The following is a 107080-nucleotide window of genomic DNA, read 5'->3' on the forward strand; positions in this document are numbered from 1 at the left end:
ATAGATAAATATTCAGAAGATAAAAAGATTTAGAAGATAGAGTCAAATAAGATAGAATATAAAATAAAACCTAATCTAAAAAAAATAAAATCTAATCCTAACCTAAAAGATAAAATAAAATCTAACCTAATCTAAAGATAAAATAAAATAAAATCTAACCTAATAAAATAAAATCTAATCTAACCTAATCTAAAAGATAAAATAAAATAAAATCTAATCTAACCTATAAAATAAAATAAAAATCTAATCTAACCTAACCTAAAAGATAAAATAAAATAAAATCTAATCTAACCTATAAAATAAAATAAAATCTAATCTAACCTAACCTAAAAGATAAAATAAAATAAAATCTAATCTAACCTAATCTAAAATAAAAACCGAAAAAATAAAATAAAAACAAATCAAATAAAAACTGAAAAATAAAAACAGAAAATAAAAACAGAAATTCAACAGTAAAGTCAAAGATAATCAATAATCACACAAATTAACCAGTTAAACCACGAGTCCCCGGCAACGGCGCCAAAAACTTGATGGACAAATTTGTAAGCACCAAAATATGATGTCACAAACTTGTTTCACAACCGGCAAGTATGACCGGATCGTTCAAGTAATAAACTTGGTAAGACCAAGTATCGTTCTTCCCAAAGGACTCTCGGCCTAGTTTAGTTATGTGATTTGTTGATTAGCTAGGACTTAGAAACGAAATATTTGGATTTAATTATGCAAGACGAAAAGTAAACATGTATGCATGAATTGATCAATGACAAAGACAAAAGATAAACACTTTCAATGGATTATATGAATGAATATGTTGTTGGGGGTCAATTTCATCTCATCCACTCTCATATATTTTAGGAATTCTTCTTTCAAATCATCATTGTTAATGCCACTCTCTAATGTACCATTCTAGATGGCTTCTCCCTAATCAAATAGTTCATACAATTCCTAGCATTCCTAATGATTAGTTCATGAGTGCAGGAGCTTAAAGGCAACCAATATAATATTGTCAGTAAAATATTGGGAGAAATTCCCGGATCTAGATTTCCCCGTACGTGTCCGTATCAACAAAACCAATAATCATGCATTAGAATGAGTTAAACAATGCAAGCATTGAGCAAAGAGGAAAAACCCTAACTAATGATGAAAAGAAAGCATATGTCTTAATTCAAAGATGTATTCAACAAATCCATATATGAGAGCTTCAAGAGATTACATTGATTCCCCAACAAACATACAAGGTTTAGTTCACCATATTCATGGTGAACCTAGATGAACAATAATGAAAGAATGAAAGATAAAACCCTAGAAAGGTGAAGAGGTAGCCTGAGCATCCAAGATCCTCCTTCAAAGGGGTGGAAGAGAGAGTGTTTGCCTCGTTTCTGCCAAAGATACTAAACCCTAGGACTTACAAGCCCTTATATACTAATTTAGAGATATAAAAGATTACAAAAGCCCAAGCCCTAAAAGTGCCGCTCAGCGGTATTTACCGCTCAGCGGTGGTTGTGCGTCTTCTTTCTTCCCCTCAGCGGCCATTTGCCCCTCAGCGGTTCCAACGCCACCTTCTGAGTGCCGCTCAGCGGTAGTTTGCCGCTGAGCGGTGCTTTTGACTTCTCTTTTTGCACTCTTTTTTTGTCTTTTCTAATGTCACCTCTCTCCTTCTTCACTCTTTTCACTAAATTCACCTCAAAACCTGCACAAAAACACTTAAATCAAGCATAAACCTGTTCGGCTCTCTTATTTCTGAAAATATAAACAAAAGGCATGATTTCAAGCTAGTTTCTAAGTCTAAAGGTTGCTTTTAATATCAATTTTAAGCATGAAAATAACAGTTTTTCAACTGTTATCACCCACCTACATCCAATGGATTTCTTTCCAGGAGGAAGTTGGGTTAAAAACCAAGTTCCATTATCTTGCAACGCCTTGATTTCCTTTTGCATAGCTTCAACCCATTCAGGGCTGCTTCTGGCCTCATTATAAGAATTAGGCTCTTTGCTAGTAGTTATGGCAAGAGTGTATCTCAAATGTTTATCAGATAGGGACTTATAAGATAAAACATCAGTGATAGGATAAGGCGTTTTCATACTGTTTTTGATACATAATGAAGTAGATGAGGAGTGATCAACTTGGTGTATGTAGTCTTTTAGATGTTCAGGGGTTCTCTTGACTCTTGTGGACTTCCTTTGATTGTTTCTTTGTTCTTCAGTGACATTGATGTTGTCGGTATTAATATCATTGTTATCATCAGGTCTTTGGTCTCCCCCTCTATCCTCAACCAAAACTTCTTCATACCTGCAAGGTAAACTATCAAGAAAAGATGTGTTGCCTTCACTGTTACTGAAGTCATCCCTAGTTCCTTGCTCATTCTTGTAAGGAAAGATGTCTTCATAAAAAATGACATTTCTGCTAATAGATATTTCCCTGGTGTTGATGTCTAGAACAATATAACCCTTTACACCATTCTTATATCCCAAAAATATACATTTTCTAGCTCTAGAGTCTAATTTATTTCTGTTACTCTCTAAAGTAGAAGCAAAACACAAGCACCCAAAGACTTTTAAGTCAAGATAAGTGGGAGGATCATTATATAGAATATCATAAGGGGTTTTATTATCAATAACAGGGGAAGGCAGTCTATTAATCAGGTATATAGCATGGGATAGAGCATAAGACCAGTAAGCATAAGGGACATTAGATTGAAAAATAAGACTACGGGTGACATTTAATATGTGTTGATGTTTGCGCTCCACAACAGAATTCTGTTGTGGAGTTTCAACACAGCTAGTTTGATGTTCAATCCCATAGGAATTGTACATGTTGGAACAATTGAACTCAGGGCCGTTATCAGTCCTAATGATTTTAACAGTTTTATTGAACTGAGTTTTAATTTTCATGACAAAGGACTGTAGAAGCTCTCTAGTTTGACCCTTATTGTGCATAAGAAAAGCCCAGGTGTGTCTACTGCAATCATCAACAATAGTAAGGAAGTATTTATGCCCATGTATAGACGAAATAGAGATAGGACCCCATATGTCACAATGTATAATATCAAAACAGTTTTCTGATAAGGAATTGGATTTAGGAAAAGGTAATCTATGTTGCTTTGCGTAATGGCAAATGTCACAAACACTATCAGAAACAGTTTGAATATAAGGGAAAGTTTTGCACATTCTTTCAACAATTTTATGTCCAGGATGTCCCAGCCTATAATGCCATAGATTTATATTTACATGCTCATAAGAAAAAACAAAATTAGGTGCCAAATTTCTTCCAACAGCCTGTAGGTAGTAAAGCCCTCTATACACCTTAGCACATCCAATCATCTTCAATGTAGAGCTGTCCTGGATTTGACACATCTTAGAGGAAAAGGTTAGTGTGCAGTCCATATCTCTAGTTAAACTTTGTACAGATATAAGGTTGAAACTAAAATCTGGTATGTATAGAACATTAAAAATTATGAAATTTTCTGAAAACTGTACAGTTCCTGCATAGTTGGCTGTAACAGTGGAGTTATTAGGCAATTTAATAGATATGGGTTTGATTTTAGTGAATGTTATGAACAAATTTTTGTCATGGGTCACATGATCTGTGGCCCCTGTGTCTATAATCCATGAGGACATACCTTGTCTGTCCTCTGCAGTGTCTTTATGCATTTGACTGACAGTGTGGGAAGGGCTGTCACTCTTCTCAAGCATCTGCAGTATTTTCTGCATTTGTTCTGGTGTGAAGCTTTGAGCAACGTTAGTGCTATTTTGCTGGTTGATCTGTGATCTTTCAGCAGAAATAGTGCAGGCATTCACAGTCCCCAACTCACTCTGTCCCATACTGTTTTGGTTGTTGCTGTCATTTTTCTTGTACCACGGTGGTATCCATGTTTAGAGTAGCATTCATCTACTGTGTGATTCATTTTATGGCAGTGGGAACATTGCTTTCCATAGTTAGGATTTCTTCCTTTCCCTCTTCCTTGTCCACGAGGTGTGAATCCACGTCCCTGACTCTTCCAACCTTGATCATTCTTCCAATGGTTCTGTTTTTCAGTGCTGTTTGCCAGAATTTTAACTTCATTTTGGTTGATGAGTCCAGAGGCATGTTTCTCCTGTCTTTCCTGTTGCATTATGAGGGAAAAAGCACGGTTAATGTTGGGTAAAGGTTCCATTAGCAAAATTTGTGTTCTTATAGTACTGTAATGCTCATTCAGGCCCTTTAGGAAGCATATAACATGTTCCATTTCCCTGTACTTATAGGAGACTTTAGAAAGATCACAGCTGCAAGGAATCTTGCAGCTACACCGTGGGATGGGTCTAAGAAATTCCAGTTCCTCCCATAAGACCTTCAAGTCAGTGAAATACTGACTTACGCTCCTTTCTCCTTGCTTAATTGAATGAATTTCTTGGAGCAAATCAGAGAATTTAAAATAGTCTCCTTTGGAAAATCTTTCCTTTAGTTCTTCCCATAATTCTTGAGCATCTTCTACATATATAACACTTTCTGCAATCTGGGGTGAAAGAGTCTTGATAATCCAAGATAGCACCATCATGTTACTTCTTTCCCAAGAATCAAAAATTGGATCTTCTCTTTGGGGTTTCTTGATCCCTCCATCTATGAATTTTAACTTGTTCTTGGAGAGAAGAGCTCTTCTCATATTTCTACTCCAAGAAGTGTAATTGGATTCATCAAGAATCTGAGAAATAAGAGAAATCCCTGGGTTTTCTCCTGGATGGAGATAAAATGGGCTTGAAGGATTGTTGGACGGATCCATGCTTGCTAACAGAGTGATAAAGGGCAGATGCAGCGGAAACAGAGGCAGAACAGGCACAGGACCTGCTCTGGTACCATATTAAAACAGGCCCAAATCAAGAAAGGCTGAGGCCCAATACTCTCTGGCCTTCAATACTGAAAACATCAGCTTCTCCTAGAAGCTTCCTTTGGTCAGAAAGCATTGCGTGTCTGAAACTGGATGTGCACGCAAGGAAAGAAAAAGCAGAAGGCTTCTCTGATGCAGTGCACAAGCGAGATGATGATGGAGCTGCTCCAATGGCTGTCCGTTGGGAGAGAAGAAGAAGATTAAAGAAGAAGAAAAGAAGAGTTGGTAATCGGAGGTAAGTAAAAGTTTATTGTATTCTGTATATGTGTATTGATCTCTTCATCATCTTACAAAAGGGCTGGAATCCCTATTTATATAGGGTTCCATGAAACAGAAAAGGGAGTTGGTTACAACTCATAACAGAACCATAAAAGCCTAAAACTAACAACCCTAAAACACTTAATGTTGCTCTTAGGAGCAATAACTATGAAACAGAAACCTCTTTTTTTTTTCTAAAACGATTTGTATATAATATATTTGAATGGTCGATTGTTAGGCCGAACAGTGAATCACCATATCAGATTGTCTAAACATTATGAAAATTGATTGATCGAATTGAAAAAATTACCAATCAAAACTATTTCGTTAAAAGTTGAATCATGATTAATTATATTTGGGGTGTAATTACGCCAACCTCAATCGAAAACCTATCACAAAATTTAAATAGCTTTTAAACTAATATAATTTTAATCATATATAGAAAATAAGGAGATAAGTTACCATTTTTACTTTCTAACATAAAAAAAATTCACAAATACCTACCAAGTACCTCTACTCAAGAAGATAACTTGACTTGACTTAATCAATCAATTTAAGACCGTCCTTTTTTTCCCTAAATTTTCAGATAAAAACATTATCCTGTGTGAAGAAGAAAGAAGATCGAAAGTAAACTGAAGCCACAGAAAACATTATCATAATTACGTATAAAAGTTGGCAGTGCAAAAGCTGAATATAGTTTTGGTGATGCGGGTCAATTTCACAAACTCTGGTAGAACAATTTCTTGAAAAGCTCCAAATGTGATTCTTGGAAGTGCATGGAGACAATAATGGATCCATCACCATCTGGACTCAGAAGAATCACAGCCCTATCTTGCGGAGCAACATATGCCAATCCGAAAAACACAGGCTTTCCCAATCCAAAATCTGCTCCATACACTGGCATGCTCATCCAGCTTGTGATTTGAAGATTCGGATTCCCTGCAAAAGGAACATTTCTACGCTCTCCTTCTCCCAAGAACAAACCCCTTATGCAATCCAATTGCTCCTCTCCTAACACAATCCTCAGTTGTGACCTTATGTACTCATTACTAAGCTTTTCAATCGCTTCTCTTACCTTTTCTGCAGCATACCTCAAAGGCTTTGACACTATTTCTCCAACATAGCATTTCGGTGACACTGTTGCTGCCAAAGCATTCCCAAAGTAATTCCTAGGAAGAGGAGGAATCAGTCTGCTACGGATATCAGCATTGAACCGAACCACCGTTTCTTGCTTCTCTTCAAGTTCACGAGCCTTGCTTGCACATCTCCATATATGACCGGAAATAGCTTCAAATCTGCTATAAGCTCTCACCCCTTCTTGCAAGGGTTCTTCATTCGCCTCATTCTTCAGCTTCTGCACCTGTTCTTGCGTCAGTTTCAGTAGCACAGCCCTTGTCTTCTTGCTTTCCTCAGCGTTGATGTCAGAGCTTCCTAGTTTTAGTGGTAGAGGCTTCAACTCGGGGTGATCAAAGCACGGTGATGTTGATGAGTGTTGGAGTTTGAGTATTGTTCTATCAAGGTAGGGCAATTCATGTGGCTCAAGTGTCTCTCCGCGAGCCAGTTTTGCCCAGGAATTGATGAACTGAATGCCACCAAACCCATCAGCCAAAGGGTGACAGAAAGCCACTCCAATGACAAAACCTTCACCACCATGGAATCTTGTGGATTGCACAAGCAACAAAGGAATTTCCTTTACGGGTCGAGTGTAATCAATCTTTGGAACAAGCTCCCTGACAGAATCAGAAGGTGAAAAGTCTCCATAATCAGCCAATGATTTTGTGGTTTCGGCTTCAATAAAAGTGACTCCTTTGGCATTGCAATCCACTTGAATTCGACCAGTTTCTGCTAAGCTCAACCTCCCAGCAAGTGGGTAGTAGGGCACTAAAATCTGAGCAAGAGAGTTTATCAACCTCTGGGTGGTGCCATCATCGTGTTTTGCTTGGTATACATAGATAGGGGTGTGTGACCTGAACGCACGACTTGGTCACTATCTGATAACCATAATTGAACTTTGGGAGTTTCTTTACTCGGAAAGACACTGTAAGAAGCAACAATGGCTACCATCTTTATGCTGGTGCGTGTTATTAGAATTGCATGTACATGCTTATATTATATATGAGTGTGTGTGAGAGAGAGAGAACGAGAGTGTGACACGATTCTACAGCAGTTACCGACAAGTAAATGCTTGGCTCACATAACCACACGTTTCAAGTCTCTTTAATACGCAAACTTATGGATAAAAAGAAAATAAATGCGAGAAATGGAGCAAATTTCTAGCTTCAGGGTTAAATGTGAGGAAAGTAACAGACTGTCAAAATAAATGTAGGGACAGGTTGTGATATGATATGACGAAATTAATAAGCTATTTATTAGATTACTTTATTGTTGACAGGAAAGATGCATTGATTGTTTGTTTATCCCTGCACTTCTAGTTGATAGATACTCATCTATATGTTTTTTCTTATTCCTGTTTTAGAATAGGAAAATTATATTTGAACAAGATAACATTTAAATACTGGATACGTGTTTAAATGTTATTGGTGCACGTGAAATTTTTTTAAAAAATTAAAGAGTGACGTGGCAATGGCAAAATTGGGGTAGATTCAAACTTTTAGGATTGTTTCGAAAATTTTAGATTCAAATGTTTTGAGAGAGAGAAAACGGAGAACATTTGATAGAGCATCTTCTCTCCTTCTTTCCTTCGAACCAGCCACCATAGCTCTCGTCGGATACCCAAGCCAGTAGACGTTGCCGTTTTCGCTTCATCCAGTGCCACAGGTGTCCGTCGTCTTCCACCCAGCCACGCAGTTCGGTTTGCGGGTCGCTGCATTGCCGGTGTTGGCAGATGAACTGAAGACGACATCTTCTTCCTCCGGCCCAGCCAACCAAGTTTGCGTTTTGAGTATCGATTTCTCCCACCCGCTTCCTTCCCTGTGCCGGACCCTTGCGGTGGTCACCGGACTGCCGTCAGAGCGTCGCCGGAGTGTCGCCGGACCAAAAACAGTCCCACTTGGTCCCTTCCTTCCCTTCCCTTGATGATATTTTATGGACTTGCCAATCTCTTTTGCCAGTAAACCAACTTCCTTAAATTCTACTGATTCATTGGATGGTAGAAATACATAAATTTGTTGCAATATATGCTGTCTTTTTGGACGAATTTCTCATAAACTATGCTTAGAATATATGTTCATTAGATTTGATAGAGTATTGAGATCAAGTTTTTTAATTGCTTGAATAGACCCAAAACTATTTTTGTCGTTCTTGGATTTATTTTGTTAATTTGAGTTGACAAATCATGATACAATGATAATTTTGTTTCGGTTCTTACACATGTTTTAATCACATCTATTGGTTTGAAATTCCACAGGAGACTAGAAATGAACAAATTATCTAAGGATGTGTCTTCGTTTGTAAATTCCCTTAGTCTTTCTTTGATGTAAGTTCTATCTTTTTTTATTTTACTTTTGGAACAATTTAGCATTATAGTTCCCTGGAAAGATCATATAACTTTTACCTAATAGATTGGTTATTGACTTAAAAATCTGTACTAATGTATCTTACAAAAATTTAGTTGGTGTTATTCCCACAAGCAACAATTTTTCAAGGTTTTCTCCTTGTAGGTTAGGCCATTTCCTGGTGAATCTTTTATCTCTATTGCTTCTAATTTTCAACTCAATGTAGCTTTCCATTAGTATGTTCTTCTGGATTCATTGATTGTTTGACGTCACATTTTATTTGCAGTTTCATTGGAAACCCTGGTCTATGTGGCTATTGGCTGGATTCATCTTGTCAAGGGTCTCACGCTACCGAGCGAGGTCAGTTGAACTTTCTAGCAGAATACCATATTGCTCGTTCACATTTTTGTTTTATGGTTATATAGTAATTAGAAAATCTCTAGTCTTCAAAAGATCTTCCCATGTTAATTTTGGTTGTTATTCTTGTGAGAATATGTTGGGTAATGTAAGGGATTGATAATGTTGGAACTCTAAGATGGGAGAATATGTCCCCTTCCATCTATGTTTTGTTGTATGGTTCTATTGTATAGTTCTATAAGCACCTAAAAGTCTGTAGTTCCTCCCTTGAAAGATATTCCCATCAATGTTTTGTTTTTATAGTTTTGTGTTGTCTAGGTTGCTAATCTGATTCTTCCGCATTTCCTGTGTAAGTAAAAGATTTACAATGTCTTAGTTCCTGTCTTCATTGAGATTGAAAATCATGGACATTTTCCTACAATGTTGTTATTTATATTTTTTCCCAAATTTCTCTCAGTTGCTCTATCTGTCGGCATGCTTAGTAGCATCCGTTAATTAACTCTCCATCCATCCGTTTATATAGCAGTAATAGATCATGTAACTGTAATCTATATTTGGAAGTTGGTATTGTTGCTTCTCCACCCATGTTGGTATCTAGAAATTTTGTGCACACTTACGAAAATTTGAAAAATTAATCATAATTAGCTCAATGCTTTAAAATTTATGAATTTATAGTCATTAGAGATATCTTTGAGTCTACTGTCCAACCCAAAAAGAATTAACTCATTTGGAGTTATATGGAGAGAGTTATAAGAAAATCAATCAGCAAAGGTCATAGCTGAAAATACAGAAAAACGTGATTAAAATGCTGATCTTAAAATTTTTACTGCAGCTAACTCTGTGATCTAAAATTTACGAGTCTTGTCTCTATAGAAATATATTTGAGTCTAGATTCCAACAAAACAAGAATCATCAGATTTGGAATTCTGTGAAGAGAGTAATGAGTAAAATAGTGAGTAAAGGTCATAGCTGAAAATACTGAAAAACGTAATCAAAATGTCGATCTTAAAATTTGTACTGCAGTTGACTCTGTGATCTAAAATTTACGAGTCTTGTCTCCATAGAAAGATCTTTGAGTCTAGATTGCAAAAAAACAAGAATCATTGCATTTGGAATTTTGTGGAAAGAGTAATGAGCAAAATAGTGAGTAGAGGTCATAGCTGAAAATACTTAAAAACGTAATTAAAATTTCGATCTTAAAATTTGTACTGCAGTTGATTCTGTTGTCTAAAAGTTACGAGTCTAGTGTCCAAAGAAAGATCTTTGAGTCTGGAATCCAATAAAACAAGAATCAATTCATTCGGAATTATGTGGAAAGAGTAATGAGTAAAATAGCGAGTAAAGGACATAACTGAAAATACTGAAAATAATTAGATTTATTGTTTCAGGCAAGAGAAGGTCAAACGCAAGAGAGTACAAACAACAAAAGAATCTGGTAGCAAACCGCAAGATGCTATTAAGGAGAACCAACAATAGCCAGATATGACTGAACTCGCCAAGGGTCTCCCAAGTAATTGGCAGGTGTGTTTTCATTAACCTTTTTATGTGCTCTTTACAACCATCATTGATGACAATCAAAATTTAACATTTTAAGTTCATGTAATTGAATTATTCACCACAAAATACAATTGCGCTTTGTTTGGTCTTATGGGACATTGTTTACGTTGAACATCATTTTCATCCACCTTACCTTCTTTTGGTTTCAGCATTCCCAATTGGATCCATCAGACGTCCTTCATCTGAAACAAATTGAGCTCAATGCATTTCTAGAAGGCTTGTATGCAACGCCAACAAACCGAATAAACACTTCGTCCATACCGGTCATTCCACCGAACCCCATTGAAGATAACAAAATAGAGGACATACTAAGGAAGCTTGTCAATTCCTCATGCCAACGTTATCTTTCTCAACATTGTAACTCATCCATTGCTCCATGTTAAGGTGTAAAGAAAGACTAATGTCTAAAGACAAACTTCCTATATCAATGGAAATTTTCTTTATTTAGTATCGTTGTTAAAATATCCGTATATAAGTTCTTCATTATTTTAATGTAATATTAAATTATAATGTCACATTAATGGAACAAAATTATTATTTTTGATGACAATTATTTAAAGTATTAGAGTTAATCCTTAAATTGTGGAAGAAAATGTATAACGAAATTCAATGGTAGCAAAGACAAAATAAGTGGTTAATTCAGGCAAATGTTTTTCACATGCAAGTCAATTAGGAAGATGACACTCATTTGGAGTGTCTAATTTATTTCTCATCCTTTTTTTTTAAACTTAAAAGTGTTGTGAAACCAATTATTATGCCATTCATATACAATTCCATGACCAAGGAATCATATCTAGTAAAATTCATGGTCCAGAAACAACAATGGTAGCAAAGGCAAATTAAGTGGGTACTTTAGGCAAAAGTTTTACACAGACAGGTCAACTATGAATATGACACTTATTTTGGAGTGACTAATTTATTTGACATCTTTTTTCAACTAAAAAGTGATGTGGAACCAATTATTATTTCAGACAAAGGTTTTTTCTTCAAACTTAATGGACATCTAACTCATGTTGATGCATTCATTGGCAGTTACCCAATTTATTTTAATCATTATTTCTACATAGAACCTTGTACATGATTTCATAAATAATCACATCCAAATTTAGTGGGGACTACAGTGCAAACATTTAAAACATTGATCATTATGATCTTCAAATTTCATTAACAATAAATGTAATCACTACTTTTCTTTGAACACTTTTAACAACAAATATGTACATTCAGTCATCATCAATACATATTGAAAAAGTTATAAACAAATCATCAATAACATTGTAAAAATCCCTTTTCAACAAAATCTACACAATGCCTAAATCTGGCAACACTTCAGCCCTCCGCACATTGTCCACATCCAAAATCCAATCACAAACATGCTTCTTCCTAACCTATTGTAGTTCCTCATGCGAAGACAAAAATGCACAACATATCAATAAAATGCACCATTTTTATCAAAGCTCCAGAACTTGAAAATTTTAACAACTTACTGTGGTGTAACTGGCATTGTGTTGCCTTCGTATTTCTCGATGTCATCCCACAACTCCATAATTTTCAAAACAATTACTCCACAATCAAATCTACAACAAACAAAGTCCAACAACAAAAGAATGTTATTTAACAATCAGTTGGTCCCCCAATTCTTTAGAGACAGGGACATTTTTATCCTTAACTTCATCATGTGAAGATTTACCAGTTTCAAGCAAATCATCATTGATTAAGCTTTCAAGCAATTTTATCTTTCTATCAGAATGCACCCAGAAAGGAAGCAAAGATGATATGTGTGAAGCAAGAAACCTAATATCAAAGAGCCTAATCTTAAGTCAATTTGATGTCAACCCTGACCTTTGTTTAGTGTTTTACTCGTAACTCTCTTTACAAAACTTCAAATGAATTGATTCTTGTTTTATTGGATGCTAGACTCAAAGATCTTTCTTTGGACACCATACTTGTAACTTTTAGACAATAGAGTCAACTGCAGTACAAATTTTAAGATCGACAATTTAATTACGTTTTAAAGTATTTTCAGCTATGATCTTTACTCACTATTTTACTCATTACTCTTTCCACAAAATTCCAAATGCGATGATTCTTGTTTTTTGGAATCTAGACTCAAAGATCTTTTTTGGACACCAGACTCGTAACTTTTAGACAACAGAGTCAACTGTAGTACAAATTTTAAAATCGACATTTTAATTACGTTTTTCAGTATTTTTAGCTATGACCTTTACTCACTATTTTACTCATTACTCTCTTCACAGGATTCCAAATCAGATGATTCTTGTTTTGTTGGAATTTAGACTCAAATATCTTTCTATGGAGACAAGACTCGTAAATTTTAGATCACAGAGTCAACTGCAGTACAAATTTTAAGATCGACATTTTAATTACGTTTTTCAGTACTTTCAGCTATGACCTTTACTCACTAGTTTACTCATTACTCTCTTCACAGAATTCCAAATAAGATGATTCTTGTTTTTTTGGAATCTAGACTCAAATATCTTTCTATGGAGACAAGACTTGTAAATTTTAGATCACAGATGATTCTTGTTTTGTAATGTACATTAGTATAGATTTTTAAGTCAATAACCAATCTGTTAGGTAAAAGTTATATGATCTTTCCAGAGAATTATAATGCTAAATTGTTCCAAAAGAAAAAAAAAAAGATAGAACTTACATCAAAGAAAGACTAAGGCAATTTACAAACGAAGACACATCCTCAAATAATTTGTTCATTTCTAGTCTCCTGTGGAATTTTAAACCAATAGATGTGATTAAAACATGTAAGAACCGAAACAAAATTATCATTGTATCATGATTTGTCAACTCAAATTAACAAAATAAATCCAAGAACGACAAAAATAGTTTTGGGTCTATTCAAGCAATTAAAGAACTTGATCTCAATACTCTATCAAATCTAATGAACATATATTCTAAGCATAGTTTATGAGAAATTCGTCCAAAAAGACAGCATATATTGCAATAAATTTATGTATTTCTACCATCCAATGAATCAGTAGAATTTAAGGAAGTTGATTTACTGGCAAAAGAGATTTGCAAGTCCATAAAATATCATCAAGGGAAGGGAAGGACCAAGTGGGACTGTTTTTGGTCCTGCGACACTCCGGCGACGCTCCGAGGGCAGTTCGGCGACCACCGCAAGGGTCCGGCACAGGGAAGGAAGCGGGTGGGAGGAATCGATACTCAAAACGCAAACTTGGTTGGCTGGGCTGGAGGGAAGACGATGCCGTCTTCGGTTCGTCTGCCAAAACCGACAATGCGGCGACCTGCAAACCGAACTGCGTGGTTGGGTGGAAGACGACGGACACCGGTGGCACTGGATGGAGCGAAGACGATAACGTCTACTGGCTTGGGTATCCAGCGAGAGCTGTGGTGGCTGGTTCGAAGGAAAGAAGGAGAGAAGGTGCTCCATCAAATGTTCTCCGTTTTCTCTCTCTCAAAACATTTGAATCTAAAATTTTCGAAACAACCCTAAAAATTTGAATCTGCCCCCAATTCTGCCATTGCCACGTCATTCTTTGATTTTTAAAAAAAATTCCACGTGCACCAGTAACATTTAGACACGCGTTCAATGTCTAAATGTTGTCAAAACAGGTTGTTCAAATATCATTTTCCTTTAGAATATTAGATGGAAAGTATAGATCAATATTTAATAAATATTTTAACAAAATTGTATGAAGTTTTTTTTCATCTTTTTTACCAATATTAATTATGCTAAGTTTATATTGAAAAAACTTGAATTTTATTTGATTAGTGAGTAGTTCTCATGATAATGTGTTCCGTAATTAATTTATTAGCTCAAATAATAATTAATTATCTTAATAAAAATATTTTGGTTAGTTTCTCAAAAATTGATTATTAAAAAAAAGTTACTTTTGTATATTATATGACCGCACGACCAAATTTACATAAGAAACATGGTCATCTATCAGTGATGTATTGAATGATTTTACTATTATAAAATTACCATTAACATTAATTAACTTAAAACAAATTATGGTTACCAATAATTGGATTATGATTACATTCACTACAAGAAAAAAACGCTCTAACATACAATCGAAATCTGTATATAATCTCAAAAATCTATATATAATGTGTTACATACGGATTATATACTGATATGACCATAGATGGGGCAAGCATGAAGAGTTTTAAGAGTAACAACAAAATAAAAAGAAATAGTATAGGTTTTTTTAGACTTGTATTTTGTCGATTCTAGTTTCAGTTTCTTTCTCTTTGTTTGGTTGTAAAGAAGTTTATATATTCTTCTTTCTTTAAGGTGCAAGCAATGTGAGACTTCTCATAGCTTAGACTTAAAAGAAAGAAGAATAAATAAGTCTCTTCTTCACTTAGTTGCTTGTAATGCAAGTTAGCTCATGTATAGTTGTAGTTTTCATTTGTAGACTAATTAGGAAGCTTATAAACCCTTAAGAAGTGGAAGAATTGGGAGATATGGGACTTAGAAACACTCTTAGGTGTTGCTGTCTCGACTTGAAGGCATTTCAAGTCCCACATCCTTTAGTTCTCTCCACCTACTTCCTCTCTTAGGGCTATATAAGCAACCTAAAAGTCTCCTTTTGAACACACCTTTGATTGAATAAAACAAGAGTGATTTGCATTTATTTGCTTATCTTCTTTGAGAGAAAGTTCTGTATCTTAGTTGTCTTTTGGGTCTTATCTTGTGAGAGCATGTGGTGATCCAACCTTGGCACTTATCTTGGATCATTTCAAGTGACGTGTCTTCAATTTCCTAAGTTTTCCTATCCTTTATCTCTTCCATTTTAATCTTTTTAATTTCATTGCTTAATTGTCATGATTAGTCTTAGGCTTATCTCTTTCTAAGCATGCTATTCCATATCATATAAGGACAAAAATCCGTATATAATGTGGTCGTAGGTAACATTACATATGGATAATCCATATCTAAGTTACATACGGATATTCCATATGTAAGTTAGATACAAATTGTTCGTATGTAAGTTATATACAAACAATCCGTATGTAAGTTACATATAGATTATCCATATGTAACTTACATACGGATTATGCGTATGTAACTTACATACGTATTATCTGTATGTAACTTACATACGGAGTATTTGTATGTAACTTAGATACAAATTATCCGTATGTAATTACATACTGATATGTCTGTATGTAATCCTCCAAGCTTACAATCAAGCCGAATTATATAAGGGCGCGAACAACAATGATTCAATCAGGCCTAATTTAAATTTTCAAATACAGAAAGTCCATAACAGAGATTTTAATCGGTTTAATTAAGTCCAAAGTCGATTACATGTATCAATAATGATTAAGAAACAGAGACATACATACTTCAAACATATTCGACTTATACTTAATATAATCAATTAAAACTTGAGCGAGTTGTTTTTTACAGAATACAATCACTCAATCAATCATTCAACAAACATGCATTCATCAATCATATCATACAAACAATTATTATGCATGATGCAATGAAAATACAATAGTTACCACTTTCAGAATCTCAAGAATTTTTTATTTCATCATGGTAATTCATCCTTGACTTGAATACTGCTTCAGCAGCAGCTACTACCCTGCAAAACAATTAAACATTTTTTACGCTGGTCCCCATTTGAATTTGGATCCTGTCTTGTTAGTTTCAGAGAGTTGTTCCTTAGGGATCCACCTGTACTTTCCTTTTGAAACACCAACTTTTCTATAGTAATAATTTCTAACATTATGACCAATATTGTTACAATAAAAGCATGCATGAGTAAAAGGTTTACTAAGATCAACAAATTTCTTTGAATTAGACCTATTATTTTGAGCCTTATAACCAATTCCTTGTCTATAGATAGCTCTACCAGAAGCTCTTAGAAATGATCTAAAAGAAAGAAAACAACAAATTGTGGTGTGTACGTCAAGGGCCTTACAGAGGATTCTTATGATGATTTCTACGGCAACATTCATAAAATATATGGGCTAGAGTACACAACAATACCTCTCAAATAGAGTAGTACTTTTTTATTGTGAATGATTTGATCCTTCTAGAGCTGGTACTAGAGTGGATCCTAGGTTTAACATTGTCGAACTACAAATGAGATTAAGATATCGGCCGTTTGATCCTTTCATTCTACCAACTAATGTCAGATAGGTTTATTATGTGCCATATCCACCATTCCGCAATATTCACAAACGTGGTTAGGCTGTTGCAATACAAACCAAGCCTAGAGGTCGCATTGACTCAAATGAGGTTGAAGATCATGTCACCTACAAACTTGACCAAATGTCAGAAGCACAAGAAATTATTGAAGTTGAACGTATAACTGCATTGCACGACTCTGATGGTGAAGGAGATGACTTACAAGCACCAATACAAGGAGGACAAGAAGAAGAAGAAGACCAAAAGGAACAAGAAGAAGAAGAAGATGATGAAGAAGAAGAAGAAGATGATGATGATGATGAAGAAGAAGAAGATGATGATGATGATTGAATCTTGGACATCTATTGTAGCAAATTTAACTAGCATTTCAAAAACATTCCAATTGAGTTATGCAAAATACCATCTTAAAAGTTGTATGCAATTATTTTACATTCACTTTGATTTGTATTGATCCTTCCTTAGTCCTTTCTATTGTTTTACTTTATTTGAAACTATTTCAATGCAGTAATAACAAGAGAAGGTTCAGAACGTCGTGATAAAGGATAACGGGTACTAAGGCCTAAAAAGAGGCAACAACTGGAACCACAGTATATAATTAGGGTGCCTACTACACTACCTACCACTGTTGCCCCTAGTCCATCATCTATGGGACCATCACATACAGCAAACCCCCCTTTTAGTTGTACCAGACATTCCTCCTACCCCTCTAGTACACCCTCCTACTCCCCCTGCAGCAGACCCTCCTCCTCCTCCTATAGCAAACACTCTTCCTCCATCTGTTATTATTACCCACACTCCTCCCCCTGACCCTACTTTTAGACCTTCTTCATCTTCTATATAGGCTTTTGAGACTGCCACAACATCTGCTGATCCAGAATAAGTTGGTGATGCTCTTGACCTGCCTCTCCATGATCGACCATGGATTGAGCTTTTTGGTCGAGGGTAAGACTTTAATCCTTTTTTTAATTATTTTGATGTTTTAAGTTTGCCTTAATGCGATTAACTTTTATTTCTTTATATGCATGTTTGTTCCATCCAGTGTTACTTCCCAGGCCATCACACGATCAATTAAGCAACAATATTTGAGTCCATGGCCTACTTGGGGAGCTATACCTATAGCCGACAAAGAGCCATTCTGGCAGCATTTTAAGGTGAACAACTCATTAAAGTAATTGTCATTCTTATTTTAGTATGTTCATTATTCAATGTTTCTTTTGTTTATTTTAACAGATAAAGGTGTAGTGGAAACCTGAACATGAAACTCAAATACAAAGAAATTTCTATAGTAAAGCATCTCATCGGCTATCCGAGATGTTTAGGGATGCCTACAATGCAGGAAAGCGGCCTTAATGGCTGGGCGAGCACATTTGGACCTCTTAACTCACTCATTGGAATTCAGCAAAGTTTCGCAATAAGTATGCTACAACCTAGAAGAACAAAGCTTCTAAAAAGGGTGGCACCCCTACATACCGGTGGGTTGATCATGGTTCATGAGCATGTCATTCGTATGGTAAACCTTCATTACTTTTATGTTTCTTTCATATATAACGTATGTATTTTCCATTTCATGTACACTTCTAACTCTAAATTATGTTACAAGCATAAGCTTTGGGATGGGGCGGTCCATGTTGATGAGGTATTTTCACATACTCATGTTCGAAAGGGAACTACTGAATTCGTTGATGAAAGGTCTCGCAAGACTCATATAAGAAAATAACACTGCTACTACTAGTAATTTTTATTTATGTTACTATATCATTCCCTAACTTTTAATGTTTGAACAAGAAGAATTTTCTATGAGACATTCACAGGTTAAATTCGAACATGGGTCAGCTCCTACACCGGATGCTGTGAGTAAGGAAGACAACGACATTCGTAGGACACAGTGCTGGGTAGATGTCGTTGGTGGGAAGAAAAAAGGGACGAGTGTACGGTGCATGACATCTTGTTGTAAACTACACAACAACAAGAGGAGGTACTCTGAAGCACCAACCTTCTTCTTCAACCACCATTGTTGATGAGGTCGTCGAGCGCCTGACATAGCTACTACAACAACGTGACTAGGAATGTCGTGATTTGAGAGACGAATATAGTGAATTGAGAGACGAGTTTACAAACTTTATGCCCCTGGTCATGAGAGCGCTGCCTGAAGCTTCACACCTTCATTCCACCGTTCCTCCGACCCAACCACGACCCTCCCCGTCAGCCGCCGTCCTTCAATAGCCCACATCAGTCCAGCACACACCAGTCCAGCCCACACCAGTCCAGCCTACACCAGTTCAGCCATCTATAGAGCAGCAGGATGATGAAGATCATTCTGATGATGACTATGTAGATTATTAGTTTTATTTTGTTATTGAACTTAGTTGTTAGAACATTTGGATGTTACAACATTATGATTCTACTACATTACATTTGCTCATGTCTTTCAAATATATACATTATTTCTCTAGATGAACATATTGATTTATGTTTTATGTTTCATGTTTCATTTACAAATACAAGTTCTTAAATTTGAACAATACAAATGATGTTATATTGTTGTTTACTCCATCAATGATTGAATGATTTTGGGATGTATATTATGGAGGTCTGTCTGTGGTTTGAAAATGTTATACAGGTCTTTTTGTGTTGTGAACATGTTATGCAGGTTTGTGTAGTTGGATAACAAATACAAATTTAACTTGATTCTGCCTTGTTCTTACCGAAGGACTTACCGAACGCCTTTGCCCTTCTGTAATTACCGAAGGGCAAAGGCAGTCGGTAATGATTATCGACAAAGGATTTACCATCCAATATATGTCCTATTACCGACATATTTTGGCTGTTTTCGACGGACTGAGATTGTTGGTAAGGCTCATCCTTTTTATAGTTAACTCACAAATCTAATATAGGAATAACCACAGTACAAAAAGAACAATCCTCTCTCTGCAATACCCCTTTGAGACCTTTCTTAAAGTCACAAGAACAACACGTTCTCTTCCTAGCAACACTCATAGGGAAACCATAATCTATGGATTGTAAAAAAGGTACTAATAAGGAGAGAAAACACCTTAATGTGAAAATGATTGTCAGCCAATGATAGTCCAAAGCAATCCTTCAAGAATCCTTCAAAGTTGCAAATCTTTCGTAACTTGATTCTTAGAGAACTAGCGCACCTACAAAATCTCTTCTTGCCTCTCTTATGTCAGATTTAAAAGTTCAAATGATCAAAAGTTGTTAATGTAGAGTGCTACACGCAATATATAGATTTCCTCATGTTTGACGCTTTTTAATCGATTACCAAAATAATGTAATCGGTTACACATTTAACAGAGTTACACCAAAATTATATTTAAAACAGATTTAATTGATTAAGCAATTAATGTAATCGATTGCACATAACTTGTAAGTCAAAACATTTGAAAATCTGACCGTTATAACAGTTAAGACTTATCATGAAAAAAATTTTCAATGTGTACGAACTTTAACCAATTAAGGAAACTGTGTAATCGGTTAAGTATTACAGTTAGTCAATTTTGAAAAACTTTTTCTTCTCAAAAATCATCACAACACATTGCAAAAAGGTGTAGCAAAGACACAAGTTTTAATCGATTATACATATAATGTAATTGGTTAAAACTTGTAGTTTGCTACAGTTTAAGCATTAGCTAATCTGATGAACTTAATTGATTACATAACCATTGTAATCAATTACTTCATACAGATATGCTTTGTGTAAGTGGTTTTAATATTTGAAAACATGATTATGCATACTATAGATGTAAACACATGTATGACCATAATAAGTATGCAAACCAAACATTTCAGGCAATATATGTTTTAAACATAAAGAAACATTTCTATTGTTGTCATGGAAACATATATGTTGTTGTCATGATAAAAAATCAAACACATAAGGGATGGGTTTAGCATTCACATTGCCCCCTATCAACATGTAGAAAGAATTGTGCATACTTTCTTTTCCTCATTGACCATGATTGTCGAATGTAGCATTCCTAAAGTATTTTCAATCTTCACATTAAAATGTTAAACCATAGTAGTTGTCAGTGTGAACTTGTTACTCTTAGCCAATGTTGAGATGCAAACTAATGATTACATTTGGGGAATGGCCAATTAAAGAAAGGATATTGTTCATTGTAGATCTCCATGATGTAGTGATAGCATACATTAGAAGGACGAATTGTACATAATATGTTACATAAACAACAAGATAAACAATGATGAAAGAATAAGGTTCATCAATAGATCTCCATGACGTAGTGATAGCATACATTAGAAGGATGAACTATACATGATATATACACAAACAACAAGATAAAACAATGATGAAAGAATAAGGTTCATCAATAGATCCCCAAAAAACTATAAATAACTTCCCTATTTACATTCCAGTTGATTACAACAGTTATGTTTAAGACTTTGTTAACTTCCAGTATAGTATACACATTTAGGAGTGGCACATTCAAGTCTACATTACAATAGTTTTGTAATGTTAGTTACATGAATTTGAGTGTAATCTAACTTTTTAATATTTAAATGAAATCCATGTGTACCTTAAAACGCTTGAAGAAAACCCCTTTGTCTCCATTAGGGATTTGTCCCCATGTTAACCATGGCTCGTCAAACTGTTGCTCGATGATGGTTGTGATTGTTTTTGACGTAGTTTTTGAAGGATAAAACCTAAATCAAAATAAAACTCAAACATTACAATAATATAATATATCAAACAAAGGATAACATTAAATTCTTTGTATACACGAATTTATAATAATTTTCGTCACCCTCGTCCAACGGGTGTAATCATTGGACGTCCACTTGAAATGTCTTCTATGTCATTGACAGTTGAACTTGAATGGGGACCTTCATCCTATGTACCAGATGATGGTGCAATGATTGTGGGAGTTGATGGGTTTGAACCAACATGTGGAGAGTTAGTTAGGAACTTACAATCTGATGAATGTGTATGCACAGATGAGACGACGCAGAAGTTGAATAACTTCCAAGTCTTGCTTTGTCTTCAAGACTTGTTATTGCTAATCTATAACTCAGGCATTCATTCTTTTGGATTTGTACCAAGAGCCCCATAAACCAAGCAACATCAAAGGCAAACATACAAAGCATACATTCAATAACAACATCACCATTAAAACCTTAGGCACACAGTTTTACCAGAATTGGATACCAATTGTTACATTCACTTCATTCATTAATCATATCAAAACCATTAAACTAAACAAATTAGCTATTTACTCATTAAACAAAACATAATAGCTACTTATCCTTTTGTGGTGATTTCAAAAGCTTCCTCAACTTATCAATCTTACCGTTCGAATACTTTGCAGTCCTGTATCAGACAAATTCCACCAAAGAAAACCATATAAATTGCACATATATATACAATTAATAATATACACTATATGTTATATGTTATAGTCCTTAAAGAATGAGTAAACATACCTTAATACGCCTCTGAATGTACACTCAACGTCTTAACAATGCACCAAAGTATTCCACAACAAACGAACCAAACTACACCCTATTTTGTGCCCACAAAAAAAACAACAAAAGGGTTTAGGATTATCACATTTTACAAATTAAATTAGTTAGGAATGAACAAAATTTACTTACTAGAACAATCACCAATTGAGCAAACTTCTGCTTCTTTGTGAAGTACGCCGGCATTGACCTCATTCATCCACCACTCCCCTCACTTTTATTTTTCCATGTATTTTACTCCATCCATGGAGGGCTAAGCTTCTAGAACTATTCCACTATAATTTCATTATGGATTTTGAGGTTAAGTTGAATTAATGCAATTGTTTCTTTTGATTATTGATTTGAGTTGCTCTCTTTATATGTCTTTCATCTCTCAATCATATTAAAAGCAATGATTTTTGCAACATAAGGTGTTTGAATCTACATGCATATTAATCATATGACTTCAAGGATTTCTAGGTTTGGTTGAGAATCTACTTTGATTAAATTTAGGAACTTTCATATGATTAAACGAGTTTTTGCTATCAATTGAGAATGTACTTTGATTGGTGGTAATAATTTCAACTATAATTAATTGAGAATTTACTTTGATTAATTAACTTTTAATTTGGTTAGAAGTTTAAGAATAGACATGATTAAACACAATAGAATTTGATTGAGAATGTACTTTGGTTGAATTCATTGTGAATAATCTAGAAAGGTCTTGCATTTGATTGAGAACCTACTTTGGTTAACTGCATGATCGCCCTTAAATTAATTAAGAATGTACTTTAATTAATTTGAAACTTGAATAAAAATCAATTAAACAATGATCTGTGGATAATCGATGATGAATCTATCTTGGGAAAGTAGTGGAATTAGCCTATTTCATCATAATTGTTTCTACATTTCCTTTTGTTCTTCAAACATTCTTCAAACATTAATTCTATTAGCATAGTTTCTCACTTTTATTCTTGAGCATTGCATAACATTCATAAGATTCAAATATTGAAAAGCAATTTTGTATTCGTTGGGAGATGAATCAAGGTTACTAGACAAAAAGAAAAAAAAAATCTAACTAAGGATACTAGACAAAACAGTAACTAAAACTAACCTATACATGTTATGATTTAATGATGCAAGAAAACCAAAAGTAAAACTGAATAAGAAAACTAAGGATGCATAAAAGAAGTGGTATATATGTGTATTAGAACAAAAAGAGTGGACAATTCAACATCTAAGCTACTGAAATTAATCTTTATTCATAGGAAAACCAAGATCAAAGAATCATAGTAAGAAGTACTGGTTAGAACAAAAATTAAGTCAAATTCATATAGAATTGGTGCACAGAGTACTTGATCATGTTTCAGGAAGACATCCTGTAAAAATAAACCCAATTCAGGGACTTAAAGTTCATTTTCAGAACTTAAGAATCAATGATCATCACTCAATTTACCAAAATCACAATGAATCCAAATCCAAATTTCCATTTTTAACCAATATCAGATATGGAAACCTATTCTACTATCATCATATCAACATGAATCATTTCAAACATAAGATAATAAATCCTAAATCTATAACATTTCCACATTCCTAAAAGAAACTAAACTAAGACGAAACAATATTGTTAAAATAGAATAGATCAATTTCTCACACCAAGAGGGGGTGAATTGGTGAAGTGTAAAAATAAAAGCTTTTAAAATCTTTTTCACAAAATGTGATGCCTTTATACTTTTCTTGAATCACAAGGTAAATGATTAGCAATGCAGTAGAAACTTAATCGAATATGCAAAGAACTTAACCGAATGAATAAAGAGAGTAGGGATCAGAAAATTCAAACACTGTGTTTTTATACTGGTTCGGAGAAGCCTACATCCAGTGTCCTTCCAACCACAGGAAGCAAATGCACTATAAAGATCAAGGTTTTTACAATAAGGTTTTATAGAGACATCACATAAAAAATATAAAACACCTCTCTAACCTTCTAATCTAATATAGGCAGTAAACAACAAGACCAGTAGCAAGAACACCTTCTTCTGTTGTCTAACCCTTTGAGGCACTCTCAAAGTCAAGAACACCACTATTCTTCTTCCTGTAACCACAAAAGGGAAACCAAGCCGATCTTCAAAAGATTGCAAATCCTGATCACACAGTAAACACCCAAAATGTGTTGATTGATCAAACGTTTGAAACACAACATGTCTTGCTCCTCAAGAATCCTTGATCACCACAGTCAATCTTGATTCTTGAAGCTTTTCCCTTCTTTGTAAGATCACAAAGCTTTTGGACAAGAATATGAAAATGTTAGAATCACAAAAGTTCTTACAGAATTCAAATCAGCGTCAATTTATAGTTAAACACATATTAGACGCATTTTAATCTACTTTTCTACTAACGTAATCAAATACACCATTCAGTTATAATAGTTTAGCAGCAATCACAACAATTAATTGAATGTACAATTAATGCAATCGACTATCATTTAATGCTTGGTCAACACAATTAAAAATATGTCTGTTATGTTAGTTATGACAAGCATTTAATAGTTTTTCAAAACATTAACCAACTTAGTCGAATACAAATCACATGCAATCGATTAAGCAACAATACTTAGCACAGTTTTGAAAACTTTTCTTCTTGAAAATCTCATAGCACAGTTGAAAAGATTATGTGCAAACACACGAGTTTTAATTGATTCATCCCATAATGTAATCGACTTAAAACTGTTGTTTCGCCACATATTTAAAGTTCAACTAAAGTGCATGTGGTTTTCCTTTTCCAAAAACATATTTCTTGCATACACATATTTAACACATTGGTATGCAATGAACAACACAAACATGTTCTCATGTATGCTCATACAGATTTAACACAGTAAAGAACAACATATAATATGTAAACACATAACATGTAACATAGAATATTCATAATATTCATGTGTTGTCATCATCAAAAACGCAGATATTTTTGAGATTGGGTTAAGCAACAATTGTGCTCTCCTCTCAACAATCTCCCCTTTTTTTGATGACGCACAACCATGATTAATAAACAACTGTGTTGCACAAATCATACAAATTATCGTCAATTACAAAAATCATCATAATTCTCCCCCTTTGAGCATTAGCAAAAAAGGTAAGCACATTGTAATCGATACACAGATAATTAACAATCTTAAGATGCATCAGATGTAATAATCAAAACAGATTATGATGCTCCCCCTGTCATTAATATTCACATGATTTTAAGATTTTCTACCCTTAAATGAAAACATGTGAGATATATCAATAAAATGCAATGTTCCCCCTGTCATTATGCATGTATTAATCTCAAATCACATATGCACAATGCAGTACAATCAGAGTATATATTAGAGCATGTAATAGCATATTCCAACATTGTATCAGATCTCATGTATAACAGTATAAACATAGCATAGTTGATACAATTTAAATCATCAAAAATAGTTTAATCTCTTATCATCTCAGAACATAGATACAGTGGATAGCATGGAGATATAAGCAGAATAAACATTCAATCAGAATATAAAACAAGGTTTAAAGATAATAGATATTCCAAGTTTGGAAAGTTCAAACCAATGTCGAAACTCAATCGATTTGATCATAGTCATAATCAATTTCTTGCTGTAACACTTTGTTGATTTCTTAGATTCACATAGTCAACAAGCAATGTTCCTGCAAAACCTTTCATGGTCTTTCCATATCAAGCATTTTAGAATCAATGTATTACAGGAATTATCACATGTAATGTATAAGTATGCAAAGATATGAATGTAACAGTAAAATGTAACACATTGCATACACTCATAATGTAATCGATTTCATCACTTATTTTATACTACTATCAGTTACACTTAATCACAGATATAAACATTCATCCATAGATTGAATTAACATAAAATCAGATTTCAATGATTATCAATCCATAAAGTACAATCAGATGGTAACAACAGCAAAGTGGCATATAATGCCAACCATTACAAAATAAGACATCAAAACAGCATGACAATCACAATAGAAACTACAGATTGATTAATTTCTTAAATCTTTTTCTTATTTTCTTCTTTAGATAAGTCCTGAGAAGCATGTCACTATTACTTTCCTCAGCGACATCTTCATCCTTACTTTCTTCTTCCTGCATCTCTTCTGCAGCACATTCTTCAGCTGTACTACCTTCCCCACCTGATTCTTCTTCATCTGCTTCCTCCATATTTAGATTGTCAAATTCATATGCTCTTTTATTTTAGAGACATCTTCTCTTGTTCTTAGACAGATAGCCTTCAGAGACCTTATTTCCTTAAACAAAGTTTTTTCAAATTTTGATCTTGCTCCGTATGGAATAGAAGAAGATCTTTCAGCATCTTCATCTACCTCAACTTGTTCACTCTTGAACTGCCAACCTTCTAGAGTATGTACTAAGCCCATTTTGTGTAAGGCAGGTTTTCTAATCATGTTATTTCTACCGTATGATTCACTTGACTCACTCACAGTCTACTCCAAAGTGTATCAGAATTTTGGAAATGAAAACACAATAAGATAACATGGTTTATTCTAGTCTTGTCACTTTCAGCATATTATCAGAAATTGCTGCAGGCCAGTTCACCTGAATATTTTCTTTGATGGCTTTAAGCAGATACAAATCTTTAGTAGTGGCTTGAGCATGATTACTTCCCCTCGACATCAATATCCAGGAGATAACAAATATAGCCAACCTATCATCCTTTTTCATACCCTAGTTTTGTAATGAGAATAATCTCTAATTTCCTTCGGGTTCCTCAAGTTATCTTGATACACAGTGAATTTGTGAAATACATCAATGCCCAGATGGCATTTTTCTCCATTCAATTTGAAACCTGCTATTTCTGTCCAAACTTCATTTGTGAGCTTAATGTCAACACCTTTGACCCTGAAACATAGTGTTCCTTCACTTATTCTCATATTCCAGTAGAATACTTTCACGAGCTCCGGATACCATGGATCAGCCATTTCTACAAACTTCTTTAGTCCCTAGCGATTCAGCCAGCTTTGAAATGTGAATCCTTCATTTCGAAAAAAGCTAAGTTTTAGATACTTGTGTGTGATCAATTTTCTCATCTTCCAAATATCCAGAAAATTTGATTGCACCTCGTCATCACTTATCCAACCATCTAAATGAGATGGTCTTCTCATATTCTTTGTGCCAAGAGTCTTCACCCTTTTCCTCTGTGATGAAGTAGATGCCATTGGTATAAGGCGATGAATATAGCTCACAGAATACCAAGGAAGGAGATTTGAATGTCTGCCGAGAAAGTGAATGACAAGCTTCTTCGTTTTAGGGTTTTAAAGACAAGTAATTAAATTTGGAGGGAACAAGAAAAATTCACTTTCGCTCCAAAAAAACATGATCGACTTCAACAAATTTAAATTTTCAAGGCAAAGAAAGGTCAATCACAGAGACAATTAATCGATTTCATTAAGAGTATAGTCAACTTGGTGTTTAACACAGTGTTACAAAAAAAAGAATCACATACACAGAACACATTCGACTTAATGAATAATACAATCGATTAAAAATCGAGTAGCTTGATTTTCACAAAATTCAGTCAATCAAACAGGCACACAAGAAACATGCATATAACAATCATTCATCCAAATATTTATGATGCATGAATCATGAAAATAATTTGCTATTTTTACCACAAATTGAATCTCAAGAACTTATAAATTCTTCATTGTAATTCATCCTTGAGTTCTGTACTGCTTCAGCTGCAGCTACTTCCCTGCAAAACAATTGAATGATTTTGATGCTGGTACCCACATGAACTTGGGTCCTTTCTTGTCAGTTGCAGGATGTTGTTCCTTAGGGATCCATTTGTATTTTCCTTTAGGAACTCCAACTTTTCTATAATAGCAGTTTCTAACATTATGACCAATGTTATTATAGTAAAAGCATGCATTAGTAATAGGCTTACTAAGATCAATGAACTTCTTTGAATTTATCCTATTACTTTTAGCCTTATATCCAATTCCTTGCCTATTGATTGTTGTTCCAAACGATCTTAGGATAACATCTAAATTTTCTTTTCCTTGTGTAAATTTAGCTAAGGTGTTGGTTAAGTAATCAATTTTCTCAATGTGCATAGGACAACTATCACACTTTTTTTCAACAATTTGTATCTCAGTTTTAACTATCTTTTCAGATTTCAATGCAATTTCTAACTCATTTTTAAACTTATCGTTTTTCATCTACCAGATTTTCAATTCTATACTCATAATCCTTTCTCTTAGAGGATAATTGATTTACCTTGTACTGGAGTCGCATGGCTTCTGCATGAATCTCCTGAAATGCATCCAACAGCATGTGGTACTTGACCTTTATTGGCTCATTTTCGAACTCTTCATCACTATCATAGTCTGAATGTGCAAAGCCTGCCATAAAACATAAGTTTGACTCCTCTATCATAGTGTAGGAGCAACTATTATTCCTCTTTGTATCTCCTTTTTCCTTCATCTTTCATTTTGTAAGCTTGCGCTCTCTATGACAATTGAGAGTTAAACTCATCTTGTTGGGAGTAGATGTAGTCATTGAACTTTTATGTATTCTGTAAATGCTATATATATATATATATATATATATATACACTTCCTCCATTAGGTGCTAATTTTCTTGTTTTTTTTATTAATGGGGACATTCATAGATAGATGCGAGGTTCCTTGGATATTGGGAAATATCATTTAAAACCTAGACTTAGAATAAGATACATAATGGAGTTTATATTTAGGGATGAAGTTTGACCCATTAGTTATCTTAAACCCTAGTTCATAAAGTTGGTTTGTTTGTTAAGGGCTCAAGGAATTGATTCTTAATAAGAAAACTTAAGCTCATTCTTCTAAGGAATTACTATTTGAGTATTATTATGGATTGACATTAGTATATTAATAGACAGAAATTGAATTCTTATATGTTGGAGAGTAAAGTCGATGAAATATAACCTTAATAATATCAATTCATGCAATTTCTAACCTTTTTCTATTCCTAAGTGTCATGAATCAACTTATTTATTTATACATAATCTAAATTTATAGAATTATTACTTAATCTTAGTTATTAATTATGGTTATTTAATATTATAGTGTCTCTTAAAAATAATACTTAATTTTAAATTTTTTATTATATGAATGATTTGACACACTAGGCAATAAATTAATATCAAACTACATTATTATAAAAATTAATAAAATGTTATCATTAATTTAATTGAATTCAACTTAAGATTGGATGAGAGATTAAAATTTATTTTCACATTTTTTAATTGTTCAAAATTTATTATTAATTTATGTTAAATTTTAATATTTTAGTTGTTACATCAAACTATTAGCTGTCACAGTCGCAATTTTTGGGATGTGACTTTCTATCAAAGCAATAACTTCAGAGAGAATAAGCTTTTGTACACTTTCTTCTTTTGTTAAAGTAACTGTACTATAATAAAACATATAAGTTTTAGTCTTGATGATTGTTTTTAATTTATATTATTATAATTTTTTTAATTTATTTTATTTTCTAAAAATAAACTAATTTAAAAATCTTAAAGGGTGAAATTTTTGAAAATTTTTATAATAATAATTGAAAAATTATTAAACTTATAGTAAAGATCTTGTGAATAAAAGAATTTTATATTTAAAATCAGAAGTAAAAGAATCCCCAACAAAAATGTTTTTGGTTCTTCATGAATAGTATATTAAATTAGGATTAATGTTAAGTTCGGATTAATCTTATATAATTTACTATTCAATTAAATAAAATAGTATCATATTAAAAATAAAATTTAAAAGATATTTATAAATATTAAAATATAAATTTAGATTAAAATAAATATTCATAAAATTTGAACTTATTCTTTAAATGTTATTGCAATTATTTATCTAATATTATATTGGGATAGTGTATAAAAAAATTGGAGTAGCTGTGAATAACTATTAAGTAATATCTGGAATGATGTTTGTTGAGGAAGAGTAATTGTTCATGCACCTTCCAACGTTCATTTTCATCTACAAAATATCATAAATACTTCACCGGTCTTTAAAAGTCAATTAAAAAGATTTATTTAACCGACATTTAAAAACTATTTATTTAACCGACATTTAAATGTGTATTGGGATTTTTTTCTTAAATTTATATTTATATTTTTACTTAATAATAATAATAATTACAATATTAAAATAAATAAAATGTATAATTTTAGAAAATATTAAAACTTTATTTATTAAAAAAAATAAATTAAACAAATAACGAAAATTAAAACAGAAAAATTAAAAGAAATATATTAGCCGTTAGAAACACGGTTAATATATTAAATAATTCGAATATGTTAACCTTAACATATTTTTTTAATTTTTTAATTTTATAATATGTTTTATTTATTTATTTTTAATAATTAATATTTTATAAATTAAAATATTATAAAATATTTAATTATTTGAAAAATATTAAATTAATTAAATATTTATTATATTTAAAAATACTATTAAATTTAAATAAATAGTTTTTAATTTAGTTTTCTAATTTAAAATATTAAATTTTAATTTTTTTAATAAATTTTATTATTATTATTATTAAATAAAAACAAAAAATAAACTAAAAAACTTTAATTAATGTTTGAATGTTGGTTAAGTAAATTTTTCAATTATTTAGTTAAGTAAATTTTTGGGTTAAATATGTTTTTAGTCCCTAAATTATTGGCCGTTTCTGATTTTCGTCCCTCTTTTAAAGTAAGGTACAATTTGATCTCATTCTTTTCAAAACGTTCGTTTTAGTCCTCGAAAACTAAACACTGTTTAAAAATTTGGTCCTCATTTAGCAACAAATGAGGACTAAAACCAAAATTCCGAAGACTAAAACGAACGTTTCGAAAAGAATGAGGACTAAATTGTACCTTACTTTGAAAGAGGGACGAAAACCAGAAACGACCAATAGTTTAGGGACTAAAAACATATTTTGAATATTTTTGATATTTTGGAGATGCATGATGAACATTCGGTGTAGTAAGAATATCTAGTTGAAGAAAGTTTCTTGTTCAAAAAAGTTGGTTAACTTATTGGGTTATGTGATTCTCACTTGGAAATGGTAATGGTTTTTGAGAATAAGTTATTTGTAAGTTGACAAGTATAAAATAAATTCTTAATGATGATGGTTTTAATTTTTGTCGGTTTGTTTGAAATGGTTTTAATTTTTTTTAAGATGTTGAAAGTAATCTTAAATATTTCTGTTCATTTAAGTCTTTTTTTACAAACGTCATTTAAATAGTTAACAAATAAATGGTTAGTTGTGCAATTAGTGACACATCATCCTTGACATGTCATCATCATCTCTTACCTCCATAAATTTTAATTTCTCTCTACACAGAAATCCTAGCCACCACCTAACTCTAACTGTCGCCGCCGTGCTCACGGCTAGCCACCATCTTCGCACCTCCATCATCAGACATTTCGAAACCCTAACCAGATGGTCATGCTGCCACCACCGTTGTTCATCTTCTCCGTCCAGCAACCATCCAAAAACACCACCATGACCATCTTCCCTTTCTTCCACCGTGAATGGCTATCAACATCTTGTCGTGACAACCATGACCGTCGTAACGAGATAGCAAGCCATGCACGAGCTCATCTTCTCCGTCAAGTCTTCAACCTGCAAAGGGAAATACAGAGAACGAAAAAGCCAATTGGAGTAGAATCGTTGCCGCAAAAGCGCCATTCTCCATCAATCTTCATCTTCTCCAGCCATCGTGAAGTTGCTCTTCGAAAAACCCAAAAAAAAATCGCAGACAAGCAACCACGAGCAAGATTGGCATCGCGACGCTCCTACATTTCGAAACCTATTCAGTTTTCCTCTCGCGACGCAGGTGTAAGGAAGCTTTTCCCCCTTGCATTCAGAAACCCTGATTTTTTGGGTGGGGAAGGGGATGCCACGTGGCAGTCTCTTATTGGTTGTGTCATGTTTTAGTAAAGGGAGGTCACTAGTTAAATGACATGTCATTCACTGATTGCATAGTTGGACATTTGATCGTTAATGATTTAAACGGCATTTGCAAAAGGGACTTAATTGAACATAAATTATTATGTTTAGAACTACATTGAACATCTTAAAAAATTAGAACCATTTCGAACAAAACTGACAAAAATTGGAATCATCAGAGGTATTAAGCCGAAAATAAATAAGGAATATATAAAAATTTATAACAATATTGTTTTCAAGATACACTACTGGGTAAAGAATAAAAAAGATAAAAAAAATGCATAGTTGTTTTAGTTTTACTTTAGAGATACATGTTTTTCTCATGATAAATCCAAAAGAATTCCTAATAGATTCATTTAGGTAAACATTTACTTTGAGACCTTTTACTTTTTTAAAAATGGTTGAGTTAAAGAAAGTGGAAAAATCTAATAAAATTTTTGCAATATTGTTTTAGAAAAAAAATTATAAATTTAGATTTTTATGAATTAATTGACTTAAAATACTTTGAGCAAGATCTTTGAGATGTCATATTTTTATTCTATATTCAAAATAAGTATGTAATGTTAACAAGCACAACAGAATAAATGTGATAAAGATTAAGAAAAAAATGTAGATATTTATATCAATTTACCTTAAAAAAAGATAGATTCACTTGCTTAATAACAAGATGCTTAATAACTTTCAAACATCACTCTGGCCTTTGGACTCGCTTCAGCGATTCGTCTCTTAAAGTGTGTTCGGTTGAGGTGAATTATGGGAGATGATTTGGAAGAGAGTAATTGAATGGATTTGTAGAAATTTGAAGATAATATTTTTATTGTTTTTTTTAGTAGATTTGGAGGTAATTGATGGTGGATTTAAAAGTAAAGTTTGTGAGAATTAGTGTAAGATTTGATTGATGTGACAAATTTAAAAATTTTATTTAATGGATAAAAATTAAAGATTACCAAAATGCTCTTAGTTATTAAAGTAATATAAAATAATTATTGTTAATGTTATATTTATTTGTAAAAATATTTAAAAAGACTAAAAATTAAAAATAATTATTAAAATTAATTTTTAAAAACATAAAAAATTATAATTTAGAGATTTTCATAAAAATGTTTAAATTTTTCATATTAATCCTCGTTAATTTGGAGGGAAGAAATCTTTTTATATGAAAATGTTATATTTCAAACCTATTTCTATAATTATTACTATTTTTATTTCTGAATACTGCATATTGATGTTTACTGTGTTTTGGTAATTTTAGCGAATTCAAATTCCACATTCTTGGGTGATGCGGTGTTGAATATAGTCATCAATTGGGGCTTTTTCCCTCTGAAATCAAAACCCTCGTTTCCAATTCTGCAGGGCCACCTCCACCTCCGACTCATCCTCTTTCGTGGTCTCATACCTCGTCAAAAACTGTGCCTTCTCCCAAGAAACCGCTCTCAAAGCTTCCTGCAATCTTCATTTTTCGAAGCCCCAAAAGCCTGATTCTGTGCTCTCCTTCTTCCAAAACCACGCATTCTCCAACTCTCATATATCTCATATCCTTGAAACCATCACGTTGGAAGCCACCCCAACCACGCATGCAATCGAATACTTTGGAACCGAATACCAAGCTTCTTCTTCATGGGAACCGAATATCAGGATGTTGTTCTTGGAAGAAGATTTTCGCAGAAACCTTCATCCTCTTCTCCATGCCACACATCTCCCTGCTCTCCGTCGTCCTTTTCTCCGCCTGCAATGATGTCTGTGTCCAATGGTGGTCGTAACAACACACCTCCATCCTCTGCGGCCTTCTCCTCAACCCCAAGCCACCGTTGCTTCCATGGCGGATGAACATGTTTGACAGCGACGCCACGAACATCATAACCGCATCACTCCATGGACGGCCGAAAACACGGTTCTGCTAACTCAGTTTTGGCGACGGAGCTAGTATTCCATGGGGAACCGGTTACTGGAACCGGAGCATAAAGGTGCCATCCGCAGAACCGGATACGAAGCACGCAGACCCGAGGCTGATAGCTATATGGATTCGGTTACGCGAAGCATGTAATCGAATATATCTCCTTCGCAAATCTTTCCTAAAGCTGAATCGGATACGCTTTACAGTGGAACCGAATATATCAACATCTCTTCTGCTTCAAGCTTTCATCTTCTTTATCTGTTTGGCTCCTCATCATCAACCGCCTTCTTCCTCATCCTTGGTCTTCTTCATCCGCTTGCTTTCTCATCATCAACCGCCTTCTTCATTGACGTCCAAACACCCCTGTTTTCGTCTTTACCGGAATCGAATATATTTCAACGTTTTTTATATTATGCATGCCTTTAAATGGCTGTGGAATTAAAGAAATAGCACAGTGCATATAGGACTTTTCGGTATAAATCATCGCAAATCTTTACAAAATTACGAGATGCTAAAGATAGTACAATCCTCACAAATTTATATTATGCATGCCTTTAAATGGCTGTGGAATTAAAAAATAGCACAGTCCATACAGGACTTTTCGGTATAAATCATTGCTAATGTGACATCCCAATATTATACTTCATGCAGGTATAAAAATTAAGACGTCAACATAGATAATAATAGAAAACAGTTAGAATAATAAAATAGCAAATAAAGTTTTAAGAAATTAAAACTTAAGGATTACAGTAATCCGGAATGTAGAAGAAATTTTAAAACGTGGAATACTAAAGTACTTCAAAATACAAGAACTGGAATTGTTTAGATACATGGAAAGCTATGGAATTCCTAGAGAGACTAAGAAGTTGCTTCCTCATTCCCCTCCAGGACATTCTCCACTGAGGCCTCATTCTTCTCTGCTCACATCCAAGTGGATGATCATTGCAAAAGAAAAAGCATGCAACAAACACAACCACAAACAAGCAAGGGTGAGCTAATTATATAAAATCATGCAACTCAATTTAAGCATATACATACAAGAAATATCACACCAAATAATTTCAGAAATACAACCTAAGCATGTTAATTTCTAGACTTGACTCATCCGGACTTTAAAATGATAGTCGGGCTATGGCGAGTCTTGCACCCGTGGTGACTTATGAAACTTGGGTTCCCCACCCTGCCACACTCACGAGGTTAGTCCGTTCCGCGCCTTGAGGCATACTGGGAGCCCCCAAGACTAAGGACCTCCTGTTACTCCTCACCACATGGTTCAACCTCTCTAAGTGAGTATGATTGATCATTGGAGCGTCAGAATGACTCCCAAGGCTGAGCCCCTACTTTCATTTTAAAACACTAAGAATCTCACCAAGAGATTCTACATTTGAAACTACCATAAACAACCATGAACTCATGTTTCTGTCTTTCCCAATTCACACACCTTTAAATTATAATCAAACCACATATTTAAGCCTTAAATATCAAATCATATATAACAGAACATGCTCCACAGTAATATATTGTCATGTTATTACCAAACAGTAATATATACCAACAGTAAGATAAAAAAATTATGAATTATATGTAAAAATAAATATAGCATAATCTCTAAGAACTAGAACAATTTTATCACTACAAATTTAATATACTGAATAAAATAATAAATAAATAAAAAAAAGAAAACAACTTGTATCTTATTCTTTTTGATAAATTCATAAAAATATAATATATATATATATATATATATATATATATATATATTACGTTACATATATATTATATATATTACGTATATTATAAATATAATATTTATAGTAACGTAATATATATATATATATATATATATATATATATATATATATATATATATTACGAGATGCTAAAAATAGTACAATCCTCGTAAATTCCTGCTTTTCCATACTTTTCATTCTTTACAAATTTCCATACTTTTCATTCTTTACAAATCACACAAACGAGAGTAACGTTTCTCACGCAAATTTATTCTCGTTAATTCTCGTCTACATCAAATCAGTGCAAGCAAACACACTATTAATAAGAAGGTGACACATTTGTACATAATCTGTGATTATTTAATATTATAATTATCTCTTAAAAAATAATACTTAATATTTTTTATATGAATAATTTGACACACTAGGCAATGAATTAATATCAAACTACATTATTATAAAAACTAAAAAAATGTTATTATTAATTTAATTGAATTCAACTTAAGATTGGATGAGAGATTAAAATTTATTTTCACATTTTTTAATTGTTCAAAATTTATTATTAATTTGTTAAATTATAATATTTTAGTTGTTTACATCAAAACTATTAGCTGTCAGTCTGCAATTTTTCGAAATGGGTATGTGACTTTCTACCAACATATTTGTGCGCAATAACTCCAGCAGGGACAGTAAGCTTTTGTACACTTTCTGCTTCTGTTAAAGTAACTGTACTATAATAAAACATAAGTTTTAGTCTTGTCAGTACAGATGATTGTTTTTAATTTATATTTTATAATTTTTTTAATTTATTTTATTTTCTAAAAGTAAACTAATATAAAATTTTTAAAGTGTGAAACTTTTTGAAAACTTTATAATAATAATTGAAAAATTATTAAACTTTGCAACACAAATGTCGCGTTTCTAGAGATAAGAAATTGAGAAACGTTTGCGCACGGCTTGGACAAATAACATAAAATAAAATGTTTTCTGTGTGTTCTTTTCTCTTTGTTGAAAAATGTATCAAAATCGAGTAACATATATTTTTCTACCTTGAAAAATGTAACTAGGAGGTCAACTTTATGCGTAACATATTTCTTTTAATATAGCTATACAAAAAAGACTTGTTGAAGACAAAAACAATAACGGATAGAAAAATTATGTTAATATCTCATGTCAAAAAGAGGTGAATTGGATTTTGGTTTAAAAAACTATTCTTTCAAAAAATTTTGCAAAATTTGATTTTTTTTTAAATCAATAAATCAAGTATATGAATCAACAATAAAAGAGAAGGAGAATCAACACAACTTTATACTCAACAACTTTAGTTGAAGAGATTCCACTATAATGATAGAGTATACAAGATTTATGTACACCTTGAGAGCAATTTCAACTCTTAATGCAGAACACTACAATTCTCCTCCTGGCCAACAAGAATTGGAACAAAATTCACTTGATTGCAATGTAGACACAGATCCTCAAATAATACACCAGAAGTGCAGATATGATTAGCAATGTATCAACTCAGCTTTCTTGCAACAATCTTTATAAATAACCCAAAAGAGATCTTTGATTCTTCAAGACTTGTTCTTAGACGCTCCAACAATCAATACTCAACAAACAAGTTAGTTATGAAAGTGAATGTTCATGTAATTTTATTGAAACAGTGCACAAGACATCTATTTATAGGATTTCCAAATCCTGACGCAATTTAATCGATTACGCAAATAATATAATCTGTTAAACTTTTCCTTCTGCTTTAATAGTTTTACATTTGTATCAGATTTAACAGATTAAACAGCACATGCAATCGATTATGTAAATCATACAAGCCAACAACCAATTAATATGACAGTTATAGACAGTTATGACTTTAAATGAAAATGATTTTCACAAGATAAACAATTTAACTAATTAGGAAACTTATATAATTGGTTAAGTTTCATACTAAAGCAAAATATCAAATCATTTTCCATTCCAATCTAGTAGATTGATAAGTCAAGTGAAGATTGATAAGTCAAGTGAAGAAACAACAAAAGTAAATTAGAAAAGAATGAGGAATAAGACAAGGATGAGGACACCACAATCTAGTAGATTGATAAGTCAAGTGAAGATTCACTACAAAGATGTTCATCTTTGATAAAAATTAGAGTTTTAATTGAAGAACAAATATAATCCTATCTTAAACAATGCAAATGCATATATTTGCTAAATTATTCTTCAATTAGGCTAATGATGTTCATGTTCTTTAAGTTTCATTCTCCATGGAACATTATAAGATTCAAGGAGACATGTTTTATTCTTTAACCTTATCATAGATCCTTTGAATTATAAATGTTATTCCTCAAGTTCTTCTCGTATATGTTTAGTGAAGGTGCGAGGAAACACTAGAAGGGGAGTTGAATAGTGTTTCCACATCTTTTCGCAATCTGCAAGTTAATCATGATGTACGTAACATTTTTTGTGAGTTGTTAGCACTTGGTTGGTAAACGTTATCATGAATAATCGTTTACATGGCCAACTCAACATGTCCAACGTTCATACGTATAGGTAGTAACTTTAAATAGAGCAAGGAGTATGATGAGAGAGGAAGCTTTAATCTATAATTACACTACATCACTTATCAATAGATTAAAACACACAAATGTTTTATACTGGTTCACCTGTTAAGGCTACGTCCAGTTCTCTTCTAAGTTAACTTAGAGGGTCCCATTAGATATTCAATGAAGTACTTTTGAGTTTAACTCACTCCTGATTGAATAGTATTATTCACCACTCCTGGTAACTCTAGACGCTCCCAATGCATTTGAGAAACATTGTCTAGTTTAGCTTCCCCCACTTCTGGTTGCGTAGTATTATTCACCACTCCTGGTATCCCTAGACGCTCCTAGGCATCTGAGAAACATCGTCTAGTTTAGTTTCCTCCTTTTTTGGTTGAGTAGTATTATTCACCACTCCTGGTATCCCTTATCAGCGAATAGCCTCTTGTTACCCTGGATCAATTGAGTATTCGCACCACTCTTAGTACTCAGCTACCATGCCGAGATTTCCTTGAGTATTTGCACCACTTCTGGTACTCAGTAACCCTGCCGAGATTTCCTTTGAGTGTTTGCACCACTCCTAGTATCCCTAGGTAACCTGGTATCTAGAATACCTCCTAGTTGAGTTTCAGCCCTCTTGGATGTGCAATATTCTTCACCACCCTTGGTATCCCTGATCAGCGAATAACCTTCAGTTATTCTAGATCAGTTGAGTATTCGCACCACTCTTAGTACTCAGCTACCCTGCCGAGATTTCCTTAACCATACAAAGTTAAGTTGTAAGTGTTTTGATTCTCTCCAGAATTATAATCATAGATTGGTTACAAGTCGTTTAAACTATAACTCTCACAAAAAGGATATGTTACAATACAAAGCAGTTTAAACACTTTCAGGTATTTCTATCAACTCCTTTTTTTCTCTCCTTACATGAGTAAGCATTTAATACAATGAAGTATTAGAGGGATGATTTACTTCACTCTTTCTCTCTTGTTACAAGTAGAAGGAAAATATTACAATGAATCTTGAGAGATTTTCTTTTGTATTTCACTTTTTCACTTTCCTCTCTTTCTTCAAGTGGATGTTCTGATGAGGCTTGAGAGTATTCTTCTTCTTTTCTTGAGCTCTTCTTTCTTTCCCTTTTCTTGATAAGGGGAATTTAGCATTGATAGCTCAAAGATATTTCTTTGCTCAATGGATGATGAAATATCTTTATATCTTCATTTTTTTTGTCCTCTTCATCATCATCTTCTTCTTTCTTCTTCGCTTCTATTTATACACCTTGATGATAGAGTCGTTGTGACGATGCTTGTCTTGAGATTTAATAATATGATCGTTTTGATGACCTTGTCTTGAGATTTGTTTTCTTCTGGCTATTGGTGTAGATGTCAATCGTAGGATGATGTTCTTTGTGAGAGTAGACTTTCTTTCAAAGATTTTATCAAAGATAGTTTTGACTTATCTTTTTTGCACAACTTTTGATTATCTGATTAGCACTCATTTTTTTCTTTTTCTTAACGTTCATTTTGATCCTAATAAGATGAATGTTTGTAGCAAATGTCCTGCACAAGAGAAGTATGTATATCACGTATGTCCTATTTGCTTTAATATTTTAAGTGTTCTTATCATTAGTTTAGATTTCTACATTTTTGTGTTTACGAGATTTGTTGGTATGTTTAGTTTGTCAGATACTTGTTGGTTAGTGGTTTACTTATAGATTTCATGATTTGTTTTAACATAGGTATTGTGTCACAATTTTCTAAAGGAAGAGCATTTCATGAATGTCTTTCCTTTTACCTACTACTAATCTGATTGGTTTTTGGTGTAGTACCAATTTATTAGATATCATTTTTGTTGTTTTTGAATGTTGAGCATTTATTGTCATTTAATGTTTGCTCAGAACAACAAAGTGCTTTTTGATTTCCTACTGTTAGGTAGCTTTAAGATCTTTTCTAAAGATACCAAGTATTGTATGGAAACTTCATCGTTGGACGAAGTATTGTTTTACGCTTATGGTATCGTTTAGTCAAGTAAACGCTTCTTTTGGTTTTATCTCCTTTTAGACAGATAGTTTTAGTTTGTTAAAGCTTTCTTTTTATATCTTCATAATTAAAGTCTTTTAAAGTGTTTTGTCAAGAGACATTTTCTCGACCGTTTTGCTTCTGAGAGTTATGTTACCTTTTTCAGGTATGATGAGCATTAAGTGTTTTACTTCAACTCTCTTAGACGTTTTAGGCACAATAGCGTTTAGCCATGTGTCTTGGTGTTTTAGCCTAGATGTTTTTCTGTTACTAAAATCCTAAGTGTTTTCCTAAGATTTTCTATGTTATGGATTATAGTTCTAAGTCTTTGTCTATGTTTAGGGATTCTGGTTCTAGGTCTTGTGTTTTCTTGTTTCCCTTTTCTCCTAAGTTTATTATCCTAGTTTGATCTTTCTGTGAATTTCTACAATGGACTCTTTCCTATACGGTCATCCTCATATTTTCTCTTTAGGGTTTTTCCTTTAGTGTTTTAAGCATTTTAGCTTTTGTTCTTTATTTCGTGATTTTCATTTGACCTTTCTAGTTTTACATTTTTCTAGCCTAGTGTTTTCCTATCTTAAGTTGGGTTGTTCTGACCTTGTATTTTTCTTTGGTATTTTCCTAACTCAAGGTTGGTTTTCTAATCTAGAATATCCTACCTCAGTGTTTCATGTTTGTTTCTTATCCTAAGGTTAGTCTCTTAAGGTCTTCTATCCTAGTGTTTGATGTTCGATGCTCTACCTTAGTATTTGATGTTTGTTTTCTATCTTGAGGTTGATCTCCTAATTTAGAGTTTTCTATCTTAGTGTTTGGTGTTTATGAGCTGGCTGGTTTACTAAGTGTTTTTCTAGCTTAGAATTAGTTTTTCATACACAAAGACTTCTTCGTTTCATGTTACTTAGTTAAACTTCAAAACCAAAGTCAAGGTTTCTACTAGACGACCTTATTTTGTAATGAGCTTGTCATATCCTAACATTTTGGAGATAATTCTCTATCATACCCTCATTCTTGAAGAGAATTTATCCTCAAATTTGTACCACTTGAAGATTCCTTATCATAAGTAGGACCAAATCCAAGGTCGAGACAAGTTGGCTTGAAACTAGAGTCAAGACAAGTTAGCATGGACCCAGGATCGAACATAGTCATCCCAGGCTCAGGGTCAAGACGAGTTGATTTGGGTCGAAGGTCAAGACGAATCGATTTAGAGCAAAGTTTAAAAGGAGTAAGCCTAGGCCAAAGGTCGAGACGAGTCAGCCTAGGTTGAAGGTCAAGACGAGTCGACTTAAACTGAAGGTCAAGACGAGTTGGCCTAGGTTGAAGGTCGAGACGAGTTAACTGGGACAAAAGTCGAGACGAGTTGAGTGGGCCAAAGGTTGAGAGGAGTCGATAATAGCCCATAACCTTTACCAATGATGGAGGCATATGCTTAGGGAAAATAAACATGTTGGAATAAATTCATGTCTTAGAAGAAAATGTCACACTTCTTTGTTTTATTTTATTTACTTTTTCTTGTCTTAGAATAAATTATAGACTCATTATTACTCTCTTATTTTTGTAAGATTGCTCTTGGAGACACTAAGATTGATAAGGGGTGCACCTTTTTGGAAGAATGAAACTTAGAATGAAGGTCAAACACCTTACGGATGACCTAGGAGTTAAGAGAGGTCATGTTTGACCTTTTAGAAGCGGAAAAATGTGCTCCTTAGTCTTTAAGGCAAGGGAGTGTCCCATAGATTGTCTTAATTTCTTGAAACATTATCTTTGTAATATCTAAGAGATCTTCCTTGTTCCCCAAGGAAAAGGAAATGTCTATAGGTTGTCTTAGTTTATAGAAATATTTTTATTATATTTGCTTAGAGGTCCCTACCCATGCCTATTTAAGAACCTTTGGAGCATATGTAAAGGGTTGATTAATATTAAACTTGAGACACCTTAGTGTGCTTTTGTAAGCTCTACTCTTGTGAGAGTGTTATATACTTGGTTTTATCTTGAACCTTGGTTTAAGTGGCGACAACCAGCACTTATCTTGGGTGGCCTAGTTCCCAACTCTTTTCCCATTCCCTTTATATTCTCTTTATCTTTTAGTTAATTTAGTTTACATTCAAGTTTGCTATTTTGCATAATCGTTGCAAATTTAAAATTGACAAATTGCATAAACTTCTAATTTAGTAAGCATCGTTTATTAAGGATAGTTAATCAATTTTACACACTAAACTTAAGTAACAAACCATGTTAAAGAATCTATTTATATGAATTTAAAATATTTTTTATTGTCTCAATTATTTTAATTACTACATTTAATCTTGTTAGTTGTGTCGTTACTTAACTAACTACAACGGTAAAACTAAAACAAAAAATCTGTCAATCTAAATGTAACAAGATTTTAGATAGACTAAGATGAAAGTCATCAATATAACTTAGAAAAGAAAAAAGAGACCAAAACGAAAAATTGTTATATTCCAAAAGAAGAAAAGCGTAAATTGAAAATTATACATAACGAACAAACTCCCCATTTTATATAAGGATTATGAGAAATAAAAGTTTTACGATGATTAAATTTTAACTCGGACCAAATGAAAACATCTATCATGTAATGAATGTATTTAAAAACAACAGCCAATATATTGAAAAACATATTATGGGTATAATGATTAGAGATCAGTTCAATTCCTCAAACCCAAATTAATATACAAGGTATAACGCTGCATGCAACAATCAACTTCAGGTGCTTTGCCATGAAGATGTCACAACTTACTCATGAGCTTATCATTCAAACAGGTCTTGTTCATTTTCCAAATCCCATACAGCAATTCTTCCATCCAATCCTGTATATTCGATGTGTAGGCATTAGCAAAAGCAGCCTAAGCAAAAAAATTAACAAAAATTCAGATGACCATCATTCTCTATTAACCTGATGTGCTGAAACGCCTTATCATTTTGCCATGTTCCCCAAGTGGCATAATACAACTACAAAACCCAAAATCAACCCAGACGTTAGCATTTTATATGAAGTTGCCTGCATCCAACTGTCATTGTGTTGCAGGTAGTGGGGCATAAAAAGTGAACAGAACAATGGAAAATATGTAACATAACCAGTCACATTTGGAGAAAGTCCGGCGTCATAAAGGATATACATACTTTATGCAGTTCTCATGAACAGTTCCACGAGTTCTTGAAGTTTCAACTGCATCATTGTTCAATCCTTGCTTTGATTGGCCATAAAACTTCACAAATGCCTCAGAGAACTGATTAAAAGACAATTTGACAAATGAAGAAAAGAGTAAACCTCCACATAAATAGAAATAAACGAAATATCTACAAGCCTAGAACATATGACCTTGTGCCAACCTATATTAAACTTGATTCAGCTGTCAAAGTTCACATTACAGTGAGGTTTAGATAATACCGAGCAAATACTTAATTACATTTTGTCTCTCCATTGACCAATGTGCAAATTATTTCCCTCACTAAATTTTTGTTCAAGAAAAGCATTAATGAGTTAGAGTAGATTAATTAATACGAGGAGTAGATGACAGAAAACCAGTTAAGGTAGTTGGACATATGAAAAAAGGCCAGTGGTGGCACCAATGCAGAAAGTAGATTACATTGTGGTAGCTAGGCAGGGCTAGGGGTAGGGTTCTTTAGTCAATGATGGATCAGTTCGTTTTCTATTGGATAATTTCTTAATAACTAGTGTGCTTTTGCTTTTAAAAGACTGACCTTTCACAGCTATCTTGTGTAACAATTTACAGTAACTACACTCTAATATTATGATTTTCAGCAGTAGGTTAACCCTTCCTACAGGATATAAATCCCCCGCTAATTGTACTTCCCATTTTCTCTAATATAAATTTCATTTTCATTAAAATATGCAACTAGTAATGCATGTACCTTGAGAGGCAAAAACAACTTCCTTTTATTAATTTGTGGGGTTCAGCTAAAAGCTGGCACGATGTGTCTTCATTAGACGTAAAATGGAAGTTATGAAACCCCCTCAAGCTGACAGCATCATTTTTCGCTGACATTTTCTCTTTGATCTTTCTAATTTGACAAATCTAAATGTGTTAGGAAGACCACGAATTCTATCTATAAGCCGTCACAACTCGACCAGTATTTTCACGATAGACATTATAATTAATGAAATTGATTTCCAGCATGAGATTCATGTTTCATGTAGTGGAATTATTGAATAATCTTTTGCAAGAAATTCAGTTACCTGTGAACCATATCTTGATCCAGAAGATACTGCTTTCCGTTCTCCCAGATATCTGACAAAACTCCTATTGATAAAAGAACACATCAAAAGATTAGTGAAAATAAACTAGAAACCAAAACAAACACTTTTCTCCCACCTAGAAAGATATTTAAATGCGTCATTACGTAGAGATGAAAAAACATTAACTCTAGGTCTAAAAGAAAGTAGAAATATTGCATAAAAATAGGCCAAAGTCACGTTTATAAGGAAAATCTCAAACACAAATATCTGAATTTATACGTACCAAATTCCCCTTTCATCTGCCGCAAAAACCATTGGATTGCAATCAAATCCTACACCGATCACTTTTCTCTCAGAAACAAAGAGTACCTGAAACATGTCATATGATGATCCACCGGTTCCAAAAAAATCAGTAAATATGAAAAAAGGCCTTGGGAAACTAAAAATAGATAGATAGGGTGGATGCTGACCCACATCACGGAGGGGCAAATCACGGAACACAACATTTTGGGCCAAAGGAGAAGGACCAACATCATCAACAAAATATATCATAGAATTGTGACCTGTATAATATTAACAAATATATTTAGTATGTTAGAATCTTGTAAATAAATAAATGCTGCATATTAAGATTAATTAAATAGATTATATAGTTAAGTTATGAGCTTCAAATAGTTTTACTGAATATGTTGTAATTATATCCTCGATATTTTGTAATTATGTTTTCTCCCTACAAATTCAATAGCTCCTTCGTGGTCCAGACAAGGAATTTATCCCTATGCTCTCCTGTTTCTGTCTCGACATGGTCAAAAAACAAAAGACACGAACAGACTTAATAAAATACAATAAATTGAAGATTTCGTGATTTTATATAAAAGGCTGTTGAAAGTTCGACTAGAGATAAGGCTAATTTATAATATATAAGTGGGTGCAAACCTCACCTTACAAGCCGATTTTGTGGGGTTGAGTTAGGCTTAAAGTCCACTTCTTAACATGGTATTAGAACCAGGTTAGAGCCTATCCTAGCGATATTTGTTATTTGTTGGGCATATTGTTCCACCCGCTATCGGACTATTATTAGACTATCCATTAATGTCTAATCTCACGCTCGAGAAATATATACCTCGGCGTGAGGGGAGTGTGTTGAAAGTCCCACATCGATTAGAGATAAGCCTAATTTATAATATATAAGTGGGTACAAACCTCACCTTACAAGCCGATTTTGTAGAGTTGAGTTAAGCTTAAAGTCCACTTCTTAACAAAGGTAAATATTTTACTTTAATATAACAGGTGAAAAAATATAGGTGCACACCATGCAAACCTAAAATACCTAATAGTACCAAAAAGTTTATCTCTAATATTCCTCTTTTATTAAAATATAAAGATGATAACTAATCCTCAGCAGAAGCATCTAACTTTCAGCCATTATCATAAGCTAGCCGAGGATAACCATCCAGAGGAAACAATTTTCTCACCTACATATGCTAGAGTATTGCCACTTGGCGACCACTTGACTCCAAATGTCCAAGATGAAGAGAGATCAAGCTGAACAATCAGCTGTTGAACAACAAAAACAGCATAAGCAGAAGATATACTTGGCCAACAGTCTTTTCATTTCATTTCTCTAATTTTTTCTGTTTTTTTAGGAGGTAGAAGAAAAAAATGTTAAGAAAACTAATTAGATATTCGGTTCATTCTTATAATCTTAAACAAATAAATCCTTTCAGCTGCATTTAGCCACTGATCAGTATGCTAAAATATATAAATCCAGACATCAAACCTTTATAAAGTCTTTTTTTAAAAACAATGCCAGTTTAAAAACAACAGTTGAATAATTTATTCATAGGATATTTAACAGGCTTTACAAGCCATGTATTTATTGCAACATGTACGCAAATTTATTTACATTAAGCTGATCATATATATATATAAATTTCACATGTGGAATAAGAGTTAAAATTGAACCTCTCCAAATTTTGTATCTGGTGAAGTACCTTTTTTTGAATCCCTGTGCCAATTCAACAAACACTTAAATTGGAATGATATAAAAAACATAAACAGAAAAAGTCAGCCACATCAAAGATCCTTTTATCATACTTTGCATCAACGCCTTTAATAAATGTGGAGAATACTCGGCATTTTCCATCTGTGGATGTTGTCGCAAGAAGAATCTGCAGGTAAAACAAACAGATGTTGCGCATAGGGTTCTTTTACATCACATACAAAATATATTTCAAAACACAACTATCTAAAGTTGTGAAAAAACACAGTTATCCAAAATTTGATAAGGAAACTAATAATGTAACGGGCCAAGACGTTGTCTGGGTAAAACAATAGAGGAAGAGGAATTTAGAAAACAGCAGATAAATATCATATATCTAAAGTATAGGATTACATATAAATCATAATAGTAATAAACAAATCTAGCCATATACAGCCATTTTGAGAATTTTCAGCAAGCCAAGCAAATGGAACCTAACTTAGAGCTGACTTGGTATATAAATAAAGCTTTTAATAACTACTATAAATAGAAGCAAACACTTGGAATCGACTTAGCTATATATTTATTTGAATATCTCTCTCTCTCTCTCTCTGTTGGAATCGACTTAGTTATATATTTATTTGAATCTCTCTCTCTCTCTCTCTGTGTGTGTATTAGAAAGACAGACTAACATTATCTGGATGCCAAGAAACACTTGTCACCGAAGAATTGTGTTTTTTCCTGATGAGTTTGCTGACCCACCTACAAAAAAGATAAAAATAAAATAAAGTAATAAACTGAAAACAAAAGAAAGATCTAAGAACTATTTTGAAAGTTTGATGTTCCAATTATATCAACTGTGTCCACATCTATGATACATGGATACAATACAAGCATTAGATATGACACACATCTGACACGACAATTCATTTCATCTTAAGGAATATAGGATACGGTAATTTGATACATTTAAAGTATATATCTATGCATGTATATAATTCACAACAAAATAAACGTTATATCTATGCATGTATATAATTCACAAAATAAAATAAATGTTATTATAACTTTTTCAATAAACCATATTAAAACTGAAAATCATTATTAAATTTATCAAAATGTATATACAATAGTGAGAGAGAGTTGTTTCTATCAACATTTGCTGTCACAGCACAGAGATTATCCAATTATTTTCAGGTAGATGTAAGCATTATTATTTAAAAATCGCCATGTTTGGCATCACTTATTGTTTCTCTAGTTAGTTCGTTAGTTTTCAGGATAATCAATATATTTCTCTCTCTCTCTAGGCATGCAGGCAGGTATGAAGAGATCCTTTTGCTGATGGAGTTAATTAACAATAGCCTAATCAATGTACATTTCCACAACTAAGTCGTTCAATGTAGTGACATTTACATCTTTGAAACCCCAAGATTCAAAATCAAAAAAATTTGACTGGACTTCACTGGATTTAATAGGGGTTTTAATGAAACCACGGGTAAGTTTTCAATTTTCAGGATGCTCTAAAAGTTGGGTAATCCATTGGTCATGGTGGTGTTACTGAGGAAAAGTCAAACCACAGAAAACGCATGGAACAGGGTTATATCCACTGAAAATGACAAATAACCACACTAAATAGGTTTCTTTTTTTTGTAGCTAGATGCCAAAGAACTAGTGAAGTACAGTCCAAGGAAGCATCGACAAACCAGTTGTTGTCCTGTTCATAGTAGCATATACAAGTAGTTTTGGCTCCACTTCCCACTGCAAATTTGTTTTCTGTCAACATAATTTGGAAATGCATCATAACCGTAAGATATAACTTCTAACAACAGTTTACAAAATAGTTAACATAAAAGGTTTAGAAAACTATTCTAGAAAAACTACAAAAAAAAAGAAGATATTACAAAGAAGGTGCAAGCCATAATTACAAAGAAGATATTACAAAGAAGATATTACAAAGAAGATATTACAGTGCAAGGAAGGGCAAAAATGGCATCTTGGAGGATCAAACCTCCCATATTTACACCCATGACTTGAATGGGGTAAAATTTGATCGATACAAAATTACACCAGACGTTCATGGAAAAGGCATAACTAATGTTGGCTTATGATAGCCTCTTAGTAATTAAATCTTCCAACACAGACACAAAGTGAAATCTAACCGTACAGAGGGTGGAGAAGGAAGCGACTTTTCAACCCAACACAATTATTTTAAATTATGGGATGACTTGGACACAAAACTTGCTTACCTAACTTAGAAGACATACAATTTGTACCTTATTATTTTCCCTGCATAAAGTTTCATGAATATATAAACATATCTCTACTAAGAAAAAGGTAGAGAAACTGAACCATGGCAACATGTTTAATACCTTTCGGACTCCACTGAACACAAAGAGCAGCACGGTTTAGTCTAAGGATAACAAGAGTTGGCACCCATTCTGATGCTTCAAGGTTCCAAACATATCTACAAAGAACGCATGGTTTGCATATAAACTTGTTATTATGTAGTGTGTTTATATAAAAAATGCAATGTTCAAAAGTCACCAAACCTAGGGTGACAAGTCTAATGTTCTAAATCACGCAGACACTCACGAATTCCGATCATGGGATGCAGTAACTATTTTATTTGATCTTGACTCCAGTCCATTGAAGAAATTACCTGGTCATGCTGAGGAAGAAAAAAGCTAAGAAATGAAACTATTCATAAAATCTCCAACCAAATTAGTTAACCATTATAAACAGAATTGGATTTGGAAAAGAAAATCAATCATTTGTTATTGGCATCAGAGTTGACTTATTGACAAAGAATATGATACAACTTATTGCTTGCATATTGCATTCATTCTGTTAGGACACAACCTCCTATATGAAGGTCCATACAAGAACAAACAAGGGAAAAGGAAAATGCAGCTATTTGTTTTAATTCAAACAGCTGTGAAATCTGTTAGTTAAGTTGTTGAGTTGGGAAATTTGTATAAATATAGGTGGGTTTTCAGGGGGAGGGACAAGATTAGTTGATTAGTGGGACGTTCCTGGACCCTCAAAGTGCCAGGGGTGTGTCTGTATAGGGATTTCCTTATCTTGGTTTCAGTGGTGGGAAATGTGCAATCCAAACCAATCTTGAGTTATTTTCAAGAACACACTTATCCAGAGGTTTCAACCAGTTTTGATGGGAGACCATTTCGAATCGTTGTTGGCTCTGAAGCAGGAGAACTCCGTGAGTGAAGTCATCACTCAATTTGAATGATTTGCTAGAGTTATTAAGGGATTGGATGAACAGTATTTGATAAAGATTTTTTCAAATGGGCTGCGGGAAGAGATTAGAGCAGAATTGAAATTGTATAAAACAACAAATCTTTCAGAAATAATGAATAAAACCCATGCTATTGAAGGGAAAAGTATAGTGGCAGCAAAGGTAGCAAGGGATTAGAGACACAGGAGGGGGTACGAGTTTTCCCTATTCAAAGAGGAACAAAGGAATTGATAACAGCACCTCCAAGATCAAGGATAGCACTAATTCAGCACCACCCAAATCATCGGCAGAAGCAAATTCTTTTTCTCAATCTGTTACCAGCAAGGGCAATAAGGAGGAAAAGGCTAACAGTGATGGCCACAACAGAGACAACTTTGAAAGGTTGACACAGTCAAAGCTCCAAGAACAGACAACTCAATGACATGTTAACTGAAGGGCAAGAAAAGCATGGAGGAAGTTTCTATAATGGCTAAACTTTTCTCAATTCCACCTTGAGAACAAGGTGAATCTTTCTGGGCTGGGCACTGTTAGGACACAACCTCCTATTATGAAGGTCCATAAAAGAAGAAACAAGGGAAAAGAAAAATGCAGCTATTTGTTTTAATTCAAACAGCTCTGAAATTTGTTATTTAAGTTGTTGTGTTGGGAAACTTGTATAAATATAGGTGTGTTTTCAAGATTGGGAGGGAGGGAGAAAATTAGTTGATTAGTGGGACGTTCCTGGACCCTCAAAGTGTGTGTCTGTAAAGGAATTTCTGAAACTTCTATACGCAATTCTCAATTCCTTTGTTTGAGTTTCCCTTCTTTCTTTCTTTTTTTGAGTTTCTGATCCAGTTTCTATGACATTCTTACAGCACTTCCAATCATTTCTGACAATCGAACTTAACCATTTTAATCATTAAGTATCAAAAAGACCAGTTTTACATATCTTCTACTGTGATCAAATCCTGAAGCAAGAGTACAAAATTAATAACATTATTTTAATTGAAAAAAAAGGCAGAAATATTAGCACAATACCTTTTGAAGAACATACACCTTTTCCCATTTTTCTTCAACCAACCTATAGATGTGCACTTCATTATTGTTTGGACATAAAGCAACCACTACACAAGGAGATAACTATATTATAATATTTGAAGAAATATTCGAAGAATTAACAAAAGCAGTAATAATATGCCTTAAAGACGATAAAAAGATTTGTTATTTTAAGCCCCATAAACAGTACTCTTTATCTTCAAATATAATATGATACATTAAATGCTAAAATGTTTTGCATATCATATTCATGAAACAGTAAAACTGCAGGAGATGATATTTGCACGATAAAAAGAAAATCTTGAAGCATCTTAAATTATTTCCATTGTTTGATGAGCTTTATAACAATTATGTCTTGGACAAAATCATCAACTTGGTCCAAAGCAACAACTTAAAATTATTTTCCTAGCATTAATGCATTAGCAACAAGCAAATAAATATCAGAAAATATTCACACTATAATTTTCCTAATTGAGATCAAACTTCCAAGTTCAAACGTATTTTGATAACACAATTCAAGAGTAGTGGTCAATCTTGGATTGTAGCACAGAGAGGCCAACTGTAAAAGACACTATAGCAGGATAGTAAAAACGAGATGGCAATATACCACTTACCAAATAATCAAAAAAGAAATTAAAAAATTAAATAAAATATTCGGAATCAAAGTCATATTCATTATTAATAAGTCATGGACAAAAAGAATAGAACAGTCGAGCGTTGAGAGACAAAACGTGATTGGGTCAACAGAGAATGAGCAGATGGGGATAGGAAATGCATGATTGAGAAAACACAAGACTCGGTGACCAGAAATACTAGTAAATGCTGGGAATGGTCATAGGTACTGCCAAGAATCAATGAATTTGAGCTCATGAGGGTAGACAAGACAAGCATAGGCTTAGTCGATCAATAATGACTGCATAGGAACAAAGGAGGGTCTTCAATATTATAAAGCCAGCTAGAAAATGATAAATTTTAGAGATTCCACATTGACTAGTGGTGTGATTAAAATCAAATATATAAGGGACATGTAAGCTTCAACTTACAAGTTCATTTTGTGAGGCTGAGTTTAACCTAAACTCCTTCTAAGATGGTCTCAAATCTTATTTTAGCAGCCATTGTTGGGTTTAACATGTTATATGCTATAAGGCAACTATTGGACTACCCATTAACATATAGTCTCACTTACAATGTCCAATTCTTAGTGTAAAAAAAGTATGTTGGAGATTTCATATTGACTAGTTTTATGGCTAGAATAGAGATATAAGTGGGATGCAATCCTTTCTTACAGGGTTTTGTGATGTTAATTTAACCTAAAACTCCTTCTAAGAATGAAAATATTACAATAACAGGGTTGGAAGAGTCCAAAAATGGGCCAAAATGGGGCTTTACCCTCCATGTGAGGAAGAGAAATAAGAATAGCCCCAATTTTAGCTACAGATTGCAATGCAATGCAACACATGATGTTGAAGAGCTCCAGAACTCTCCGTTTTTAAACATCAATTTCGACGATTTCAAGCATCCAAAAAAAGGGAACTAAACTTATTACTCAACCTCCTAACTTCTCCCCTCCCCTTGTACAAAAATTTCACATTGCACACTTCAACTTCTAATACCTCTCCCTCAAGTTCTTCAACACATCCTGTGCTTCTGCTTTGGGTCCACAACTTAGTACCTCTCGCTCAAGTTTACATACATCCATGATTGAGGTTATATAATATAACCAAGTCCATTTTCCATCTTAAACAATAACATTCTCCCACCATCACAAAGCAGAATAGCATGTGCAAAACTCAAATAAATTCAAATCAGAAACCAATGGCATCCTAGTTAAAGTAAAAGAAAACATCAACACTCAACACGTAGGGATTATCAGCTTCGTCATCGAACAATGTTTATGCAGAAGGTTTCCAGTTTCCACAAACCACAAACCGCGCTCGATTTCAAATGCAAAAGCGCAAAAGAAAACAAAAAATCGGATCCAATCGAAATCGCATCTACAAAATAAAAAAACTCCACATTCCATCGACGAACAGAACACATCCATAATTCAAACCACCGCCAAATAGGATTTCCTAAAAATTGGTAAAAGAAATAAGAAAAACGAATGGCATACTCTGTTCACTCTCGAAACAGTGAATTTTGTCCGAATTCAAACAGAAGAAAAAAAATTGAATTAGAGAGAGAGAGGATAATTACTAGATTGATCAGCGCTCCAGGCGTGGCAAGTGATGCATTGCGCGAATTGGTGAACCGCCGTAACCGCCATTATGTCTCTTCCAATCTTGTGCAGTGAATGAAACAAAACGAGATCTGGCGGTGAAGAGAAGCGAAGAAGGTTATCTTAGATTCTTTGGGTGCGCAAGAGAGACCGAGCTAACCATCAATCAGTGCTGGCTTGCCGTGTTAGGAGACGAAGATGAGTATATGCCTCTGTTTACGTGCTTAACTAAAACTTACTTTCACACGTGCTTTTCATTTGTGTAAATTATACTATTCACATCCTTTTTGTTTTTCTTAGGTTTAATTTCGGAGGTGTCTATTCATGCATATTTATCTCAATGGTCATCGTATTTTGAAAATGTTAAATTAGATCTTTTTTTTGTAAAATTAAGTTAATAATAATGTCCTTGCCGTAAATTGTTGTAGACGACGTTAACTTTTTTGTCTGATGACATGTTGAGGTATCATTTAATAACTTCGTTCGTTCGTACATTAAGAGGTCATGATGTGGATTTATTTGATTTTAAGTTTAAAATAAAATAAGCTGGTAATCGCTCCCCCTTTAACTCCATCATTGTTCTTTGGGGATCCAGCGATGACTCTGCCACCGAACACGAAGGCTCCAACACCTTTGAGCTCTTTCACGATGATGGCGATGGCACTGGCCCCGTCCACTCCCGCTCACCATGTTGGAGTTCCTCCTCTGTTCAGGTTTCGGCCGCATACTTGAGCAGTTCACACAGATCGAGATGAACGTGTGTTGCCACGAGTTAAAGGGGACGTTAAATATGCAAACATATTTATCCTGGTGTTAATGCAATCAATCATCGTATCTGGTCCAGGCCATGATGGAGGTATGTGTAGATGGATGCTCAAAAGTTTTGGTTTTCATTCTTGGGTTTTGCCTAATTTCAAAAATTATGTTTCTGGGTTCAAACAAATATACCTCAAATCTCATTACTGTAAAAATCAATAATTTTCCTTTAAAATTCATTGATTTTGGATGATACTGTGTGAAGGATGTATCGAAGAATGAGGTTCTAGCAGTGTTGATGAATTGTGTTTTCACCTCTTTTCCGTTTCTCACCTTTTTCTTCTTTATGTTTCGTTATACTTTTCTTTTCCAATGAATTGTGTGGATCAGGCAAGGTCAAGATCGGAATCAACGGTACACCATATTCATCCTTTATTCTCCCTTCTCTTCCTTCAGATCAATTCAACACTTTTTCAACTTTTTCATTTTCGTTTTTCTTTTTGATATTTATTTATTTGAAATGTAACAGGATTTGGAAGAATTGGCCGTTTGGTGGCCAGGCTGGCTCTTCAGAGAGACGATGTGGAACTCGTTGTTGTTAACGATCCCTTCATCACCATCGATTACATGGTACACACCTTTTCTTCTCCCTTACTGTGAGCATTATAACATGATTTACGGTTCAGATTGGCAAGGTTTTTCATTTGTATATTGTTATTGGCCGTTAATCTGGTTTTTCGCCGTGTTTGGTTGCGTTTATAGACACCCATTCTAGGATTGGTCCTTGCCCACTGTCTTATATAAATGTTGTCTTTCTCAGGACGAATCCGAGGGCAAGTTGAAGAGAATTCTTGAAGGAGAACGATGGCGGGGGTTAAAGGGGGAGCGGTTGCCAGCTTATTTTATTTTAAACTTTTTTTAAACTTAAAATCAAATAACTCCACATCATGACCTCTTACTGTGCCATGGAGTTATTAAATGATACCTTAGCAGGCCACCAGGCAAGAAAGTTAACATTGTCCATAGCAATTAACAACAAGGGCATTATTGACTCAATTTTACAAAAAAAGGGACCCAATTGAGCACTTTCAAAATACGAGAACCTAATTGACACGAATCTGCAGAAATAGGGACCTCCGAATGATTAAACATTTTTCTTAAATGACAAACATCTCTCGTTTGTTTCAAAATATTATACTTGGCTTAATAGCCTATTTTGTCCCCAATTTTGTTGAATAATGTCAATTCAGTCCCTCGTTTTAAAAGTGTTTGAAAATGGTCCTCACTTATTAAATTTTGCCTCAAAATAGTTCCTTCCGTTAAATAGAAACAAACAGAGTTAAGGGATTAATTATCTGGAAGAATGCAGTGGTAACGTGTCATTTTGATATTATATGTGTGGTGACGTGTTACGTTGTTAGAGGTTAAACTGGATATTAAAGATAAGACTTTTTTAATTGGGGAAAGTTTGATTTAGGGCATTTTGCATTTGTGCGAGAGAAGAGAGAATCGTTATTGTTTGTTACTCACCCTTCCAAATACGACATTGTTCGTCCCCGCTTTCATCACACTACAGCCATCACCCACTACCATTTCGCCTCTGCCTCCATCGCCCAATCCAGAAGACTTCATGCCCACACCCTCCCAGCTCCTCAACCATGCCATGTAGGAAGAAGAAGATGAAGACTCGGGGAAGGACTGTGGAATTGTGTAAGAAGAAGATGAAGCATGAAGGATGAGGATGAAGCTGGTGCAGGAGGAGGTGGAGGGCAGAGGGGGGCTGGGATCAGTACGGGAAGATGGGGACGAATTAAGTGACTTTTTATGAAAAAAAGTCATAATATTTTTGCTCAATTTTTAACTGGTTTTTTTATTGTTCATTCAACACATGAAAATTGAGTAAAATTACATGACGTTCACTGAATCTGTCCCGGGAAGATGGGGCGGCCGAATCTTTTCTTTGATTCACTTCCCAATTTGGGAACCTTCTCTTTCAGCTTCCCCTTCCAAATCAAAACCTAGAAAAATTTGGAACCTTCTCTTTCAACTTTCCCTTCCAAATTGAAACTTAGAAAAATTTGTCTTTGATTGGTGGCCGTGGAGGTGCTACGTGGGGCTTGGTTTGGGTTAATGGAGGTGATGAAATGTGTGTGCTATTGGTGATCGTGGATGGTTCAAGAAGAGAGGTGAAGAGATTTTTGTGTGTGGAATTGGGCAGTCTACAACTTTCCCTTCCAAATCCAAACCTAGAAAAACTTGTCTTTTGATTGGTGGCTATGGAGGTGCTGTGTGGGCTTGGGGTTTGGGTGAATGGAGGTGATGAAGTATTTGTCTGCTATTGGGGAGTGTGGATGGTTCAGGAAGTGAGGATAAGGGATTTTTGTGTGTGGAATTGTGCAATGTGCGTGGAGTGGTGAATGGGTGCTGGAATTTGTGTAGGTGGGGGAGACTTGTGTGATTAGCATAAATGAAAATGCCCTAAATCGGTTTTTCCTCAATTTCAAATACTCAATCTTTAATATCTAGCTTAACCTTTAACTACGTAACGCGTCACCATGCATACAATATAAAGATGACACGTTATCACTACATTATGCCAGATAATCAATCCCTTAACTCCGCTTGTTTTTATCTAACGGAAGGGACGATTTTGACACAAAATTTAATAAGTGAGGACCAATTTCAAACACTTTTAAAACAAAAGACTAAATTGACATTATTCAACAAAAATGGAGAAAAAATAGGCTATTAAGCCTATACTTAATCACTCAGTTTTCCATTAAATAAATAAAATTAATTTCAACTTTTAGGAATAATTATATAATATATAAATTGTAATATGGTTATATGTTTTAATAATTTTTTTTTCTTAAATTATAATTACCATTTTAAAAACCACGGTCCAAATTACTATTTTTTAGGCTTAAAATATTTTACGAGTTATTTAGATTATTCATCAAACCTATTTTATAACTTTAAACTTTTTTTACGAAAATAAAACGAGTAAATTACGTTAACTTCGCATAATATTTTCAAACTACAGTTATATGTGTGTTATATATAAAACAGGATAGCAATGTAATTATACTATGATGTATATTTTGGAAAGACACAAAAAGAATGTAACATGGAAGATACTATGGTGTATATTGTATTAAAGATATAACTAATCACTTTTATATAATCACTTTAAAATATCGTCAATGTTTTTTATATATTAACCATCCCATGATTTAATAAATTAGTGTATAATGTTGAATTTTTGTATTTTTTCGATTTCATGAGTCGAGGTTAATTTTTCTTCTACAAATAATCTCCAAGTTTCAAGTTTAAGTCTAGGTTCTATCTTTAGTCCTTTCTCTATCGTTCGGTTGAATCGAATGCTACCTACAAAAAGCACTATGATGCTAAAGTCCGTGTATATTCAAAGATCTTAGCACTAAATGCGTAGTAAAAGTAACCAACTACCTGAGTATCAAACCTGTATTTATAGATTTTAAGATGGGATTTTGATTAGTGGTGGCCTAATCACGACCTAAATAGTCTGACTTAGGGTTGATGTAATTATCCTTAATTTTAATCATGTCCACAGCCGACCGATCGGCCTACTGATTCATGCGAGTTCACAAGGGTTGTTGATCGCTCGGTTCATAGCCGAATGGGCGATCATATTGTACATATATTAAGAATAATCAACATACTAGAGTTTATAGCTTTCAAACTCTTAATATATGAAGAAAGATTATATTTTCTTAATGTAATTTTATATTCAATACGTTTTCTTTTTTAATTTAAATAATTTTATTGTTAGTGTGATTTAAACTTAACTTTTTCACTCCAAATCTATTTAATTGAGAAACAACAATTTTACAATTGGTGGGCTAAACTTTATAGTCTAGGATTTTTACCTATTAATAACAAGACTGAATTTGAAGGTTTGTTTAGACTAAATCAAATATTATGTCTAATATCATATCATTTGTGATTCTTTATTTTAGTTATTCACAATATCAATTTTTATTTAGTGTGTAATATTACAGTAATTATTGTGATCATTCATCAACATGAGCTTAGGATAATATTTATCTCTATTAGAATAATTATAGGGTCTTGATGATATATTACTACTTGTATTTAAACAATACATTATAAATGCAAATAAACACATTCAATATCATTTTCTATCTTGGTATCAGAGTTTTTGATCCACAACCACAACAATCATGTCACCTGCTGCCGACTAGAAAAGTGACCTACCTTCTATAATATCTGTCAAGTTGGACAAAGACAATTATTCACTATAGAAATCTCTAGCCTTACTAGTGATTGGAGGCTGCAAACTTGATGGCTATTTACTAGGGACAATAGAATGTCCAGACCAATTCATTGTTGCAAATAACACGACAACAAAATCAATCCTAATTATGAGGATTGACAAGCCTGTGATCAAGCCATTCTAGGATAATTGATTAATTCTCTGACAATTGACATTACAACTCAATTGCTTCATTATGAAACTTCTAAACAACTTTGAGATGAAGCTCAAAGTCTGTTGGGAATCAAAGTGTGAGAGGAGAGAGTCAAACATCGTGAGAGAAAAAGTGAGTGCTTGATTTTTTTTTGTGAGAGAGATGTCAAAGGTTGTCAATGGAATGACTGTGCCACAATTGACAAGAAAAACCAATTATGATAATTGGTGCCTACAAATGAAGGCGTTATTGAGATCCCAAGACGTTTGGGATATGGTGGAAGATGAGTACGTTGAACCTGATGAGGACAAACATCAAACAGTGGCACAAATGACAACATTGAAGAAAACACGTGTAAGAGATGGGTCAGCATTGTATTTTCTCTACAATGCAGTAGATGAGTTAGGATTCGAAAAAATAGCGAATGCTAAATCAACAAAGGAAGCCTGGGAGATATTGGAGGATGCGTATAAAGGTGAACATCGCGTTAGACAAGTCCGAATACAAGCTCTCAGAGGAAAGTTTGAATAGTTGAAGATGGAGTCCAAAGAACATATAACCGAGTACATAACTCGGGTGGAGAAGGTGGCCAACCAACTCGGTCGGAATGGAGAACAAATGCCACCTAGCTGGGTTGTGTAACATCCCGATTTTTGGATGTCTCGATTACGAAAAAAAATTTAAGACTTTAAATTTTTATAACCCGATATTCACTCCCTCGGGTTTGATACGTTTTTGGAACTGGAGACCTTTGGTCTCATTCCAAGCGTTCGGTCTTGTTCAGGGTTAAAGTTCAGCGTTCGACATTTTCATATCCTAAGAGATATTTATTCAAATTGATCTTATTAAGGTCTTATTAATGAAAGATGATGAAATATGATATGGATGAAATAAGTTGAGTTATGAACGAGCGTTTCGGGGAGGGATAGCTCATGAATGTAAATTGGAAATTGGTAAAGTATGAATGTGGGCATGCTAAGCTGGCGGTTCATCCTGATATTCGTGATTACTCGTTTCTCACGTAGAGGAGGGTAAGTCATGTGTGAGAATGGCAGGAGGTCCTCGTCCTTATGGTCAATTTGGACGGAACGGACTAACCTCGGGTGGCAACTGTTGAGGGTATCCCAGTTACTACATCACCCGGGTGCACGAACGTCGTAGCTACACAGAATTCATACAGTCCGGACAGTCAGAGTTTAGCATTAGGCTTTGCATGTAAAATTGAATGAAATGATCTTGTTTATGTGAATAGTGTGGAATCTATGTTGATACTTGAATTGAATTACATAAGCTTACCCTATTTCTTGTCTTGTCCGTTTTGTACGTTCGTTCGTTGTCCTTCTGTTGCAATGATCATCCGTATGGATGTGAGCAGAAGGAGAAGAATTGCTGGAAGAGGCACTAGAAGAAAATCTGGTCGAAGTGGAAGTTAAGACCGAACAGTAGAACCGTTCGGTCAGTTATTGGTTTTCTTTGTATGACCGTTCGGTCATCTTTTGACCATTTCTTTTGTAGGACCGTTCGGTATAGGTCTTTTGTAAACCGTTCGGCCTAGTTGTAGCTAGTGTGTTGTTTTAACTCTTCGTTATGTTGTAAGCCTGTTTGGCCGTAATTGTACTGAATCTCTTTTGAAAGATTGAACTGTAATATTATTAGATGTGATCATTCTATCATATGATTTTATACTGTATTTTTGGAATGTTACAATTGTATATGATGAATATAAATAATTATAGTTTTCGAACAAATTATAGATGATCATATAAAATATAAACTATTTTATGACAAAAGTTTCTTAAATGTAAAATATATGGATAAATTTATTACCTTATTATATTTATATATTTTAATACAAATATGAATTTAAATAAAATAAAATATGTGAATACTATTTTATTAAAATACAAAAAAGTAAGTATTTGTTTAAAAATTAAAGACAACGTCATGCGATATAATTTATTTGTTTTATTAATGGCAGGCAACAATTTTTAAAATTAAAATAATTTCACCTAATTTTATATAATTACGAGTATATTTTTTATATTAGCTCAGAGATAGTTGTCAAAATTAAACATGAGATAATAAGAGGAAATAGTGTTTTTTTTGCCTTCGTCTTCTTCCTTTGTTATACACAGGTGAGTATAAGTGATAACGTTATATTTAGTTCATTCATTGATTTTCATTTCCTCACTGAAAAATGCTACTATCCACACTTCAAACCCCTCGCTCCCTATCTCGCCTCTCGCTCACTCGCCACTCCCACTCCTACACCTCACGCGCCTCCCTTACTGACCAAACCCCAACCCTCACCACCTCGCCTCCGCCGCACTCTGAAATCCTCTCTACCCGCCAAACACTCCTCTCCCGCCGTGCCTCCGCCGTCGACCTCGCCCTCTCCCGCCTCGCGCAGCTCCGCCTCGCCGAGCCCCGTCTCCGCGCCTTCCTCCACCTCCCGGACGATGATGCCCTCCTTGCCCAGGCCCGCCGGCTCGATGCTCGCATCGCCGCCGGCGACGACCCTGGTCCCCTCGCCGGCGTGCTCGTCGGCGTGAAGGACAACATTTGTACCAAGGACATGCCGTCCACGGGTGGGTCGCGCGTCCTGGCCGGGTACCGGCCACCGTTCGACGCGACGGCGGTGAAGAGACTGAGGGAATTGGGAGGAATTGTGGTTGGGAAAACCAATATGGATGAGTTTGGAATGGGAAGCACCACTGAAGCTTCTGCATTTCAGGTTCTCTCTCTCCTAATATTGCATTTATACATTTTTTTACTATGGTTTATATTGCAATTTGAATTTTTTTTTTGTTTAAAAGTTAATTGTTTGATTAATTTTGAAACTTAGTACACTGTATGCATTTTTAGGTTTGAATGAGGATTCAAGCTCAACCAAGCTCTGCTACCACTACTTCTGTTATTGTTTAGTTATACTAGTATTATTGGTGTTTTAGTCTCTGAAAATTTTCTAAATTTTGATTGTAATATTTAAGTTTTGAAACATTGGTTTTGGGTACTTCATTTTTTTAATTACACATATTTTCCTACCCTTCCGCAGGAAAATGTTTGGATATTTGAAAGAAAAAAAAAGTTTAATGGGCGTCTCAGTCGTCCAGTCACAAATCATCACCACCCATATAAGTTATAAAGTCAACAAATTTACCATGTAAATGGCAATGTAACACTATTTTAAAATGTTAGTACATACTCTTTTCTTCTCTTTAAAAATACATGGGCAAAATTGATTAGTTTTAAAAATTGATAATAAAATCAAATTATGGATATGCTTCATGGACTAAATATTCCTTTAATCCTTTTTATTTATTATTATATAGAAAGTACTTTATGTCAGAAATGAGGCAAGAGAGGAGGATTTCTGTATAGGTAGGTAGGACACTCACTGAATTTTTCCCATACACTATTGTTGATGTTTAGAAATTTAGAGTTTGTAAGATTACTTTTAAAACCCAATTCAACCTCACAAAATTAGCTTAATAAGGTGAGGTTTGTACACATCTATCTATTATTATTTGGTCAAATCCCAAGATGATATGAGATCTTCAACACATCTCCTCACTTTGATAACATCAAGTATGGGAATAAAAGAGGACCCGATAATGGGTTGCACAATAGACCCTGCAAACAATGCTAAGGAAGACTCTGATATGCTTTGATACCAATTAGATGGGTTACATTTTCATCATTCCTATTTGTAATAGTTAAAACCTTTAAAAGAGAAAATAAAATATGTGGAAATGCATAGAAAGATTATGAAGATATTTTTTCCTAATTACTATGGGGATATTGAGAATATTTTTATTCTAATAATCTGCTATTTACAGAAGTTACATTAGAAACGTGATTGAAGATTCAGAAGGTTGATGTTAAATGGTGTGATCTTAAGAGCATTGTGGGATGCTGGGTGTGTCTAAGAATGTATCTTCTAAAATGTCGAATGCCCACTTTGCGTTATTTGAGGATGGGTGACTTTATGACTCTGTTTTTCATTTGTCTCTAGGAGTTGAAGTATTGATTACCTGTTCTATATTGAAAGCAGGATTTCAGTGTATGTTTGGTATAGGAAATGGGGAATGAAAATTGTCAATGAATGACTTGATGGACCTTACATGCATTAATGTGTTACTAATTTTCATTCCTGCTATGTTATTTCCCCTCTGTTATTGCAAAGCTTAATGGGATAAAAGAGGGGTTGTGTGTTGGTCCTATTATTTGTATTTCCCATTTATAACTGCGATTGGTTTACTCAGGTGCTGCATATGTTCATTCAATAGGTGACTGCCAACCCTTGGGATGAGTCTAGGGTGCCAGGAGGATCATCAGGAGGATCAGCAGCTGCAGTTTCTGCCAGACAGTGTGTTGTATCTCTGGGAAGTGACACTGGTGGAAGTGTGAGGCAGCCGGCATCTTTTTGTGGTGTTGTAGGCTTGAAGCCAACATATGGGCGTGTTTCAAGATTTGGACTTATGGCATATGCATCATCACTTGATACCATTGGCTGCTTTGGTTCATCAGTTGCCGATACCGGGATTCTCCTTCATGCAATTGCAGGTCATGATAGATTTGATGCCACTTCAAGTAAGCAGGTAGGAGGAGTATGAGTTTTCACAAAGTTTGGTCTAACTATTATAATCCTTCCAATTTCTCATTGTTTGCAAGGGATATTAATAATGTTAGTAAATTCTGTTCCTCAATTAGATTGGTGATTTCTGAAATCAGTGGATATAAGCGTTATTGATTTCTTCTTATTAAGCCAATGTCTTTCCAACAATATGGTTTCGTTTTTCAGGATGTGCCTGACTTCCAGTCTCACTTTGTCTCTTTGAGCTCCTTGGAAAGTAAACCCTTGAAGGGACTGAGAGTTGGTCTGATCCGTGAAACAATTGACAAGGGTGTTGATGCTGGAGTAATTTCAGCAATTCGTGCTGCTGCTATGCATTTTGAGGAATTAGGATGCTCTGTGAATGAGGTTCTATATCATTTTTCTCTATGAATGACGACTTCTATTGGTTCTTTTGAAGTTTGTTTTATTGCTGTTTATATTTCAGGATGTCCTTATCTTTTGCTACGAACTTATTACAGGTCTCACTGCCATCCTTTTCCCTGGGCTTGCCTGCATATTATATCCTTGCTGTGTCTGAATCATCTTCCAACTTGTCTCGCTATGATGGTATCAGGTCAGTGACTCTAATCACCTTTCTTATTTCTCTCCCCTCTGAATACATTTTCATTGATAAACCTTTAGCCTGGCTTTAATTGACCATTTGTATATATTTAGATATGGAAACCAAGTTTATGCTGACGAACTAGATTCTCTTTATGGAGGTTCCCGAGCTGAAGGGTTTGGTTCTGAGGTACTCACCTGTCCTTCCTTCTTAATTTCAAATTTGACTCCAAGATGAGTGGTAGCTTAATGTTACAAACACCGGTTTTAGAGAAATGGTTCATATGTGTTGGTATTGCTATTTAAGCTACCTTTCAATTTTAAATGTCTTAGGTCAAAATGAGAATTTTAATGGGAACATATGCCCTCTCAGCTGGTTACTATGATGCATATTACAAACGTGCACAGCAGGTACTAATAATATTGTTTTATTTATTTCTTCGTAGATCTCTGATCTAAGTCCTAATAATTGTGAATTCAGTTTCATACGTGCAAATACATGATGCTTTAAGAAGTTTTAAGTTTCTGGATTTAATCAATTTCATCTTCTTCTAGAAGTGCAGTATTTTATGGACAATATTCAATGTTTGTGATTATTGTTACAGGTGAGGACCATAATTAGGAATAGCTTTAAGGAGGCACTGAGTCAAAATGACATCTTGATTTCCCCTGCAGCTCCTTCAGTTGCTTATAAAATTGGTTAGCATCTTCCACTCTTAGTGTTTGCATTATTGCACTTCATTATCTGCAGTGCTAAAATTTTAATGGCCTTTGGAACTTGCAGGTGAAAAGAAAAATGACCCTTTGGCCATGTATGCAGGCGATATTATGACTGTAAGCATTTCATTCTTGAGCGAGATTTCTGTCTCATGGTTGTGATTGTGTCCAGATAGTGTTAGTTTGAGGTCTTCGAAGTGTGGTATTGAATTTCTTGAACTCCACTTAGCCCAAGCTTGAGTCATACATGAACTACTTAATTTAAACACTGCTAGCACTTCAACGGGCCTTAATCAGATCTGACAAAAATTGTAGATTAAGCCTTAGAAAATCAAGATGGGGTGCTAACTCATCCAGGAATTATCTTTGCTAACCATTAACTGTCAGGTTGGTCGCATTGCATAAGTTTATTCTCAACATGTGCCTAGTATCTAGTAGTTCGAGTTCTAGAGGCTCAACGAGGGAATTTCCTTTTGGAATTAAGTCACAATTGAGCATAACTAATTATACATCGTTAAGAGTTTGATATTCTCTGTAATGTCTGAAATTTCATTCATATACAATAACATATCAAACATAGTTATTGACCTTTTTATTGATGATTTGTCTTTTTACAGGTAAATGTTAATCTAGCTGGATTACCTGCCTTGGTTTTGCCATGCGGTTTTGTTGAGGATGGACCTGCAGGGCTTCCTGTTGGTCTGCAAATGATTGGTGCAGCCTTTAATGAGGTATTGACTCTTCCTATCCACTGCACTGGACTCCTTGTTGATGGAGCTCTTTATATAACTGGTAGTTTTGTTTTCTTTACTAGTCTTTTAGTTCTTAAAGATATTAAATAGAGATGGTGATAAGTTTTAGATTTTTAGAACTTTAAGTTGAAGATGATAAAACAAAGATGAAGGGACGAAAAAAAAAGATAAAAACATAGAAAAATTTTGGGCCAATGTAAAATTAAAAAAAATAATTTGATTCCTTTTTTGCCTCAAATTAGATATTTGGTAAATACAAATCACATTGATATCATGTTTCATATTGTGTCTATTTTTTTTCTTTTCGGGACGGTTCAAAGATTTTTGTTCCAAAATTCTGCTTTTCTGTGAGCATGGATGTTTTGTTTCATGCACCTAGATTTGATAGAAAATCTGTTTTTTTTTTTTTTATTTTTTTTTATTTTTGTGATGCCACAACTTGGGAAAAACTGGAAAAGGAAGTGTAAAAGTTCGAGCTGAAAAGACTATCAAAATTTGAAAGGTAAAATACTAAAGAGAGGAAAGAAGTAAAAGTTTATGAATATAATGTAATATAATAGGCATTCCAAACCTCGTGGGAGATTTCGGGACAATTCACTGAAAAGTTATTTGGTGATGTAAAAGTGATTTTGACTTGTAGAAATAAACAAGCGATTCCTCTCGTGTGTTAAAATATCCATACATCTTTAGGATAGCTAGTTTATCTGATAGGATACTGGGTGATAGGATAGAAGGCAGGGGAGCTGAAAGGTAGGAGGCAAAGGGAAGCAAGCTGAATGGTGGAAGGCGGTGATGAGCTGGAGCCGAACAGTAGGAGACAGGGGGAAGCAAGCTGAACGGAAGGCGGTGAAGAGCTGGAGCCGATCGGTTGAAGAATAACTATTGTAACTAGGACAACAGTTAGGATGGACGAGAAATAATTATAGTAAATAAGGCCATATCCTAGGGAAATATTCAGTATAAGTTAATTGTAGCAAATAGGGCCATATCCTAGGGAAATATTCAGTATAAGTTAATCGTAGTAAATAGGGCCATATCCTAGGGAAATATTCAGTATAAGTTAATTATAGTAAATAGGGTCATATCCTAGGGAAATATTTAGTATAAGTTAATTATAATAAATAGAATTATATCCTAGGAAAATATTCAGTATAAGTTAATTATAGTAAATAGAATTATACCCTAGGGAAATATTCAGTATAAGTTAATTATAGTAAATAGAATTATATTCTAGGAAAATATTTAATATAAATAAAGCTAGATGCTATTGTTTAAGGCATGCTTTTGATTATTGAGTTTTGTTGACAGGCGGCTATGCTCCCAAGTAATTGAAGGAGGTTATGCTCCCAATTACCCTGGTTTACTTTTGTTTATTCAGATGTTACCATCAATAAAAGAAATTCATTCGTTCATTATCATTCGTTCATTGTTTTGTTACGTGTTGTGAGTGTGAGAGGTTGTTCTGGTTAGGTTTCGTACTCAGGTACGTAACATTATCATTCTTGGTTTATAAGATGCATAGTTAAAGGGCAAGCCTTGGTGCAACAATTAAGTTGTACCTTGGCATTGGGATATGTTAGTTGGATCAGATTGAAAGTTACCATACAGCCAAAGTTAACTGATGTGGTCCTACTGATATTCTGATTGGAGACTGTTAGATGTTAAGTTGTGTGTTTCTGTTAATTGGGCTTAGCCCATTCTGTATTTAGGGTTTAACCCTTATCTTACATTATAAATAAACTACCCTATGTGTATGCTAAACACATAAGGGAGATTTCTCCTAATCTTCTTCACTATATTTAACATGGTATCTAGAGCACAGGAATAGTTCCCGTCAACTCCACGGTCTCCGGCACCCATCACTGCCACTGTTGTCGCAGTCGCCGCCGCTGTCGCCGCCGTCGTCGCCAGAGTTCCAGAATCAACCGGTGACCACACCATCAGAAGCGTCTCGGCCGGGCGACCACCGTCGTACGAAGATTGCGGCGAACGGACCTCTCACGCGCCTCCACGCGTCGCCGCGCCTGCCGGCGCGTCGCCGGAGCTTTCCGCCGCCGATCAGCACCGCCGTGATCGCCTCCTCGCCCTCTTTCTGGATCTGTGGTCGTTGCGTCAATCGGAGCATTTTGAATTTTTAGGGTTTCTCCCTCTCCATGGCTGCCCAACTTGATGATCGGAGTCGGTCTCGCCAACCCGGTAACGGACGTCCAAAATGTGACCATTGTGGCAAGCTAGGCCACAAAATTGATAGATGTTATGCACTTCATGGACGTCCTCTTCGACCTATAGCAATGGCTAGTTCTGATCCACCTCCCCGATCACCGTCTGCAGACCATCCTACTTCATCAAATACCATAAATAACCCTTTACTCTTTCAGGAATTTCTCAGATGGTATGAGGACCGTCAGCACTCTAGTTCCACTACATCTGCTTCTATTACACGCACATGTACTCCTTTTGTCGGTCTGACTCACTCTCTCGGATCTTGGGTCCTTGACTCAGGTGCCACCGATCATATCACTGGTAACAAGTCCTTGTTTTCTTCCTTGTCATGTCCGGTTAATTTACCCTCGGTAACGATGGCTGATGGGTCTCGAGTCTCATCTCATGGTATTGGTACTGTTCATATTTTTCCGTCCATATCCATTGATAATGTACTTTATGTCCCTGGGTCTCCTTTTAACTTATTGTCCGTAAGTCGTCTAACTCATTCCCTTAATTGTGTTATTTCATTTACCAAAGACTCTGTTTGGTTGCAGGACCGGAGTTCGAAACACATGATTGGCACAGGATGTGAGTCTCATGGCCTATATCATCTCAGCCCTTCTCCACATGCTGGCGTAATCATGGAGTCACCATCCCTTCTTCATGCTCAGTTAGGTCATCCCAGTCTTGTCAAACTGCAGCAACTTGTTCCGAGTCTGTCCAAATTATCAAGTTTGTCGTGTGAGTCTTGTCAGTTAGGTAAACATATTCGTAGTTCCTTTCCTCGTAGTGTTTCCCAACGAGCGTCATCCCCCTTTTCATTGGTTCATTCTGATATTTGGGGACCTAGTCGTGTTAAGTCAACTTTAGGATTTCAGTATTTTGTTACCTTTATTGATGACTATTCCAGATGTACTTGGTTGTTTCTCATGAAGAATCGTTCTGAGTTGTTTTCTATTTTTCAAACTTTTTTCAATGAAATAAAAACTCAGTTTGGGGTTTCTATTCGCACTTTACGTAGTGATAATGGCCGTGAATACCTTTCTCAACAGTTTAAACATTTTATGGCTTCTCATGGCATTCTTCACCAAACCTCATGTGCTTATACCCCTACACAAAATGGGGTGGCTGAGCGCAAGAATAGACACCTTATAGAAACAACTCGTACCCTTCTCATTCATGGTCAAGTACCCTCACGTTTTTGGGGTGATGCTGTTCTCACGGCATGTTATCTTATCAACCGCATGCCATCTTCCGTCCTAGCAAACAAAATCCCTCATTCTATATTATTTCCTCAAGACCCTCTACATCCATTACCTCTTAGAGTTTTTGGGTCTACATGTTTTGTTCATGATTTTAGTCCTGGTCTTGATAAGTTATCTCCTAGGTCTCACAAATGTGTCTTCTTAGGATTTCCACGGTCACAAAAGGGCTATAAGTGTTTTTCCCTTCCCTCAATCGTCATTTTATCTCTGCTGATGTCACTTTTGATGAATCTTCTTTTTACTTTACACATTTATCTTCTAGTTCTGTACCTCTCCTTGTTACTGTTGATATTCCTCTTATCTGTGATCCTCCTGGTGATGCTCCACCCACTTTGTCTCCTTCTTTAGACTCTCATTCACCACAGGATCGTCCTTCACCACCACCCCTTCAGGTTTATAGTCGCCGCAATTGTCTCCCTCATGACTCACTTCCAGTGCCGCCTCTTGTGTCTCCTCCGGCTCCAGCAACTGAGTCTGACTTGCCTATTGCCCTCCGTAAAGGTATACGCTCTACCCGTAACCCTTCCCCCCATTATACTGTTCTTAGTTATCACAGATTATCTCCATCTTTTTACACTTGTCTCTCATCCATTTCTTCTGTGTCAATTCCTAAATTTGTGGGTGATGCCTTAAGTCATCCTGGCTGGCGTTAAGCTATGCTGGATGAATTTAAGTGCTTTACAGAAAAGTGGAACTTGGGAGCTTGTCCAATTACCATCTGGAAAGTCTGTTGTTGGTTGCAGGTGGGTGTATGCTATCAAGGTTGGCCCTGATGGCATAATTGATCGTCTGAAAGCTCGACTGGTTGCCAAAGGCTACACACAGATTTTTGGTTTGGATTATGGTGATACTTTTTCTCCAGTGGCAAAAATGACCTTTGTTCGCCTATTCATTGCCATGGCCGCTCTTCGACAATGGCCTCTTTACCAACTTGATGTCAAAAATGCTTTCCTAAATGGTGATTTGCATGAAGAAATTTATATGGAGCAACCGCCTGGCTTTGTTGCTCAGGGGGAGTCATCTGGATTGGTATGTCGTCTTCGCAAATCCTTATATGGCCTAAAACAATCTCCTCGGGCCTGGTTTGGTAAATTCAGCTGTGTTGTTCAACAATTTGGTATGTCTCGTAGTGAAGCGGATCATTCAGTGTTCTATCGCCACTCAAGTGCTGGATGTATGTACTTAATAGTGTATGTTGATGATATTGTTCTCACAGGAAGTGACTATCTCGGCATCTCTCAGATGAAACAACACCTTTGTCATCATTTTCAAACCAAAGATCTTGGCAAACTCCGGTACTTTTTGGGTATTGAAGTAGCACAATCCAATGATGGTATTGTCATATCTCAGAGGAAGTATGCGTTAGACATCTTGGAGGAAACAGGGTTAATGAACTGTAAATCTGTTGAGACACCTATGGACCCTAACATCAAACTCTTACCAAATCAGGGGGAGCCTTTCTCAGATCCTGAACGGTACAGAAGATTAGTTGGTAAATTAAACTATCTTACTGTTACGCGTCCTGACATTTCCTTCGCAGTTAGTGTGGTGAGTCAATTTCTAAACTCCCCATGTGAAGACCATTGGGATGCAGTTGTTCGCATACTGAAGTATATTGAAAGATCACCTGGAAAAGGTTTGCTATATGGCCCTAACAACGACACAAAAATCGTTTGCTATTCAGATGCTGATTGGGCTGGTTCCCCTTCTGATAGGAGGTCTACTTCTGGATATTGTGTCTCTATTGGTGGCAACCTGATATCTTGGAAAAGTAAGAAGCAAAGTGTTGTGGCAAGGTCCAGCGCAGAAGCAGAATATAGAGCTATGGCATCTGCTACTTGCGAGCTTGTGTGGCTTAAACAATTACTTAATGAATTGAAATTTGGAGATGCCACTCACATGACACTTATATGTGATAATCAAGCTGCTCTTCATATTAGCTCTAACCCTGTCTTCCATGAGAGAACCAAGCACATTGAAGTTGATTGTCATTTTATTAGAGAAAAAATCATATCCGGAGATATCAAGACTGAGTTCGTTAACTCAAGCAACCAGTTGGCAGACATATTCACCAAGTCCTTACGAGGACCTAGAATTGACTATCTTTGTAACAAGCTTGGAACATATGATTTATATGCTCCAGCTTGAGGGGGAGTGTTAGATGTTAAGTTGTGTGTTTCTGTTAATTGGGCTTAGCCCATTCTGTATTTAGGGTTTAACCCTTATCTTACATTATAAATAAACTACCCTATGTGTATGCTAAACACATAAGGGAGATTTCTCCTAATCTTCTTCACTATATTTAACAGACTTTTGTTAAATAACATATAAAATTGAGTAAAATGTGGTATGTGATACTCCTCAAGAGTATATTTTTGACATCCTTTGGCTTGGAATTAAATTGCAGGGAGAACTGCTGAGAGTGGGTCATATCTTTGAGCAAACTCTTGAAAATTGCAGATTTGTTCCACCGATTGTAGCTGATGATGACATTGCATTCTGAGTATAATTTTATCATTCCACATTTTTGTGTTCCCTCAGTATTCCTTTAGTTTCCTGACAATGAGGTGGCTGGAGCAGGTATTTTTCAGCGCCGGTGATACTTCTCCAAATTTTTAGCCACATTGCTGAAAGAGGGTTTTGTGAGAAATTTCACTATTTGAAATTTGAAAATTTTAACAATAAACCTTCATTCAACTAGTTTTTTGATGAATTAGCAATTGGATGAATTATTAAATGTTGTGTTTATTTAGTTAAGAACTAGATAGATTGATCAGTGTAAAGGAGCAAATGGCCTTTGCTCTTACCAAACAATTGGCCCTTGTAATTTATTCTTGAGGATTTCTTTTGAATAAGGATATTTGTTAACATTTCTAATTTATTGTTAAGTTTCCTTGCCTACAAAGGCTTTAATCAATTTTTAAATTGAATTGTGTTTGTAACTAGGGAACACCTCAGACCTTAATGAAAAAAAAAAATCAATTTTTAAAATTTGTAGAGGTTATGTGAAGATTTTATTCCTCGTTTCTTTATTTATTTTTTATTTTTTTTTAATTAAAATGGATATGCGTTTATTGTCTTGTGTTCAAGAGGTGGGACGTGTCAAAACTTGATGAGGAACAAAGAAAAAAGATATTGAGTTCATACATATTTATTCTTTCTTTAATAGCTTATAGTGCTTAAGAAATATCGTCTTCTAGACAACTTGTACCAAGAGTGCTTGTATTGTAAGTCATTCACATAGGTATGAAGTTATTCTCTAAACAAAATATTTATATATCATATTTACTCATATAAGTGTGAAATATTGTAAACCCGTTTTATTATTGAATAGATTGAAGAAAGATGTGTTGTATATGTGTGCTTAAATTTCAGGACAATTTAGCATATAGTTCGTAGAGACTGTGTACATGGAAGCCAAAAGTAACAATGTCACTTTCTATTACTTGCGTATTACTTCTCGGGTGTTGCTCCTTCCACCACCACCCTATACTTTCTCCATCTCTTCACATTATTTTAAATACAGTTATATCCTTAAGTTAAAAAGATTTTTACTTTTATCCTATTTTAAATAATTTGAAACCCTAATTTTACTTTCCCACGGAACTCTCTTCCCCTTTTCCCATTTTCGTTTCACCTCCCCACCTCCCGCACTTTCATTCCTTTTTCTTTCCAGTTTTTTTTTTTTGGTTTGAAAGCTTTCATTGCTGCCGTGGTGTGAAAGAGCGTTGCCGCCATGGTGTGGAGGAACATCGAGAAACGTCAGAGCATCATCCAGCGTGAGGAAGTATACATCAACGGAGATGTAACCTAATAAAACAAACTCTAAAATAAAAAATGTAACCTTTAAACGGGAGGTGACATCTTCAACGGATGTCAACATCCGTTTAAGGTAAAACGGATGTCGACATCCGTTTTTCTTTAAACGGATGTTGACATCCGTTGAAGGATGTTGACATCCGTTGAAGGATGTCACCTCCGTTGAAGGATGTCACCTCCGTTGAAGGATGTCACCTCCGTTTAAAGGTTACGTTTTTTATTTTAGGGTTTTATTTCAAGGTTTATTCGAATATGAGAAGCACTCCACACAGTGCACCACTCCACGCACTGCACCACGAGAGGGAGACTACTTGATAATTCTTTCCACCACGACCAACCTTTGGAACTTGTAGTATCTCACAACGACGAAAGAAAAGTATTTTACTCATGGGTGTAGAATAGGTTATTAATGAAATATGTTATGAATGGGTAAAATTAAAAAATAATAACCCTAAAAATAAAATATAAAATTTTACTGAGGGACAAAATAGTAAAGGGAAGGTGGAGGGAGAAAGGTGTGATGATGGAGGGAGCAACACCCTTACTTCTCTTGAGCATTAGTAAAACATTTTAGAAAACTTTTTGTAAACCTTCTTTTATAAAAACATTTAGATGCCCTTTTAAGTATCTAATACAACAAATTGAAAAAAAAAAAATCTTCCGAGACGTTTTTATAACTTTATTTAAACTCCTTTTTTATAATTCTTCATTCTTTTCTAGATTCATTAAATAACATATTTCCTCTTCTAATCTTTTCCATGCTTTGATTTCGTTTTTCAGTTTTACAGCCAAACAGTGATGAGTTTTGTAATCATGAAAATAGTTTCATACCCCTTTTTGTTGCAGAGATTAATTTGAGTTCTTATTGCCTCTTACCTACTTTTGTGTCTATTTCAATTTTACCAAATATTACTATTTGATCATTCATAACTTTAAGCAGAATCTAATAACATTGTTACCATTAAATGTAATAAAAACAATTACTTATATGATCATCATAAATATTAGCAATGATCATAAAAAAAAATGAATAGAGAACAAAATCAAATCATCCCTTTGCATGAAACTAAAATGTTAAATTTAGGTTAATTTAAAATCTAAATGTTTTTATAGTTCGCGTATAATAAGTGAATTTTCATTTTAGATCTTTTTAATAATTCAAAACTTTCCATCACTATTTTAATCCATACAATTGTGTGAAATATGTTAATATTTTAAGTGGTGATCAATGACTATTCAAAATGACACTCACTATTCTAAAATTTTATTTCTTATTTTTTTTTAATTTAAAATCCATATTAATACTGTACAGTGCGAATTTCAATTTTGTCATTTTTGTTATATCTTCGACTTCTCCTCTTCTAGATAATTTCAATTTCGTCACAGTTAATTCTGAAAATTTATTTTTATACCTAATTTATTACATTGAATTGAGTTAATCTACAAATAAATAAATAAATCTTAACTATTTTTATGCTTTAAATTTCAATCATTTACTAGTTTTACATCTATAAATAACTTTTTCAATCGTCAAAACAAAATATGTTTAGGATTAAAAAATCAAATAGACTTCTATTATTTATAAAATATTATTTTTATGATACTTTAATGATAAAAAAAATGAATGGTAATAAAAGAAGAAAAATATTAATGAATTATTAACATTTAAGGTAGATGATTTACCAGAAATACGTTAGAAAAATATTATTTATAAAATATTAAATTTAAGAATTAATTTGATGAAATTAAAATTTTAGTGTTTATTTACAAAAACCGTAACGTTTAAGCTAGATAAATGAAACAAATTCGGAGGATCTATTTTACTAAAATTATAGTTTACAATCTATTTATAATGGAGTGAAACTTATAAGAGATAAATAAATTTCTTTTCCTTTTTATTTAAGTGAAGGTGCATGGAATTACTTACTTGATAGTATGAAATATGGTGTTAAATGGTTAATGAAGAAGTTAATGTGGATTTAATTATATTTTTTCTTATTTTTGTGAGTAAAAATTTATATTAATTTTTGTTTTTATTTTTTGGTTAGATATGAGATTTGTGTTTTATTTTTATTCTTGATGTGTAGTATGGTAACTGTTACATTTTAATAGTATAAAACTATTAAAACCAATGTTATAAAAATGATATCTCTTCTTGATCTAACTCCTGAAGTCAACTCCTTTTGCAAAACTTGTGATATTTGATCCTAAGAACCTGTTAAGCTTCCTTAAATCAAAATGTTATTTCTGAAAACAAAAATTTTGGAAACCTAAAACTTTGATCTTTTAACTCCCAAACTTCAACCCATTAGATTTCTATACCTTTGAGGTAAGGCCTTATCCATATCTCACAAAGGTAAAGAGGTCAAGTTATTCTTGGATCTACATCCCTCTACCACTATAAACCACTTAACACTACCATAGAGACAAAAACATGACAATATTCTATATAGAAAACAAAACTCTTTTTCATTCTAACAAACTCAACTCTTTCTTTCTTTAAACTTTTATCAAGATATTTTTTGTTCTCAATACTTCCACTTAGATACACAATCTACATAGTCTAAACTCAACTCTTAAATTAGAAAAGACACAAAAAACTCACAACCCTCAGGTCATCCTAAGGACGAATTGATGTGACACCATTAATATAACATCTCATTTTAATAATATAAAACTCCTAAAATAAATGTTATAAAGATGATAATCAATTAAGTAGATGAGACATAGATACAACTACTATATTACAGTCATTCATAAAACATGTATTGATTATATAAAAAGTTATAAATAAACACTCTAACATACAATAGAAATTTTCAAAAGAAAAGGAATTATACAAGACAAAAGATATTCAATTCTAAGTTATAGCATCTCACTTACTCTAGACTGGATCAACTGGAACATCTTCATCTACTCATACCAGTCATGTGATCATTGTAACAGGAAAGACAGACAAACAAACAACAAAGACTAAAGCGTAAGCTAATGTACCAAAAAAATTAATCTAAACATTTATAAAACACAATACTCATATCAACACACATAAACAATTAACACTAGAGTCAATTATCCAGATTCATGCTTTGACATATGTATTCAATGTAGGTTGCACTTGTAGTAGTATTTATACTTTGTAGAAAATCCTAAATGTGTTATCACCCTACTACTCATGAGGTTAATCCTCTTCATGTCTATAACCTAACCAATGCCCATAAACTAGGATCTCATACGACTCTCACCACATAACTCATTCTACTTTATTTAAGTGTGAATACTTATTAGAGTTCATGATAATCTCACTCTTAGAACTCCCATATGTCAAAGGATACACTAACTTTACTACATCACAAAATTTCTCTTTGAAATTCTCTCAACAATATCTCAAATCATATTCTTCATCCATAGAAATAACATCAAACATATCAAGCATGCATAAGCACCACAATCCATCTTAAATTTATAATAATCATGCACATAATCTAAAATAAATCACTCCAAATAGACAAAGAATTAGAAAACTCAGAAAACCACATTGACGCTCAAAGCTCTCACAAATTGTCTCGCTCGCCGAAACCAACCTATCGCTTAGCAAAACAAGATGAAAGAGATTCTAGACTTGTAGAGAAAAGTGATGCTCAACGATACTCTGCCACCTCTTAGCGTCAGACTGTTCACACATTTTAGTCACTCAATGGCACAAACCTAATTGAGTGGTCTGGAGCTAAAATTCTCTTAGACCTTCACAATCACGCTTGGGCTCAACGCCACACTAGTGTCACTCAACACCATATTTCAAATAAACAACTTTAACTGATACGATCATGTCCAAGAAAGAGTACACTGGATTTGAATCCTCAAGAGGAAAAAAAATAAATAAGAGAAAAATGCGGAATAAAACAGAGATAAGACACCACAATCTAAAGATTAATAAGTCAATAGCAAACACAATAGAAACTCTACATGCCAAACTACAAATTTCAGACCAAATCAAACATGTAACATGATCCATCAAAGCATCAACAACATGAAAAAGTCGTAATTAGTTTCCACTACTTGTTAGGTGATTCAATAGCTCTAAAGATACTAAAAAACTCCCTCGGCTTAAGAAACTCTATATGCTCTTACAAACCATAGAAACCCGATCAAGGTACGCTCATTGATTATTAAAGAATCTTATAGAGGACTTGGATGTCACATGCAACCACAATTGGTTTACATGTAAAGAAAGACAAAATATACAAAGGAAAAAGAGTAGAAAACCAACTTATTCTATATGATAAATTGATCAGTCCAAATTGAAGAGTTTGTTGCCAAGATCGATTCTTCAACCACACAAACAAATTATACCAACTTCTAACGAAAAGTTAGAAAACTCTAGAAAAGTAGTTTCTAAATATATGATATGTTTTAAATAATGAAATTCGTTTGATACAAACTATTTATATTAAAACTTTTTAATATTAAAATCGTGAAACCTCACTATTTTTAAAATACATGTCATTTTCTTTTACAAATATATTCTTCTAAAAAAAACTAAAATTCATATAGAAAAGTATAGTTCTTTAAAAATTTCATCGTAGAAAAAAGTACACATTGTTTTAGTGTCAAATCTTAAGAATGTGGATATGAAACATCAAATAATTATAAAAAATAGTAAAAATATTTTTTTCAAACTTTTAGAAGGAAATATCTTTGATATTTGAGTGAATTCAGTGGATATGAAACTAATTGAATGGTTGATAGAATAATGAAAAATTGTGTCGCAAAAAAGAATTTTTCAAAAAAAAGAAGAAGCAAAAGTAAGAATTACAGAGAGAAGATAAAATTTTTATGCTTAATAAACTAAGACTTTACACTATTAAGATATTAAAATTGGTAGTTAGACATTCTTATCTGACAAAAATAAATAAAAAATAAAAAAAATAAAAATTGTGTAACAAAAAAAAAAAGAGTTCTTCAAATAAAATAAAAACTATTAATTTTTTTTAAGTTACTTAAATAAATTAAAAAGTGCTTTGATTGTTTAAATAAATTAAATGTTTTTTTTAGTAATTTAAAACAAAGACCTGATGAGAATGAGGATGAATATATATATATATATATATATATATATATATATATATATATATATATATGCACATTGTCCCATGCTTTATTTAAAATATATACTATTATTCCTGTCCATTATCAACCTGTGTTTGATCAATAAAAGAATTTCTTATTGAGATGACAGATTCTTGAAACTGAATTTACTTTTTTATTCCACTCTTCATGGTAATGGGTACATTTTATTTTTATATTTATTTTAGGAGGAAACTTTTTAAGAAAGAAAATGTATTCCTTCCTCCCTTTTGAGATTCAAAATTTGATTGGTGATAAGAAAAAATTATTTAAATTTTTTTGGTTATTTAAATACTAAAACAATTAAATTTTCTCGATTAAAATTGATGGAAACAGAAAACAGAATAACAGCATATGGTATATAGGAGTATATGAAAACAGAGAGATAGGAAACATGCAGTAGTATTATGAGAAAGAAAGAATAGTGTTATATACAAGAGAGATTAACTGTAAATGAGTAACAGAAAAAACTAACTGACTAACAACTTGAATTATATACCCAATACACCTCCTTAATTCAAGTCACTTAGATTTAATACACCTATTCCAGATCTGAGATATTCAAATCTGTCATGTTTGACTGCTTTAGTAAATAGATCAGCCAGTTGTGATTCAGTTTTGCAGTAAACCAACTCCACTTTGCCTTTATTCACCATATCACGTAAAAAATGAAACTTCACATCAATGTGTTTGCTTCTTCCGTGGCTCACAGGATTCTTGGCCAAACTCATAGCAGATGTGTTGTCCATCTGTAGCATAAATGGTTTCTCACTTTGCACCTTTAAATCTTTTAGAACTTCATTCAACCACACACCCTGACATACTGCATGACAGCCAGCTACATATTCTGCTTCACAACTTGATAGAGCAACAATGGTTTGCTTCTTAGAACTCCATGAGATAGGTGCTGTGTTCATGAAAAATATATTCCTTGACGTGCTTTTTCTCTCAATTTGATCTCCACCAAAATCTGAGTCAGTGTAGCCAACTAGTTCCAAACCATCCTTCTTCACTCCGTATGGAAACCAAATACCAGACCTAGCTGTACCTTTAACATACCTTAGAACACGTTTAGCAGCAATCAAATGGTTCTTCTTTGGATTGCTCATGAATCGGCTCAACAAACCAACCCCATACATCAGATCTGGCCTGCTATTACATAGATACCGCAAAGAACCAATGAGTTGCTTATAAGATGTCTCATCCACGCTTTCTTCGTTTATATCAGATTTTAGCTTGGCATTAACCTCAATTGGATTCCTGGTAATGTTACACTCAGTCATCTTGAATTTCTCCAACAAATCCTTCACGTATTTTGTTTGGTGCATAACTAAGCCTCCAGCTGTGTGTGTAAATTCCATTCCCAGAAAGTAGCTAAGCCTCCCAAGATCTGTCATTTCAAATTCTGCTTCCATCTTCTGCTTGAATTCGTCAATCCAATGTAGACTGGAACCCGTCACCAGCAGGTCATCAACGTACAAACATACGATCATTATATCATCACCCCTCTTCTTCACATACAGGCTATGTTCAACAACACATCTCTCAAGTCCATAGCTGATAAAAAAATCATCAATCCTTCTGTTCCATGCCCTGGGTGCTTGCTTCAATCCGTAGAGCGCTTTGAATAGCTTATACACTTGATGCTTCTTCTCTTTGATAAATCCTGGAGGCTGCTGTACATATACTTCCTCCTCCAACAAGCCATGCAAAAATGCAGACTTAACATCAAGAGCAAACAAAGACCAATTCTTAGCACATGCAATAGCAACAACTAAACGGATAGTTTCTAACCTTGCAACAGGTGCATAGACTTCCTTGAAATCGCTCCTTGTTGCTGTAGAAATCCTCTTGCCACAAGCCTAGCCTTGTATTTTGAGACTGTACCATCTGGATTAAGCTTAGTTTTAAAAACCCACTTAACTCCAATGCATTTCTTCTCGGGTGGCAAATCGACCAGCTTCCATGTTTTATTCTTCTCGATCGATCTAATTTCCTCCAACATAGCTTCCTTCCAGAGTGGTTGAGATAAGGCATCATCAACATTCAACGGTTCACTTCCGGCCATTAATGCTAGGTGAATTATATCACCTTCTTCATCCACTCCAGCATCAGAATACATTTCATATTCTGTAAACCGAGAAGGTCTTACCACTTGTCTTCTCGGTCTCGTTGAAACCTCTGTATTATTGTTGTTGCTCCCAGTAGTGCTAGTGACTATCGGAGTATCCACCTCTTCTTCGATCTGCATAGGTATTTGCAATGCTGCTTTTGATTTCTTCATGCTGGTTTGATTGCATTCCCAATCCCAATTTTCATCTTCGAGAATCAATACATCTCTGCTGATGATCACCTTCTTCTTGATAGGATCAAACAGTTTGTACGCTCCAGTAGGATGATAACCCACGAACACCATTGCCTCTCCTTTGTCATCCAGCTTCGTTCTCTTCTGCTCTGCAACATGACAAAAAGCCAAAGAACCAAAAATCTTAAAATGCTTAACAGAGGGTACAGTACCTGACCAAATTGCATGTGGGACGTTGTTTGTCAACTTCTTTGTAGGACATCTGTTCAGAACATACACAGATGTTGCCACTGCTTCTCCCCACAATTCACGCGGTACGCCCTTCTCTCTAAGCAAGCACCTGGCCATATTCATTATCGTTCGATTTCGTCTTTCGGCCAAACCATTATGTTGTGGTGTATAGGGGGCTATAATCTCGTGTGCTATTCCCTGTGCCTGACAAAATTCATCAAATTCACGCGATGTATACTCACCTCCACCATCTGTCCTAATCAGCTTTATCTGCTTATCAATTTCTTTTTCAACATGATTCTTGAACCGCTTGAAAACCTTCTAGAACCTCACTTTTCAGCCTTATGAAGTATACCCATACCATACGACTATATTCATCTACAAATGTAACAAAGTATCGATTACCAGCTATGGTTGATGACTCAAGTGGACCGCACACATCTGAATGAATTACTTCCAGACGTTCTTTAGACCTCATCTTCAAGTGCGTTTTGAAAGGTTTTCTCGTTTGCTTTCCTATGATGCAAGATTCACAAGCTCTCTTAGGTATAGATATATCTGGTAAACCAGAAACTATCGTCTTTTTGCTTAACATTTGCAGATCTCTGAAATTCAGATGTCTGAATCTCAGATGCCATTTCCAGTTTTCATCCATTTCTATGGTAGATAAACACTGCAGATTCTCAATTATATCCATATGAACCTTGAAGGTACGATTCTTAGAAATCTTGCTTTCCAGTACTAACCTTTTATTTTTATCAAACACTTCCACTCTTCCTTGATTGCCCATCATCACGGTGAAACCTTTCTCAACTAGTTGACCCAGACTAAGCAAATTGCATTTCATCTCTGGGACAAAAAGAACATTTTCTATCGTAGCCTTCAGTCCATTCTTCTGTTTTATGATAATATTTCCTATCCCTTCAACCTTCAATGTACTATCATCAGCAACTCTGACCTTGCTTTTCTTTCCTTCGTTGAAATTGATAAGCCACTCTCTATTGTATGTCATGTGGTTTGAACATCCTGAATCCAGATACCATAATTTGTTTGTTTGATTTGTCATAGCAACACTTTTTGAAGAAGTAGTGACCATAAGAATTAATGGCTCTGAATCAGACTCGTCCTTTACAAAATGAGCTTGCTTGCTTTGATCTTTCTTAAACTGTCTACCTTTGTTGAAATAACACTCATAGGAGAAATGTCCCAACTTATGGCACGTAAAACACTCTATATTTCTTCTGTCTTTCTTCTTGTAATATTTGTCTCTTCCTATGCTTTCTGCAGAATCACCTCTTTCCTCTTGTTCTTCAACTCCATCATTCTTCCACTTCCTTTGTACAGAATTATCATTCTTCCATCTACTTTGTGCAAAATTATCATTCTTCCATTTACCTGGAACATTTGATTTACCTTTCCAAGTCTTGAACTTCTTCTTCCCATCACCTCTAACATGTTGCACCTTTAAAGCCTGATCATCAGCTCTGACAGGATCTCTATCAAGAAGCCTCATCTCGTGAGCTTCCAAAGAACTCTGAAGCTCTTCGATTTTCATCTTTTCTAGATCTTTAGATTCTTCAATAGCAACAACTATGAAATCAAATTTCCGAGGTAATGATCTCATTATTTTCTCCATAATCAACACATCACTAAGCTCTTCCCCACAACTCTTCATTTGGTTTGTAATTGTTAAGACTTTGTTGAAGTAGTCACTGACCTTATCACCATCTTCCATTTGCAATAATTCGTACTGCCTCCGCAAAGTTTGTAGCCGTACTTTCTTGATTTTCTTTCCGCCGGCATGACAACGTACCAAAATATTCCAAGCCTCCCTCGCCGTTTTCGCGTTTTGGATCTTCTCGAAATGTGTATCATCTACACACTGATGAATGATCAGCAAAGCCTTATCGTCCTTCTGACTAATCTCCACCTTCTGATCTTCTGTGCCACAGAACTCAGTTTCAGACTCCACCCCTTCTATCACGCTGCTAACTCCTTGTACCCGAAACAGCACCCTCATTTGCGTGCTCCATCGACTCCAATTCTTTTCGGTTAGAATAGGAAGATTTGTCGTGGAAAAATCTGCCATCAACGCTTACTTTCTGTTTCAAAAAAACTTCTTTTCTCACTTCTTGGTCAGCCGCACTGAGCCAAGTACTCAAGAACACCTTACGTCTCTATTTCAAGAACCTAGGCTAACTGATACCACTAATGGAAACAGAAAACAGAATAGCAGCGTATGGAATATAGGAGTATATGAAAACAGAGAGATAGGAAACATGCAGTAGTATTATGAGAAAGAAAGAATAGTGTTATATACAAAAGAGATTAACTGTAAATGAGTAACAGAAAAAACTAACTGACTAACAACTTGAATTATATACCCAATAAAAATTTCATTTTTTATTGATTCAGTAAATCATTTTTGTTTTAATTGTTTTTATCTAACTTTACATTCGTACACCAGAAGAAACATAAGAGATACGAAAACCTTGAATAACCATTGGTGAATAAATACATTTCTTTAGTCAATTCTTTGCTGTACATTTTCTTGATTTGATCAAGTGCTTTGCTTCATTCTCAGCATGTGCACAGATTGATAAATGAGGTTAATAACTTATACAGCTGCATCGATTTAAATGACACTTTCTTTTCTTTCATCCTCCTAATCACTTCATTAGTGGAATTTGTGACACTGATTTTCAAAAGATTCTTCCACAACTTATCAGTCACAGAGCTGAGATCTCTTCACTGCAAAAGCGCATCAAGCATATCAAATAACCACTTAACAATCGGTGAAAGTGCATCGTAATTGAAAATTGAATCAAGAACAGTAAGAGAAATGGAAAAGCAATGCAGAAACCTAAATTTGAATTGATTGAAGTATAACAGTAGAGAGAATTGAAAGAAGAAATGAATGGAATTACAGAACTGGAATTAAAGGAAAGAAAGAAGCGCACACATTGAAAAGAAAACCCATAGACAAAAATGCTCCAAACGTCAGAAACTAGAAAAACTGAAAAAACTAAATTAAACTGAAAAATATGGTGTGGTGTTCTGTGTCTGAGCTGTTCTATTGATAGAACTAAGAGTAATTGAGTACTTTCAGACTTCCTAACTAAGCTATCTGAACTAACTAGACTGCCAAAGGAAGTTATAAATCTGTCCTTACAAGAAGAGAATCTAAAACAATGCCGAAACAGTGTTGTCTCTTCTCTGCTGCAACTTTTCGGAAATAATTGCAATCAGCTCAATCATCGAAAATTCATGTTCTTGTATTCTAATTAAAGCTTTTTGAGTCAGGATTCTAATGAAACAAATTTCAGCTCAATTTGATTTCTGAGGAAAAAGTTATCAACCAAACAATCAGTAAAGGTCAAAGCTACAGAAATGCACATTTATTTTTATTCAGAAAAAAATTCTATCTAATAAGCACATATTAACACATTTGGAAAAAACAGCATTTTATCTAAGAAAAATCAAATCTAATTCAAAATAAGAAAATAAGAACAAAAGAAACATCAAGGAAACAATTACTCTAGAAAAATATTAATAAATAGAGACTCATCACACTCCCACACTTAGACTTTCCCACTCTCGGACAAACAACAATGAAAAACTATACAAACTTTTTATAGACTTTAGAAGCAGTACAAACTATCCAAACTGAAAACAATAAATAAATCGAAAAAGTGAGCACTACAAATGTAATCTTTGTGAAAACAGTGAAAAGCTAAAAGTAAGAAAACCATGAAAAGTTGTGAAAACTGAGAAAAACAGTGAGCAGAGAAAATTTTCATCCATCAAAGTTTAAATAGCTCAAACCAGTCAAAAACATGTTTCAAACATCAAAGTCTCACTCAAATCACACCATGGATCAAAAATGATAATCTCTCCGGGAAATGTATCACTCATTCTCTCAAGTGTTTAAGGGTTAGTGTTTACACTCAGCACATCATGAATACAAACATTACCATATGTGTTAGGTTTGTGAGTTAGAAGCCTAACTTTCTCACAACACCCACTCACACAAAAGCACACAAACCAGAGAGAACAAATGAAATGTATGAATTCACTGTAACAAATAACGAAATACAATGACGAATCGAGAGCCTAATCCCCTCACAAGGTCCAAGACCTGTTTATACAATGCAAAAGGCAATCCTCTTCAACAGAATTACAAAAGGTTTATTTATACTCTCTCTCTTCCTAACAACCTAACAAACTTTCCCACCCTTTTTATTCATCCTCTATCGTTCGGTATTCGTAACCCAAAACCGTTCGGACCTTCACTCCTCCCTCCCTTACAGCCACCGTTCGGTACCAGTGTAGATACCGTTCGGCTCCTTCACTCATATTCCCCTACCGTTCGGACCCCCCATTCCCTTACCGTTCAGTACTCTTCTTCCTCCTTTCATAAACTTTCCAACTCCTAACAATATGTTTGAAAAGCCTCTAATTTTCACCACTTGAAAAAAGTACAACTCAAGATCAAAAGAACTTATATGACTTGTAATGTGGTCAAGGTCAAGGTAGGATATAAGAAAGGATCAAAGGCTACAACCAGAGAGAAGTGAGGAAACAATAAGGAAAAGATTGGAAGTATAAGTGCAAGGTTCTGTTTCAATCAAGAATTATCAATCATCCAACACTTCACTCTTTTCTTTCACCTTTTATTTTTCAATTTTCTTTCTTCTTTTTCTGTTTTTCTCTTTTCAAATTCAGCACAGACCACAAATATATTCATATTTTCACATTTTTCTCTTTTTCATTCTTTCATACTACTTTCCAAACTCTTTCAATGCATCATAAAATTCAAAACTGATTCAGCACATGACCCCACACTTGAACTTCACAATAATTTCCCAAAACAATTCCAAAGCCCCTCACAACTCAAAGGTTGGGTCAAATATAATTTTTCAGGTCCAAGGCTTGTAATAAACTAAAATCATCAAGAACCTTTGTTACGTATCCGAGTCAGAGACGTAAATTAAACACGATTACAGTAGCTAGAAAAAGACAATGACTGAATGATAATGAACGAATGAATTTCTTTTATTGATGGTAATATATGAATAAACAAAAGTAAACAAGGGTAATTGGGAGCATAACCTCCTTCAATTACTTGGGAGCATATCCTCCCTCACAGGAGCATAGCTGCTGTCGACAAAACTCAATAATCAGAAGTATGAGAGGGAGAAAATATCCCTTATGTGTTTAGACTACACATAGGGTAGTTTATTTATATTGTAAGATATGGGCCAATGCCCTTAATACATAATAGACTAAGCCCAAATAACAGAAACACACATCTTAACATCTAACACTCTCCCTCAAGCTGGAGCATATAAATCATATGTTCCAAGCTTGTTACAAAGATAATCAATTCTAGGTCCTCGTAAGGACTTAGTGAATATGTCTGCCAACTGGTTGCTTGAGTTAACAAACTCAGTCTTGATATCTCCGGATATGATTTTTTCTCGAATGAAATGACAATCAACTTCAATGTGTTTGGTTCTCTCATCGAAGACAGGATTAGAGCTAATATGGAGAGCAGCTTGATTATCACATATAAGTATCATGTGAGTGACATCTCCAAATTTCAATTCACTAAGCAATTGTTTAAGCCACACAAGCTCGCAAGTAGCTGATGCCATAGCTCTATATTCTACTTCTGCACTCGACCTTGCCACAACACTTTGCTTCTTACTTTTCCAAGATATCAAGTTGCTACCAATAGAGACACAATATCCAGAAGTAGACCTCCTATCAGAAGGGGAACCAGCCCAATCAGCATCTGAATAGCAAACGATCTTTGTATCGTTGTTAGGGCCATATAGCAAACCTTTTCCAGGTGATCTTTTAATATACTTCAGTATACGAACAACTGCATCCCAATGGTCTTCACATGGGGAGTTTAGAAATTGACTCACCACACTAACTGCGAAGGAAATGTCAGGACGCGTAACAGTAAGATAGTTTAATTTACCAACTAGTCTTCTGTACCGTTCAGGATCTGAGAAAGGCTCCCCCTGATTTGGTAGGAGTTTGATGTTAGGGTCCATAGGTGTCTCAACAGATTTACAGTTCATTAACCCTGTTTCCTCCAAGATGTCTAACGCATACTTCCTCTGAGATATGACAATACCATCATTGGATTGTGCTACTTCAATACCTAAAAAGTACCGGAGTTTGCCAAGATCTTTGGTTTGAAAATGATGACAAAGGTGTTGTTTCATCTGGGAGATGCCAAGATAGTCGCTTCCTGTGAGAACAATATCATCGACATACACTATTAAATAGATACATCCAGCACTCGAGTGGCGATAGAACACTGAATGATCCGCTTCACTGCGAGACATACCAAATTGTTGAACAACACAACTGAATTTACCAAACCAGGCCCGAGGAGACTGTTTTAGGCCATACAAGGATTTGTGAAGACGACATACCAATCCAGATGACTCCCCCTGAGCAACAAAGCCAGGCGGTTGCTCCATATAAATTTCTTCCTGCAAATCACCATTGAGAAAAGCATTTTTGACATCAAGTTGGTAAAGAGGCCATTGTCGAAGAGCGGCCATGGCAATGAAAAGGCGAACAGAGGTCATTTTTGCCACTGGAGAAAAAGTATCACCATAATCCAAACCAAAAATCTGTGTGTAGCCTTTGGCAACCAGTCGAGCTTTCAAACGATCAATTGTGCCATCAGGACCAACCTTGATAGCATACACCCACCTACAACCAACAACAGACTTTCCAGATGGTAATTGGACAAGCTCCCAAGTTCCACTTTCCTGTAAAGCACTTAATTCATCCATCATAGCTTGACGCCAACCAGGATGAGTTAAGGCATCACCCACAGATTTGGGAATTGACACAGAAGAAATGGATGAGAGACAAGTATAAAAAGATGGAGATAATCTGTGGTAATTAAGAACAGTATAATGGGGGGAAGGGTTACGGGTAGAGCGTATACCTTTACGGAGGACAATAGGCAAGTCAGACTCAGTTGCTGGAGCCGGAGGAGACACATGAGGCGGCACCGGAAGTGAGTCATGAGGGAGACAATTACGGCGACTATAAACCTGAAGGGGTGGAGGTGAAGGATGATCTTGTGGTGAATGAGAGTCTAAAGAAGGAGAAGACAAAATGGGTGGAGCATCACCAGGAGGATCACAGATAAGAGGAATATCAACAGTAACAGGGAGAGGTACAGAACTAGAAGATAGATGTGAAAAGTAAAAAGAAGACTCATCAAAAGTGACATCAGCAGAGATAAAATGACGATTGAGGGAAGGGGAAAAACACTTATAGCCCTTTTGTGACCGTGGAAATCCTAAGAAGACACATTTGTGAGACCTAGGAGATAACTTATCAAGACCAGGACTAAAATCATGAACAAAACATGTAGACCCAAAAACTCGAAGAGGTAATGGATGCAGAGGGTCTTGAGGAAATAAGATAGAATGAGGGATTTTGTTATCTAGGACGGAAGATGGCATGTGGTTGATAAGATAACATGCTGTGAGAACTGCATCACCCCAAAAACGTGAGGGTACTTGACCATGAATAAGAAGTGTACGAGTTGTTTCAATAAGGTGTCTATTCTTACGCTCAGCCACCCCATTTTGTTGAGGGGTATAAGCACATGAGGTTTGGTGAAGAATGCCATGAGAAGCCATAAACTGTTTAAACGGTTGAGAAAGGTATTCACGGCCATTATCACTACGTAAATTTCGAATAGACACCCCAAACTGTGTTTTTATTTCATTGAAAAAAGATTGAAAAATAGAAAACAACTTAGAACGATTCTTCATTAAAAACAACCAAGTACATCTGGAATAGTCATCAATAAAGGTAACAAAATACTGAAAACCTAAAATGGACTTAACACGACTAGGTCCCCAAATGTCAGAATGAACCAATGAAAAGGGGGACGACGCCCGTTGTGAGACACTACGAGGAAAGGAACTACGAGTATGCTTCCCTAACTGACAAGACTCACACGACAAACTTGATAATGTGGACAACCTCGGGACAAGTTGTTGTAGTTTGGCAAGACTAGGATGACCGAACTGAGCATGAAGAAGGGATGGTGACTCCATGACTACGCCAACATGTGGAGAAGGGCGGAGATGATAAAGGCCATAAGACTCATATCCTGTGCCAATCATGTGTTTCGAACTTCGGTCCTGCAACCAAACAAAATCTTTAGTAAAGGAAATAACACAATTAAGAGTACGAGTTAAACGACTAATGGACAATAAGTTGAAGGGAGACCCAGGGACATAAAGTACATGATCAATGGATATGGATGGAAAAATATTAACAGTACCAATACCATGAGATGAGACTCTAGACCCATCAGCCATTGTTACCGAGGGTAAATTAGCCGGACATGACAAGGAAGAAAACAAGGACTTGTTACCAGTGATATGATCGGTGGCGCCTGAGTCAAGGACCCAAGGTCCAAGGGAGTGAGTTAGACCAACAAAAGGTGTACCTGTACGTGCAACAGATGCAGATGTAGTGGAACCAGAGTGCTGATGATCCTCATACCATCTGAGAAATTCATTAAAGATTGCAGGTTTGTCTACGATATTAGATGAAGTAGGATGGTCTGCAGACGGTGATCGGGGAGGTGGATCAGAATTTGCCACTGCTACAGGTCGAGGAGGACGTCCATGGAGAGCATAACATCTATCAATCTTGTGGCCTAACTTGCCACAATGGTCACATTTTGGACGTCCTTTACTTGGCTTGCGAGACCAACTTCGATCATCACGTTGAGCAGCCATAACAGAGGAATCATCAGTACGAGGAGATGTCTCAGTGACGGGTTTGCTCGGTATACGCAAAAGAGCAGAACAAGTAGAAGTAAAGTTGGGTATGACAGGAGAACCCAAAATCTGATCACGGACATGAGAAACATCATCAGAGAGTCCGTATAATGCCAACAACATGAAGAACTTTGATCGTTGTTCCAATTCTTCAGCAGGAGTGGAAGCAGGAGGTAATATATCATTAAAGTCATGAAGAAGGGCATGAATTTTACCCAAATATTCTGCCATGGGACCAGGATTGCGCGGACCAATAACAGTTAATAGGTCCTGACAAACACCATAAGGACGCTGAGTGTCATTTGTGTATAACAACTTTGCTTGTGCCTATACTTCTGAACATGTCTCATAGGATCGAAACATTTGTTTCAGTGAGGAGTGAATGGTGGACTTTATAACAATGCATAACTGAGCATCAATTTTCATCCAGCGGGAAGTGTCATCTATGAGAGCAGTAGTCACATTTTGAGTAAGATGATCTAAGTACCCCTAACTCTTCAACCAAAGTTTGATGTCGGACGCCCAGGTTGCATAATTTGTGCCATCTAACTTGTCAATGGACAAGTGTACATTCACATAATTAGTATATATTGAGGGATCAGAAGATGAGCCACCAATAGAGGTGTTTGTAGACGAGGAAGACGCCATGGAGAGGGAGAAACCCTAAAAATTCAAAGTGCTCCGATTGACGCAACGACCACAGATCCAGAAAGAGGGCGAGGAGGCGATCACGGCGGTGCTGATCGGCAGCGGAAAGCTCCGGCGACGCGCCGGCACGCGCGGTGGCAGCGGCGACTCTTGCGGCAGCGCGTGGAGGCGCGTGAGAGCTCCGATCGCGGCGACGACGCGACAACAACAGCAGTGATGGGTGCCGGAGACCGTGGAGTTGACTGGAACTATTCCTATGCTCTAGATACCATATGAGAGGGAGAAAATATCCCTTATGTGTTTAGACTACACATAGGGTAGTTTATTTATATTGTAAGATATGGGCCAATGCCCTTAATACAGAATAGACTAAGCTCAAATAACAGAAACACACATCTTAACATCTAACAAGAAGTCTGCCTTAAACAATAGCATCTAGCTTTATTTATATTTAATATTTCCCTAGAATATAATTCTATTTACTATAATTATTTCCCGCCCATCCTAACTGTTGTCCCAGTTAGGATCGTCACTCTTCAATCGATCGGCTCCAGCTCTTCATCGCCTTCTGTTCGGCTTTGCTTCCCCCTGCATCCTACCGTTCGGCTCCAACTCTTCACCACCTTCCACCGTTCGGCTTGCTTCCCCCTGCCTCCTACCGTTTGGTTCCAACTCTTCACCGCCTTCCACCGTTCGGCTTGCTTCCCTTTGCCTCCTACCGTTCGGCTCCCCTGCCTTCTATCCTATCACCCAGTATCCTATCAAGCTTTGTAACAAAAATGGCCTAGATCATCTCAAGAGTATATCTTAAAACAAGTAGTATAAGAAAAGAGTCAATGCAAGTCTGGAACACTTATAAATCATGAGTGAATCACACAAGAAAGAAATAAACTCAAGTCTCACAAAGATTAACTATTATCAAAACTGATCCACCGTCCAATTTTCATGAAAAACTGCCTTAATTCAATGAAAAACTTTCCAGCTCATCGCTCGCGACACCTTTGACCCATCTTTTTCCCAATCCAACCGTGTCTTCGTCCGCGCTGACAACAACCCCGTTTCCTTCCCCGACGCTGAAGATGCCGGCTTCGACGATGCTACTGGTGACTACGACGACTACGGTGGAGTTAGCGGTGGCCCATTGCCCGAGGACGTCAGGAAGGAAATTCTAGAGCTAAGTGGTTTTTGAGAACGTCCAGGAAACGAACAATGAGGGAAAATGGAAGGCTAAGGCCCCCCCTACAGATTTGGAATCGGAGGCCTTCTTCACAATTTTTTAGCGAATCAATTTCTAGGTGCAACTGGATGGCACCTTTCAGGATGGAGAAGAAAATAGCGGAAGCAGTAGAGGTAGAATGACAACTGACTGTGACGGCAGCGACGACGGCTGACTGCAGCGGTGGCAATTGACTGCATCGGAGAGAACAACAAAGGGCAGTAGTTGCGAAGTGGAAACGCGAGGTGACACCCTCTCCTCCTCGCGGCTGAGGTGGATCCTTGTCAACCCGTTGCGGAAGTGTGTTGCGAGGAAGATGAAGATTCTGTGAAGCAACAAAGATGGTAGCAATGGCAACTATGGAGGGTCAGAACAGAGAGGAGGAGGTCCGGCGAGTCAACAGGAAGCGTCGCGGTGTGATTCCAACACCGGGACAGCGGCGCGTGCGGAGGAGTCTGAGACGTCGACCACCTGGGTTAGGTCGCGCTCGAAGAGACGATCCAGATTCGCTGGTCACCGGTCGACTGCGGACGGTGGCCGGTTGCGGACGGTGGTCGGCGACGGACGGTGGAGATTGATTGGGTTGCGGCTAGCGACGGCTGGTTTAGTGGAGGCAGTTGCCTTTCTAGGGTTCCCAGAAGAAGAGACTTTCAGTCTCTGATTGGTAGCCAATGAGAATGCTAAAATGATTGGGCATTGTTAGATGTTAGGGTCCATAGGTGTCTCAACAGATTTACAGTTCATTAACCCTGTTTCCTCCAAGATGTCTAACGCATACTTCCTCTGAGATATGACAATACCATCATTGGATTGTGCTACTTCAATACCCAAAAAGTACCGGAGTTTGCCAAGATCTTTGGTTTGAAAATGATGACAAAGGTGTTGTTTCATCTGAGAGATGCCAACATAGTCGCTTCCTGTAAGAACAATATCATCGACATACACTATTAAATAGATACATCCAGCACTCGAGTGGCGATAGAACACTGAATGATCCGCTTCACTGCGAGACATACCAAATTGTTGAACAACACAACTGAATTTACCAAACCAGGCCCGAGGAGACTGTTTTAGGCCATACAAGGATTTGTGAAGACGACATACCAATCCAGATGACTCCCCTGAGCAACAAAGCCAGGCGGTTGCTCCATATAAATTTCTTCCTGCAAATCACCATTGAGAAAAGCATTTTTGACATCAAGTTGGTAAAGAGGCCATTGTCGAAGAGCGGCCATGGCAATGAAAAGGCGAACAGAGGTCATTTTTGCCACTGGAGAAAAAGTATCACCATAATCCAAACCAAAAATCTGTGTGTAGCCTTTGGCAACCAGTCGAGCTTTCAAACGATCAATTGTGCCATCAGGACCAACCTTGATAGCATACACCCACCTGCAACCAACAACAGACTTTCCAGATGGTAATTGGACAAGCTCCCAAGTTCCACTTTCCTGTAAAGCACTTAATTCATCCATCATAGCTTGACGCCAACCAGGATGAGTTAAGGCATCACCCACAGATTTGGGAATTGACACAGAAGAAATGGATGAGAGACAAGTATAAAAAGATGGAGATAATCTGTGGTAATTAAGAACAGTATAATGGGGGGAAGGGTTACGGGTAGAGCGTATACCTTTACGGAGGGCAATAGGCAAGTCAGACTCAGTTGCTGGAGCCGGAGGAGACACATGAGGCGGCACCGGAAGTGAGTCATGAGGGAGACAATTACGGCGACTATAAACCTGAAGGGGTGGAGGTGGAGGTGAAGGATGATCCTGTGGTGAATGAGAGTCTAAAGAAGGAGAAGACAAAATGGGTGGAGCATCACCAGGAGGATCACAGATAAGAGGAATATCAACAGTAACAGGGAGAGGTACAAAACTAGAAGATAGATGTGAAAAGTAAAAAGAAGACTCATCAAAAGTGACATCAGCAGAGATAAAATGACGATTGAGGGAAGGGGAAAAACACTTATAGCCCTTTTGTGACCGTGGAAATCCTAAGAAGACACATTTGTGAGACCTAGGAGATAACTTATCAAGACCAGGACTAAAATCATGAACAAAACATGTAGACCCAAAAACTCTAAGAGGTAATGGATGCAGAGGGTCTTGAGGAAATAAGATAGAATGAGGGATTTTGTTATCTAGGACGGAAGATGGCATGCGGTTGATAAGATAACATGCTGTGAGAACTGCATCACCCCAAAAACGTGAGGGTACTTGACCATGAATAAGAAGTGTACGAGTTGTTTCAATAAGGTGTCTATTCTTACGCTCAGCCACCCCATTTTGTTGAGGGGTATAAGCGCATGAGGTTTGGTGAAGAATGCCATGAGAAGCCATAAACTGTTTAAACGGTTGAGAAAGGTATTCACGGCCATTATCACTACGTAAATTTCGAATAGACACCCCAAACTGTGTTTTTATTTCAGTGAAAAAAGATTGAAAAATAGAAAACAACTCAGAACGATTCTTCATTAAAAACAACCAAGTACATCTGGAATAGTCATCAATAAAGGTAACAAAATACTGAAAACCTAAAATGGACTTAACACGACTAGGTCCCCAAATGTCAGAATGAACCAATGAAAAGGGGGACGACGCCCGTTGTGAGACACTACGAGGAAAGGAACTACGAGTATGCTTCCCTAACTGACAAGACTCACACGACAAACTTGATAATGTGGACAACCTCGGGACAAGTTGTTGTAGTTTGGCAAGACTAGGATGACCGAACTGAGCATGAAGAAGGGATGGTGACTCCATGACTACGCCAACATGTGGAGAAGGGCGGAGATGATAAAGGCCATGAGACTCACATCCTGTGCCAATCATGTGTTTCGAACTCCGGTCCTGCAACCAAACAGAATCTTTAGTAAATGAAATAACACAATTAAGAGTACGAGTTAAACGACTAATGGACAATAAGTTGAAGGGAGACCCAGGGACATAAAGTACATGATCAATGGATATGGATGGAAAAATATTAACAGTACCAATACCATGAGATGAGACTCTAGACCCATCAGCCATTGTTACCGAGGGTAAATTATTCGGACATGACAAGGAAGAAAACAAGGACTTGTTACCAGTGATATGATCGGTGGCGCCTGAGTCAAGGACCCAAGGTCCGAGGGAGTGAGTTAGACCAACAAAAGGTGTACCTGTACGTGCAACAGATGCAGATGTAGTGGAACCAGAGTGCTGATGATCCTCATACCATTGAGAAATTCGTTAAAGATTGCAGGTTTGTCTACGATATTAGATGAAGTAGGATGGTCTGCAGACGGTGATCGGGGAGGTGGATCAGAATTTGCCATTACTACAGGTCGAGGAGGACGTCCATGGAGAGCATAACATCTATCAATTTGTGGCCTAACTTGCCACAATGGTCACATTTTGGACGTCCTTTACTTGGCTTGCGAGACCGACTTCGATCATCACGTTGAGCAGCCATAACAGAGGAATCATCAGTATGAGGGGATGTCTCAGTGACGGGTTTGCTCGGTATACGCAAAAGAGCAGAACAAGTAGAAGTAAAGTTGGGTATGACAGGAGAACCCAAAATCTGATCACGGACATGAGAAACATCATCAGAGAGTCCGTATAATGCCAACAACATGAAGAACTTTGATCGTTGTTCCAATTCTTCAGCAGGAGTGGAAGCAGGAGGTAATATATCATTAAAGTCATGAAGAAGGGCATGAATTTTACCCAAATATTCTGCCATGGGACCAGGATTGCGCGGACCAATAACAGTTAATAGGTCCTGACAAACACCATAAAGACGCTGAGTGTCATTGTGTATAACAACTTCGCTTGTGCCCATACTTCTGAACATGTTTCATAGGATCGAAACATTTGTTTCAGTGAGGAGTGAATGGTGGACTTTATAACAATGCATAACTGAGCATCAATTTTCATCCAGCGGGAAGTGTCATCTATGGGAGCAGTAGTCACATTTTGAGTAAGATGATCTAAGTACCCTTGACTCTTCAACCAAAGTTTGATGTCGGACGCCCATGTTGCATAATTTGTGCCATCTAACTTGTCAATGGACAAGTGTACATTCACATAATTGGTATATATTGAGGATCAGAAGATGAGCCACCAATAGAGGTGTTTGTAGACGAGGAAGACGCCATGGAGAGGGAGAAACCCTAAAAATTCAAAGTGCTCCGATTGACGCAACGACCACAGATCCAGAAAGAGGGCGAGGAGGCGATCACGGCGGTGCTGATCGGCGGCGGAAAGCTCCGGCGACGCGCCGGCACGCGCGGCACGCAGCGGCGGCAGCGACTACTCTTGCGGCGGCGCGTGGAGGCGCGTGAGAGCTCCGATCGCGGCGATCTTCGTGCGATGGTGGTCGCCCGGCCGAGACGCTTCCGATGGTGTGGTCTCCGGTCGATTCTGGAGCTCCGGCGACGGCGGCAGCGACGGCGGTGGCGGCGGCGACGGCGGTGGCGGCGACGACGGCAGCGGTGGCGGCGCGGCGGCGACGGCAGCAGTGGTGGCGGCGACGCGACAACAGCAGCAGTGATGGGTGCCGGAGACCGTGGAGTTGACTGGAACTATTCTTGTGCTCTAGATACCATATGAGAAATAAAGAAGATTGGGAGAAAATATCCCTTGTGTGTTTAGACTACACATAGGGTAGTTTATTTATATTGTAAGATATGGGCCAATGCCCTTAATACAGAATAGACTAAGCCCAAGTAACAGAAACACACATCTTAACATCTAACAGGCATCACTTAAAATATCATTCTGAGATAAATTCTGGAAGTACAGCATATAGCTAGGTCAGATTAAAATCTGGAAGTATAGCTTATAGCTAGATAAAACTGGAAACATAGCTTATACTACAAGAAATATTACATTTACATACAAATATTTATATACGGATTGTAATCTGTATATAATTCAAATATTACATACGGATTTTATATACGGATTTTAGAAAATCATTATTTAAAAAAAATCAAAGTTTCAGACTCTTTCCTCGAACCGTCTTTCCTTAACCTTCTTCACTTTTCTCTATTCTCTAAGCTTCTTCCCCATCTTTACTCCTCTTCATGCTTCTCCTTCAATAAGACGTGAACTTCTTGGGCCCTCCTTCGAGCTTTTTCTTCGTTTTCATCGGTGCGTGCGTGTGGCTTTTGCAACCATCGAACGTTTGTCCTACCGATTCAGTCGATCTACATCTCTAGTTAGGGCTCCAACCTCTTTTCACCATTTTCTTCATTTTCAACCGATTAAATCCTCTTTTCTATCGATTAAAAGCCTTTCCACCGATTGATTCTTCGATTTAGGTTTCCTTCGTCAACCTAGGGTTTTAGGGTTCTTCGCGTCGAATCCTCTCCGTTTTTGGAGTATTCCTGGATTCTCATGGTTTGGAAGAAATTGCACACAAATGCTATTCAGGAGGAGAACAACTGAAAGATGCGTTGTCGAGCTGGAGCCATGCTTTCGCCGTAACTGCAGGTATCACTGGTTGGGTCCTTTGTACTTTCTTTGGTTTGAGAGTGAATGAAGCATAAGTTAAGGTTGTGAAAGAGAATACTGTGTTAACTTGTTAAACTAAACGTTAAGCATCAATAATCAACAATTATTTATCTTTCCTATATTCATCACAGGGGATAAGAGCTATCGAAGGATTGTCCCTGAAACTGCATTCCAGCATTAGAGATTGCTTGGAAGCTCGTTCTTTCAAGAAAATGAAGAGACTAAGACTCCTACAACTTGATCATGTACAACTTAGTGGAGATTATGGGTATTTCAAGCAATTGGTGATTGGTGCTGTCAGAGGATTTCTAAGACCATATTCTCTTGTAAGTAGTGAAAATTGGGTTGCTCTGTTTGCATCAATGGTTAATGGTCTGATAATTGGGTTGCTCTGTTTGCATCAATGCTTAATGGTCCTGTTCAGTTTTTTATTATAACCACTTATTAGTTATGATTGCATTAATGTTTGCATCTGATATTCTTTCATGACTAATTTTAGTTCATATCTTGTAATATACCTGTAATGAAATGAAATAAAAACCAGAGAATAAGATTTTTCATTGCTCCTGCATCTCTATCCAAGTTACGCATGAGTAATATGTGGGGTGGAGCAAAACAAAGAAACTTACATGCTTAAAAGAAGATGTTCTATATGTGCTCTCCACTTTCTTCCTTGGTATGTCCTATATATGGATGGCTTCCTTGTCATCATGTATTTTATTTCAGCCAAGAAAATAGGTCATTTCCTTTCCATTAATTCCACACTGCCCCCTTCTTCTTTCACGTATCAAGTCTCTCATTTCTCCAATAATATAATGTCACAAAGGGTCCTCCACTTATTGTTTTCAGCCGTGTGTTTTTGTCTCCTCCCATGTGCACTTTTGAATTAAAAAAATAAATGAATGCCCATCATTCACGTGATGCACCTCCACTTCTATATATATTTTTTATTGAGTCATATGAAGTGTCGTGTGCTTGCTGCACAATCCATATTCTTTCTCACTTTCCGTACAACCCATGTGAGCTTCCAAATTCATTTTTAATGCTAGTGCTCTTTTTGGTGGTGGCCGTGTGTGTTAGAAAATGTGGCAGCTGCATTCCATCTCCAAATTAAAATTCGAACATGCATTCTCCATGCCCCACTTCTCCACTTGAAGCTTTTTATTTCTTCATTCTTTATTCTTTACATCATCCTTTCTTCATGTGCCGTCAGTTGTACTACCACCACTTCAGTTGTGTGGCATTTTTGGATATTTTCATAGAATGTTGTTATTAACAGAGATTTATGTTTGTATTTCAACCACCCATCCAGTTTTGAGAAAGAAGAAAATAAACAATATTTGATTCTTTGAAAATTGTTACTTTCGTTGCTTTGATCATTGAAAATTTGACATAAAAAAAACTCTCTCCTAAATAAGTTTTTGAGGAAGAAGAAAATACAAAATTGATTCTTGAAAATTGATGCTGTGATCGTTGTAAGTTTTGAAATAAACCAATTGGTCTATTTTAGAGGTAACTTGGAAGCTTTAGTGGTCTTTATGATGAGCAGCAACAACAGCTAGAACTTTGTTTTTTTTTCAGCGCATTAGCATTTTGCTGGTAGTAGGGGTGTGGATAAAGAGGAGCAGTGGGTAGTTCTAACTCTCGTGTGGGTAGTTCTAACTCTCCAGATTATGTTAGCAGTATTATTCTATCATGTATCCTCTGTTTATATGCTTGTACAAAATGTTGTTACTAGTTGAAATCTGTATGTTCGTGTATGTGTGATTATTAAGGTTGCTGAATTATGTTATCCCTTGCCCTCAGAAATCAAGTAGGCTTTCGACATTTGGGGATGACGTGTCTACATCCCCTGTCAAAAGTGATGCAAGATTGGTACCCGAAAGCATAAAGGATATAGTTTATGACGTAAACAGTGCACCTTTGGTCAATTTCCACCATTATGAAAGATTGCAGCAGGAAGTTTCATACAAGGTAGATGTTTATTTTGTTTTCACGATAAGTCCAACCAAGATGTATCGTTTTTGTAATTTGAATTCCATATCTTTTTGGCTATGCTTGATTGTGCTGGTGAAAGTCGGAGGGTAGAAAGCAGATTATGGTATCAAAATAATTCTTAACCAAGACTTAAAATGTATTTTATTATATATCTTTTTTATACCCTAACTAAGCCAGAGTAAAGTGATATTCTCTGCATATTTTCCAGCTGCTCAAGCTCATACACTTTTTCTATTACCATATTCTTTTAAATAACATGCATATTTAAAGTGATTTTCCTTGCCCATAAATTTACATTGGGTTATATTTATCTTCTTCCATTCTCAGCCCGTGGTTGCTTCAATGGTACTGGCATATCTGATATTGCGTTTGCCTGAATGAGGAGCAAATAGGTGTTGCACGTAGAATAGATGGAGTAAGGGCACGGTGATTAATTGCATTTCAAGTGGAAGAATATGCCAATCAAGGGTTGCTGCCACGTTATTCATCTAGGAGCTAAAAGGGTCTTTTTTAAATTATTTTAAATGCTTATTCTTTGGAATGGTTACGTGAATTGGTATATGATGTGTCATGCATTATCTTATTTCTATGTATTGCATTTTACTGGATTTATTAAGCCAATGGGAATTGAAATGCATTCTTGCTGCACATGCTATGCTTGTTTCTAGTTGAATGAGAAAAGAAAACAAGTAAATTTTGCTGTCACGAAGACTTCCAGTTAGCTGCTATAAATTTTGTTTATATATTGTTGTCTTTGCTGTATAGACTACATAAATGCTACACTAAAAAAAAATTGCTGTATTTGCTGTAAAATCTGCATAAAACCTTTGTTGTTTTTGCTGTAAAATCTGCATAAAATCTTTACTATCTTTGCTGTAAATATGCATAAAACCTTTGCTGTCTTTGCTGTAAAATCTGCATAAAACCTTTGCTGTCTTTGTTGTAAAATCTGCATAAAACTTTTGCTGTCTTTGCTGTAAAATCTACATAAAAACTTTGCTGTTATTGCACCTAATACCTTGCTGTTTGGGCTGTTCTGGATGCTATTATTGCAATTAAAACTTTGATGTTTGCTGCCCAAAAAGTCTTGCTGTTTTGGTTAAAATGGTGCAGAATATCTTTGTTTTAAAGCTTTTTGTTTTTTACAGATGCAATGTGGTTATTGGCCAATAACCTTAAAGGGAAAATGCAATGTGGTGAAGTTGTTATCACATGATGGAGTGCAACTGACAATATCAATCCAAGATGAACAAAATCCTTAGTGATTATTAGGAAATTATAGACTTGTCATTCTATGTTGTTTGACATGTTATTAATTGTAGAATTTATATTGTTTAACATCTTAGGAACAGTACAATATTTATGAATATTAGACATTTTGTAAACTTATTTGATATGATTTTTAAGTAATATATATTTATTCTTAATGTGAAATGTTTGATATGGTGTTAAATAAAAGTTATTGTGATGGTTGGTTGTTATTACAAGTTTAATTGTAATCAATGTATGTGCAGGTGTTGAATAAAACAATTTTTTCTATAAACAATGTTACATACGGATTTTTCCGTATATAATTATATACAGATTTTCTGTATGTAATTATATACGGATTTTATATACGGATTTTTCCGTATATAATTACATACAGATTTTTCCGTATGTAATTATATACGGAAAAATCCGTATATAATATTAGTTACGATCATTTTATATACGGATTTTTGTCCGTATATAATCCGTATGTAATACTTTTTTATATACGGATTTTTGAAGTTTTATACGGATTTTGGCGGTAGATAAGCCAGATTATGGAAGCACAACACAACTTTGTGTAGCTGTTATCAGAAAAAAAAAAAAAAACAAATGTATTTGGTAATATTGGAGAAAGGCCAGAATTCTAAGGCAGAACTTGACTAGGGCAATTGGAGCCCATTAAAAACATATGTTAAAGAAGAGACTTTTAGGGGACCGCCGGCAGACAACAAAGACAGCGGAAGCAGATCAGACAAGCTCTGATACCATGTGGAAAATAAGACTGATTTATTATTCTCAATTTACAACAACTATCAATCAGCAAATTGAAATAAAACCTCCCCCCACACTTGAGCCAAACATTGTCCTCAATGTAAGAGTAAAAAGAAACAGAAAAACAGAAAAAACAAAGATGTCTGGACAGGTCTACCTGAAGGTTTTGAGCTGGAAACTTCATCTTTAATTTCCATTGCACCATGAGGAGTAACATTTGGCTGAGAACAGCATCATACTGAAAACTGCAGCATTGAACAGTGAAACAGATTGAAACAGCAAAATAGTGAAACAGCAAAATGAACCGTGCAATGAAAAATAACTAGCTATATGCAATGCATGGAAAAAAAAATTATGCGATTTTTATATGAAGTCTATGGAATGTCCTATGAATCTTAGTATGAAAGAGGATGCAAAATATGTACTCACAAAATTATACAGCACAAACAAATGAATATAGTAGAAAAGAAATGACTGAAACACTAAATGGAATGTTCTACATATAAAAGTATAAAAAGAAGATCTAAAATATAAAAGCATGAAAAATCTCTATTTACTGCTAGAAAACACCATAAAAGGTTTTAGAATTTTCTGAATAGTATAGGTAAGTGAAACAAATCTCTGAAATATAGTAAAATGGGGCAAAAATACTAAGAAAATAGAAAAGATATAGTAGATGGTGGAATTTTGAAACTTTGGGACCCCAACATGGCCAGCCGAATTGAAACACAATTTCCAATAACTTTACAGTTCAACACATCGTCATTTCTGGTCCATAGCAAATGTTATGATTATTTCAAGCTTTTTCACCACCAAATTTTTCAAAACAGAATCTATGACTAATATATGCAATGTAAGGACTGTACAAACAAATACACACTAATAAATGTTAGCACAAAAAAATTGACTAAAAAATTAATTTCTACCTATTTTAGTGAATTTTGCAAAATCAGTACTAGTAATCAAAACTGATATGGGCTAAAGCTAAAATGGAGAGGAAGCGGAAATGATTTTGTGGATGGGCAGAAACTGGACAGTGGAGACCTGGACTGAAATTAAAATGCAAACAGTGACTGGCAGCAGAAACAAAAATGTAATGCATTTAAGTTGGACAGAAACTAGAAACAACAATTGAGAGTGAATGCAGTCAATGGCCAGGCACAGTAGAAACGAAAAGGCAGTGATAAACTAAAATGCAGTGAAAGAAAAACTAAAATGCAGTGACTGAAACTGTGAAACAACAAATGAGAATGAATTATACTAATTCCTAATTCAAGACAAACAAAAATAAAATCACATCAGGTCTGGAAACAAAAATAAGAAAACACGAAAATTCAAAACAAGAGAATATCAGAACTCAAGTCTAAAAACAGCAACAGATATGGCCTAAAAGCTACAAACTAGTACTAACTCTGAAAAATAACAAAACCAGCAAATGTAAACTAAAGAAAAAACTTAATTGAGCTAAACTAATGAATAGGAAAGAAAACTAGAGTAAACTAAATTATATCTAATAAGCTCATATTAACACATATATGGAATAACAGCATTTTATTTTTGAAAAACCAAATCTAATCTAAAATAAGAAAATAAAAACAAAAGAAACCTCACGGAAACACAATTAGTCTAGAAAATATTAACAAATGGAAATTCATCAGTCACCAGTAATCACCACATGAACAAAACCCATCTTTAAAGTGATGAAAACGGTTAGAATCCCTCACAATAATGTCCCTTTCAGTAATTTTGGATATGTACTTGGTAGCATTGTGGCAATCACCACAAACACGCAAGTTTTTAAATATCCTAATGGGATATTTTGGTGGGGTGCTGATAAGTCCAAATGCAATGGCCAGCCTCTCACTGTGACTTATCAAAATCTGCTCTTTCTCATCCTCCTCAACGTCTTGTAGGACAAAACTATAGTCTGGAACATAACCAAGGCTTTTCATTTTGGCATTCAAAACCCTTAATTCCTTGTATATCTCTGTACATTGTGGATGAGTTTGGTTCCCTGCATAAAAAACTTCAACTACACTACCTACTACAACAGAACTCCATCCAGGAGTCTTCTTCAATCCTCTATCTTTGGCTAAGGATCTTACTTTAACTGCTCCTTCCCATTTTCCAACATTTGCATAGATATTTGACAGCAAAACATAATAGCCAACATTCTCTGAATCAACTTCCAACAAGCGATCTAAAGCTAAAGTACCCAATTCTGCATTTCCATGTATTCTACAAGCAGAAAGGAGAGTACCCCAAATGGATGCATCTGCTTGTATGGGCATATTGTTTACTAAATCATGTGCCTTCTCCAAATACCCAGCTCTGCCAAATAAATCCACCATGCAGCCATAATGTTTCAAATTGGGCTTTACCCCATAATCTTTCTGCATCAAATCGAAGCACCATTGACCCTCATCAACTAAACCTGAATGGCTACAAGCCGACAACAACGATACAAAAGTAATATGGTCAGCCTTTACCCCGTCAGCTTGCATATCCTTGAAAAGTTGCACAGCTTCTTTTCCATGCCCATGAATCCCGAGAGAAGATATTATTGCATTCCAAGGGACTGAAGTTTCCCGAGGGATTTCATAGAATAGGGACATTGCATCCTCTAACTTCCCACATTCCCCATACATGTCAATCAGGCAGGTAGCCACAAAGACATCCAAGTAGAGAGAGTTCTTGATTAGCCTCCCATGTATTTTCATTCCTTGTTGCAAAGCTCCAATATGGGAATATGCTGGGAGAATGCTCACCCATGTTCCTTGGTTGGGGATTATCGTTCTACATTCTCCCATCATGTTGTAAGTATCAATTGCCTCACTTGCAAGACCATTTTGAGCATAACCTGTGATCAAAGTGTTCCATGAAATTACATCTCTTCTAGGAAGCTGTTCGAAAACTGCACGTGCACAATCTATCAAACCCAATTTGGCATACATATTCACAAGAGCATTACCTATAACAACATCTTCCTCAAGCCAACCACGCCTCGTAACAAATCCATGAACAGCCCTGCCAATCCTCCGATCACTTAACTGAACAAAAATTGAGATCAAACTCACAACTGTCAACAAATCAGGTCCCATTCCCACAAACTGCATCCCTTTAAATAAACGAAGTGCAGTATCTGGATCGTCATTCTGCTCATATGCAGCTATTATAGAATTCCAAGACACCACATCTCTCACCTTCATGCCATCAAAAACCCTCTGTGCATCCTGCAGCCTACCAAACTTCGAATACATATTAATCAAAGCATTGCAAACAAAAAGATCACTTTCCAACCCATGCTTTATCACGTATAGATGAACCAACATCCCACAAACAACATCATTCGCTTGCGCACAAACAGGAAGCACACTTGCCACCGTAACTGTATCCATCTTTACCCCTTCAACCTTCATCCTACCTAAAACACCCAACGCGCTGGTTGCTTTCCCATTCTGAAGAAACCCCGAAATCATCGCGTTCCAAGACCCAACATCTCGGACGGGCATATCATCAAACACCTTGTGGGCAACATCCACAGCACTAAACCTTGAATACAGATGGATCAAGGAAGCAGCCACATACACATCATGCTCAAAACCCATCTTCAAAACCCAACAATGCATCTTCTCCCCATCAACCACACTCACGCACGCCTTCAACACAGGGGGGAAAGTGTAAAAGTCAGGTCTTACACCCGAATTAGATAACAACTCACTGACACAGTTCATAGCATCACGGTATTTCCCGCACTTAACAAACGCAGCCACCATAGAGTTCCATGTGAAAATGTTCTTCCTCTGAATGTACTTAAAAGTGTTGCGAGACAATGAGAGGTCCCCAAGAGTGGCATACAAAGTAACAAGCCGAGTGAACAAAACGACATTTTGAGCCTTACCCAACACCGTAAAAAGCGCGTGAAGCTGCCTGGCAGTACCAATGTCGGTGCAAGAATGGAATACAAAGTTGGTCTTGTTCTCATGGTCATGTGATACCTGTTGGAAAGAACCTGTAACTGATGAAAAAATGTGGTGAATCCAGCGTTTCAATGGGAACACCGTGGAAATTGGCCTCAAATTGCGAGGTGGCAACGATTTGCGAAGAGAAAGCATAGAACATTGGTGTTATTCACTGTGCAAATGCTTAGTGTTCACCTACAGTTGTACGGACAAAATGGCAACCATATATCTTTTTCTTTTTGGGTCCCCTGATTTTACAACTAAATTTTAACACACAACGTCATGTCTCACCAGGGCATTGATCGATTTTTTTTTTCTTTTATTATGAAATTGTGACGTTGAAATTGACGAGGGTTTTAGAAATTTGAGATTCCAAATATATTCTTTATCCTGTTTTATTAGAAATTATCGTTTTTTTTTATTCTCGTTCACTATCTTTGTTCTAACTCTTATTATTCGTTTTCGGTTTCCCTCTTCCTTGTGGCTGTCCTTGTTCCTTGTCGTTCTCCTTCTACGTTTTCGTTACATCTCTTCGTTTTGGTCAACGTTGTCCTTTTTATTGAGTGTATTGTGCGAAATGGCAAGTTCCGGTAACCATGGTCCTTTGACGAGCAAGATAAATGCGTTCTTCCTCCATTTTGTTCATTGCGTTTTCGGTTTGGATTTTGGGTTTTCCCTGTTATGTTAAATTTTTTTGTTGTTTTCGTTTTAGGGATTTTATGTTTTGGTTATTTTGTTTGTGGTTGATGCAGTTGAGGGTTAGTCACTCATTTTAAACAAAGTATATTTCTACTTTGAACGAGCGTTTGACAAAGGAGCACTGGTCATTGATTGCGGAGACTCGTGGTTTTTAGATTTGAGTGGTAAAGTTAAAGTATGTAGGAATATTTTGAGTGAGTTATTGGTTAAATGGGTGGATTCCAGTAGTGGTTTTTTAATTGGAGATAAACTTGTCTATGAATGAGAAGGAATTTTGTTTAGGCTTGGGGTTGAGTTCAGATGGTCAAAATATTAACTTAAAGGAAGAAATGGGAAGAAGTACATGTGTGAAATACATAGGCAAAGGAACAAAATATTTGAATTTGGTATACAAATGTTTGATGAGAAAAAATAAAAGAAAGATACCTTCTTCTCATTTTTGTAGCTTGTACATATTGGTATGGATATGTGAGATATTATTTCCACAACGTAGTGGAAGAGTGTTTCCCATAATGTTTGAAATTGTTGATAATTTAAGTGGTTTGGGTAATTATTGTTGGGGTAGTTTAGTGTATCATTATTTGGTACGTAGTTTGTGCAAAACTTCAGATGCTTTGAAGAAAGGAAAAGGTACACACAACGTTTATGTTGATGGTTGCGTTTATATGCTGCAGGTAATTTATATTTATTGATTTAAAATGTCAAATTTTTTTTGGGTTGTGGGTTGCATTGTGTTTTTGACTAAATGTTAAGATGGACATTTTTTTTAGGTATGGTTTTGTGAGAATTTCAGTCCTCCCAAAGGTCCAATAGAGAAATTTCCAAGAATATTGCATTGGATGAATATAAATTTGGGAGACAACTTTGTGAAAGGAGTTATGGAGACAGGTGTGGTATATGGTTTATTGTTTGACTGTTGTATGTTATGATATATTCACTAAACTTTGATACTATGATATGTATTGTTCAATTTCAGGTTCATCATGATGTTGATGTTTGTGCTTCAATGAAGGATAAGAAGGATGAGAAGGATGACCAACCAAGACCAAAAATGAAAGATGACCAACCAACACCAAAGAAGTTACAAAAAAGAAAACGCAGAGAAAGTTTTATGCGTGCTTTAGACAAGCAAGAAAATCTAATTGCAGAACTTAAAAGGAGGGTTGTTGTGTCTTAGAGGCGAAGTTGGCCGAAGAGAAAGCTAGAAGAAGAAATAAAGATGATGGTGAACAGAGTGTGCCACGTGAAGAACCATCCATGAACACTGGATTTTTTTCCCCGGGAGGCATGTCCACCAATCCACCTCCAATGAAGAAGTATGTGAGGATGGGGTCACGAAGGCGTTACAAGAGCAAGGGCTTAGGACTCCTTACACTGGATTGCTTATAATAAAATATGAGTGATATTTGTATAGATTTCTTAAGAGAAAGTAATACAAAATTGTACATAGATGAACAAATGTTTGTAATTTGGAATATATTTTGTTCAATGTTATAGAAGATGCATGTTTGCTTGCGTTACATATTATTAATGTTAATTGAATTTCCTTTGTTATTGTCATTGTGAAATGAGGTTTTGTTTGAATTGTTAATGAATAAAGTGACCACTTTGATTAGTATTGATGTATTTGATGGACGAATGAAACAATGATTGTGACATGATGAAGTTAGCAGAAGTAGTGAAGGTTTTGCACCAAAAACACACTTGTAATCGATTACAACTCCTTGGTAAACAATTACACAACAAAAAGTGGGATTTGTACAAAAACTTGTACTACAGGAGCCAACTGTGGTAACATAGGTGACCATAGTCTAAATATTTAAATTTTTGGCATAAATCCAATGGTTTTGGTATGATTTTGTTGTTTAAGTGTGATTTTAGTGTGGGAAGTCATGTTTGGAAACCCCACATTGGACATAAGAAACAATTTTGTTGAGTTGAACAAGTTAGGTGAAGTCTTGGAACTCTGTCTGCACCAAAAAAACACACTTGTAATCGATTACAACTCCTTGATAAACGATTACATGAACAAAAAGTGGGATTTGTACAGAAACTTGTACTGTATGAGCCAACTGTGGTAACATAGGTGACCATAGTCTAAATATTTAAATTTTTGGCATAAATCCAATGATTTTGGTGTGATTTTGTTGTTTAAGTGTGATTTTAGTGTGGCAAGTCATGTTTGGGCACCCCATGTTGGACATAAGAAACAATTTTGTTGAGTTGAACCTATGTCATTGAGACCAAGAAGTCATAAATATACTTTTATTCAAATATAAAAATTGAAGCACATGAACATAAATTGATGTTGTCTTTTGTGGTTCACACTGAT

General features: G+C 35.3%; 3 protein-coding genes and 3 pseudogenes across 8 annotated transcripts; 2 read left to right on the top strand and 4 right to left on the bottom strand.

Moving 5' to 3' along the window:
• Positions 1–5089: 5089 nt before the first annotated feature.
• LOC148193043 (hydroxycinnamoyl-CoA:piscidic acid hydroxycinnamoyltransferase pseudogene) lies at positions 5090–7205 on the bottom strand (annotated as a pseudogene).
• A 35617-nt stretch (positions 7206–42822) lies between these two features.
• LOC148193044 (actin-related protein 2/3 complex subunit 1B-like) lies at positions 42823–53205 on the bottom strand (annotated as a pseudogene). Its single transcript, XR_015781857.1, has 15 exons — positions 53010–53205; positions 50796–50881; positions 49118–49193; positions 48895–48989; positions 48229–48298; positions 47218–47287; positions 46642–46715; positions 46510–46552; positions 46020–46101; positions 45019–45107; positions 44828–44913; positions 44545–44608; positions 43467–43573; positions 43240–43295; positions 42823–43153 (listed from the first exon to the last, which is right to left on the bottom strand). The product of XR_015781857.1 is annotated as an actin-related protein 2/3 complex subunit 1B-like (transcript).
• A 7212-nt stretch (positions 53206–60417) lies between these two features.
• On the top strand, positions 60418–71255 carry LOC148193045 (glutamyl-tRNA(Gln) amidotransferase subunit A, chloroplastic/mitochondrial-like). Its single transcript, XM_088099005.1, has 11 exons — positions 60418–60990; positions 62546–62857; positions 63061–63240; positions 63354–63448; positions 63550–63625; positions 63769–63846; positions 64041–64134; positions 64220–64269; positions 64770–64883; positions 70782–70877; positions 70955–71255. Exons 1-10 carry the CDS (start codon positions 60454–60456, stop codon positions 70875–70877), a joined length of 1632 nt encoding a protein of 543 aa, XP_087955131.1. The 5' UTR covers positions 60418–60453; the 3' UTR covers positions 70955–71255.
• A 16846-nt stretch (positions 71256–88101) lies between these two features.
• LOC148193046 (uncharacterized) lies at positions 88102–89427 on the bottom strand (annotated as a pseudogene).
• Positions 89428–95538: 6111 nt separating this feature from the next.
• LOC148193047 (uncharacterized) lies at positions 95539–99435 on the top strand. 4 transcript variants are annotated; one of them, XR_015781890.1, is made up of 5 exons: positions 95539–96043; positions 96196–96390; positions 97871–98038; positions 98455–98565; positions 99211–99435. XR_015781890.1 is itself a non-coding variant. In XM_088098135.1 (4 exons), the coding sequence occupies exons 2-4, from the start codon at positions 96277–96279 to the stop codon at positions 99322–99324; spliced, it is 396 nt and encodes a 131-aa protein (XP_087954261.1). In that variant the 5' UTR covers positions 95540–96043; positions 96196–96276; the 3' UTR covers positions 99325–99434. The 4 variants fall into 4 exon arrangements, 1 of the variants encoding a protein (XP_087954261.1); XR_015781888.1 differs by having other exon boundaries at positions 95546–96043; positions 98390–98565; positions 99211–99432; XM_088098135.1 differs by lacking the exon at positions 98455–98565 and having other exon boundaries at positions 95540–96043; positions 99211–99434.
• A 643-nt stretch (positions 99436–100078) lies between these two features.
• Positions 100079–104282, bottom strand: LOC148193048 (pentatricopeptide repeat-containing protein At4g33990-like). Of its 2 annotated transcripts, XM_088098143.1 has the most exons (2): positions 103989–104121; positions 100079–103899 (listed from the first exon to the last, which is right to left on the bottom strand). In XM_088098143.1, exons 1-2 carry the CDS (start codon positions 104076–104078, stop codon positions 101746–101748), a joined length of 2244 nt encoding a protein of 747 aa, XP_087954269.1. In that variant the 5' UTR covers positions 104079–104121; the 3' UTR covers positions 100079–101745. The 2 variants fall into 2 exon arrangements, with proteins under 2 accessions (XP_087954269.1, XP_087954268.1); XM_088098142.1 differs by having other exon boundaries at positions 100079–104282.
• Positions 104283–107080: the final 2798 nt, after the last annotated feature.

The sequence above is a fragment of the Vigna umbellata genome, chromosome 9 (genome assembly GCF_029865625.1).
Source record: "Vigna umbellata cultivar VRB3 chromosome 9, Vumbellata_1.0, whole genome shotgun sequence".
Taxonomy (NCBI): domain Eukaryota; kingdom Viridiplantae; phylum Streptophyta; class Magnoliopsida; order Fabales; family Fabaceae; genus Vigna; species Vigna umbellata.

Excerpts from the sequence above, each read along its gene's own strand:
- LOC148193045 (XM_088099005.1), top strand. The coding sequence starts at position 60,454 with ATGCTACTATCCACACTTCAAACCCCTCGCTCCCTATCTCGCCTCTCG. Across the intron at positions 63,241-63,353 it reads TAGGATGCTCTGTGAATGAG|GTCTCACTGCCATCCTTTTC; the intron begins GTTCTATATCAT and ends AACTTATTACAG. Across the intron at positions 63,626-63,768 it reads CTGAAGGGTTTGGTTCTGAG|GTCAAAATGAGAATTTTAAT; the intron begins GTACTCACCTGT and ends TAAATGTCTTAG.
- LOC148193047 (XM_088098135.1), top strand. The coding sequence starts at position 96,277 with ATGAAGAGACTAAGACTCCTACAACTTGATCATGTACAACTTAGTGGA. Across the intron at positions 96,391-97,870 it reads TTCTAAGACCATATTCTCTT|AAATCAAGTAGGCTTTCGAC; the intron begins GTAAGTAGTGAA and ends CCTTGCCCTCAG. Across the intron at positions 98,039-99,210 it reads AGCAGGAAGTTTCATACAAG|ATGCAATGTGGTTATTGGCC; the intron begins GTAGATGTTTAT and ends TGTTTTTTACAG.
- LOC148193048 (XM_088098142.1), bottom strand. The coding sequence starts at position 104,202 with ATGCTTTCTCTTCGCAAATCGTTGCCACCTCGCAATTTGAGGCCAATT.